The sequence below is a fragment of the Anolis sagrei genome, chromosome 3 (genome assembly GCF_037176765.1).
Source record: "Anolis sagrei isolate rAnoSag1 chromosome 3, rAnoSag1.mat, whole genome shotgun sequence".
In the NCBI taxonomy this organism is placed as follows: Eukaryota; Metazoa; Chordata; class Lepidosauria; order Squamata; family Dactyloidae; genus Anolis; species Anolis sagrei.
This window is the reverse complement of record NC_090023.1, coordinates 78,244,007-78,368,498: the sequence shown is the minus strand read 5'-3', so window position 1 is coordinate 78,368,498 and position 124,492 is coordinate 78,244,007. Positions and strand designations below refer to the sequence as shown.

General features: G+C 37.7%; 3 protein-coding genes across 4 annotated transcripts in view; 1 reads left to right on the top strand and 2 right to left on the bottom strand.

The window, feature by feature from the left end:
• Positions 1 to 11,284: 11,284 nt before the first annotated feature.
• LOC132771782 (uncharacterized) lies at positions 11,285 to 25,442 on the bottom strand. The gene is made up of 5 exons (XM_067466237.1): positions 25,355 to 25,442; positions 24,129 to 25,194; positions 12,608 to 12,678; positions 11,758 to 11,862; positions 11,285 to 11,669 (listed from the first exon to the last, which is right to left on the bottom strand). Exons 1-2 carry the CDS (start codon positions 25,440 to 25,442, stop codon positions 24,161 to 24,163), a joined length of 1,122 nt encoding a protein of 373 aa, XP_067322338.1. The 3' UTR covers positions 11,285 to 11,669; positions 11,758 to 11,862; positions 12,608 to 12,678; positions 24,129 to 24,160.
• USP9X (ubiquitin specific peptidase 9 X-linked) lies at positions 24,885 to 115,079 on the top strand. 2 transcript variants are annotated; one of them, XM_060770193.2, is made up of 46 exons: positions 24,887 to 24,968; positions 42,207 to 42,274; positions 48,785 to 49,038; positions 51,914 to 52,059; positions 52,346 to 52,425; positions 54,783 to 54,895; positions 55,137 to 55,355; positions 57,000 to 57,115; positions 59,845 to 60,096; positions 60,182 to 60,320; positions 61,793 to 61,945; positions 63,525 to 63,629; positions 64,318 to 64,524; positions 66,393 to 66,529; positions 71,559 to 71,692; positions 72,455 to 72,542; positions 74,380 to 74,722; positions 76,837 to 76,932; positions 77,843 to 78,054; positions 78,635 to 78,875; positions 79,092 to 79,241; positions 79,351 to 79,471; positions 80,089 to 80,219; positions 80,614 to 80,892; positions 81,731 to 81,856; positions 82,157 to 82,282; positions 83,661 to 83,827; positions 85,027 to 85,135; positions 86,989 to 87,135; positions 87,318 to 87,464; positions 88,211 to 88,433; positions 89,479 to 89,699; positions 91,032 to 91,222; positions 92,504 to 92,677; positions 94,005 to 94,146; positions 94,704 to 95,454; positions 96,495 to 96,618; positions 98,156 to 98,381; positions 98,965 to 99,094; positions 100,133 to 100,318; positions 103,910 to 104,130; positions 105,136 to 105,224; positions 106,104 to 106,260; positions 106,513 to 106,725; positions 110,153 to 110,248; positions 111,890 to 115,079. In XM_060770193.2, exons 3-46 carry the CDS (start codon positions 48,943 to 48,945, stop codon positions 112,022 to 112,024), a joined length of 7,659 nt encoding a protein of 2,552 aa, XP_060626176.2. In that variant the 5' UTR covers positions 24,887 to 24,968; positions 42,207 to 42,274; positions 48,785 to 48,942; the 3' UTR covers positions 112,025 to 115,079. The 2 variants fall into 2 exon arrangements, with proteins under 2 accessions (XP_060626175.2, XP_060626176.2); XM_060770192.2 differs by lacking the exon at positions 42,207 to 42,274 and having other exon boundaries at positions 24,885 to 24,968.
• Positions 115,080 to 123,243: 8,164 nt separating this feature from the next.
• LOC132771783 (large ribosomal subunit protein uL2) overlaps positions 123,244 to 124,492 on the bottom strand; it is a 6,639-nt gene continuing 5,390 nt past the window's right edge. The window contains exons 5-6 of the mRNA XM_060770194.2: positions 124,202 to 124,317; positions 123,244 to 123,460 (exon numbers count right to left, since the gene is read on the bottom strand). Of these exons, the coding sequence (XP_060626177.1) occupies positions 123,302 to 123,460; positions 124,202 to 124,317 (275 nt within the window). The 3' untranslated portion in view covers positions 123,244 to 123,301. The remainder of the gene's footprint in view (positions 123,461 to 124,201; positions 124,318 to 124,492) is intronic.

The following is a 124,492-nucleotide window of genomic DNA, read 5'->3' as shown; positions in this document are numbered from 1 at the left end:
GGACTCCCAACTCCCCAAATTCCTCACAGCCTCAGGCCCTTTCCTTTTCTCCCTCAGCCGCTTAAGCGGCTGAGGGAGAAAAGGAAAGGGCCTGAGGCTGTGAGGAATTTGGGGAGTTGGAGTCCAAAACACCTGGAGGGCCCAATTACCCATTCCTGTTCGAAACTGACCATATAATGCCTTTTGAACTTCATTATGTGGTCAGTGAAGTAGAGCCTTCTACACTGACCATATAATGCAGTTCAAACGACATTCTTTGACAGTGCAGAACCAGCCTTTTTCTTTCAGAAGACCTATAAGCCACTCTAAACACCTTCACAGAAGCATACGAGAAGCTCAACCTGTCATTGAACAAGTGCTCTTCCAGCAATCACCAGCCAATCCCTCTCCAGCTTAATGGTGTAACATTAGAAAATGTTGACCATTTCCACTACCTTGGCAGCCACCTCTCCACCAAAGTCAACATTGACACTGAAATACAACACCGCCTCTCTGCGAGTGCAGCATTTTTCCTGAATGAAGCAGAGAGTTTTTGAGGATCGGGACATCTGAAGGGATACCAAGGTGCTTATCTATAAAGCTATTGTCCTCCCAACCCTGCTATATGCCTGAGAAACGTGGACTGTCTACAGATGTCACATGCAACTCCTGGAACAATTCCATCAGCGCTGCCTCCAGAAAATCCTGCAAATCTATTGGGAAGATAAGCGGACAAATGTCTGTGCTGGTCTGTGCAAAGACCACCAGCATTGAAGCGATGGTCCTCCGCCATCAACTCCGCTGGACTGGCCACGTCTGGATGCCCGACCACCATCTCCCAAAGCTGTTGCTCTACTCCGAACTCAAGAATGGAAAACAGAATGTTGGTGGTCAGGAAAAGAGATTTAAAGATGGGCTCAAAGCCAACCTTAAAAACTCTTGGCATAGACACTGAGAACTGGGAAGCCCTGGCCCTTGAGCGTTCCAGCTGGAGGTCAGCAGTGCTGTAGAATTTGAATGGAGGGCGAAAGAAACGTGCCAAGAGGAAGGCGTATCAAGCCAATCCCGACCGAGACTGCCTTCCACCTGGAAAACAATGCCCTCACTGCGGGAGAAGATGCAGATCAAGAATAGGGCTCCACAGTCACCACTGCCAGTACACTGATCCTGGAAGACCTTCCTACTCAGACAACGAGGAATCGCCTAAGAAGAAGTTTTACAACGCCTTTATCATTCTCTGCAAAAGTGTTAACCGTGTATATGAAACAACAATCGTATTTTTAGACTTAGTCCCATCTCCAATATATCACATTATAAAGGTAAAGGTTTCCCCTGACGTTAAGTCTAGTCGTGCCCGACTCTGGCAGGTGGAACTCATCTCCATTTCTTGTCTATAGACATCTCCAAGGTCATGTGGCCAGCATGACTGCATGGAACACTTACCTTCTCACAGAAGCAGTACCTATTGATCTACTCACATTTGCATGTTTTTGAACTGCTAGGCTGGCAGAAGTTGGGCCAACCAGTGGGAGCTCACCCCACTCCCTGGATTTGAACCAGCAAGTTCAGTCAGCAAGTTCAGCAGCTCAGCGTTTTAACCCTCTGCGCCACCAGGGGGCCCTAATGCAAAAACAGCCATTCCAAAATTTGAACCCTAAATCACTTCTGGTAACAGGCGTTTCAGGGTTGCTGTAGAGAATAATAATAATAATAATAATAATAATAATAATAATAGTGTGGTTTTCTGGCATTGTATATTTCTGCCTCTTCTGTGATTGTTCATTTGTATTTATTCTGTAGCCCACTTGTTGATGGATGTCTAGAATCAGCAGAATCCACTGGGGTCCCTTTTATCCTGGGCGTCGACCAAGCAAGTATAGACTTTGTTTTGGTTTGCTTCTCCATAGTTCTAATGGGTTAGGTGCTCTTGGTTCCACTCCTCAGCTGAGACCTCTCTGGCTTGGTTGGACCTGCTGGTCGTTACACCAGCACCAGCAGAGCTCTCAGTATCCTTGGAGCAGTTAAGCCTCCCACCATCACAAGGTGGCAGTACAGGTGGTCCCAGTGGTCATGGGCACACGGTGCCATTCCAAAAGATCTCAGCTGGCAATTGGAAACTATAAACATTGACAAAATCACAATCTGTCAACTGCAAAAGGCCACCTTACTTGAATCTGCACGCATCATTCAAAAATATATCACACAGTCCTAGATGCTTGGGAAGTGTTCGACTTGTGATTTTGTGATACGAAATCCAGCATATAGATCTTGTTTGCTGTGACATACTGTGTTTTTGTGTCAGTAAAATAATAATAATAATAATAATAATAATAATAATAATAATAAGGGAGATTCAGGGCTAGGGGAGATCCAACACTGAAGAATTAATGCAGTTTGACACCACTTTCATTGCCATGGCTAATGCTATGGAGTCTTGGGTCTGTAGTTTTACAAGGTTGTTGGCTAAATTGCCAAACTACAAATCCTGAGATTGTATAGTATTGAACCATGGCAATTAAAACGGTATGAAAAAGCATTAATTTTTCAGTATAGATACTTATTTATTTTGTGTCAAATGCATTGTATTCATAAGTATAAAACTGATAAAAATAGACGGAGCACAAGCAGTTAAATAATTTTTCACCAAAACCGGGCAACGGTGACCACATTGTCTATAGCTTTAAGTAGTACTTCCTCTGTGCATGAGGCGGGGCACTGTGGACAAGCATACAGGTGCAGAATTGTTTGTTCTGCTCCACAGTCACACAAGCAGTTAAATAATTTTTCACCAAAACCGGGCAACAGTGACCGCATTGTCTATAGCTTTAAGTAGTACTTCCTCTGTGCATGAGGCAGGGCACTGTGGACAAGCATACAGGTGCAGAATTGTTTGTTCTGCTCCACAGTCACACAAGGTGGAGGATTCTTTTAGGTAGCGCCATTTTGCCAGGTTGTCTTGATCTGCCCACTCCACTTCTGAGTCTGTTCAGGGATGTAGAGTGTATAGATGTACTCTTAGAAAGGAACACTGTGTTGACAGAGCATAGTGGTTTCACAAGAAGAGATGCCAAACAATCTTTTTACAAAGCTTGTAACTTTTATCAGAAAAGTTACAAAGTTGGTAGATCAGGGGAATGTTTTGGATGTAGCATGTCTTTACATCAGTGCGGCTTTTGTCAAAGTCTCCTATGCTAACTTCAGTTCTTTCTGTAGGTTGTGTTGAAGAATATATGGGGCAAAATGTGGATATGCATTTTGTTTTCTAATCATAAAACGACCCAGGAGCCTACCAACATCAAACATTTTGGTGGAAGAGCAAGTATTTATGGTGAAACATAGTACAGGCAGTCCCCAAGTTCTAAGCAAGATAGGTTCTGTAGGTTTGTTCTTTAGTTGAATTTGTATATAAGTCGGATAAGATATATGTTTAAGTGTAACTCCAACCAGATAGATAGATAGATCTGTTCTATTATCCTGACAGAGACTACGAGGGGGTTCCAGAGAGAGAAGGGCAGTCCATTTTAGAGGCGAGGGAGTTGAAACAGTTAAACAATTTTCCTGTTTACCTGTTATTCCCCCTACCCATGTTGTTATGGTCGAAACAACAATCATTTCTGATATGGAAAAGGGGGGGGGGATAACCTGTAAAAATGGGGGAAAGGGTTTGTCTCCTTCAGCTCTCCCCCCCCCCCCCCAAAATGAACTATCCTTCTTCTTTTGGAGTCCACCCGGATAATGGAACAGTAATGTAATGTAATGTAATGTAATGTAATGTAATGTAATGTAATATATATATATATATATATATATATATATATTCGCTTTGGATAGCACAGGGAAGCATTAATACCCCTGTGGTGTTTGTTTTGCTGTCTTTGCTTCTGTTCAGAAGATTTCACCTCACTTTTTGTCTCTATGATAATTGGATTTTGAAAAATTTGGTTAAGGAAACCAGGATTGGTGAAAAAATTTTGGTGGATACACCTTTTCCCTATGATAAGATATAATTCAGGATTTAATTTCCTTTTGTAGGGATAGATTTCTCTCACTTCCCATTGTATCACCCCCGTTCTTAACTATGCGTTATTTATAAGTCGGATATTTGTAACTTGGGAACTGCCTGTATTTTGTTTCAGTGCGGCTTTGCAAAATACTTCCCCTCTGGTTGTGGTTGTTTGCTAGCCATTTCCATGTTAGAAAGATTGGAGTAGCGTTTGTATTTTTTCACTAGGAACTGAGCGAGAAAAGGAAGGCAAAGTCGCTTCCAGATAAAATGCCCCCAGGGCTACCATTTAACAGGCATTATGCATCTCATATCCTATCTTGTCCTCTTGCATATATTTTGGAACAAAATATGGAAGAATTATAAATTGGAGATTAAGTCATCTAATTGCCCAGTGTTATTTGGAAATACCTTAAGATTTGAGAAAATTGCTGAGAAGAAACTAAGTATCAGGGTGTTGAAAAAATGTGTTTATTTTCTATTAACCCCTTGCTTTGGCCCTCTTTGGGGGCTGATAAAAGAAGGGGGAGGAAATATAGAAATAAAAGGAATGATAACTCGAAACAAGTTGTAGTTTACTATATCAATTATGAGTACATGTATCTTCAGTAAAAATGCATGTAAAATGTCTCAGTTTCAAAACCACTTAAAAACCCACATACATTTACCCAAAAACAAAATAAAACCTATAATGGACATTAAAATCATCTGCAAGGATTATAAAAAGAGTGTTCTCGGAGCTTTTGCCTGGCAACTTGAGGAGTAGGAAGTAGAGGATCATATTGTTCCTTCTTTTTCTTCAAAAATTGGATCTCATTAAAGTAATAGTGTATATCAAACTGAATGTTATTATTTATAGAAATGTCCCTCTCTCAAAAAACCTCCAAAATGTTTTTACTTCCTGACCAAATAATTAACACATACTGATTAAATCTATACTAACTCACTATTTTCTTTAATAAGTGCTTATAGGGAAAATTATCTTTCTCTCTCTCTCTCTATATATATATGGTTCCATCTGGAACCAGGGATTGCACCTCATGGCCAATCCTTTAATTTGTCAAAAAACATTATCAAATTTGAAGTCATTTTAATATAAAGCCCATTAAGCCAATGCAATCAAAAATCCTTTCTAATGTTTAAGAGGAAGTCTCACTGTATGTAAAGCCTGATCTTGTGGTATATTAATACATAATCGATCTGATATCCATGGCTGCCAGAATATCCTATTAATTCTAGCATACCTTTCTTCCAGTAAGGGATTCAAGGTGAGTTATATCAGTTAAAAGCAACACAGCTAAAAATATCATTTGAAAACGTTAATATCATTAAACTAGCCATAAATTATTTAAAAGCGGTTAAAACATAGCTATTAAATACAACAAATACCAGTCAACACTTTTAATATATGTCTTAGCTTTCAATCCTGTATACACTTAATTTGGAATCAACATTAATGGATGCAAATTTATGTTTCAGTAAACATGGCTTATAATTGTATTGTTAAATCTCTACTCCCAAATGTATCCCTTTACCTTGGAGTAAGTCCCATGACAGTAGTAGAGCTTATTAGATATGTGTAGGCTATACATTGTACTATAAGATTTCATACTAAGTCATTAATTTACCATCTCAAAATGTTTATTCTTAAGTGTATAGTATCACAATGCCATCTTTATATTAAAATTCATTTTAATATAATTTTGCATACATATAAAAAGCTGAAAATTCAACTGCAATTCTAATTTATTGTTCAATATAATACAATAAAACTATAACTTTAGTTTTCCATTGTAACATTTATATAACACTGGGAGACCGTCCACAGATTTTGATGTAGTGCAATGGAAATTTACTGATAAACATTTAGTCACAATGAAATGCAGCAGAAAAACATATGTGTGTATATATAGGGCCCAGCTCTCCTTCGTGGCTGTATTATTCTTGGAAAACTCAATTTGCTGCCATAAATTATTGGTTTGTCAATTGTACAGGGCTTTTTGTATGTTCAATAGAGCATTGTGTGTGAGGGAGCAAGAGAGTTAATTAGTCGCCTGTTTGAGTCTGCTGAATACTGAGCTTTCTACGTGAAATTATATTTAAAATAACACCTATTTATGATTCCATCCTCTTGATTATTTTAAAAGGCAGCATTATATTTTGTCAGTAGCTGCTAGTACAATATAAACTAAATACTAGAATGTACCCCCAAACATGTTCAAATACTGTCTGAAACCAGATTTTAATGTTTGTAATATAGCCTCGCAAGCAGAGGCGGCCCTAGGTAATTTTCAACGGTAAGCAAACAGTATTTTGGGCCCCGCCCCAACCAATCACTGATATATATTTTCTGTTCATCATGGGAGTTCTGTGTGCCATATTTGGTTCAATTCCATCATTGGTGGAGTTCAGAGTGCTCTTTGATTTTAGGTGAGCTATACATCCCAGTAACTACAACTCACATATGTCAAGGTGTATTTTCCCCCAAGAGCGCCTCAAGATCGCCCCTGGGCAAAATCAACTATACTGCGAGTGCTTACTTTGCATAATGGGTTGAGCCGCCCCTGCTCGCAAGTTCTGATTTGAGGATAAATGTTACGATAAACCAGCCACACAATTGACTCCAAGATGTATGAATATGAAGAGCAAACCTTACTCTCATCATATGGACCTCATCACATCAGAGAATGGATCCACTTTAAATCCGGTTGCTGCCTCCTACAGAATTCTGGGATTTGTAGTTTAGGGAAGAACCTTTAACATCTTCACTAAACTACAAATCCCAGAATTATGCAGGAGGCAGAAACAGGATTTAAAGTGGATTCATGCTCTAGTGTGATGAAGAAAAGCTGCTTTTGGCCAGAGATGGTGTGCACAGTTTGCTGGACTGCAAATAGTTACCATCCTTAAACAGAATTGCCAGTGGTGGGGTATGTGGGGAGACACAATCGGCAACAACAGATATAGGCAGGGAATATTGGCACTTGTTTGCCATGTTATGCTCACTTGAATAGTACTTGCCCTCATTTAAGACAAAACTCCCAGCTCAGGTTTCAAGTTGTATGTTTAGATCAGCCGAATGGCTCAACAGTGACAACCAAACTCATGGAAGCATATGTAAAGTTTGCTTACAAACATAACATTGCCATTGGAGTAGTAGAATAATGCCATATTCCCCCGTCCCAAGCAGGAGTATTTCCTTTGCACAAAGAGTTGGCTTCTGAATCACAATTACACATTAGTTGTGCTTTAAACAAGATGGAGCCATTACTACTTGTTTCTGACTTACCTACTTTGATCAACCCTGTTACCTATTAAAAACTACTTACTACAACCTCTCAATATTGACTAAAAAAAAGTTCAGCATTCTGAAGAATGAGGCCATCGCCAGAAGGGCATTTTTGACTGCTGTAGAGAAGAATGTGTCCTGTGTTTGTTTGTTTTTAAGGTTGATCAGATAGGGGCTTGGCTGCCTGGCTGCGGTCCAGGTGTGGAGGCTCCCAGCTCCCTGTGGTAACATGACATGCCGCTGTCCTCAGCGGAAACTCCCAAGGACACAGAGAGATTCCGTATCAGTGGCAGAAGCCTTCAGGATTGTCTGGTGGTGCAATGGAAAATTATTTATGCAGGTGTAGAGGTTGGCAATGTTACTTTTTATATATATAACAGACCACAGAAACCAGTGGGGATTGTTTGGTGCCAGATTCTGTGAGTTATAATCTAAAAAGCACCGTTTCCAAGCTCTTGCCAGAGTTAAAAGAGACCATAAGAGCTCCCCATTTCAACCCCTTGTCATGCAGAATGTACAATCAAAGCACTCCTGAGAGATGGCCATTTAGCTTGTTTAAAAACCTCCAGAGATGTAGACTTAATAATTACACTTGAAACAATGTATTCCACTGTCGAACAGCTCTCAGGGTGGCTCTACACTATAGAATTAATGCTGTTTGACACCACTTTAACTGTCAGGGCTCAGTGCTATGAAATCATGAGAGCTGTACTTTTACAATGCCTTCTCTACTAAAGATTGTGGGTACCTCACCAAATTACAACTGCCGGGATTCCATTCCATTGAACCATGGCAGTTAACGTGGTGCCAAACTGTGTTAATTCTACAGTATAGATGCAGCCTTATTGTCATCTAATTTTTAGGTGGAATCTCTTTTCCTGCGTTTTGAAATTATATTCTGTGTTGTAGAGTGCATCTGCCCTGTAAAATTAATACAGTATGCTACCACTTCAACTGCCATGGCTCAATGCTGTTTACATATTCAATAAATAATTTAAAAATTCAGTCATTGGTATCAATGTTGAATCAAAGTCAAACGATGTGATGTAATATAATGCATCTATAAGTTTGGAGGGGGAAGGTTGCCCAAAGAGGAAGTAAAAAAGCTATATACACCATTGCAATAACAGCAAATCATTTTTAATTTTTTTAATTGTTAGAACATCTCTAAATGTGAATGTAGGCTGTCTTCAAATATTTGAAAGGCTGCAATTTTAAGCATATGTATTTGCTATCTCATTGGACTGAAAGCACTTTCTTCCATCCAATAAAAGGCAGTTTGAGACTATGGATAACATATTACACTAAAGGTTACCATCATTGCTATAGTGCCACATAAGGCCTTGTAAGGGAGCCAGCGGAGGCACTGAAAGGACTTTTGTGGAGATGCTGGGGATACTGCAGGACTGGCAATAATGTGTTTCTTGGCATCTTATAGTCCTTTTATTAAGGCTGGAGCTGTGAAAAGAGGCACAACTGGGTACTGCCGTTCACTAGTAACAAGAAGCATGTATGTGACAAGTGAACCAGAACATTATTCAGCCTGTGGTCTACTTGTCTTAAATAAATGCCTTCTGCTTGCATTTTTATCAAGTAAAGCCAATTTACAAATGTAACTCCACTTTTTTTACATTTCAAAAGTAGATGTAATTATTTCACATATATAAATTTTAACAGCTGACATGATCAACTGATGCACTAAAAATCCAAAGTATGATAAATTCCCAAGATGTGTTTGCACATTCGAAAGATCATATGTCATAATTTTAAATTCAGTTAATTCCAGTGTGATATGATACCACAATGAGTTAGTGTGGTATAGCACCATATTACAACCTTGGTGACCAGGGTTCAAATTCTTGTTCAGCTATTAAAACCCATTGGGTGACCTTGGGCAAGTCAGACTCTTTTCAGCCTAAGAAGAAAGCAATGACAAATGTGCTCTGAACACATCATGCCAAGGAAGTTCTGTAACAGGTTTGCTTTGTATGTATATAGGTGCCTTCAGGTTGACTTTTGGCAACCCAATACATTTCATAGGCAAAATTAGGAAAGAATATGCAGAGCTAGGGTCACTATAAATCATAAACAACTTGAAGGAACACAATAATACCATCCTAGTTGTATGGCCTACATATGTTTTCAGTGTTCTTCCATGGTTTTTAAAGCATTGATAGATAGTGACAAAATATATAATTGTAGCAAAAACATTTCCCAACTTGTAGGGGTTCTTCATCTATTACTTTTGGCACAATCTTTTGTGAACTGCACTTAGTGTTACTTGTACACAATGTTCAGAATATGTACAGTTTACTGATTTGTAAAGTGACTTATTTGAATATAATAAATGTACACATTTCATGCAAGATGATAGGATAACAAGGCTGGACTTTAGCACAGCAGGTTAATCACCAAGCTGCAATAAATCTTGCCAACCAGAAGACTGATAGTTCGAAGCCCGGGTCAGGGTGAGTGGCTGAGCTTTCAGCCCAGCTTCTGCCAACCTAGCAGTTGGAAAACAAATATGTGAGTAGATAAATAGGATCACATTAAAGCAGGGGGATATTTTAAGTATGGTGGATCAGAAAAAGGAAAAAAGTTTACAGACCAAAGAAAAATGCTCTCCTTGGGGTGTTCCATATAATCCTGTCTTGCCTCTTTGTATTGCCCTTTGTTGAACACTCAAGATAATTAATAATTAGCTCCACAAGAACTGCAGATTTGGGACCTGGTGTCACCTTGAACAAAGCGGATGTTAGCAGAGTCTATCACCGATCGCCATGGGGCTTTTGTTGACTTTGGCTTGCTTAGAAGACACCTATGCATGAATTTCTGTGGAGATTAGAGCACAGCGACCAACATATAGTCTTCACAGAAAGCAGCTTTCATCCAATGACATGGTTACCTCGATGATTGGTGGCCGCTTATCTGTTGCAACCTTCGTTCGCCTTCATAGTCATTGTTACATGTACCATGTTTTCATCTGCCTGCTTCACCATTGAGGTCTTTGGATCATTCTTCAAATTTTCTTCATTTTATTCCTTCCCTATGACCCTGTTGCAATGGGTGGCCGCACTGGGAGTATGTGTGTTCACTGGAACACATAAGCTGAGTCAACACAACAAGGTGAAGATCTGGCAAGAGGAATGTGGAACTAGGACTTTGGAGACTGTTTGAATCCCAGCTTGATCATGGAAACCTACTGGGGTGACCTTAGGCAAGTTACACTCTCTTCAGAGAAAGGCAAAAGGAAACCTTGTCAAGAAACCACACAAGTTTACATTAGGGATACACAACAATAAAGGAGACATTAGGATGCATAATGAGGAGGCTGTTAGCAATTTGATGCCTGTGGTCATGCAGTTAATATTATGACTATATCCATCAAACACTGACAAAGTATACCAATTGTAGTTCTAGCTCTTGAGAAGCTACAATTGGATGCATTTGTGTGTGAAGTTGTGTTGCATAGATTTGCATGTGAGAGCCTATGTGTGCTGAGAGAGAGATGGTGCATTTAAAATTGACCTAAATACAATTGTTTGTTCATCTAGAATAGACTCAATCAATGGGATCTAAATAAATTTACCAGTCTGTAAATTATTTAATGGCTCTACTCATAATAGCAATTCTATATAGGCTGATCTCTTTTCATAGTGTATATGCCATATTACTCTCTATATGTGTTAGATATGTGGTGTGTTTGGCATGCAGGCTTGCATTTTGACATTTCAATACCTGTATTAAAGTATTATTTGGGCTCCAAGGTTTTAGTTTTTTCCACTGGCCTACCACACATGATAAAATGTCCCTACATGATACTCATATTTCTAACATACATTTGAAACATCTTTATACTTTTTTTCTGGAATTATATACAATTGGTTTTGTTTTTTTTTGTAAAGACTGTCCTTAAGATCATAACAAAAAGAAATTTTCAAACCCTTTGACCACATCTTTTTCCATGACACTATCTGTATGCAATATCAGATGTTGTGCTTCCATACCACATTTTAATCAACATTTATAATTTTACCAATTACATTTACATAATAGTAGTTCAAATTCTGATTTGTTTTGTCTGGTGAGGCATCAGCATTCTATGGGAGAAAATGCTAAAGACCTTGTAAAACTACGACCCTTGGGATTCCATGGTATCAAGCCATTATAGTTAAAGTGGTGTCAAACTGAGTTAATTCTACATTGTAGATGTAGCCTAGGGTTCTGAGAAACTAGGGTTCAAATTCCCATTTACCTTGGGAAATCATTGGATGACTTTGAGCATGCCACTTTCTCCCAGTCTAAGAGGCAGGCAATAGCAAACTCCTCCTGAACAAATCTTGCCAGGCAAACATCATATTACGTTCACCTTTTGGTCGCCATAAGTCAGATGTTCCCCTACGGGGGTGAGAAAGGCAGGATATAAATGAAGCAACTAATAAAAGATGTGACTTGAAGGCACATGACATTTGCCCCTCATACTTACAGGATGCTTTGGAACAGTTGCTGTAGAGTCTGCAAGAAGTCTCCCCTACTAACTGCATTCCTCACTTTAAAGTTTCCTAGAACAGAGCTGAATGGGAGGGCGGGTCTGCATGGAGAAATAGTGAATTGCCTCAATATTTGCTCCCTTAGGAGATGCTGACTACAGCACTTAAGCATGTTGTTGTAATAAGTGCTTGCAAAGCTGTTAAAAAGAGATCTGGGGGAAGTCTGTTTTTTTCTGCTCAAAGCAAAATATAAGAAACTTCATGTAACTGTACTTCAATGTGTCATTAAAAAACAGCACTCACTAAAGAGTTAAAAACAAAACTAGAAAAAAAATTGTCTTTCTCTTCAGAGCACAGATTGTAAAACCTAACACTTAACCAGATAAATATTTTCTAATTTGTTTGAAAATATTTGTCTGGGATTTCCTATAGGAATTAAATACTGTATCATTGATTCTTCATGTATCCTGCCCATTGTGACATCACCAAAGACAATACCCTTTAACATCATTGGGGCTGTCCTTTAGCCTTGAAATCTAGGGGCTTCGGGATGCTATGACTTGGCAACCATACCTCTGAGTGTGGCCCTTAGAGTGGATCACTGCACTGTGTCATTCATTGTTGTTGTCTATATGCCCAATAAGGAACAACATTATGGTTTCCCCAAGCTGCAAAACCTATTTCTCACAGTTCTCTCTCTTTCTCTGTATGTGTATATTATATAGGATGGAGCAACAGTCACCTGGCACATGCATTTATTAATACAAATCACAAGTCTGTAATTTAATAACAAAAATAAAGAGCTAAACTAATAGGAAAATCAATTTAAAACCAATTAATACCTACATGGACATGTTATCCCAGTCTTTTCAATGGATGTTCAACATCTATAACTGACAAGTGTATTGTGGTTCACCCTGTGTGTATACAAAGAAAGAGAGATCAGTATGTGTGAGAGAGATGTGATCGTTGTAAACATGGATGACTCTGGAGGGCTGCCTTGCTCCAGTTGAATTTTCCTATGACCTAAGGATTCAGAAATGTTAGTCATTTAAAAAAAGAAAGAAAGAGAAAATTAAACAGGAAATTCTGAAAAAGAGCAGTCTTTAAGGTTATTATACAGATTGACCTTTTGCAACCTGATGCTTTTGAGTACATTTCCCATCATCCTCAGGCAGGTCTACCACCATGTCTTAAAGGCATGAACTTGGAGACACTTTTTCCTCTATGAACATCTGTGGCTGAGGAAAATATCCAGTGGATTCCTGAGGCAAAGTACTGTCTTTGTTTTCTCTGACCAGTTTTTGCCATCTCAATTTAAAGAGAAGCTTTGTTTCTAAGAAAAGAGAGGACATCGCTAGGCATTTTCTAATAAAGCTGGCTCAGACTGTAGAATGTGTCTTTGACCGAAACCTCCCAAATTGCTTTAATGTTGGCCTTGAAATAACAATAGCAGCAGCAGCACCAGTGATTGTAAAAGGAAATCCATTTGTTTCATGGTTTTCTGGATTTCTTCAAATAGCTTTTCTTGTCAAAAGTGGAGGCAGTAGATATCAAACCAGCACAGAACACAATCGAGTCAATCTTTTTAAATACATGCTATATGAGCCAGAGAGCTGTCATGGTCTAGATGCTGGATATGACCCTGGAGATCATTATTTGAATCCTCACCTGACCATGAAAACCCACTGCATGACCTTGGGCAAGTCAGTCTCTCAAATTCGAATAAAAGTAAAGGGAAAACTCCTCTGAATAAATTTTGCCAAGAAAACTTAATTATAGGTTTGCTTTAGAGTTGCCATAAGATGGAAACAACTTGAAAGACACAGTAACATTGTGCTAACCATGTTTAATAGATATTTGGTAAAAAGCAAGGTAGTTTCGAAGCCTTTTCCTGTTTGCCATCAAATCAGATTGAGCCCCTGGTGGAGCAATGGGTTAGACCCGTGTGCTGGCAAGACTGCTGACCGAAAGGTTGGCAGTTAAAATCTAGGGAGTGGGCTGAGCTCCCATCTGTCAGCTCCAGCTTCTCATGCAGGGACAAGAGAGAAGCGTCCCAAAGGATGGTAAAACATCCGGGTGTCCCTTGGGCAATGTCCTTCTGTCATACCAGAAGTGACTTGTAGTTTCTCAAGTCGCTCCTGACACAGAAAAAAAAAATCTTCATTAAAACTGTCTGGAAAGGCCTGCTGGAAGAGATAGGTCTTCACTTGTGTCTTAAATTCTAACAACTGATTTAGCTGTTGAAGCTCTACGGCAGATCGTTCCACAGTCTTGGGGAGACCAGTGAAAAGGCCATGTGGGTGACAGTCACCAGTCGGCTTCTGGCAGGCTAGAGCACATCCCCCCCCCGCCCCCAGAGGACCTCAGTGTTCAGGGTGGGTTGTACAGGGGATGGCAATCCTGTAGGTAACCTAGACCTTGTACTTTGCGCGGCAGCTCATTGGCAGCCAGTGGAGTGACTTTAGGATAAGTATAATATGCTCACTCCCAGATGTTCCTGAAACCAATCTGGCTGCTGTATTTCCAACCAACTGCAGTTTCCAAACTTGGTACAAAGGTAGCCCAATGGAAAGTGCATTACAGAAGTCCAACCTTGAAGTTACTGGCATTACTATCTTAAGGTTCTCTGACTCTAGGAAAGGGGAACAGCTGGCATCTCAGTCAAAGCATTGCTATATTTCATTAAAACATTGCCATTTCTATATATTGTGACAGTTTTGGGAAGTATGGTCTGTTCCCTCTCTTGATTACAAATGGATCAAGGAACCTTTCTGAAACAGCAAAGACTTCTGTAAGTGGAGCTATCCGTATGAATGCCTTGAGGCAGTATCTTTCAAGTAAGGGCTGATTGTAGCCAAATTTCTGGTGGGTACTACAAGAAGGTGACAAGTGACAAAATCAGGATGGTTCTTTCCCTCCCCAATCCATTGACAAAGGAAGAAGATAGCCGAGGTCTCTTGTATAGTAAGGATTCAGCCTGTGTTGGAGCGGGATCTAAAAAGAGAAAAGGGGCATAGTGCTAATGCTGGTCTCTGTAGGAAATCCTACAGAATCATGGATTCTCTATTTATATCATGAGAAACAGATGTATGCTGGAGTGTTAATGTAAGTTGTGAACCCACATCTTATATTTAACCCCTCCATTACTTGAATCCTGTTCACAGTATTAACTAGAGTAGGCTATTGGATTTATCAACATTGACCCACAATTCAACAGTTGATTCAATTGGTCTGTTCTAACTGGAAGTAACCAACAAGATTCTAGTCTATGTGTGTAAACAATAACTTTATTATAAAATAGAAATACAATAACATCGCAGTCAGCTAATTTTCATGAAACTGAATACTGGGTAATCCTCTCGCATTTGGAAAGTGGGGTGCATACACATAAGAATGTGCTTTAAAAACTAGGCTGTTCACAACAGCTGAGAATTTATCTATCTGCCCAAAATAATAAGTTTAATGTACATTTTGCATGATTACATATTTGGAAGAAGAGAAATGTGAAAATAAGTTGATTTTAAAAAATAATCTGTTTATTATCACTCTATGTACATGTAGAGAAATATACTATGTGTTACACCAGGAAATAACTAGCTAGTTTATTTTGATGCAAACAATAGTGAAAAGGATTGAAACAGACCCAAAGGTGCCTGAAAGCTAAAAGTTTTTTAAAAATAAAACTATTTTTGTGAGAAGATGTCTTCATCTTGAGCTGAAAATGCCACTCTGAAGTATGCACCAGTGAAGATAGAAAACACTCCTCGGTTTGACATAAAATTGAGGGGGAGGGGGCAAGTTCCAAGGTCTTTTTGGATTCCACAACTGGACAAATTATTTAGAGTTGCAAATTGCATGACAGCTTGGTACGAAGGATTTGCCAGTTTACATGGTGTGCCTCTTATGCACATCTATTGTAACAGGAAAAATGCATTTCAGATTAGAATGAGATGCATTGTATTTACTCTGGAGCATACTGGACAGCAGTCAGCATTATAAAATCATCATGAAAGAGCTTATTGTAAACCATATTCCTTAGGGACAAAAAATTACTGGTAGCTAAATGTGAGGTCTCAGCAATTAGCTTGTATTTACATCCTCCCTTCCATTTGGTTCAACTTGGCTCTTTGAGTAAAGAAAAATATAAAATGCCAAAATGAGAAATGTTAAGAATATAACTGCTCAAAAGAGATCTGGGATGGTAGCAGGAGAGACCCCATTGGCTGGTGCCTTGGGCAAGTCCAGGGTGGATCTATTCCCAAGAAACTATGTTGAGATATAAATATAGATATAGGCATATATTGGGTGGGGATAAACTAGGTAATGATGTATCATTATGCTGACCCCAAGAAATTTAGGGTTTTGGAGGTCAACGCCAGCATCCTGAATTGTTCAGTGCAACCTGATAATACCCAACAAAACAATACCCAGCAAACTACATTCCTTGTGTGTGTTTCTAATTACAGTTAGAAAATGAAATGAAATGAAAGCTATGGGACCAATTCTGGGGAGCCATTGTATCTTGAAATGTATTCTAATTAAAATGAAGGACATCTTGCCACTAAGCATAGCCCAAGAGATATTGTGGCTCGAGAGAAAAGGCAAGCTTCTCCTTATCATTTTTTGGTTTAGAAACTGACTGGAGTGGAAACGTGAAACTTACTGGTATTCAGACAGAAAGTCCTCCAGAAGCAGGAGACTAAAATATTAACTATAGTTGTGAACCCACATCTTATATTTAACCACTCCATTACTTGAATCCTGTTCAGAGTATTAACTAGAGTAGGCTATTGGATTTATCGACATTGACCCACAATTCAACAGTTGATTCAATTGGTCTGTTCTAACTGGAAGTAACCAACAGGATTGTAGGGAATTGTGGAAAAACAGCTGTGGGGATGAATCTGCTGCCTGAGGCAACTTCCCTAGTAAGGTTGCCTTCCCATAACTGTTCTCTGCCAGAGAAATCTTTTGCCCCCATTTTCTGAAGCTTCTTCAAGAGTTCAACTTGTTAGACACAGTGCTGTCATTTTTCTGTTTGGAAAAAAAAAGTTCATTCGGACTGTATCTTAATGCTATGTTTTCTGGCGGAAACAAAGCAGGAATTCATCTCTGGCAATTTCCAAACATGACCACTACAGTACACTGCTTTCTTTCACCACTCAAGAGAATGTTATCTGAAATAAGTCACCTTCTGCCTTATAATGTCAATTAGTTGATAAGAATATCAATGGCAAGACAATAATTAACAGAGTGATGAGAAACTGCTGCTGGAAATCAAGTACAAAGTCACAAGAAGTCGTAAAGGATGTAAATGTTTCTAATTTTAGTTCAAGCTTAGATAAATATAATGGCATGACCAAGATTGTAAAACTTCTCATTTCTCACCACATTTAAATTACGCAGAAAAACACTGCATTCTGCATTACTATTACAGAAAACATAGTTTCAGCTCTGTAGCAAACAAACATCCCCTTTTGCACCTAGGTCCTGGGATAGTGTGGGATTTATTCAACTGTAAATCCCAGCAGGCCTAGCCAACATATTAAGTCATGATGAATTCTGAATGTTGCAATTGTTTAATGTATTGTTGAAGGCTTTCATGGCCGTAATGACTGGGTTGCTGTAAGTTTTTCGGGCTGTATGGCCATGTTCCAGAAGCATTATCTCCTGATGTTTCACCTGCATCTATGGCAGGCATCCTCAGAGATTTAGAGTTTGTGACCTCACAACCTCTGAGGATGTCTGCCATAGATGCAAGTGAAACGTCAGAAGAGAATGCTTCTGGAACATGGCCATACAGCCCGAAAAACTTACAGCAACCCTGCCATTGTTTTGTCTATTTTGCATGTTCATTTTTGTAATGCCGTATGGATTCTGCATGCAATGCTATCTGGCTACAGTGTGTGTCATAATTATTGATGAAAAATTATACATCTCCTTCCATATCTCTCTTTTATTGCTTCTTCAAAGAGTCTTTTACAAAGAAGAGAAAAATAATAATTTATTCAAATACAATATGTAATCCTGTCCCACATTCTCATCACCCAACCCATGTAAGGATATATGAATGTGTTTTCTTAGAGAATTTCAGTACACAACCATAATAGCAAAACTTGGGAAAGTTAATTTTTTGGACCATAGTTCCTAGAATATCTAGCAAATATAGCTAGGGGGTTCTGGATGTTGTTTTAAAAAGCAGTTGCACTTTACTGCATTCATGTTTCTACTTGGTGTAAGCATTTTAGGTTTCATTGTTCATTCGCAAATGGCTCATTTTAATAGAGTTCTGAACACATCTCAACATACATTTTGTAACTGGGTTCACAATATAGCCAGCTCAGAGGGCAAGAGACAGAATTGCCATGAATTACCTTTGCTGGTGGTGACACATTTTATTTGGGACTATAATTAACTGAATTACATCTATATACCAATGAAAAGCTTTTCCCTGATGTAGCAGTACAGACATCTTGAGAAATTCAATGTTCTTTGGCTAAGAAAGGGGCCTGTGGCTTCATAAAACAAACAAATCCTGGCTCCAAAAGGAGTTAGTTGCTTTTAATGGACCTTACAATTTTACTGACATTTTTCTTGGTCTTCACATGGTTAAAAAATGGGGAGTGATCTGTCTGCATTGAGATTCCACCATGCCAACAACAGAAACGACATATATAATAATAGAAACAACATCTAATATGAAATGTAGGCCTGTGACTCCAAAAACATCACTTTTATTTACTTCTAACATCCTTTGCTTGGTGAAGCCATGAAGCTTTGAAAACGTGCATGAAATGTTTTGCAAAATTTGATTGGCCAATAAAAGTTTCACTCTTTCTTTTGTTTCATATTTAAGTAGGCTTTGTTTGTATTTAATTATGTCTTCAAAACTATATTTATTCCAATGCAGCTATAGAACATGGGCTCCATCTACACTATCATATCATGCAGTTTGGAGTTGCATATGGTCAGTGTAGACTCATATAATGCAATTTAACTGCACTGAACTGTGTCATATGTTTTACACTGACAATAAAATACAATTTGAAACTGCATTATATGGCAGTGTAGATGGGCCATGGCTTGCTCTTGATCTCTGAGGGCCCTTCCACACAGCCCTATATCCCAGAATATCAAGGCAGAAAATCCCATATTAGCTGTTTTGAACTGGAATATATGGCAATGTGGAATCAGGTATTGTGGGATTTTCTGTCTTGATATTCTGGGATATAGGGCTGTGAGGAAGGACCCTGACTTTGTGTCAATTAATGTATTTTTTTTCTTTTTGTTCATATGCATGTTGCACCTGCATATTGATGTTACTATTGAAAGAAATCGTCAAACAGCAGCTTTTGGTGGATCTTACTCACATGTAATTTAACATGTAATTAGATCAAATACTTTTATAGCAGCTGAGAATATGACAGAGTATGACAGAGATATATGGGAACAGACAGCAGGCATTGGCTCTCTAACTACTTTTTTCTGTGCCCCTCCATCAGTTTTTCCTTTATCTGTTCCTTTCCACGTGTTAGACGAATGATTTGGGGACCTGCAGTGCCTTACTGCAATACATCTAGGGGACACCAGGTTGGGGAAGGTTATTATTTGTCATGTTATTCCATGCCACGAAGAACTACCCCACCAGGATTTTGCATGGCAGTGTAGGTAATAGTGGTAGAATGGGAAGACAGTGACAATTCCATTTTAAACATAATAGAGAACTACAGAAAGAGGTAGCTGTACAGTTCCACCCACCCATGCTGTCCATATACCCTGGAGCACCTCAGTCATCTCTAAACAGAGCTCAGAAACATTATTGGACTACAACGTCCATAATTCCTGAAGTGGGGTTTGCAATTTTCCCGTGATCTGTAGCTAAAGAAATCACTTCTCTCTGAAAATGTTTTGTCTGACTAGGGATAATCACATCTTGAATTGCTGAATCACTGTTTCCATGGACACAAACAGCATGCTTCTGAATGTCTCAGAATAAATAAAATCATTTGGGAAACTCTTAAAATAATTTCAGTTCTTGAAAGTATTTGCCCTATCATATGGCATGTAATAGCTTTAAATTGTTAAGTAAATTAATTCAATTATTCCTGCAGGATGAAATGATTACTACTAAATCGCCTTTTGCCTGCAGAATAAATTGTTAGGCCTGGGATACTGAAAGTTTATAGGGGAAACACTGTTATTTTGGCAATATGCTACATCTGAAGAGCACTGGATGACAGCCCTTTCACCACCTGCCAAGGCAGATTACAACTAAGGATCCCACCTAAATTAAATGGCATTTAGCTCTCAAAGCACAACAGGGGGGGGGGGGGACACACAGAGACATCTCATCCATGGGATTTCCTGGCATCAGCCACCAAGATGTTCTGTTCTGCTTCCATTAAATCTCCAGATTGTTAGTACCATGAGAAACTCTTCCCAATATTGAAGAGTATTGCCCATTGCAAGAATTCCTTGCTTGCAGACTGTAACTGATGTGAATCCAATTAAGTGGTAGTCTGAAACTAGAGCTGGAAATGCTGAAGGTTGCATCTGTTAGCAATTGTCCTCCACACCACTGAGTTGTGGAATACTCCAAAAGAACAGATTGTTATGTAATGGAACCACTGTCAGAACTTTACACTGTCCACAAATGGGTACAATCTGATTGCCATCAGTACTCACAATTGTGACTGGTGAATCTTGCAGAGTAGTCAGGATTGATATAGGAATCTTTGTTGAAACCATCCTTATTTCATTAGGATTTTTCTCTTGTTTTTCTATCTTTCTTTCTGCTGGGAGTGCATAAAGTTATGGCCATGTTTTGCTAGAGTTACATCAGCATAGCTGTGGTGATGTCACTGTTGACATAGAACTAGCAGTTGAACCTGACTATAAGCCTCCAGTTGAGAGTTTTATCTGGCTCCCTGTACAACTCAGTTTCAGCATTGATTGGATAAGAAGTGCTAGAAAAGGAGCACCAATTTTGGTTAGTGTTAATAGTAGTACTTGAAATAGCATTCTATAATATAATGAAAAGACATCCAGTTTAAGAGAACAGATTCACAATATGCAAAGGCAACAAAAGTAACCAGAAGGCTTGAAAGAAATTGAACATCACTGTTCTCCCAATAGCTTCTTGTTTTGAGAAACATGCGAGCTCATTTCTACTGCATCCATTTCTTGATGATACAAGGCTCAAGGATTCTTTTACTCAATGAAGAGTGCTGGAGAAACTGGGACAACTCATTAACAAGGTTTAAGTTGCTTTCATTGTTACTTTGGTGTCCAACACTTGGAAGGGAGTGTTTAAGGATTCTAAATAAAGAAATTAAAACAGCTGCCCAGGATTTCAGGCAAGTCTTTTCCAGTCCAAGAATATGAGACTCCTTTAGCTGAAAGGGTAAGAGTTGAGCATGAGATCTATCTACAAACCCAGTGTTCTCAGGCTGAGGTATAAGCCCTCTTCTTTTTTTAGGGTTTTATTTTTGTATCCCACTTTTATCTCGGAGAGATATGCAAAGCGTCAAGTATTTGATCTTACAGAGGTTTTAATATACTTCCTTTCAAAGCAATAACAATTTTTTTAAAATCCCCCATAATAATTCATTTTTAGCAAAACTTGACATAGAGCCTTTCTGTATACAGTGGCATTTTTAATATAGAAGAAAATGTAAATATATGCACCCTCACCTGGACTCTGAAGTTATACCATCTAGACAAATTCACATCTGTGAAAACAAATTAAATTAGGGCAAGATGTGGTCTGCTTTACTGGAACAGAATTACTGCCGCAGGCCAAATCTTTAATTTTATTTGCAATAAAATGATTAAAGGTTACAATGTGTGGAGCAGTTTAAGAAAAACAGGAAACAAATGGAGGCATGAAAGTGTTATGTAAAAGCATCCACGATGTGTCAAAATGGAGTGCATAATACTAGAATTAGGGTCATCAAATTAAACTGATAGTGGGGGACACAGGACAATACACAGTTAAATTAAGGAATTATCTTCTGTTATATTGCTAACTTTGATGGATTAATAAGAATATTGGATATATGAATGAACTGGTAATCAATGGCTATTAGCCATCATGCCTGTATATCACCTAAGGTACCACATAGCAGGGAATAAGCACATCAAGAAATAACTGCATTCATGGGCTTGGTATTTAGTTGGCCACTGCAGGAATTCAGGGCAGGATAAAACAGTCTTTTGATTTAATTCAGTATTCGTCCCTTTATCTTCTTGTTCTACAGATTGGGAGTAATGATAAAACTGGCCAGCGTTCTTATCTTTGTGCTGAACTATGGCCAATAAAAATACATGGTAACAAATACCTAAATCCTATATTAGACGTAGCTCTCAATGCCTTGCCCTATAACACATACCAAAGAAGACTGTGGTACTTGGAAGTCTCAGCACATTTTACATCCTATAAACTTTTGGCAAGTAGGCAGGAAGCCATTGTAGCGTATTCCAAATAAAACTCCTTGGGCTTTAAGATGTCAAATTGAGTCTGTTTTACTTTAGCATAGGTGGTACAATTGAATGGAGAGTCTAAACTGTTTTGAATAACTTATACAAAATGATCCCATGCAGGCATGTAGACGGGGGGGGGGGGGGGGGGAATTCTGATGGTGGTCCGCAAGAAGGCCTTACTGGTGCATTATTTAAACTGCTATGTTTATTCATATCATGATCTGATCACTATACTCAATGTATCCCATATGCATGGGAGTATTGGGGTAATGATACAAAAGGTTTGCTAGGGTAGACCCTCTTTCACTCAGACTCAGCCCCACCCCCCGAAACAAAATCCTGGCTACGGGCCTGATCCCATGTGTAAAATGCTCCTACAATCTGAATTTATCTAAAACAATACTAATCCTAGGTTTATCTGAGGCCCCTTCCACACAGCTGAATAAAATCCCATATTATCTGCTTTGACCTGGACTATATGGCAGTGTGGACTCAGATAAGCCAGATCAAAGCAGATATTGTGGAATATTGAGATATCAGATATTGAGGCGCTCTTGGGGGGAAATACACCTTGACATATGCGAGTTGTAGTTACTGGGATGTATATTTCCCCTAAAATCAAAGAGCTTTCTGAACTCCATCAATGATGGAATTGAACCAAATATGGCACAGAGAACTCCCATGACGAACAGAAATACATATACATACATATATATCAATGATTGGTGGGGGGGGGGGGCACCAAAATACTGTTTGCTTACTGTTGAAAATTACATAGGGCCGCCTCTGCCTTCCACACAGCCATATAACCCAGAATATCAACAATATCTGCACTGAACTGGGTTATCTGAGTCCACACTGCTATATAATCTAGTTCAGGAGTCCTCAAACTAAGGCCGGGGGGGGGGGGGGGGTTATACAGTCCTCCAAGGTCATTTACCCAGCCTTCGCTCAGGGTCCATCTAAGACTGGAACGACTTGAAAGCACACAACAATCCTCTATCTCATCAGCCAAAAGCAGACCCACACTTCCCACTGAAATACTAATAAGTGTATATTTGTTTAAAATGTTCCTCATTTTAATTATTGTATTATTTTAAGGTGTTTTTTTACAGTACAAATAAGATATGTGCAGTGTGCATAGGAATTCATTCATGATTTTTTCAAATTATAATCTGGCCCTCCAACAGTTTGAGGGACTGTGACCTGGCCCTCTGTTCAAAAAGTTTGAGGACCCCTGGTCTAGTTCAAAGCAGATAATGTAGGATTGTATACATCTCTGTGGAAGAGGCCTCAATCAGAGAGGGATTGCTCCCATCCCTTTATACCAGGCATGACTGGGCTCTCTCTCCTGAGCCACTCCCGCTGGTTTGGTCCACCAGAAAGAGAAGCAGAGGCTGACTTCCTCTGGCGAATAATAATGGTGCGCAGTGCCTTCCCTCTCTCTCTCTCTCTCTGGAGCAGACGAGCGAGGGCTGGTGCTCCAGCTGACCAGGCCTCCGGCCTTTGGCTCTTCCCGGCTCCAGGGTAACCAAATGCCGTTCCCTGCACCTCCCTCCGCGCGCTCTTCCGCCCCGACCCCCTCCCTCCCTCCCTTCGCGTCAGCCTTTGGCTGGCCCCTGGGACGCGGAGGGAGGGGAGGGCCCGTCCTGGCTCCCCCTCCCGAGCACGAAAAGTGACGTCATCATCCGGGCTCTCCGAGGCGGCGCTCTTCGCCTCGCAGGTCACAATGGAGCCCAAGCGGAGCCCAACCGAAAGGAAACGGCCGCCTCGGAGGGAGAGCCCAGGCCTGCTCAGGGCCTAGTCTGAGCCGCAAAGCCAGGCCCCGCCCTCCCGCGGTTACCTTTCCCTTCCCTCCGCGGCCTGGCTGAGTCCCCCTCACCCTTGACACCGTGAAGCAGCCACGAAGCCCCCTCAGTTCCAAAGCACAACACTCCTCCAGGGAAGGAAGGGGGGAGGGAGAGGGAAAGGGAGGGAGGGAGGAGGCCGCGAGGAGGGGAGGGGAGGGAGGAGGAGGAGGGGGTCACGCTCGCCGCCGCGGACGCTGTTTGGGTGCCGCTGCGTGGACGCGGAGTCTGCGCCGCCGCTGTTGGCCGAGCCCTGCTGCCAGAGCCGCCATATTGCCCGGCACACAAGACGCCGCTCTCTTCCTCCTCCTCCTCCTCCTCCTCCTCGCCTCCGCCGCTGCTCTTCTGGCTGCTGCTGCCGCCGCTGCCGCCCCTCCTCGTCGCGACGCGCCTTCCTGCCTCGTTGCCTGGACCGGGAGAAGAGAAAGCAGGCAGAAAGGGAGACGAAGAAGCGACTCCTCCTCCTCCTCCTCGGGAGAAAGAGGGGCAGCCAGCCACGCAGGACAGGCCTCACGGGAAAGGAAAGAGGAAGAGGGGAAGCGCCGGGCCTGGCCTTTCGGCGCCAGCTCTGACGCAAAGCGAAAGGGAAGAGAGGAGCGCTCGGCCTTGGAAGGGCTTCTCGAGTAGGAAGCTGCCGCTGCGGGAAGCGCCACCACCACCACCGCGGCCCGGCATGAGACGCGGCCCTGCGAAAGGCTGGTGCCGCTTGGGATGAGAAACTCCTCGGCCACACCCGCCCCCGCCGCCGCCGCCGCCGCCACCCTCCTTCGCCACCAGCAGCAGCAGCAGCCGCGGCGCCCCGGTGCGGAGAAGGCCTCGGCGCCTCAGGAAGCAGCAGCAGCAGCAACAGCGGGGACAAGGGACGCTGTGTGGCGGTGAGCGAGCCAAGCGAGGGCCGGGGCTTCTGCGGCCTAGCGGGGAAGGCACAGGAGAGCCCTGCGGGGAGAGAGCAAGGGAGGGACGGGGACCGGGGACAGGGGTTTCGGGCAGGGACGGGAAAATGGCTGACGACGGGCGCCTCCTCGTCCTCCCTCGTAGCCGCAGAGCCGGCGAGGCCTGGGCGCCTCCGCAAGGCGAGGCCTGGGCCGCTTCCCGAGCCTCCTCACGCCCAGCGCCATTTCTGAGGCGAGGCTGTAGGCCCGGGCGAGGCCAGGAAGCGAGGCCCGGTCGGGTTTGCCTCCGACCGAGCCCCTCCGGCCTTGTTGTCAACACGGCCTTGTCAGAGCCGCAGCCCTCGCCCTCCCAGCCAGGCCGCTTTCACCTCGGCCCAGGCCCGTTAGGTCGCGTGTGGGCCCCTCGGTGGTGCTTTCTCGCCCAGTTCGCCAGTGGAGGTCCCAAATGGGCACCATGTACGCACTTACATTATGCAAAAGCCTCCCGCTTCCACTCTCCATTGATTGCAAGCTTTGAGTTCTCTGCTTCTTAAATAGCGTTCTCTGTCGTCGCGGAAATTATAGATATATAATTTCAGGGGCGCTTGAGGAAATACTTAAATATCATTAGAATAGTCTAAATGGAAACATAAATGCATGTTCTCCACAGACTGAGAGCCCTTCCACACAGCCCTATATCCCAGAATATTAAGGCAGAAAACCCCACATTATCTGAGTGTGGACTCAGATAAACCAGCTCAAAGCAGATATTGTGGGATTTTCTGCTTTGATATTGTGGGATATAGGACTGTGTGGAAGGGCCCTGAGAGGTCTTGTATTGTGAGTCAAATACATTTCGTCATGCAACCAAATAGGAACCTGAAATTAGTTCATAAACAATCTAAATTTGAATAATGAAAAGAATAGTTGCAAATTGAAAGTCTAGGCTGTTTATTTTCACATTTCAGTGGTATCTTTACTCGGTTCCTGTAACATGTCATGTTACAGTGAATGTCTGAAATTTGGAAATATGCTGAGCATAGCTTTTGTGAATGTCTAGAACTTCAAAGATACTTTATAAAACTGCCACTGAACTCCTGATAGTTTTGATGAAATGCGTATACACACACACATTCACACACGCATATATAATTGTCAGTACACTCACTGCCTTGTTAACATTCAAGGTTTCCTTTGTAAAATATTTATTTTCAGACTGCTTTTTATTTTCATCAAGCTACCACTGAAATCCAGTTGGTTATGTTGAAATACACACACACACACACACTCAATTGTCAGTATACTCACTGCCTTATTAACACTCAGGGTCTGAGTGTATTTTTATCTTCAGAATACTTTTTATCATCATCAAGCTACCACTGAACTCCAGTTGGTTATGATGAAGCAGGTGTGCCAATATATCAACATTGTGGAAGTGTTTTCTATCTTACTGTAAATAATATTAAAATGGAAAACAAATAATGCTGACGTATTGGCAAACCTGCTTCATAATATATAATGTTAGAACCTTCCAAGACCACCCATCTGTGGTCTTGGAAGCCAAACAGGGCCAGCCTTGGTTAGTACTTTGGTGGGAGACCAATAACAAATGCCAGGTAGTATGGCAGGCATGGATGAACTTCGGCCCTCCAGGTGTTTTGGACTCTAACTCCCTGACAGCTGGTAGGAATTGTGGGAGTTGAAGTGAAAAACACCTGGAGGGCCCTAGTTTGGCTATGCCTGTGCAATAGACTATATTTCAGAAGGAGGAACCTGCAAAACTACCTCTGAGTATTCATTGCCTTAGAAAATCCTATTAAATTCTTGGAGTTGCCCTAAGTTGACAGTTGACTTGAAGGCACATATGCAGAGTATAATGTTTATTACCTGTCAGTACAAAGGGAAATGTAACACTACAGTTTTTATACACTCCTATAGCCCCCTTGAACTGTATGGGATTTATGAATAAAATCCCAATTATATTTTACTGAGATTGGCTTGCATGAATAGCAAAAGTATTTTGTGAATATTAGGCTTGTAAAGTAATTTTAAATTGATTTTAATTACCATCTTCGCTTTAGCTGTTTTGCCTGTATCCCACTTTTGTACAGCGTATTCTGAGCTGTGATTCAAATATAAGTTCTGTTTGGATGGACCTCTGCACTGACGTAGACATAAATGTGGGGGTGTGGTTCTGTATAGTTGGCAAACTAATACAGAGACAGAGAAGGCTGTGTGTCATTTTAGTCTATCTAGTATAGGTGGTGTCAACTTAAAAATAAAATGCCTGTTAAACAGTTCTTTCTCGTTTTAATTCAAGTGCACCACACTCAGTTCTTTATCTAAAAAGGATTTTTGGAAAGATTGATTTCATTAGTAAAAATTAATCTATGTGATTCTGTAAGGTTTAATTCAGAGGTAAATTCTCAACTTGTAAGTCTGGTATAGATAATAATTTCTTTAATAATTTCTTAAACTGTTGGTGAAGTAGATGCTTGAGGCTTTTCCTGATATCTTTCCTCCCCCCCCCCCCCTTCCTTAAAGAGGACAGGGAATTAACTTTAAAAATTAGATTTGTGTTCTTAATTACCTAGTGGAATATTCCTGGCCACATCTGAAGCTGCAGAAGGCATTCAAGTGAAGATTTGTGAATGGCTTTGAAAGAGTAATTAGTACTGTATATGAATATTTATTTATTTATTTATTTGGTGCATTTGTTAACCGCCGCTCTCAGCCCTAGGGCGACTCGCGGCGGTGTACAACATATAAAAACACATTTCACAATAAACTACAACTACAAAAACAACATATCCCTAATACACTATCATCTAATTACACTAAATTAATCCGCTTCGTCTTATCATAGAATCATAACCAATCTCGTAGTCTACATTCCGTTCCAGTTGTCATTTCCAGTTACTGTAGCATTTAGTTAAATGCCTTCTTGAATAGCCATGTTTTCAGGCTCTTCCGGAAGGACATAAGGGAGGGCGCCTGTCTGATGTCCACAGGGAGGGTGTTCCACAGCCGGGGGGCCACCACCGAGAAGGCCCTCTCCCTCGTCCCCGCCAGGCGTGCCTGTGAGGCAGGCGGGATCGAGAGGAGGGCCTCCCCAGACGATCTCAAGGTCCTCGTGGGCTCATAGGCCGAGATGCGGTCCGAAAGGTATTTTGGGCCGGAACCGTTTAGGGCTTTGTAGGATAACACCAGCACCTTAAATTGGGCCCGGTAGCAAATCGGCAGCCAATATAACTTGTATATGAATATAAGGTGCCATTCAATTTCCTAATGTACTTGGTGATTGGAACCTCCTAATGTATAATGTAATCCTAAACATAGAAATGGACACTATAGGTTCAAAATGTTGTGCTCCTTTAAGTAAAGGTGTATGAACACTTGCTTTGTTGTTGAAATCCCTGACACAACTGGTATGTATAATGAACTGGTAGATAATTCTTAAAACAGGATAGTTTTTTTCAGCCTTTGAATTTACTTTATTTCCCTCCCTGCATTTCACATAATTATAGGTCAGTGAGGGGGGATGTGCTTTGCCCCATATGTCTTTAGATTGCAGTTCACATTATCCTTCACTAGTGGTTCTGCTGAATAGGTATTATGGTTCTTACAATGCAGTGACATCTGAAGCATAGAGCTTTTCCCATCCTCCATACCAATAATCACAGAAATGTTATATCTGTCTACCTGTTATTAGGTAGCTTCCAGCCTTTTCAGTATATTACTAAATGTATCCTAATAAATATTTCCTCTTAACTTTACAGCAATATGGATCTTCAAAGACTCAATCAAGGAAAAACAACAGAGTGCTTTGTTCTGTAGAACATCACCTTTACAATAATCATAACATATGTCCAGCACAATATTTATTTATTCTCTTCACCACTTCTTTGTGAAATGGGAAGGCAGTATACAGATCTCAGAAAACAAGACAGTAATACACATATTTGTTTTAAAAATTCTGGCAAAGTTGAAAGGCCAGCACTATAAACACCTATCCTAGGGGAAAGAAGTAGCTATCTTGTCAAGATCATATTCTGTAATTGAAATGTTACATGAGGCTTTTGTGTAAGGATGACAAGGTAGCATTTGCATTTTTAAAAATGGAGCACATTCCAGAATTCCTTGGACGAGTAACCAATCCAAACATTTGAAGCAATTGAAAAATAGTTACATGGTAATACAAAAATATTCTTGGTTGTGATGCTTCAAAATCTAGCGTTGAAAAAAATACTGTTTTGAAGTGGGCACAAATAACATAGTTTCTTATAGATTTCTTCTGTCTTGCATTGGTTTTTGAGATATCTTATTAACATTGCTTGATATTTTGTCATACTCGAATGTACAGCTTTCTAGGGAAGGGTGATATCTTTTTGTATTTTTGGAATGGGGATCAAATTTAGATTATTAATTCATACGTACTACATCAAATTTTCAATATCTTACAATTTCCTGTTTTGACAGGAAATGTGTGCTTGTGGATTCCCAGTGTATTTTTAAAAGTTTATTAGTTAAAAGAAGGGATCTCTGAGAGTAGAAGTGTAATAGATGTTCAGATATGCGTCTTCTAACAGTTATGTGTATGCCTACATTTGTATTCTATGTTCAGTAGATGTCAGTGGAATTGGGCTTGCCCGGTTTCAGTGTGGGTACCAATTATTTCTACTGATACTAGGTCTGGAATGCAGCATGATAACAGCATGAGTTGAACAGAATAGATGAGTGGTCTATACCCCACCCCCCACCCCTTCACCCTGTCTACTTCTTGAGTATTTGGTTGTCTTGTCATGAGACTTAAGACAGAACATTGCATATTTTTTTAGAAATAGCTTTACTTTTAACTTAATGTAAATTGCAAAGAGTAGAACTGATTTATAAATAATTTACAACCTTTAACTTTGTTCATAGTAGTCTTATTGTACTCCTCAGGAGATGTTCCTTGTATTAAAGTTACTCTTGCCATTAACAAATAATACGTAAAAAGAAACTTTACAGCAAAGTAATAAAAGATTGATATTGCTTTCTTACAAAAAAAATTTAAAGTTAAATCCTATTGCTTTTTTGGAAAGGACTGCTTAGTCACAAATATGTGTAAATGATAACTGGTTGCTACCTTGTATCTCGTTGTGAGCTGATGTTCCCTGGGTCTTTTTGTTGTTCAGTGATATCTACTTGTTTTCTTTATCAATTTTGCCTTGTGATCCATAGCTATTGGAGTACATTCTCATATTTTGTTTGAAGCTGTTTCTTTTACAGGCCTTGCAATGGTATTTTGATAAGTGCAGTTTTAAGCCTATATAATCTGTTCAGTCATGTTATTGTCTTTTGTATGTTACCAGTCATTACTCTTCTGTTCTTCTGTCTGGTTTTTAGTTTTGTAAATTTAACTTCTGTGATTTTACAACCAAGCTACAATACACAGTATTTGCCCAGTCAGATGTTACTTTATGTATACATTGCCTTCTAACAGCTTGCTATGGATGTCAATCTTTCTGCACTTTCTATATTTTGATGTGTAATGTCTGTAGCAATATTTTTATCCTTGCTCAGGGGATTTCTTTTGAAATACTTAAATTTTGTCTAAAATATATTCATTTATATGAACTGAAAAAAAGACTTTACTTGAGCAATATATGCTTCCGAGAACTAGATTTTTCACCTTTCAAAATCTTTGGTATGATGGATTTTTTCCTCAGCGTTTTCTGTTGCAAGAGGGCATGAATTTATTTTGACATCTAGCCTAAATTATTGGGCAGACATACTGGGGAGGGATCTGGTGTAGAACACTATTTTTTCTTATTGTTTGGAGTTGGTTGATAAAAAGGTCTTGTTACATACATGACTATGGATGATTGAATATCTTGGTGGTTTAGGCCTTTTTACAGTTTCATGCAGCAGAACTTGCCTATTTCAATAATACTAATTTAATAACAGTGCCAATGTTCGGCTTAGCTGATGTACTTAGAATATTTTATATGTGGATGCTTCTTTTCTTGCTTAATTGTGTTGCAATATCTTCAGAACTCTTTTGTCTGCATTTTTTGTTTTTTGATAAAACTTACCTTGTATTATATATCTTGTATTAACAGCTGTAGTTTCAGTTCAGGCACTGCTACAGATACTGAAAATATTTTGCTAACACGACAGGAATATCATTAGAAGCACGTGCCTTGCCCACTGTTTTGTTATTGCTAGATGCCTTCTAGTCAGCTCCGACTTACCGTATTTTGATTTGTTTATTTATTGAATTCATAATCCGCCTTTCTCTCAAAGTGAGCTCTGGTCTATCTATTCATCTTCTGAGAAATGCTGTCTTCCTCTTTTTCTAGTGTCCTCCACCTTACCAAGTGTCATCTTTTTTAATGAGCCATGTCTTCTCATGATATGACCAACGTTCTATAGCTTCTGTTTAGTTGTCTTGGCTTCCATATAAGAGTTAAGATCTAATTTGTCTTAGAACCTACTTAATTGTCTTCTTAGCAGTCTCTAGTATCCTGAGAACCCTTCTCCAGCACTATCTTTCAGATGAATGGATTTTCTTCCTGTTAGGTTTCCTCACTGTCCTGTTTTCACAATTATTCATAGAAATACAATGACATGAACCATCCTAATTTCTGTATTCAGTTGAATATCTTTATACTTCAGGATCTTGTCTAGTTCCTTCTTAGCTGCTTTTTCACGTGTTGGTTTTCTTCTGATTTCTTGACAGCAGTTTCCAATCTTGTTTAATAACTGATCCAAGATATGGAAAATTTTGAACTATTTCTGTGTTTTAAAATTATGTAAATCATCTGTGATTATTATTTTTATTTTCTTAATATTCAACTGTAAATCCATCTTTGCACTTTTGGCCTTGACTTTCCACAGTAATTGTCTTTGCTAGTAGAATGGAGTTGTCAGCATATTTTAGATTGTTGGAGAATTTTCACACCTCTTTCCTCTCAGTCCTGCTTTATGTATGATATTTTTGGCATATAGATAGGGTGATAAAATGCTGTTTTGCCTTACCCCCTCACCAATTAAAACATTTCATTTCTTCATGTTCTGTCCTAACAGCAGTATCTTGTCATAAGTATAGGTTAAGCATGATGACAGTCAGATATTGTGGCACCCCCACTTCTTTAAGATTGATCCATAACTTTTATTATTTATAGGTTTTCTTGTAGTCTATAAAACACATATTGTTTTTCTATTGAAATTCTTTGGTATGCTCCATTATCCCTACTGCCTCTTTTTCTGAACACAGCTTGGATATTTGATATTTCTCACTCCATATATATGTTGAAAATCTTTGTTATGCTATTTTGAGTATCACTTTGCTTACACTGAAGATTAATGCAGTAACCCTGTGATATCTTCGATCCTTGATGTCCACTTTTCAGGGGATTGAGATGTTTTATGAACTGCGTTAGGTTCTCTGCTAGTGCCCTCCAGAATTTTGGACTTGCTAAACAACTAGGGGAAGATTTGCTGACTACTGGAATTCAGTGTGAATTTCTCTTTCAGAAGCCTCAGGATGTGTACATAACACCCGTAAAAGTAAAAAAAAAAACACCAAAACAACCCCCCCCTCCCACACACACACAATTTATTACACGAGAGAATAACTTCTGTAGAAATTTCTAGGTTTTCAGCATGACTAGTTGACTTCCACTGGAAGCTGTCCTTAGAATCACACTGGAGGATTCTGAAATTCCTAAAGGACTATTCTCCCTAGAAATCTCTAGGTCCTCCAGCATGACCAGAGAAATTGACCATAAAGATTCCCATAGAGAAATTTTTAATCAAATCCACAAATGATCAAATCTATTATTTTTGTGTTAGTAGCATGCGTTAAATGTTCTTGAGCACTATTGTCCTGGACCACTGTAACAAATATGCAGCAGTGGAATTGTAAGAAGCAGATTCTGGTTTCCATTGCTCAATAATCCTGGTCATAAGGAAGAAAGAAGAAGGGAAGTAAAATGGTCTTTGAGCTGATCAGATCCTTAAGACGGTTTGACTGCTATCTGAGGAATTAGTAATAGTGAGAATTTTGTAGATGTTTGTTATAGAGAAAGAAGTGCTGCCAGAAAATCTGCACTGTCCAGAGTTAAATTGCATTTGAACCTTCAGTGTTAGAGCTTTGCTTCTCTGATGTCTTACTTAATGACCAGTCTTTTCGTAATATTTGCCTATTTGAATGGATCTATAAATAGAAGTAGAAATGCTTAGGAAATCATTTAAGACTCTCAAGACTTCCGTAATTTAACAAATAACATTTGGAAGTAAGGGTTCCTTTACTGGGAAATTGATACAATCCCTATGTTTTGGTTCCTCGGCTAATTCCCAAAAACCATATTAAAAGATGAGCAGTCAATGTTTATTGTAGGAAAGCTAATCTCTTTTTTAGTTGAGGTTGACCTAGTGGTAAATGTTTGCTTTATAATCAGGAGGCATATGAAATACTGTGTTGTGAGCGCTTTTCTTGAGGATATTCTTTAAGGCTGAAGATGAAACATAATGAAATAGACTTTCTGGTGACTTATTGAATCTTATGCTGCTAGTTGACATAAACTTGTTATTCTCTTCATTGTGATATTAAAACTTCAGGCCGCACAATATGTCTGACAGTATGGATTTTCATTGTATTTGTTAAAGGAGATTTAGTTGTATATGTCAGAGGAAGGTCTTAAAATAACTCATTTTATCCATTTATTTCATTTACACGTGGAATGTGCATGTGGAAATGAGTAAATTTAAAACAGGCCCTTCTCTGCCATTTTGACGGAAAGATACTCTCAAATATGCAAGCATCATGCAGCCTTGGCTACCATAATGTCCTCTACATATAGCTGTTGGATACTGAGAAGTATTGGTTGTAATTGTATTCTAGGAATGCTGCTATTATGCTAAATAGACCTCTTATGATTCAGTATTGTTGCGTGCCTTCAAGTTGTTCCTGACTTAGGTAAAGCTATCATGAGACTTCTTTGGCAAGATTTGTTTAGAATGGCATTACCTTTCTCTGAGGCAGAGATAGAATGGTGCGCCAGAGGTCTCCTAGTGGGTTTCTGTGGCCGAGCAGGGATTTGAATTCTTGTCTCCAGAGTTATGGTCTCGTCTCCAGAGTTGTGGATCAACACTCCACTGTATGATGCAGTACAGAAGATATTTTTAAACAAATGTTTAATCTCATGTTACGTTCAAAAATCTTAATGCAGCATCTTCATCTTAAAGCAACTTTATGAAGTAACTTAAATTGTTTCAATCACTTTTCCTGGCTTCATGGTGCTTGAAGGTGAAGTGGTAAATTGAATTTAATTTTTTCACATTGGAAAAAGAATAAATTTTCTAATGTGTCAAGGTTCTTAACTTGCAATTGATTCAGATTTCTCTGATCTTGACTTATGATGACCCAGTCCTTAGTTTTTCTTAGCAAGATTTCTTCAGAGAAGCTTTGTCATTGCCTTCCCTGTACAGATAGTTAAAACAACATAGAGAGCCACTGACATTAATGAGTCTTGAATATATATCTATTTACTCAAATCTAATGTTCACCTTTTTTGGCTAAATTATCTTGCCAAAATTAGGGTGTGCATTTCATTCACATAATATGGTAATCCTAGTTCTGAGCAAAGGGGAAAGTTGCTTCAGAAGTGCCTGGAACTCCTATTTGGGGGATGTCATCTCTAATTGAATTGCTATGGCTCAATGCCATGTAATATTGGAATTTGTAGTTTGATTGAGGCATCAGCATTCTTTGGCAGAGAAGACTCAAGGTCTTGCAAAACTACAGCTCCCATGATTCCATAGCATTGAGCCAAGGCAATTCAAATGGCTTCATTCTCCAGCATAGATGCATCTCAAGGTTTTCCTTTCAATTTCTGGAAGTTTTGGTGTCCTTATCCCTTCATCTTTAAAGAAGGAATCCTAAGCAGGCAGCAACAGTAACGTGTACCCTTTTTTGGCCATATTACAAGGAATTCACTTTTTGCCACTGCACATTACATTCAGCAGCAAAAAATTTTTTGTTTCAGGGTTTTGAAATTTGAGGTACACATTAGATTTGATGGCACATTAGACTTGAGTAAAGATGGATATATTTGCAGTCATGCCTAGGTTCAGCCACTGAGGAAAGGCCCTCATTCCATCCTAACTGCTACCGGTGAGGCCTCAGAGGTTAGAAAGACAATAGCCTACATCTGCTGGACATAACACACTCCCTCACTGCCATCCTCTTTTGGATTGTAATCCTGAGGGCAGGAAAATGACAGAATTGTAGCCCGCCCATGAAAATCTCAATGAACACTGAAGACACTATATGAAAACCGTTATTGTCATCTATAGAAGATTGAAAAGTTCACATCTTTCAAATTCTGAGTTCACAAACTTTTTATCTCATTTATCAGAAGATGTCAGATTAGCATCTAGTGTAGAATTCTCTGGGAAAGAAATTATAAATTGTTACTGGGTTGGGGACTATCGTACTGTGATTTCAGAGAATAAAGAGTTTAACAAATAAATGTTTGTATTGATAGAAAGCAAATGGAACATGAAATGTCATGTGCAGGAAGACGTGTGCAGAACTAGTTGTGTACATATTTTTTTGCTTTAGCCTTGTCCTTTCTCTTATACACATTTTCTAAGCTTAATGTAAACATATTGAGTTTGTTCAAACGCTTTACTGCTGTTGAGACACTAGCTAATTGAAATAATTATTTTTCATATCTGCAATAATAATTATGTATATAAACAGATCAGTGACTTTGTGGGACTTTACACAGTATTATATTTGTTGCCCATGGATGCATTTATTTAAATGAAAGCATTTACTGGTATGACTGTGGAGGACTGTAGAATTCATAAGTAAAAAGTTTTTAAGGTTTTATCTTTTTATTAGTTTTGTTGTCTTGTACTGTACCTCCTAATTTGTTGATTTCAGTTATAGCAGTAGGAGTTAGTACTAGTGTGGTATAGTGGTTTGATCACTCTGGGAGACCAAGGTTTGAATCTCTACTCAGCCATGAAATCCCTCTGGGTGAATTTTGGGCAAGTCACACACTCTCAGCTGGAGTATTTATTTTATTTCGTATACTTCTACCCCGCCCTTCTCAACCCCCGAGGGGGGACTCAGGGCGGCTTACAAAAGACACAATTCGATGCCAACACAACAACAAAATAACATATATAGACAACAGTTATAAACAATTAAAACAATCAATTATACATCACTATTAATAAAACCAGTCTAGTGCTCAACGTTTGCCAGCTCAGAATCCGTAAATTCATTCCACATTGTCAGATCCTATCAATTCTAGTTGTCATTGTCCTTTGTCTGTCTGCCAGATTACCCAAAAGCCTGGTTCCACATCCATGTTTTTAGTTTCCTTCTAAAGGAGAGGAGGGATGTCGACGACCTAATCTCCCCGGGGAGTGAATTCCACAGGTGTGGGGCCACCACCGAGAAGGCCCTGCTCCTCGTCCCCACCAACCTCACTTGTGATAGAGGTGGGGCCAAGAGCAGGGCCCTCCCAGAAGATCTTAAACTCCGAGGCAGGAAGTAGAGGGAGATGCGTTCGGACAGATACACTGGGCCAGAGCCGTATAAGGTTTTGTAGGTCAAAACCAGCACTTTGAATTGTGCTCAGAACTGGATCGGCAGCCAGTGGAGCTGACATAACAGAGGGGTGGTATGCTCCCTGTATGACGCTCCGGTGAGTAATATGGCTGCCGCCCGCTGGACTAATTGAAGTTTCCGAACAGTCTTCAAAGGCAACCCCACATAGAGTGCGTTGCAGACTAGAAAACAATGGGAAACCTCTTCTCAAGAAATCTTGCAAAGAAAACCATTAGGATCGCATGATTGTGTGTTGACGTTGGCTTGAACATATAATGCTCCATTGGCTGCCTGTTTGTTACCAGGCAGAATTCAAAGTGCTGGCTTTGGCCTATAAAGCCCTAAATGATCCCGGCCCAGTTTACCTGTCCGAACGCATCTCCCTTTACGAACCATCACAAAGACTAAGATCTTCTGGGGAGGCCCTGCTCTCAGTACTGCCACTGTCACAGTCGCGTTTGACAGGGACGAGAGACAGAGCCTTCTCAGTGATTGCCCCCTCAGATATGGAACTCCCTTCCTGGCAATATTAGATCAGCCCCTCCCTCCCATCCTTCAGAAGGATGGTGAAGACCTGGCTGTGGGACCAAGCCTTTGGGACAGTGCAACGAGGCAATAATAGAATGGTGTCCTGAGATGGTTTTTAAGCAACTAAATTTAAAGTGGATATAAGTGATATTAATGTTTGTATATATTTATGGTTTTATGTCCCGGCATTGAATGTTTGCCATACATATGTTGTGTTCCGCACTGAGTCCCCTGCAGGGTGGTGAAGGGCGGAATATAAATGTTTTAAATAAATAAATATCTTCTTAAATGCAAAAGTCATGAAACAGAGTCATTCTAATAACTGGGGGAAAAAACTTAAAAATGAACACTATGGTTGTTAATGGAAGCAGCTGATTCACAATTTCAGCTGCTTTGAAAATTACAGCTTCCTGCACAATAGAGCAGAACAGGTGGCCTGCAGTAAAAGGTTGCATGCCCTTTTCTAATGTTCCATTTCTCACTTCCATTTCTCTGTCTCTCCCCTCCCCCAACGTCTTAGTATTCAGTGCTCTCTCAGCATGCTAATTCTTAATATTATTGTTTTGCAGATTTCCTTCTCAGTTTTCCCCTTAAAGATTTGTGAACTTCTGCAATCTTGCAAGTTTCCCTGTAGAAAGGGGGAGGGGGACAAGGCAAACCTATTCAATGAAAATAACACAATAGTGTGTCCATTTGTGTTTGCATGTGTGAGTCTTTGCCTTCAAGTCACTTGACAATGTATGGCAATCGCATGAATTTCATACTGTTTTCTTAGGCAAGGAATTGTCAGAGGTAGTTTTGCCAGTTCCTTCATCTGAAATATAGCCTATGGCTCCTGATATTTATTGGTTGTCTCCCATCCAAGTACTTACTAGGGCTGGCTCCACATAGCTTCCATTATCAAATGGGATATGATTTCTTTAGGGTATTTACATCGTTTTAATGGGAGTAGATCATTGTGTGCTTTCAGATTTTTTCTAAGCTACAGTGACTCAGAAGTTGACCTTATCATGAGTTTTCTTATTAAGAGGGCCTTTTCTTTTCTCTAAGACTGAGAGAGTGTGACTTGTTCAAGGTCACCTAGTAGTTTCATGACTGAGTGGGGACTTGAACTGTGGTCTCCAGAATTGTAATCAAAGCTAAATAAATGAAAATAAAGCTAGCAAAGACTGTGAGAAACACATGACAAAAATTATTATTTATGACTTCCTCTTTTCGTAGGATGCCATTATTAAATTGAAATTTGGGAATTCTCGCACTTCTATGATATCTTAATATTTTTGCTAGTTTAGTTCAAGAACTGCTTATTCTATTTCTCACATGAACCTGTTAAAAGGGGGGAGGAGGCACCAATACATTTTTCCTTGCTCAGTATAGTGCTGTAATATGTTGTTCATGTATAGAAGGATTCAGAAGAATAGTGTTGGAGTCCTTTGAGTTGTGACCTGCTCAGCAGTATTCTGAATTGACACTCTCAATTGTAAGTGATAGATAGAATTTGAAGGGTTCTTTCCATTATATTTGTCTTCTATCAAAGAAGTGTGGTTTCTTCCAACTCCGTGATTCTGCGTAAACGGTCTATATCTTAGTAAAATGTTCAACAGCGATTTTTGGTAATTAGAAACTACCATTCATTAGGCTTGTGCATGTATTCAGAGTGGTCAGTTTCCTTTAGCCGATCTGAATTGTTTGTCTTGGCCACATGGCCGTAACACATTTTCCTGTCCATAACAGGACCACGTTGGAGCTGATCACGGCTCCTCCTCCTATTCAGCATCACAATTGCATCCTGGCTTCAGTGTATTTTTTGGCTTGGCTTATGGATTGGCCTGTCTCACGAATCTATTTGATTTTTCTTTATTGTCTTGGTTTTTTTAATCTAGTAGGACTGACTAGGAGTTTGGAATGTATAGGACAGGTGGGTGGAGCGTGTGCATGCGTTTGGAGCCTTGGAGAGTCAACCTTTTAGTTTCTTTTTCTCCTTCCCTTCCTCTCCTTCAAAAAATATTTCTAAACTATAATAATAATAATAATCCCAGCAAATAAAAAGAAAACCCTCATTCTCTGAAAACAACTACATCTGCCTACCTACCTACCTACCTATAATTTCATTCCTTTGCAAACTAGTTATCTGCTGTGCTGCTCTCTGCCTTCTGAATTCCAACTAATAATATAATAATAAGTGTTGGCTGACTTGCCAGTAGTACAAAGAACAACTATAACACTTAGTTGGGCTTCAGTCTGCGGAGAAACTTTGCCAAAATCCATTGTCTCCTCTTCTCTCTGTTAGAAAATACTTTCAAAAGAGAATAATCCAGCAAACAAAAAGAAAAGCCTAATTCCGAGAAAACTACCACCACCTATTTACCTAAAGTAGAAATAGAGGAGAGGCGGGTTAGAAACGAATTACTACTACTACTACTACTACTACTACTATTACAATTACTCTGACCAAGCTGTTAAATTAATTGCTGATTGTTAAAATTGTGAAAGCCATGTGACGAGTTGAACTTGGAAGAACAAGCCAGTCTAATTGGACTTTTTCTTTTAAAGTTTTGTTAACAGGTAAACTGTAACACTACATTCCTTATCAAAATAAATAATTATATTGCCTATTTTTGGGTTTCAGATATGTATACTTCCATGTAGGTTTGTGACTCACACTAAAATACTGGGAATCCAGCTATTTAACAGATATGTCACAAAATATGCAGGTAGAAATGGCTAGTCAGTAACTAACTTATAAATGTCATTTGTTGGATATTGTACTACTGTTACTTTCTCTTGTGAAACTTTCAGTAAAGTAACTTGGAGGTTAAGATCGTCCTGGGAGGTCCTGCTCTCGGTCCCACCTCCCTCTCAGGTGTTACTAGTGGGGACGAGAGGGCTTTCTTGGTGGTGGCTTCTCAACTATGGACCTCCTTCCCCAATGAAATTAGATCAGTGCCCTCCCACTTGACCTTCAGAAAAAAAGTAAAAACTTGGCTATGGGACCAAGCCTTTGGGCAGTAAGCAATACAAGGAATGATCAGGGATTATGTGCAATGGATATTTGATATTTGGAATGGCCTGGACTATGATTTTTGAATTATGTAATTTTAATGTTTATATTAATATGTTTTTAACTCCACGTTTCAATGTCCAAAGGCTTTTACATGATCTAATTGACAGTTATATGCTACTGTTGTTTTATGTTAGGTTTTGTATGTATGCGAGGCATTAAATTTTGCTATAAATATGTTGGAAACTGCTTTGACCCCCCCCCCCCCGAGAAAAGCAATATAAAAGTGAAGTAAATAAATAAATAAAATAAACTCCCTAGTAGTGCCCTTCCCTTAAACAGTTGTTTGCCCTAATTGTTGGCTTAATCACAGATATTGAAGCAAAGTGTGCAAGAATTGGGTTTAAAAAAACCAGAACCTTAGGCACTTGTCTTTTGAACATATTCAGCTCTTTCCATTATGTCAACAACAGCCATAACTGTAGACTGTCCGGTTTTAGGGAAGAATTTCATTCGGAAATATGTATCCTTAAACACAAAGTCTGTGTCCCCCCCCCCCCCCCAATTATTTGATGTTATTAGATGTGCTAATTTTCTTTCTAACCATTGATATTTAAGATGTCTTACTTACAGCGCTAATACTGCTATACTTACATAATTTGTTTTTAAAGTATATGTGATGATTTAGCGCTCATTGTTTTCTTCTCTAAATACAATTAATGTCTTCCTCTGTAAAGTAAGAGTCAAGACATTTGTTTGAATCAGTAGGGGGCTCCGCTATAGAACTCATATTGTATGCAGAGTTTGTTTGGTCCCTAGAATAGTGGTTTCCAAATATAGGTTGCCACATGTTGGTGGACTTTGACTCCCCAACTCCCTGGTTGGAAACCAACAACTTCTTCAGGCCCATATTTGGAAAGCATTAGCATCTCCTGTTATAAGGAACAAATAATATATCTGGCAGGACAAAGTCTTGCCAGAGACTCTGAAGAAGTATTGCTAGTCATGGACAATTTTTATTTAGAAGATGTATAGCTTACCTTTCAAATGAATAATCTTCAAGGTACCTATACACTACTGTATATTGTAGTAACAAAGAGACGTGCCTGGTTGATATAAGGCACTTTCTGTATGTTCTCATATGCTTTAGGTATGGAGCACACTAAGGAGAAAATTGATGGAAAAAACGAAGAAAGATGGATTTTCTTTTGTATCTTACTTTATATGCCTTTAATATAAATTCCAGCATGCTTTTTCATCAGTTAAATTATTGGCTTGATTGCACTTCTTCAATGACTGCCACTAGAGGGAGACACCTAGGTGTTCTCCGAATCTTAGTGTGCTTGCTTCTCTAATTAGTAAGAAACAGCTGTTGAAAGAGTAGATAAAATAACTTTGTAATCTTGCCTTATTCTAGAATAAATAGTTACTGAGATTTGTTGTGGAAATACACTGAATACTTGTATTTTTTCTTTCTTGCAAAGCATATTTGGTAATTATTATTAAGACATATTAAAATAACACATAATTTTATACAGTAAATGAACCCTAATATTAACCTTGAAATTTATCATCCTAGCATGGGCCACCTTTGAGTAATTTTGTTTTACTAATAAATTTTCCTGGAGGTGGATAGAAGTGCATATAATATCATTCTATAATACCAGTTATTAATAGGTGAATAATATTGTTTCCAAATATGAATTCCAAAATGTATATGTATTTGTTTTGTCTTATAACATATATTTGCCACACACTGGCTAGAGAACATAAGTATTATGCTGTTCTGTTGTGTCTTAATATTATTGTCACTCATCTAATTCTTCTCTTCCAAAAATATATTAATATCAGTTGTTGTGTACTTGTAATTGTATTTCAAGAGTGAAAGCTTAAAAAAATGGAAGTATGGCAGGAGTGGGGGAAATACAAGTAGCAATAGATATAGCCTATGAAATGTTTCCAGTTGCCTAATCATAGGAAGTGATTGGGCAATTGTAAACTGTGATTATAAATTGGTTATAGTTTAACATACACATCCAATTTCCATTAGGATATATGAAAGATGTTAAATGATGTATTTTCCCACTCTTTAAATCAGGGTTGGCGAATTGCATCTCTCCAGATGTTGGACTGCTGTTCTCATCACCTGAGACAACTTAACTAATGGTGAGGAAGACTTGTAGTTAACAGATATAATTTATTTACCGGTGTTTATTTACTGCATTTATATCTCGTCCTTCTCACTCCGAAGGGGACTCAGGGTGGCTCACAAAAAAGGCTCAATTCAATGCCACATATACATAATTAGGATAAAACAAAATGCATACATGGTAGTTTTCAGTATTCCAGCTGCAGCTGATTTATAGCTGTTTATTTGCCCACACAGAATGCGGAAATAGTTGATGAGTGGATGTGTCACCGAATTAAATAAATCTTATTCTTTTTTATATAACAATCTTTTTCATTGTCACAACTTTACAATATCTTGCTTATACTTAGTTTCCATTGGTGCTCATATATATACACACACTTCATTTCCATGTAACATTGCTTTTATCTGCACCCTCTCTTTTTATACATCCTTCTCTTTTAAAAAAGGGAAAAAGAAAATTAGGAGGGGGAAAGGGGAAAATAGGTGACCTCTAGTCTATCCCAATCTACTCACAAAGAAAGCTAATATCATACGCTTTGCCTTCTAGACCTCTCTTTACTAACTCTTTTCTCTTATAACAACATCAACAAAAAACTTTAATTTATTCTTCAAAACTCAGAATTGGCAAGCCTTTCTCTTCTTCATGAAAAAAGTGAATGAAAGATTTCCAGTCCTTTAAAAAAGTTTTCAATGCCTTTCTTTTAGTTGACATGTTAATTTGTCCATTTCAGCCAAGTCCATTATGTTTATTATCCATTCTTTTGTTGTTGGTATTGTACTCTTCCATTTCTGTGCATAGAGTAGTCTGGCTGTTGTGGTCGTATATTACTATAGTCTATCCAGATTATTTTTGTCATTCAGACTAAGTAGAAATATCTCTGGTTTTAGCTGGAGTCTTCCCCCTAAAGTTTTCTGGATCACTGTGTGTATTTGAATCCAATATTTCTTGGCATGTTTACATGTCCACCACCCATGATAGAAGGATCCCACTTGTTTACATTTCCAGGAAATATTGGAGCTTTTTTATATATCTTAGATATCTTTTCAGGTGTCATATACCTTTTAAAAGCTGAGAGCAATTTGGGGATCCATCTCATTCAACATATTCTTTTTTTGAATTTTTGCCATTTGGCAGATGGTACAGAGTGACAAAAACAAGGACAGAGAAACGGAGATACGACTTTTATCCTAGAGCTGTGGCTATGTTTAACTCCATGGTTTCACATTGATGTGGCATTAGAGGCTGTGTGGTGATGTGGAGGGATGAGTGTGCTGTTTTATGGTATGTGCTGGGGAAGGCATTTAATTTTGTTGTGCAATAGCACAATGATAATAAAGCTGTTCTATTCTAAGAGTGAGATTGCTCTTAGAGCTGAGAGCCGAGTCAAGTTTGCAACACCAAGAAAAGGGACATAGTTACAGGAGCTTGGAAGCGAAAGGCGGTGGGGGAAGGATCACTAACCTTTCCATTCCAAGCTATGAGTTGTAACTCAGAACTAAGAGGCTAGTGAGCAGCCACACCCTCCCCCAGCCTTTTCCCTCCACCAGCCTTTCCCCTCCACAGCTACGCTTCGAGGGAGCAGCTGTGGCTTCAAAGGGACTACTATGTGTTCAACCCCCCCCCCCGGGGGGGGTTGGGTTGGGTTACCACATAATACCACCATAATAGTTGCAGATCCCTTTCCCACCAAAAAAATTTGGAGGAGGGGAGAGTGTGTGTGACTATTACGTGATGAATTATGCTACCAGTTCCTCTAGTTTGCATTCAGGTGTGTATTGCATTTTGAATTAAATGTTTTATTAAATTGCTAGACATCATTTGGATTATTGAGGAAAGGATCTCTCAGATTCTAGTATTCTGTTTATAAGTTGATTCCATTACTTTCTGTCACAAGTTATTATGTCAGACCTCACTTCAGCCATATCACTAAATAGGTTTCTGTAAGCTACTGCCTCTCAACTTCAGTCAGTTCCCTCTTGTCTTGTTTTGGAGATTTGTTGGAAGGAAAATCATCTAGTCTTAATAGTTTGCTGCTTAATTATATACTTAAATTTGGCAAGTAGTCAATATTTCACCTATGTTATTGTTACTACAAAGTTAGGCAAATGCTTTAAATTCTTATCCTTAGATTCTTATCCTTATTTTTAATAGATACTTTGGTACTAGATACTGACTTTCCAATGGCAGGGTTGGATCAGTCAGCTGTAGTAGTGGACAATGTTTCAAATTTAAAAGGAGGAAGGAGGGAGGGGGAAAAATAAAAGCAACTTTAAAACAACCACCATTTTTATTTTTGAATGAGCTTTCATGGAGATAGACCTCCTTCTTCACGTATTGCATATTCAAAGGAATTGGGTTATATCCATGAAAGCTCATGCAAACTAACATTCAGTTAGTCTTAAGGGTTCTGCCACTTTTTCTTTCTTACTTCTTCCTTTTTAATGCAGCAAGGGAAATATATTACTTGGAATATTTTGGATTGTGAATCTTGGTTAAAGAGAGAAGCATTTAGCTGTTTTAAAATTAACACAGATAATTGTGCAAAAGCATACCTATCTGTCTTCAAAGAAGTGAAGAGTTCAGTATTGCAAATATTCCCAGCTGTATAAGAAGTATATATAAATATTTCAAAGTGGACAGGATCTGCTTTGGTCACCTGGCTAAATGATGCACATCAGAAACAGAACAAGAAGATTTTGTTCCTGTTGAGTCAAATCTTTTTGTGACATTTCGTAGCATTGTTCACAATCTCTTTCTGAAGTAAGTTGGGACTTTTAAGCATGACTGAGAGTTGATTTCAGAAATTCAGGCTGTTATTTATGTGGGTGCTGTGCTGCCATGTGTCTCCTGCTACTTCTTATACAAATGAAACTGTTGGGACAGATCATTTTGTGGAGTTCTGGGCTTCAGTGTTCACACTATGCTAATGATGCTGAACTTTTAAGTCTCCATTTACTCATCATTTGCCTTGTCCCATATCAGTGTTTGATGTCTTTAATGACTTTATCAAAGGCAAATAATTCAGCCTTAATCCAAATAATAGATGTTTCTGGTGAGTTGAAAGGTAGAGCAGGGAATAGAGATTCAAACTGTTGTGGACAGAATGAGACTGTCCTTGAAGAAAAAAAAATGCTGTTGGTGTGCACACCTGGGTTATATTTGTACAGTTAACGTCAGTGCACTAACTGGGCTTGTTCCTGGATATGTCTTACCTACTGCTGGTGACACATGCCTCACTCGCATCCTATTTGGACTGTTATAGTGTGCTTTCTGTAAGGATCCAAAATAAATTTGCATTAACAAATGTTAACAGATTTTATCCAGTTCATGGACTGTTAAACTATCCATGAACAAAAAAAAATATCTCTTGCTTTCAGGAGCAAATAACCACTACTACCACAAGGACTAATACTATTTCTTGTTGTTGTTGTTGTTGTTTATGTTGTTTATAGCCTTTCTTGTTCCCAAGTCTGGGTCTCAAGACAAAGGGTAAAACAGTAGCAGCTTTAAAATTTGTGTCATACAAACAGGAAAAATATACTATATTTACTCAAATCTAACGCTCACTTTTTTTGGCTAAATCATCTTGCCAAAATTAGGGTGCGCATTAGATTTGCATAATATGGTAATCTTAGTGCTGAGCAAAAGCAATAGGAGAAGCTGTTTCAGGAGCCCCTGGACCTCCTATCAGAGGGATGCCATTTGTAATTTAATTGCCGTGGCTCAATGCTATGTAATTCTGAGATTAGTTTGGTGAGGTATCCACACTATTTGGCAAAGAAGACTCAAGGCCTTGTAAAACTACTGCCTCCATGACTCCATAGCATTGAACCAAGGCAGTGAAAGTGGATTCATTCTAAGCAGAGATGCACCCCAAGGTTTGCCTTCCAATTGCTGGAAGCTTTGGTGTTCTAACAGTGTTGTTTCTAAATAAGTAATTCTAAGCAGGAAGCAATTGTAATGGCCATATTACAAAAGTCCCCCTTTTGCTGCTGTGCATTACATTCATCAAAGTTTTGGTTTCAAGGTTTGAAAATTGAGGTGCGCATTAGATTCGATGGTACATTAGACTCAAGTAAATACGGGTAATAAAATTAACAATTGAACTAAAATCCCATTAAAAAGAAAACAACAGAAAAGAGATACCACTTAAACATTAGGTAGGAAGAACTCCTGGTGGTAAGATCTGTTTGACAGTTGAATATGCTGCTTTGAAGTGTGGTGAAATCTCTGCTTCAAAGTTTTTTAACAAAAGTTAGATGGCCATGTGTTGGGAGTGCTTTGATTGTGTATCCCTGCATGGCAGAATGGTATTGAACTAGATGACCTTTGTGATCTTTTCCAGCTCTGTGATTTAGTACAGTACATTTTGGAAAGCCCTTGAACAATCAGCCATCAAAGGCGTGCTAAAGCAAAATTTCTACCTGCATACAAAAGCATAGTAAATTGAAATCCAGTCTGCCATCTGCAGTAGCACAGTTCCAGATTTTAAGAACAGCCATAGAAAATACCTCCCCTAATGTGCCCACTAAGTTTATAGTCTTTCAGAGAACCAATGGAGAATGCTTTCGAGAATGTTGTAGAACAGAGCAAACATGAAACTGATGGATATTCACATGGTACTGTCTTCACAGACTAGTTAATCTAGAATACTGTTTTCTGATTGATTTTTGAGGATGGTTATAAGGAATATTTTATTTTCTTATTATGACTGCTTTACCTGCCTTGTTTCCAGTCATAGTTCAGATCGTTAGTTATAACTTGGATTACATGAAAGACTGTATGCATTATTTCTCACAACGCAATCCAGGTCATAAGATTTTTCAAGTGACACCTTTCTCTCCATCATACTTTATAAGTACTTCTGTTGTAGTTGCTCACAGGCTTTGGAGGATTCATGGGAAACCATGAAAATTCAGCATCAAAATACCTTTCTATAACAGTGTATCGAGTTCACTGGTGGCCTCTTAAACTGTCGGATGACTCTCTCCAGGTTACACTCTTTCCTACTAAATCATTGAAAGCATAACCTCCTGGCCTGAATCTGGAACTTCATCTTATTTTCAGGAGTCCCTTTCAGGCATGCTCTTGGTATTGGCATACACACTCTTGGGATCATGGAGCTCCTGGAGGAGAATGGTCCATCCAACTGCTGTGGGGCAGATTCAGCCCTAATAATGCAAGATTGTTATAGGCACGAGGACCTCAAATTTACTTCTGACAAAAGCAAATGGCTTTGGTCCTGGTTGTGAGTCACTGATCAGTGGAATTAACTTGACTATTAAATTCCTTGATAGTCAGAGAGCATGTTTCAGTCCTACAAACTATGGTTTGGATGTTAGAAACATGCAGTGTTTCCCTCTTTAGATCTTTTCATAGTTTGCTATAACATTTATATTAAACAAGCTATGGTTAACAGTTCCTTCTAAATGCTTGCTTTGAAATCCACTTTAAATTTTTATTTATTATTTATTTATTTACAGCATTTATATACTGCTTTTCTCGCCCCTAGGGGGACACATAGATAATGGCAAAAATTCAATGCCTTACAACTACAACAGTAAAACCACACTTTAAACATAAATCATATTAAAAACAGTACATCATCAAATATCAAAGTAGTTATTAAAACCATAAAACAATCTCATCAGTCAAGTCGCCGTTCCAATCCTTGTCCCACTAAAAGCTGCATACATCTATTGTCCGAAGGCCTGGTCCCAGAACCATGATTTTAATTTTTTTCTAAAGGTCTTACCTCCTTTGGGAGTGTGTTCCATAGGCAGGGGGCCACAGCCGAGAAGGCCCTGCTCCTCGTCCCCGCCAGCTTGGGGGCCACCATAGTTAGCATTAATTATGATCTTCTTTAGAACAAACTAGTAAAATGTGGACTAGACAAAACTACTGTTAGGTGAGTTTGTAATTGATTAAGTGGCCGAAACTAAAGGGCGCTCACCTTTTCAATGCATTCATAAAGTAGAGAGAGATCAAAAGACAACAATGATAAACCCCCTTTGAGTATTTGTTGCCTAAGAAAAAAAACTAACATTCATCATATCACCTTAAATTAGCCATTAATTTGAAGGTCTGCATGTTGTGCGTGCATGCACCTGCATTCTAATTTGGTTTGGCTTCGTGCCTGTTATTCATCCATGTGCTTTGAAATGAAATTGCCAGTCTTGTCTGGAGGGGTTATTGGGAAGAGTGCATAATCTTAGGTGTCCCAAACTTTTAGCGTAGCTTAATTTTTTGTATAGTATTGTAAGCAGTATAGTGTGTTTATCACTGGTATGGAATCCTATTACCAGTTTCACAGAATTTTTTTCAAGTCTGTAGAAGGATTCCTGTCTTGATAGAAGAGGTGTTTAATGAGGTCACAAGATTTATTTTCATCAAATGTTAGCCTCTGTAGAAGTGTGAAGTCGTTTAGATCGTACCTGATATAAGGAACTGGATTTATGCATGTAATGTTCAAGATTAGGTTTAAAGCAACAATAATCATTTATCTTGAATGTATCTTTTTCAGGTTATGCAATGGTCTCTGCAAGATGGCTTGTTCTTGAGTTGGAGCTTTTTAAAACAGACATATGCTGGTACTTCAACTTTATTAAGCGGACTATAAGTTTTTCTCTCTCAACAACTACATAAGCAGACAAAATTGCAAAAATCTGCCCAGTTTCGAGTATGACAGCCACGACCCGTGGCTCTCCAGTTGGAGGGAATGACAGTCAGGGCCAGGCTCCTGATGGACAGTCCCAGCCTCCTCTCCAGCAGAATCAGGTATGCTATATACTCATCCCAGTAATCATATTACAAATATTTTGACTGAATATATTGGTAAAAATCAAGAGACATTGTAGCTTGTTGATAAAAATAAATTCCAATAGACATATATTGGAATTTGGATATGACACTTACTGCTGGAGTGGGCAGGTGACAGGTGTTAGAAGGCTGCATTTGCTCCCCCAAGGAACCTTAATTGAAAAAAAAAATCTTATGTTTTTGTTAAAAATTGTCATTTATTTCCTGATTCCAGAAAAAGCTTCACCTGGGTCTAAAACTGTAGATTTTTGGGGTGGAGGCAATCTTGGGGCCTTAAATGCCCTTGGAGTGTAAGGCAGGGATTACCTTGTCCCTGCTTTACTTATGTGAAATATTTTATTTAAATGTTTATTTTTACAAACTACAGTCCTCTAACTGAGATTATCAATTTTGATTGGCCTTCCTAAACAGACATTTGTACTTGCTAGGACCTTGACCTTCCTTTTGTACTGTTGTTTAAAAGCAACCATATTACAGTCAGTAGTATTCTTGAAGAAAAGATCTTCAGAGACAGTGTGAAAGAAGCTGAAGAAGAATAAATCAAGGGGTTCATCTCTTGTAGAGATTTAGGGGGGAAAACTTTTATCACATTACTTGCTATTTTGCTCATCACTATATAGGCCAGTTTATTAATGGCACTATTATTAATGTTAATTATCACAGTTTCAATGACAGCAATGTCCCTCTAATCCTCTAATCGCCAAAGATTTTTTTATTCATGTAGATTTGCCAAACTATTTAAATCCCAGCATGTATCCAGTGAACTCAGGGTAGCATGTAATAAAATAAATTTAAACAATTAAAAGTGTGGAGCAGTAAAAATATAACACGTATTGGAATATGTCAGTAGAAACCACTTCATGCATCTTATGGTGTGGGCTGTGGTCCCCGAAAGCCTATGTATTTCCACAGTACTGTTATTTTTGCAGAAATCCAGTCATTTGATGGGGGAGAATTTTTTAAAAACTGCTACACTTATTATACGAGTACCCCGGAATACTAATAGTTTGATAAAATTATTTATTATCCAACACAAATACTTGTATTTCTGCCTGACACAGAAAAAATAATTGTGAAATGTTCAAAGCAGAATGAAAATATTAAGTTAGACTGGAGTCTCAGAAGCAAAAATAAATATTCTCACAGCAAAGTGTGACAGCAATTTGGGTTGTTATAACACAGAAGATATAATGTGATTTGTGGTGTGTATTGACTCAACTACAAATAAATGTACATGTTTTCTCTGTGTACATTGAAAAGGGAGTAAATTTGCACTGTTGTTCAGTAGATTGTTTTCTTAGCAATTTTATCGTACTTCAGATTGTTGAAGGAAGCAAACTTTCCTAACATTCTGTTTTCTGTTGGTCCTTGTCTTCTCACTGCTTTCCATTTCTTTATTATTTTGCCATTTGCATAATTGTATCCCTTTGTGAAAGGGTTGAAGATAACACATCAGAGAAAGCTTTCTCTGTAAAATAGTGCAGCATATAAAGTTTGTCTTTTGCGCCTTTTGGAGAAAGTTCTGTGAAAGCTCGGAAGATTGCTATTGAGTTTTTTTTCATCTTATTTTTTTCCACTTCTTTAAAACAATAGCATGAATCTAAGATTAAAATTATAGAAAATAAAGAAACAATTTACTTTTGTTAAAATAATATGAATCTTGCTAGGAAACACTGAGACAGAAAGAAGTTGTTTTCCTTATTGCTGCTTTTCAACAGTGGTTTAAGAGAAACTGGATGGTGAAAAGTAGATTTTCCCTCAACAAGGAGCATGCTTGGAATGCAAAGTGATTGCCCAGTTGAATGCGTCAGACTACTTTGGATTGATCCTAGTTTTTTAAAAAAGGTTCCCAGATTATACTAGATCAGTGATGGGCAACCTTTTGAGTGTGGTGTGTCAAAATTCGCCAAAAAACTGAGCATAATTCAGGTGGTGTGTTACTTCAAGAAAAAAAACATAATTTCGCAATATTTAGTTTAAATAACAAAAAATATATAATTGTAATTCCCACTTTCTCTCTTATGTTGTTCTACCTCTCTTTATGTAAATAATATCCTTTTTGGCGTGTTTAATAAAAATATAATTTTAAAAACCCAACAAAATATTATTTATTTTTAATATAATTTAAATGTATTTCTAGCATTTAATGTGCTATTTAATGTATTTCTAATAATAATAATAATGCAATAACAATAAAGTAACATTGCAAAATAATAATTTCTTTCCTATTTATTTTTTAAAATGGCATAAAATAAACAAACAAATAATATCCGGCGGGCGCGTGTCAGTACTGACATGTGTGTCATAGGTTCGCCATCATGGTACTAGATCATAACTGCATACTTCCATGCGTTAGAATTGGGACCTAGGATTGTAGGGACCATATTAAAGATTGTGATTTTTTATTTTTGGGATAACTTGTATGTTTGAAAAACAGAATTAAATTTCATATGTCCTAGAGAAGAGGGAATGTGGAAATGCTATGTATTAAATTACACAGTATAAACAAAATGTAGTCTTAATGTAATAAAATAAAAGGCATAAGAAATGTATTTTGTGCCAAAGAAATAATGGAAGAAGTGAAAAGTAGGGCAGAAAGGAAGGAGATCTATCCTATTACAAAGGCATGTGAAAAAGTAAATAAAGCAGAATATAAATCCTTAATTCCAAAAAAAGGAGTAAGGAAGAACCAGAACTGGAAACTTTGCACAGAAAAATAGGAGATATTGGTATATAATACCGTTGCATTTGGCTTAAGTGTACATGTGTCTATCTTCCATCTATTTAAACATGGATTTGATTGATTTACTGAACTGCATCAATTCTAATTCAGACGTCTTCACCTGATTCTTCAAATGAGAATTCCCCAGCTACTCCCCCTGATGAACAGGGTCAAGGTGATGCCCCACCTCAACTTGAAGATGAGGAGCCTGCATTCCCACACACTGACCTGGCCAAGTTGGATGACATGATTAACAGGTTAGTTCTTCAAAGACTATGATTCATTTTTTTCTGTTTATAGTAAGTTATAAATATTGGCTATCCATTTAATCCCTTCTGGTATTCAGAATATCTCTCTTGTAAAATTTTCAGAAATCAAATTACAAAATATTTAACTTTTAAGGATTTCTAAGATTTTCCCCCCTGAAGCAGTGTTGTAATCTGTGGTTCACACTTATTCCATCTTTTCTAGATAGAAACACTGAAAATGGACAGTTTTTGATTTCATGTAACATTGAAATATTATATCCTACTGTTTTCTTAGACCTCGGTGGGTTGTTCCTGTATTGCCTAAAGGGGAATTAGAAGTGCTTCTAGAAGCTGCTATTGAACTTAGTAAAAAAGGTAAGATGAAAAAAACTTTAGAAGTACAATTCTTAAAAACAGTACATAACACCTGTTTATTTCTACTAACTTTACCAAAATGTAGGAAAATCTTATTTAAAAAGATAGTGTTCATTGAAAGGAAAGTAAACATCTATTTTTCCCTCAGTGTATTTTGTTTTGGTTGTATTTAATTGGTATATGCAAGGTTCAAGAATTCCAATAGTATATTGGCTGAGATTCTGAGCAATTCCTGTTTTGTATTTCCACATTCAGTGAGTTCACAAAGTGGCCTTGAAACACTCTCCACCTGAGCATACAACTGCTATAGGTAGCACTAATAATGACCCAAGAAAATGTTGTAAGATGTGTATCCAGATGGGTCCCTGTAGCCTAGAAGGGACTCAAGGTTCTAGACAGGTTTTATTTATGTTTCTCTGCAGAGACTGGATTGGATGGGTACATTAGCACTCGATCCCAGCTATATTAGAATGCTTTGTTTTTCTACTGATTTTAGTAGGCAGTTCTCGTATTTCTTACCAAGAAAAAAACTGTCTAGACAGCGGTGTATTTTGTCTACCTTTATCTTTATCACTTCCTTCATTCTCCTTTTCCAGCCACATAATCCTTCCTCAACAAATCTGGTTATAATCTATTTCTCCCATTTTTCTATTCCATTACCCTTCCCATCCAGTTGTCAAGACTTTTATCCAATCTGTCAACATTCCTATTATTTGCTTTTACTTGGTTTTTAATTACGCGGGTATGAGTCTACACATTATGTAGTATTTTAAAGCTGCATCTTGTTATCGATGTATGTAGCATTTTAATGATTTATAGGATTTTATGTTGTATTTTATATTGTATTTGATAATCTGGTGTTCATGTATTTATTTGTTTGCCTTGACTTGTATGTGAAAGACCTATGGTCTAAGCATCGAATAAACTACCTACCTATTATTTAGTTCTCATTGGGCTATACAAGGAGTTCCTCTTTAAGATTATTTCCCTAAAATGTTTCTGACCCATCAAACTTCAGACCTCTTTTTTATGTTGGGGTGACAGAGATTTAGCTACACCCACATAAACATGGGAAAATATGTTAGCATTAAGAGTCATAATGTGTGAAGGAAAAGTGTTTTGAATCTCACATAGCAGTGTGTGTGTGTAATTCTGTAGACATCCATACAGTTGATAATTCTTCAATTTAAACATCATGGTCTTCTGAGGCAACTATTGACTAGATTCTGTTAGTAAGCAGTGGCCCAGATGAAACTGAAGCAAAGGGAGACTGGCAGATAATACGTAGAGAGGAGATCTAAGGAAATGAATGTAGTTTAGGACAATTCAGACAACTAGTTTTAAACAATAGCTCAGAGAAAACCTTGACCTCCCAGTCCATTGCCTTGTGGTTACCATTACAAAGGGGATTATTCTGTGGACACTTTTTTTCTAGTAGAAGCAAGCTGTCAGGCAATTTGATGGACCAGTAGGTGCCTGGTTCTTCTGAGAAACAAGACTACTTGCCCTGTAGTACCAGCCAGTTTTGCTGACAGAGATTATATGTGGTGACTTCCTCATGTCAGCAAAACTGGCTAGGGACTGCAGGGCAAATGAGCTATAGAACCCTAATTGAAATCTTGCAAACATTTTAATTTTAAGACAATACTTAAGATTTTTACCAGTGGCAACTTTCCCCAAATTTCCCAGCTCTATGGTAAACGCTCAAAGGATTTAAACTCTTATTCTTAACAACAAACCATTTTTCTGTCTTTTCATAATGTAACATGATGTCTGGTTTGAATATTTGATGGTAGTCATAAAGAATTACTACAAGAAAGAGAAAATAAGAAGTCATCTTCTAAAAAGAGTGACCTGCCCTTAGAGGGAGGAGAATAAGTAAATCGGAGTTTGAGTTCAGAGAAGTAAATCTTAGGGTGTGAAAAAGAGATGGGAAATTGTATATTGTCTGTACGTGCAAGTTTTATCTACTGGAAATAATTTGATAGGCACCTCCTTATTTTAAAAAATGTAATGGATGGGAGGCCAAAACATAGAAATGTGGTTCCCCTGCATCTTAGCTATTATAATCAGTAGTGATGAACACTGGAAATTTTGAGGTTGGAAATATCTAGAAGGCTACACTTCCCCTTCCCCTGGCTTAATACAATCAGTTCTATTGCTGCTGTACTAAAAATAAACCACTTATAGAACTGTGGCTGCATAGATATAATCGATATTTAAGATTTGTATTCATAGTCATTTAAAACTGCTTTCTTCTGAAGCAAATTTTGAATGGTTAGTGGCACATGGTGACTATTGAATTTCCAGAAGCAAATTAAGGTTTTTTATTGATCTTTTTTTTTTTTTTTACACAGGCCTTGATGTTAAAAGTGAAGCATGTCAACGATTTTTTCGAGATGGCCTAACAATCTCTTTCACAAAAATCCTTACGGATGAAGCAGTGAGTGGTTGGAAGTTTGAAATCCATGTGAGTTTGTTTTAGCTACCAACAATTTCCATGTGTTCAAAATTGATTTGAATATCCAGACCTGTTGAGAAGGCTACTTTCTCACTTCTTTCCTATACAACTCCTGTAGCTTAATAGTTTTTTGAAATAACTTCACGCAACTAGATTCTAAATAATTTTCTTCATTGTGATAAGAATTAAAATACAAGTATCAGGATTTCAGTCTCAGACAAAACTAATAAATGATTTTGCCCCCTAACAGAGATGTATAATTAACAACACTCACCGACTAGTTGAACTCTGTGTGGCAAAGCTGGCCCAAGATTGGTTTCCTCTTCTTGAACTTCTTGCTATGGCCTTAAATCCTCATTGCAAATTTCATCTTTACAATGGTACACGCCCCTCTGAAACTGTTCCTGCTGGAGTTCAGTTGGCTGAAGATGAACTTTATGCTCGTCCTCCAGACCCACGGTCACCGAAGGTGTGTTGAATGAATTGTTGAACCAACAGTGAACATTTGATCACATGTCTAGACACCTGTGGATAGCTGCTTCCTGGGGTGTCAGTTAACCTTTTCTGTTTTGGCTAAGTCAAATGTATATGAATCTTATGAAGCAGAAAGTGGTTTTGTTCTTGTTTGTTTTGCTAGTCACTCTAAATAATTCATAAAGACAGCATAACTTATTAAACATTTGCTATCACTAGCATTTTGCTTAGACAGTTTGCATGGGATGGCATCAAAATGCAGTTTGTCTCTAATGTCATTGACAGTTTGAAACTGTTTTCATATCACATCTTCATGTGTATTCCAGTAGTATGTTTTCTGCATATTATTAAATGTACAGCATTGAATAATAATGACTGTGGGCACTTGAATGTAGGCAAAAATTTTAAGCTGGCTATTTGTAGTGAAATTCAGTACTCTGGATTGTAAAGTGGTAATATACAGCTTTGAAACTTGGTGATTTCATTTGTAAAATTAATTGAACATATCTGTTGCCTGAATTGAAACATGTTCCCAAGGAGCCAGAAGCAAGGAAGTCTGTGAAATATCCATTGCCTGTGCACATGGATCACTGCCTAAACTTCAGTATATGGTTGAGGAAGCAGGCCACGTAACTGTGCAGCCTTTTCCCCAATCCATCTTGATTAGCATGCATTATGTTCCCTCTTCTCATCTTTAATCATGGCCATTTGTTAGGTCGGTGCCAAAGTTAAACTTGGTCAGTGCTAACAATATGGAGTTGATTTTTTAAAAATCCTGTGGTTGAGTAAAGTTTGAGAAGCATTAACTATGATGAAGTTGCTACAGATTCATAATCCTTCTCCCAAGTGTAAATTAAAACTAATGAAAATTTTATAGCCTCTTTGTAACATATGTCTGTAGCACTTGCTTGTATGGAGTCTTATTATTATTTATTTATTAGCTGCATTTGTTGACCGCCGTTCTCAGCCCTTTAGGGCGACTCACGGCGGTGTACAACATATAAAAGGCCATTTACAAAAGGCAATAACAAAATAACAACATATCCATAATACAACAATTATATAGTTACACTAAAAAATCCGCTCCGTCTCAACGTAGAATCGTAACCAATCTCATAATCCATATTCCGTTCCAGTCGTCTTAAATATAGTGTCTCAGTTCATAGGTTCAGATACTTTAAGACAGTTCAATGTAGATGTTTTTAAAGAAGCCTGTTATGTTTTTTTCAATGACTGGACACATGGAAGTCTTGTGCCTAATTGAGCCACATTTAGAACAAGCTAGAGTAGAAGATTCCAGTTTTGAGCTGTAGCCCTGCCCCCTAGTCTGCCTTAACTGCTCACATCTGGTACAAAAGAAACATTTTGCTTTCTTTTGTCACAGGGTAACCCAACTATTTTAATTTAATGTAAATAATGTTACTTTTCTAAAATGGCTTTTGTCAAATTCCGATTGCATTATATATTTTTTCAAATTATAAAGGATTTGAGGTTAAAGGTAAAAGCACAAAAAATAATAGTCAATGTTTAAAGTGTAGTGAGTTCTGAGCAAAAAATGTGTACAGAGCTTGTTCATTACTACATAAATCTTTGTTTGGTGGTAGAAATTACTTGTAAAGCAGGAAAAATTGTTTTGCAGGGTTGGCTAGTAGATCTCATCAACAAGTTTGGCACATTAAATGGGTTTCAGATCCTACATGATCGTTTTATGAGTGGATCAGCACTGAATGTTCAGATTATTGCAGCTCTCATCAAGTAAGTTCTTTTTCTAAGTAAGTATTAGTGATGTAACAGCTGAATAACAACAAAATCCTTCAGGTCGATTAAAGCCTCCATCTCATTTATGGATCTTGAGACAGTTATTACTATCTGTGTAGTTTACATGTATATACTTTCTCTCCTTTCAAATTATGAAGTAGTTTTCAGTTTTCCACCAAGTTTGAAACTTTATTTCTCATATCTGTAAGAACATTTAAAAAGATGAAATAATGGTTAATCTCAGATGGTAGCTTTGATTTACAGCAAAGATGGATGATATATCCTTCCAGATATTTTTCCGAAGATGGTAGTAGAACAGTGGTTTTGAACTTGTGGGTCCCCAGGTGTTTTGGTCTAAAGCTCCCAGAAATTCCAGCCAGTTTACCAGGTGGTAGGATTTCTGGGAGTTGAAGGCCAAAACATCTGAGGCCACACCAGGCCCGTAGCTAGGATTTTGTTTCGAGGGGGGGGGGGCTGAATTTTTTTCAGGGGAGGGGTTCAGGGGGGGCTGAGTTTCGGGGGGGGGGCTGAGTCTGAGTGAAAGAGGGTCTAGCCTAGCAAACCTTTTGTATCATTACCCCAATACCCCCATGCATATGGGATATATTGAGTATGGTATGATATGAATAAACATAACAGTTTAAATAATGCACCAGTAAGGCCTTTTCGCGAACCACCATGAGAATTTCGGGGGGGGGGGGGGGCTGAAGCCCCTCAAGCCGGCTACATAGTTGAGCTCCACAGCTTGGTAGAGCATGGTGGAAACTATAGTCCAAAAGTGTCTGAAAAAACTAAACATTTTTTCTCTCTGGATCTAGCAGATGGTACTTCTACTTGCACTTACTTTTTCCCATTCTGTCATAACAAGATCCCCAACTTTCAAGGGCACTTTTTCATGGGAAGGGAGATAGGGGTCTTAAGTGGATAAAACTGGAACCCTAACCCTTATAAGCTGAAATGTTTTCCTCTTAACATGAGTAGGGAATGTTGAATCCACAAGCTGCAAGTAGTTCCCAGAACTGTTTTGGGGATCTTCGAGAGCACATGTACCCTGTCTTTTTTTTTTAATAATCAAAATGTCCCTTTATGTTTTCTAGGACAGTTTGTTTTTCATTTTCTTCCTCTAGTCAATTTTCAGCACAGGTGATTTTTTTTAAAGCAGGAGGTAAACCTGGAAATAGGAAGGCTTTTTATAAGGAAGGAAGTAAACAGCCTCCTTCTGTTTTCAAAGCAACTTAGCTCCTCAAAAATCAGTGAAAGAAACAAAAGATAAGTTCATTTTTCTCCCATGTCCCCAGAAAGCAAATGGATCATTTTGAATAAAAACCTTTTTAGTTTTAAGTTTTAAAATTCAGATGTGAGACCTGATGAGAAGAGGGTATAACCTCTGACCTCAAGACTGTTGTCTATCCCACTCTTTAACAGAAAAGCCACTATTGGGTGCAGATGCGTATTCCCACAAGTTTGTTTGGGGGGGGGGGGGACGGGGACAAAAAGGTGATCAGAAATTATTCCATTGAGAATAAGTATCTTCTTTTAAATTGTAATGTATGTCTATCTTGTTTAACCTGCATGCAAAAAGAGTTATTAGATTTTTTTCAAAATGAAAGTGTATTTTTTCTAAGGATTCATAATCTAAGAGCTTAAATGTATAATTCTTGTTTAATGTGTAGATTGACTATTAAACTTACAGAGCTTATTGGAAATCTCAGATTTTCTGTCTGCTTGGATCTAACATGGTCAGCTCTTAAGCATTTTATTAGTCAGAAAACTTAACGCAAATTTTGAAAGCTAACATTTGGGATTTTTCCCAGTAGAAATTTATCATTGGGATAGGAATGCAAAAACAGCTCCCCAAGGCTATTCTTTTGCAGCAGCAGCATTCTTTTTGAGTCATGTACTTCCAGTAGTGTTTTTTCTTGCATAGAAAATAAGATAGTACATCTGGATTATATCATCTGAGTTGGGCAAAAGATTATATTATATTATATTATAATGTGGTATAATGTTTGCAATACAATGATATTTACATGTGAGGAACTTCACATTAGGGCTCTTGCCACCTGTAAATAAATTTAAATAAAACATGCATACATGACCCAACTAATACCATCTGGTTCACCATTCAGAGATTTTCTTGTCTTATGTGTATTGATAGATAACAGCAATAATATATTGACTAGCCTTGCTGAAATACCTATTCTGCACCATTTGTGGTTTTTCCTAAACTTATGGTAAAATGTATGGTAATTAGACTGAACGGAAGAGCTTGAGCAGCTTGCAGCAGCATCCATATTTTTGCTCCCTCAAAAGCTGCCCTGGAGCAATGCTATGTAAAGATACATGGTTGACTGAGAATGGCTTCTGTGTTGAATTTCAACTTTCATTTACCACTCCTATCTAAAGAACAATGTGTTATATAACATTGCTATATTGGGTGAAAGGGAATGAATTTCGAGGAGAAGCTGAAGTGATGGTTGTGAATCTTGGCTCTCAACTTCTGAATTGGTTTTCTAAGTAGTAATAGCAGCAGGAGTGTCAGCCTCCCTTTTTTTCCTTATTGGTGGGCTGGCAAAACGGGAGCATTTCAGTTTAGCAGAATTTGATATCCTGCTTTTGATACCTTGTTTTCATCAATTTTCCTAAAATATATAATGGAACAGTTCTATTCACTATTACCTGAAATGTAACTGTAAGGCTTTTGACTGATCTTTTTCCTCCCATAGACCATTTGGACAGTGCTATGAGTTTCTGACACTGCATACAGTGAAGAAATACTTCCTCCCCATTATAGAAATGGTTCCACAGTTTTTAGAAAACTTAACTGATGATGAACTCAAAAAAGAAGCCAAGAATGAAGCCAAAAATGACGCATTGTCAATGATAATCAAATCATTAAAGAACTTAGCCTCGAGAGTACCAGGACAAGAGGAAACTGTAAAAAACTTAGAAATATTTAGATTAAAAATGATTCTTAGGTAAGATTCTCTTCTGCAGTTTGGAGGGGTGGATTTGGGAGAAAGTATCTTGTACCCCTTCTCTGATGCATACTTTTCCTCACAGGTTGTTGCAAATTTCATCTTTCAATGGAAAAATGAATGCACTAAATGAAGTTAACAAGGTAATATCTAGTGTGTCATATTATACTCATCGACATGGCAATCCTGAAGAAGAGGAGTGGCTTACTGCAGAAAGAATGGCAGTAAGTGTATTTGCACACATCTACGTGCAATATTTTATACCTTCATTTGTTTATTAAAATACTGGAAGATCTCAGGCAGGTTACAAATAACATTGAAGCATGTTAAAAAGCTTAAAACAATATTCATAATTTAAGATAAACATTATAATGAGTTAAAAACAGATTTAAAGTGTTTAATATCTTTAAAACTAAGTACAGGCAGTCCTCAATTTATGAACAAGCTAGGTTCTTTAACCTATTTGTTTGTAATAGGTTAAGTTTGTTTGTAAGTCAGAAAAGGTACATTTTTTTCAGTGTAACTCCAGCCAAATATATATATTAGCTTTGAATAGCATAGGGAAGAGTTAATACCCCTGTGATGTTTTCTTTGCTGTCTCCTCAGACTATTTTACCTTACTTTCTGTCCCTGTAATAATTGGATTTTGAAAAAATTGGCTTGTTGTGCAAACAAAGATTGGTCAGAAAGCTTCAGTAGAGACATCTTTTCCCCATGATAACTCTTTCAGGGGTTGATTTTTCTTCTGAGGGGTAGATTTCTTCGCTTCCTGTTGTCTCACCCCTGTGTGTAACTATGAGTCATTTGTAAGTTAGATGTTTGTAACTTGGGACTGTCTGTACAGCAGTATTTCAGAAGAATTAATGGCCTTGATGAACAGCTAGGTTTTCACTGGGAACATGAATGGAAATGAATATTGGTTGCAATATGTCCTTTCCGGGGCGCCAGATGGGTGCCATTCTACAGTTGGTTGAGAAAGCCCTTTCCCGTGTCATGGCTTAATATATTGATTTTACTGGTGGGTCACATGGGATGCCCACCACCACCAAAGCTCCCTCTTCAGGCAGGTACATACTGGGAGAGAGCTGATATTTCAAGTTTCAAGTATCCAAACCATTTGATGCTTTAAATGTCATTATAAGTACCATCAATTAGGACCGGAAATGTATTGGCAGTCATTGTGATTCACATAACGTTATAAGTACCATTGTGTAGTGTTTTGAACATTGTACTACAATTCTGGAGACTAAAATTTGAATCCCTGCTCAGCCATGGAAACCCACTGGGTGATCTTGCTAACAACACATTTTCTCAATACCAGAGAACAAATCTTGCATAATAGGTTTCCCTTAGGCTTGCCATAAGGCGGAAATAACACAGAATAACACAGATAACAAGATAACACAGAATGCAGTTGAACTGTTGCAGTACTGTCAGTTTCCAAATGTTTTTCAGGGACAGCCCCACATAGTGTGCAATACAGTAGTCTAATAGAAAGTTTAACAGTACATGGACTAATGACTAAGTTTGCTACACCAGGAAAGAGTGTAGCAAAATGATGTGAGATACAGAGTATCCAGGGAAAAAACCCAACTTTCAACCAATATTAGGGATACAGTTTCAGTGTTATTCCTGTAATATGCATTTGGGGATAAATAAATAAAACCCTAATACTTTTCATCTTCTTTAAATTTAGGAGTGGATTCAGCAAAATAATATATTATCGATTGTGTTAAGGGATAGTCTACATCAACCTCAGTATGTAGAAAAATTAGAAAAAATTCTTCGTTTTGTCATCAAAGAAAAAGCCCTCACCTTGCAAGATCTTGACAACATTTGGGCTGCACAGGTAAAAACTGCACAACTTGAATATCAAGAGGAAGTTGGCCTTACATTAACTGTAACATATCTGTTGGGATTTAAATTGTTTAATGTTTTGTGGCACTAATCTTAAGCTAAAATTTGAATTTTCCGATTAACTCTTGAATTTTGAAAAATGTTGCTGTTACTTTTTGATGCTTGAAGTTAGTTGGGCCTGCGTGCTGGTTCAATGTCTCTTCTTTCCCTCTTCCCTCCTCTTTCTGCAAGTTGATCATTGTTCCTCCTCAGCTCCCCAACTTTTGGTAGGAAATGCTTTCCTTTTTGGAATGGAGAGGGAGCCATTCTAACTTGCCTTATGATTTTCCTCTCTGATAATTGAGTGAGAAATCAAAGAATTGAGGGTTAGAATGTGGGGTTCTCTTTTCCAAGTTTCTGTATGCCATAGTTTCACTCTCTGGATTTTTACTGCTAGAAAGCCAAGAAGTAGAATGGGCAAAGGACAGCTTAATCTTGCCTTCCATTTTCTGTGGCTTGTCTCTAAATAAAAAGGTAAACCACAGCAAATGATGGGCTAAATCAACCATTCTAATCTGCTGTCTTCTCAGGACAAGCAAAAGAAAGCCATCTCAGAAATGTCCAATATATTTTGAGTAAGTCCTTATCTGAAGAAAACATTTTTCTTGTTCCAAAATAGTCTGAATCTTCTCTGTTTTTCCATTATATCGCTTTTGTATGCTTATGTTTATCGAACTTCCTTCTGCCAAAATTATTTACCTTGCTTGTCATTCTGAAAGTGTGACGCTGCTACGTTAATGTGACTATCAGCTTCTTTCGCTGCACTGGTTGCACATGCTTCTTAACCATATCTTGAAAATCAGTGGATGTCTTCTCTCTACTTTTCTTTCTGTTTTTATACATTGCCTCTTTAAGTCCTTCCTCAAGCTCACCTTTTCCAGCAAGTCTTTGGATTATATCCTAGATTTTTATACTTTATTGTAACTTAGCTAAAGCACATGTCATTTAAACAAGCACATATTTTTCTTCATGGTCTCTATGAATCACACAACTGGGTTACTTCTAGAATCACTAGGTAGAAAAGTATGGGCAGTAACCCCGCCCATCATCCCGAGGCTGTATAATTGAAACAAGCACATATTCTTTCCTACTCATCTGTGCCTATATTTTCTCCTTCCTCTGCTTAATTTAGATTGTAATCACAATAAGAAAGGGGAATATCTATAATAGTCTCATAAACCTCTGATTTTGACATACTGTTCCCATCAGTGCTAGTCAGCATAGCCAGATATAAGAAATCATGGGCACAGCAATCTAAAAACATCTGGAGTTTTTTAATGTGCTATGCATATAGATAACAAATGAGAACTAACAGATATATCAATATTTAACAAATATCAACTTTTATTAGTACTCATATAATATTAAAATAGCAAATAATTACATGAACTCGTCGGTCATCAAAGTATGCATCAGTTTTTCTCTGTAAGATACTTTGTGAATAAATTGTAAGAGAAATTGAAATTGTTTATAACACTATTTTTGTGTTACAAGGATAGCAGCAAATGGTGTTAACATTATTTATAATCAAGGCAGGGAAACATGAAGCCATTGTGAAGAATGTACATGACCTCCTTGCAAAATTGGCCTGGGATTTCTCTCCTGAGCAACTTGACCATCTCTTTGATTGTTTTAAGGTAATTGTTTACATGTTAATCTTCTGGTCATTAGTGCCCCATGGACAAAGCATGATATAAATTAAATTCTGTAATTGCTGTAATAACAAATATTTGCAGGTATAATAGTTCAATTGGCCAAAATTGATGTTGAAGTTCCTCGTGATGTGAACATTTCTTGTGACTGAAGATCAAAGTTCTACCTTGTAATGGAATATTTTTAAGGAATAGTTCTTTAAAAATACAGATCACTAAAACTGGTGTAGAAAATGCAGACGTTACATTTAATTGAGGATTATAGCTTGGTTAGCTGAAACATTTGTGGGCTTTTAAAAACACATTTTTTACATAAAAATATACGTATTAATCAAATAATTTATTATTCACCCCTAACTTATATAGAGTGTTCCTGATTTCAATTTAGAGGTTGTTTTACGTGTAGTTTGATTCCTCATTATTTCAGTGGTAATAAGGCAGAATTAAAATATACCTAAAGCAATCTCTGAAAAATGATATAAAGTTCAGTATTTGCATGTTAATCAGTGCTGATGAAGTTTACACTTGCACCTGTATACATTATTTAAATAGTTGAATGTATTATTTTAATGGTAATTGTAATAATGTTATTTCTGTTATTCTCACTTTTACATACCATTTTGATTGTGGGTGCAGTTTTTGAATGGACTGGTGATTTCCCCTTGGTTTTTAGGCAAGTTGGACAAATGCAAGCAAAAAGCAGCGTGAAAAGCTACTTGAACTAATTCGCCGCCTTGCAGAAGATGATAAAGATGGAGTGATGGCACACAAAGTACTAAACCTTTTATGGAATTTAGCACATAGTGATGATGTTCCAGTTGATATCATGGACCAGGCTCTCAGTGCCCACATTAAAATCTTAGATTATAGTTGCTCTCAGGTAAATAAACATGTTTTTGAATAAACATATTTTACTATATGGCTGTTGATATTGTATTAGTTACATTTTGTGTAAATCTGCTTTCTCTTTCTGCTACCTCCCTTTTCTCTTGCTCTGTTTTTATCTATTTGTACAAAGGAATCGATTGCTGTTATATCTGAATCAGCAAACTGGCTTTCATTTCATTCCCTTTCCCCAATCATGTATTTGTCTTTTCTCTTCCATGTTGGGTAGGGTTTGTCATAATGTAAAAAATTGACTAGTTCAGCTAAGCAAGCACTCAAAAATTCAAAAAAACAAAAACTAAAGGAGATTTTCTGATTTCACTTTAAAGGGCAAGCCCTTACTATGTGGTTAGGCTGATGGGTGCAAGTTTTTTGGAATGCAGCTTTCAGAATTCCTCAACATTTGCTATGCTGAATTGCACTTCCAAAAATTGTAGACCTAAATGTCTGAAGGGCCATTGTTGACCTCCCATCTTTGAAATAATATCTCAAGTTGACCCAGTTCAATATTCTGTTTGTTGACTATTTCTTCCTACCTGTCTTGACGCCACCCTCTATTGAATATTGTGTTCAACCAAGATGAACTCAGTTTTTCAGTCTTTTGATCAGATGTTTTTAAACATGTCTTAGCTGATTTTAAATGAAGTCATTGATTAAATAGATATCTGAGTAATTTTGGTAATAGATTTGTCTTGGAATCTCTTCTGATGGCAGTTTTGCAGAATCATTTTTGAAGAAAATTTATTACAACGTCGTGTGTGTTTGCCTTTAGATTGCCTATTGATTTATAGCAACTACATGAATTTCTTAGGATTTTCTTAGGCTATGCACTCAGGGTGGCTTACCATTTCCTTCTTTTGAAATATAGCCTTCACATCTTGCTGTTCTTTACAGTCGCTTATCAAAGTACTAAGATCTTCGTAGCAATCTCCTTCAAATATTCCAAGCAGTGTCGATCATTCCTTTGAATAGACTCTTAATTAGCATACTTTGCTTTCAAATGTCTGGGTTTCCTTTAGTTACTGGAGAATATACATGATTGTACTTGGTAGAAGTCACTCCTATTTATCTTGCTGTTGTGAAAATATAGATACAGACAAGTGAAAATAGGTGAGTTGACAAGTTGGCTCCAGTGAGATTGCCTTGAAAAATTCCTGGGGGGAAAAAATCTGTATTTCCCCTTTTCCTGGAAAAAAATGGGTAAAATAATTTTTAGAATACTATCTTTTAGAATGAAGAATAAAATATTCAGGGCAAGACGTTCATATATTTATTCCCCCACATTCTTTCTAAAATATCCTAAAAGCACCAGATCTTACCTGATCATGTAAGCTAAGCAGAATCAGCCTTGGTTAGTGTGTGGAGGACATCCATAAACAAATGCCAGATGCTGTAAGTTATATTTCAGAGGAAGAACTGGCAAAACCACCTCTGAGTATTCCTTGCCTTAGCAAACCACATGAAATTCCTTCCCTAAAAACACTGTATGAAATTCATGAAGTTGCCATTAGTTGAAATGCACAGTATCACATCCTTGTCAATCCGAGTGTTTGCTTCCTTTTTTCAGTTCTTTTTATGGGGATGAGTGCTTTCTATTTCGCTTTGGAGGAGGAGTCGGTGAAGGATAGAATTTTTTTTGTTTTACTAATGTTTTCTTCTATTATTATTAGGGCTTTTACCAGTTCCTCATAAACTGTCAAAAGCAAGTAGATTTCTTATAGTGCTTATAGTTTCTGGGGTGGTTTTCAGGTCTTAGCCCATTCACCCAGTTGATAGAGCAATTACACTGTAATGAAAACTGGGAGCCAGCAATGGGCTAAACTTATGCTAAAATTCATTAATTTGTTTGATCCTTTTTTTAAGGACCGAGACACACAAAAAATACAATGGATAGATCGTTTTATAGAAGAGCTTCGCACAAATGACAAATGGGTCATTCCTGCACTGAAACAAATTAGAGAAATTTGTAGTTTATTTGGTGAAGCTCCACAGAATTTGAGGTGAGCAATTGTATTTGTAACTTCTTTAATATTTTGAGTTAGACAGTCTGTATTTGAGAGCCAGAATGGTGTGGTGTTTTGAACGTTGGGACTGTGGCTCTGGAGAACAGGTTTTGAATTTATTGCTTAGCCATAAAAACTCACTGGGTGACCTCAAGTGTCAAGGACCCAAACCATTTGAAGCTTTAGATGTCATCATAACAGCCATCCTCAAAACCCGACAAGGATATGTACCGTATTTTCTGGCATATAAGACTACTTTTTAACCCAAGAAAATCTCAAAAGTCAGGGGTCGCCTTATATGCCGGGAGTCGTCTTACAGAGTGGGTGCTGAAACTTCCAATCCAGATTGGAGAATCTGTGGTTGCCACATATGGTGGGGGGAGCTCAAAAATGGCAGTGGTTGCGTCCCTGCCGTATACAGCGACTGTATGAAAGCATTAAGGGCAACGTATTGTCGAAGGCTTTCATGGCCGGAATCACTAGGTTCTTGTGGGTTTTTTCAGGCTATAAGGCCATGTTCTAGAGGCATTTCTCCTGATGTTTTGCCTGCATCTATGGCAAGCATCCTCAGAGGTAGTGAGGATGCTCACTACCTCTGAGGATGCTTGCCATAGATGCAGGCGAAACATCAGGAGAAATGCCTCTAGAACATGGCCTTATAGCCCGAAAAAACCCACAAGAACCTATTAAGGGCAACGTTGTACAAGTACTGTAGAAGAAAATCCATTTATCAGGATTCGTGGACTTAATGTGGTCCCGATGGTGAGGTGAAGGGGCACCTCACCCGGAAGGTGTAAGTGAAGGGCGGAGCAAGCTGTAAGTGTCCAGAGCGCCCGGGGTATGGAAAAAAGAAATAGAGTGGCTCTGGGTCCAGAAAAACACACCTCTTTTATCTGTCTTACCCGCTCTTGTATCCTGTTACCGTACCTCCTGCTCTGCCTCTCAGATCTCGCTCCTGAAGACTGCAATGAAGCAGTGCAGGTGCACATGTGCGAGATCTGAGAGGCAGAGAAGAAGGTACAGTAATAGGAAAATTATCGTATTGAAATCAAAACTGATGCTTTAAAAAATTTTATTTGGTGTATCTTGGAAGAGGGGTAGTCTTATACGGCGAGTATATCCCAAACTCTATATTTTAACTGGAAAAGTTGGGGGTCGTCTTATTTGCCCAGTCGTTTTATATGTTGGAAAATACGGTAATATTTAAGAACTTAATAGGATGTCGATGACATTAATCTAGCTGAAGTCTTTAACGATAAGAATGTGGAGTAATTCACCTGATTGACTGGAAATAGAACTTAAGCAGTTCAGTATTCATATTTAATGCTAACAGCATGAACTGATGTCTTCACTGCTTTCTATTGTTTTTGTGTGCTAAAAGTACTGTTGATCATTCACAGATATGCTGAAATGCAATTTATCCATTTTCTAGAGCAGGCAATCTTCCAGGTGTTTTGGAATTCAACTCTCACAATTCCTAACAACTGTTAGGAATTGTTGGAGTTGAAGTCCAAAACACCTGGAGGGCCGAAAGCTTGCCCATGCCTGTTCTAAAGGCACCTTCTTCCTTGGGGGAAAATAATTAAAAGAACCACACATTAGGCACAGTGTCTTAATGACTTAAGTTATCTTTGAGATCCGTGAAGAATTGAAATTGAATTCTGATCTGAATTGACTACCTTAATAATTAGCAATATAAAAAAATAGTTGTGAACAATGCTGAGTTTTTGAAGAATATAAAGATGTTTGTTTCAAGAAATTCTTGATGTATGTATTATAAACATAATTATATGTTATAATTTTAATTTTAAATAGGTTTGTTCTATATATGCTCAATTTTGAATGAATTTCTAGTTTTATACATGACTCCTACTCTGCTCATCTAGCAGCATCTTCAAGACATATGTATATTTTAGCATGAGCCTTTTATGGAAGCATTCTACTTCCATAGAGTCAATGATGGAGTGAAATGAAGGGTAAAGGTTTCAAAGAATTGTAACAATAACAACAACTTTATTTATATCCCACCACCATCTCTCAGAAGGGACTCGGGGCGGCTTAATGAACAGCAGCTAATTCTGCCATAAAAACACATAAATACATCAACATTTATGACAGTGGCAATATCAATTAACTTTTTTTAAATTTATCGTATCAGGAGCAAACCAGCAGCAGAGTAGCAAAGCACAAGGGCAGATGTCTTCACTGTATCTGGTTGTGATCCCTAGGTTGTGCCAGTCAGCTTTCGTATGATATTGTTTCTAGCACCCATTTTTTGTTTGATATTCAGGCAGTGCTTCTTGTAGGTCAGATAACAGTCAGGGTAACTCTCAGGTATATGGATGTGGTGCTATGCTCCAGTGGGATTCCTTCCCATGTAATCCTCAGAGCTCGAGATGCTTGTCGGTTCTGAAGATGAAAAGCACACGTCTGTGTTTCAAATGAATTAGGAATCAGCTGGTTTTCCCTGTAATAATTAGTAAGAGCACCTAGAGCTTCGGAGAGCTTCTGTTCAACTATCTCAAAGCTCCCTGCTTGAGCGGTGATGGCATGATTGTTAGCATACATGAAACTCTGTCCCTTCTGGCAGTTGCTGATCATTTGTGTAAATATTAAACATTGATGGAGCAAGCACGCTCCCCTGAAGCAGGCCGTTCTTGTGTTTTTTGCCATCTGCTTCTTTGGCCCTGGAACTCAACAAAGAAGCTTCTGTTTTGTAGCAGATTTCCTATGAAGCGGGTGAGGTGGTAGTCCTTCATAATATTGTTTTTCTCAGGATAAGACATTGATTTATAGTGTCATAAGCTCTTGACAAGTCTATGAAGACAGCTCCTGAAATCTGCTGCCTTTCAAAGCCATCTTCTATGTACTGAGTCAGGTTCAACACTTCGGATGTGCAGCTTTTGCCTTTCCTGAAACTAGCTTGCTGTAGATTCAGACATAGGTCTATTTTTTCCATAATTCTATGCGAAATGAGTCTCTCCCGAACTTTGTAAAGATGGCACAACAAGGAGATTGGTATATAGCTTTTTGGATCATTGCGTTCTTTGCTTGGTTTCAAGATAGCTATGACTCTTGCTTTCCTCCAGATTTTGGGGATCTGACAGGATGCAGTGCAGTTGTTCATTAGCTTCAGCAGCCAGCACCATGCTTTTGGACCAACATTCGTAATTTGTTCCATCCGTAGATCATTCAGGCCAGCTACTTTGCCATTTTTACATTTATTCAGAGCCATGTCCAATTCAGTAGATGTAAACAGTTCATGAAGTTGTTGTTCTCATTATCTGGTTGCATGACTATTGGTTTCTTTTCTACTTTGGTGGCAAGGTTGGGTTTCTTATTCTTCAGAAGTTGGTGAGCTATCTGATCTGCCTTTATGTTGGCATGAGTATTAGTTTGTGAGGGGTCATTGCTCAACCATCTTAGCAGCCTCCACATCTTCTGTCTGCTCCTGCCTATGTCGACTTCCGTTATCAGCTTTATCCACTGTTCATTTTTGGCTTCAGAGATGGAGGACAAAATGATCTGTGCTTGCTCACTAAATGGGTCTTTGTTGTGGAGCCTGTAATAGTCGTCCAACAATGCAACTGTATCAGGGGAAATGCCCTGAAGCAGGCCTGTAGCCAAGATTTTGTTTCGGGGGGAGCTGAGTTTGATTCGCGGGGGGGGGGGGCTGAGTGAGTGAAAGAGGGTCTACCCTAGCAAACCTTTTGTATCTTTACCCCAATACCCCCATGCATATGGGATATATTGAGCATGGTGATCAGATCATGATATGAATAAACATAACAGTTTAAATAATATACCAGTAAAGCCTTCTTGTGGACCACCATGAGAATTTTGGGGGGGGGGGGGGGCTGAAACCCCCCGAGCCCCCCCCCCCCCCCTCCTGGCTACATGCCTGCCCTGAAGTTAGTGTGTTCTGCAGCCTCTCGGTATACAGGCCTGTGAGCAGGTTTTCACTATTTCGATAAAGTGCTTGTATTCTTTGGGTATTGGGGTGACCAATATGATCATGTCATCTATCGTGTCTGAGAAATTGGTCCAATCTGCCTTTCTGAAGTTGAATCTTTGTTTAAATCGAACTTCCTGAGGCCTTATAGTTGACAACAGTTGGCATACTATTGGTCGGTGCTGTGTGTTTGGTATTGGTGGTCTCACTGATTTAGTGCATTGCTGCACAATGCTGTCGCTCACAAATAAGAGGTCTGGGTTATTCCCTCTGTGCCATCTCCCACTGTTGTAGGATGGTAGGAGCTCACTATCATGAATAAGTGATAGTTTGTTCAGTTCAGCCCAGGAGAGGACAGCCTCTCCATTTTTATCCTCTTGAGCATAGCCCCATACATGGCTATGGCTGTTAAAGTCACCAATTACTACCACCCTTTGGTGCCTATCAAAGTTCTCAGGGGAGGAGAACCAAAACTCTTCATTTGGGGGCTTGTCCACAGAGGTAATCGTGATGTTATTAAGCTCTTCTGTTGTAACCTCTATGTTGTTTTCTTAAGTGTTGTGGGCACTGCTGACTTGGAGGCCTGGTTTTACAAAGACCGTGCTTCTATACTACGCATGTGGTCTTTCCACTACTAAGATCATTCCTGGAACTTTTAATCATTTCTGTTGTTTATCCCTGTGTGTTTCTTGGACACAAAGCACATCACATTTCTTATCTCTGCACATTTCATAGAGCAGTTGTTCTTTGGCCGCTGACATGCCTTCAGTGTTGATTGGGATTGTTGTCATGGTTGGTCCTTTAAAAAATCACAAAAAATCTAATTCAGTTATAAAATAGTCAAATGCAAAGTTCTTGGAAGAATTGGATTGATATCTTTGAAAGCTCATTTAAAATGTAAATCCCTTATTCAGCTCATGCTCGGTTATTCTTAAAAGTGTTACAAGGTTCCCTTTTCTACCTCTTTTCCCCTTTTCATGTTATAACTGATTAACACATATTTTTCTTTAAAAGATTTTCTTGTACAACTAGAACAAGACTTCTTTACCTATTCTGGGTTTTTTAAAATTACAGTCAAACTCAGCGAAGCCCCCATGTGTTTTATCGCCATGACTTAATCAATCAACTTCAGCACAATCATGCTTTAGTAACATTAGTTGCAGAAAATCTTTCAGCATATATGGAAAGCATGAGACAGTATGCTAAAGGTGAGTTACATTTAATTTTGTTTTGGGTTATCTTAAGAAATCCATCTATTCCACACTTAAATGTTGATAAATACTGGAGGCGGAGAGAAAAACCATGATGATCATGGTGGTCAGAATTCATTTTACAAAGGCAGTGGAGAAGTTGTATCCTTCAAAGTTTTTGTTAGGTAAATTAAAACTTATACGTTACATTTCTATTCAGTTTTACAAAAGTGTTCAAAGTGTGTAGATGTGTTTACACACATTAATATATATTTGAGCAAATGCTCATTGAGGATAGTGTCAGGAGGCAGCTTCATTTCAGTCTGTCATTAATATTGAACTTTATAACTGTGTATTTGAATTTGTATAATTCATCTATTATTAACACTTATTGGACATATTTATGAACAAAAATTTTAATGTGGTAAAAGCTTAACACTTCTGAACATTTTAGTATTAATTTTAGTATTTAGCTAATATTTTTAAAAGAAAATGTTTAAGGAAATCAAAATGGTTACTGTAATATAAACCTTTAAAATATATTTTTACAGAAATAAATACTTGTAAATAAAAAGAAATCTATCACTATTTTTTGCAGCTGATAAATCACTAATATGGCATCCAGTGCCCTTCTAATTAATAAGGCACTTGTGAGATTTTAAACCCACTTTCCTGCGAGTGAGCTTTGTTAACCACAATAGAATTTCATTCTGACTAAAGGTGGATAGGGTGCCCTAGTATTTTCCATATTTAACACAATAATTTGTATTAAATTTGCAGAGCATGGAGAATATGATCCACAAACTGTAAGACCAGGGAGTAGATATAGTCATGTGCAAGAAGTTCAAGAGCGGCTAAACTTCCTACGGTTGGTTTGAATAGTTTTTTTAGTTTGAATAAAGATATTTAATAAACTTTTTTTGAAACTTAAATGCAAATACATTTTTCCTACTTGCCTGCAAAATGGTATTTGTCTTCTGTGTTGATTTTATTTCTAAGTAATGTTGGAACAAGAATGTCAGCTAGAAACAAGTCTCCTTATATGTCTTTCACATAGATAACCCTGTTGGGCGAGTGAGCTTATTAACAAAAGACCCTCCCCATGAATGTATAGTAGAGTAACAACAGCAGCATGATCCAGCACCAGTAACTCAATGTGATAAAAAGAACAAAAACACACAGACCTATGTTATCTCTTCTATAGGAGGCTTTTCTTTATAGCGAAATAAATGGTTGTACTATTTACAAGAACAAAGTATCCATAACACAAATAAAGATCTTGACACTTCCTTCTTCGCTTCCACATAGGGCTTCTTTCTGCTCTCACAGAGCCTCCTCTCATACTGAAGTTATACAATAGTTATACACAGCAACCTTCATACTGAAGCTTTACACATGATGGCCTTCAACTATGAGCTTCTCTCACCAAAGTTTCTCACACCAGGCCTACTCACACCGAGGCCTATATCACACTGAGGCCTTCTCACATTGAGGGCTACTAAGCTACAGGCAAACCTGCCTATATTGAACTACAGCTTTTGCTGAGTCATTGCATCCATTTAACCCTTTCAGTGCTTGACTCACTTTGTATTTTAAAATGCCTAATTAATTTTTAGTATTTCTGACAAACTCTTTTGTATGCAGCTTGGTACCTGTTCCCATAAGACCAGAACCTGCAATTTCATTTGCCTGTATCTGACAAAATATGTCCTATTAGAATCTTTTATTGTGTCAAGAATTGAAGCAAAACATGCAGTATAAGAGGCAAGGGAAAGGGGTAACATGTTTAAATCCTGATTTTCTTTGTCTTATCTGCTAACAATCAATCTAAAAAGATGCTGATCAGCATTCCTAAAGAGGAGACTATTTGCTGGATATTATGTTCATCCAACTATTTTGTTCCCTGTGTTTCTTTTACGTTAGTACATTACAAATTCATTAAAATAGAATATTTAATTATTATTAGAAGCACATAGAGGATTAGAAAAGAAAGGAGAAAAAAAGAGCTACATCAAAGTATTGTTTCTATTGCATTTCAATTATATCTTCATTGGGAAATTCCCGTTAACTTCTCAACTCCCACACTGCTTTTAGTACTGTTGTTGGATAAAGATTATAATATAAGATGAAATAAGCTCATCCAGTAAAATTAAAACATTCATTTCTAAAGTTGGATTTATTATTTTTTAATATTAAATACATAGTTGGAATGAAACATAAAAAACAAACAGTTGCCTCTGAGTAGTGTTAACTGACATGGATGGGTATACATATCTTGGTTACAGGATGTTCATCCTAAAGAACTGTTAAAATATCATTGGCTAACTTAAGGGTAATATCCTTGACATTGTTTCCAAACATGTGGCTTTGAAATAGGTTGCACTTGGAGAAGAATAGTTTTTATTTAGGCTGCCTGGCATTAGACCAAAATAGTTTTCTTGAGTTGTCTCTTACACCTTCGAACTGGTTACTGTTTTTCTTATAGAATCAATATGTTGCAGACTTCTATGAGTTAAAAAAAGGTCAGAGTAAAGAATGATCAAGCACACAAAGTACATATGTATAGTATTATTTTATCTCGCTGCCTGTGCTAGAAGAGATCCCAGACCGTTCGAATGCCTTTTCTGAATGTAGGTGTTTTCAGATTTATAGAATTACGTATTATTCCTAACTCTAATGTGTTGTTTCTCTTTGTTTTGTAAAAGATTTTTACTGAAGGATGGTCAACTATGGCTCTGTGCTCCTCAGGCAAAACAAATATGGAAATGTTTAGCTGAAAATGCAGTCTACCTGTGTGATCGTGAAGCCTGTTTTAAATGGTATTCTAAACTCATGGGAGATGAACCAGATTTAGACCCAGACATAAATAAAGACTTCTTTGAAAACAATGTTCTTCAGCTGGACCCTTCACTCTTAACAGAAAATGGAATGAAATGTTTTGAACGTTTCTTCAAAGCTGTAAACTGTCGAGAAGGGAAACTCGTTGCGAAAAGACGGGCCTATATGATGGATGACTTGGAACTAATTGGATTGGATTATCTTTGGAGGGTATGTGGCTTGATGGGTGGAAATGCATCTAACAGTTGGACTTCTTATAATTTTTAAAAGGCTATTTTAAGAGCAGTGGGAGAGGTCAGTCTCTAAGCTAGGCCAATTAAAAATAAATTGTGTGTACTTAGAAATTATATATCATACTTGAACTCTTCATAATGAAGATTTGTTTTGTATCATCAAGAGGGAGGAACAGAATACAAGCGAGGCAGAATATTTTGAAGTGTGCTTGTTCAGAGCATAAACCAATACTTGTTTGTAGAAGTCCTGAAATAAAAAAATAAAAATGCAAACCATAAATATGATTGTCAATAGTGACCAAAGTGGGAAATCAGTCAAGATGAGATCTTGTTTCATTTTAATGCATTGACCTCCAGAAGTAATTCCCAATAATGAAAAAATTCCTCTTCGTGCATGAAAGGCCAGGATCAGTTCTGAACACAAATAATGGCCAGCTACTCAGGACCCTAAACTTGTAAATGATATGAACAGTATATACCCTTTTTACTCAAACCTAATGCTCACCTTTTTTGGCTAAATGACCTGGCCAAAATTAGGGTGTGCATTAGATTCGTGTACTATGATAACCGTAGTGCTGAGCCAAAGCAAAAAGAGAAGCTGCTTCAGAATCTGTACCTGGAGCTCTTATTTGAAGGGCAACCTCTCTAATTTAATGGTCAAGGCTCAATGCTATGCAATCCTGGAATTTATAGTTTGGTGAGGCATCAGTATTCCTTGGCAGAGAAAACTATAACCCCCAAGATTCCATGGCATTGAACCAAGACAAAGTAGATTCATTTTACAACATAGATGCACCCCAAGGTTTTCTTTTCAGTTGCTGGAAGGTCTGATGTTCTAACACTTGTTTTTAAAGAATGAATTCTAAGCAGACAGCAACTGTAATGCGTACCTTTTTTGGCCAAATTACAAAGAGTGCACTTTTTGCCGTTGCACAGTACATTCGGCAGAAAATTCATTTCAAGATTTTGAAAATTGAGATGCGCATTAGATTTGATGGTGCATTAGACTCGAGTAAGTATCAGTAATCTAAATTAGTTAACTAACCATTCTGCGCTTTCATGTCCAGCTTCTAATTATGGATTTTTGCTAGAACTTACCTAGAACACAGGGAAAAAACATTTTTCACTATGCCATTCATTAATAATAATGATTTTAATATTAAATATTTGACAAAAAGATTCCCAATAGGTAATATTTAAGCAAACATTGACATGATTACTTAGAATGTATTTTCTAGGGAATGTATTTGGACTTCCAAAAGTTTCTTAATAGCTTATGGAGGATAAGGTTAAGGGATTGGCTGCCCTGCAATTAAGTGCAATAAAGGCATTGGCAGTGGTAGTCTGCTGAAAATAAAATTGCACAGTTGAATTGGGCAGTATGTTGTTGCCAAATAGTTTTCTAATGTTTACCTTATGTCTTCCTGTTTATTTCTCCTGCTTCTATGTTATGTGTTTATCTTTTCCCACGTAAATCTTATGGTGAATCATTTGGATCCTGAAAATAATCTTAGGGAATGCTGGTAGAAAATATGTGTGTTTTATGTCAGATTATCTTTTGTGCAAAACTGATTGTGCAGGTGGGGGGGGGGGTTCACACATTTACTAATTTGACTAGCACTTAGCCAAAACTGGGGCCATTTCTAGTATTTAAATGTATGTGAAATTAAGTTTTGCTTAGATGTTTGCTCATCATTGAACCTGGCAGCTTTACCACTCAAGATGCTGCCTAGAACAAACCACCTGGACAGTCACCAGAAAACTCTTGTGGTCAGTACTGGAAAAGAAAAGAACTCTATGCACTCTTTTTCTTGAAGTTTCTTCTGTATAGCTAGTGAGGGGAACTTTATCCATGCAAAGTTTTTTGTTCTAGGCAGCATCTTGGATATATATATAGTAGAGAGGCTGCTGCAGCAGTTACAATAAGTGAAAGATGCAGCATTGAAACCAATGTATGATTTCTCTCAAAGGGACCTTTTCTTAAACAATAGTGGTCTAATTTTAAAGTTTAATATGTGACATGATCAAATCTAAGAATGTACTATGGACCACTTTAAGTAGAATATAAAAATATACCCTTTTCTGCTGTAGGTTGTAATTCAAGGAAGTGATGACATTGCTAGTCGAGCAATAGATCTACTAAAGGAAATCTATACCAATCTCGGCCCAAGGTTACAAGTTAATCAGGTAAAAATATTAAAAATTCTCAAAAATAGATAACACCTGTCATCTATATAAATGAAATCCTACTCCCATGGCAATCATATTAAATGTTATTTGATATTGAGGTGGAAGTTTGCTCCTTTCTTCTAAAACTATCAACTTTTAAGTTGCTGGGTGCCATGTTTTTTCAACTGTCAAACAATTGCTGTGTGTGTGTTCTGTCAGAATAGAAATATGTGTTAGAAATACTAGGATTGCTGGCATGTTCTCCAGAATTCTGCTAGATGCTAGAAGACAATATCTGATTCCCTCCCTTTAACCTGTATGATCTTACATAAAAAAACTGTACCCTGATTCTAAGTATATCTACTTATTCTGATTTTAGTGAGACTTAATTTTAACTATATGTAGGGTTAGCAGTTAGTTGCAGACAAGATCCAGAATATTTAAGGTATTTACTCTTCATATCAACCGTAGTTCCCCTAATATGTATGCTGTAGTGTTGATTAAGGCTAAATATTTTAATGATCTTTGGAAATGGGCCAGTGCTTTTATTTTTTCAAGTGTATGGTTTGCCAAAGTAATCACACAAAACCTGACATGCTTTCATATGGTTCTTCACAGATAGAAGAGGGAGCAGAATTGCTCTGCTGACTCTGTTCCAGTATTCAGTACTTGAGCTCAGCTGTGAATTGTGATGAAATAGTTTCTATGTGAAGCCTGTTCATATCTCTTTTTTTTTTTAAAAAAAAAAAGCTATGTGCATGGAGTTGTAGAGCTCGCTGCATGGCATGTAGCCCTGGTCACCTTTCCACCCATAGGTATCCTTCATTGGATGAACATGTACAGAGGGCTCCAGTTTGTCTCTCCTTTACCATTTTATGATCTGGTGATCAAGTACAGCTGCACATACTTTTCTTTCCATTTTTTTTAGGTAGTAATCCATGAAGACTTCATTCAGTCCTGTTTTGATCGTTTGAAGGCATCTTATGATACTTTATGTGTTCTGGATGGAGATAAAGACAGTATTAATTGTGCAAGACAAGAAGCGATACGAATGGTGCGAGTGTTGACTGTTCTAAGAGAGTATATAAATGAGTGTGACAGTGATTACCATGAAGAGCGAACAATTCTACCAATGTCAAGGTTTGTGGCAGTCTTAAAACTACTGTGATTTAGAATGTAGTTCTAAGTGTACTTCCCAATAAGATTAGTTTAGAATGATGCACACAGTCTTCCAAATAGGGCATGGCCTAAATAGCCTAAAGACACTAGATTGTGTCTGATCTTGAAAAGCATCCGTTTTGGATGAAGGATGGCCAATGAATACCAGGAGCTGTAGGCTATATTTCAGAGGAAGGAATTGGCAAAACCATATCTAAGTATTCCTTGATTATGAAAATCATATTGAAATGGATAAGAGTCACACACTTTCAAAAAGGTTATATGTGTACCACGTTTTAGATCCACAAATGTTGTGTCCGTCCCGTCCCCGTCCCCCCATGCATATGAGGAAATGTGTGGAAAAGCCAATATATAGGAAATGCACTACAAACTACCTTTAAAAATGTAGTTCTTTCAGAGAGATATCAGCACATTTTCTGATCTTCCAGCTTCCTTGGAATGTTCATAAGTCTTTTAAATGACCACACTTTCTTCTGGTGGTATTAAGTTCTTTAAACATAGAAAGTTGTTACAATTGTGCTTTCTTTTTCTGTATTGTCAGGGCTTTTCGCGGAAAACACATCTCTCTTGTAGTTCGATTTCCAAACCAAGGTCGGCAAGTGGAAGATTTGGATGTTTGGTCCCACACAAATGACACCATTGGATCTGTTAGGCGTTGCATTCTTAATCGCATTAAAGCAAACAGTGCGCATACAAAAGTAGAATTGTTCATTGGAGGCGAGCTAGTAGATCCTGTAGATGACAGAAAATTAATTGGACAGCTAAATCTCAAAGATAAAACGGTAAATACACTTGAGCATCAAGTATTGATAGTATTTGCTGTTTTGCATGCTCTTGCTTGAAAGACAAGTGATAACATAAATCTGATTGGGAAAAGTGGGTAAGCTTCCAGTTTTCAGTTCAATACATTCAGATAACCTTGAAGCTCACAAGTTGACAGTGCTTTACGGGTTTAGATGGCATACACATTGACAAATGCTTCCTGATTCCTTCCTCAGCTAATTACAGCCAAGCTTACACAAATAAGTTCCAATATGCCTTCAAGTCCTGATAGTTCATCTGATTCCTCTACTGGTTCTCCTGGCAACCATGGCAATCATTATAGCGATGGTCCAAATCCAGAAGTTGAAGGTTGTTTGCCTGGAGTTGTAAGTAAAAGAATGTGCACAAATTAAACTGTAGCACTGAACAAAAGTAGAAATTTGGTGTCAGGTGTTACATGCTAGTAACTCACGGTAAGCTTTTACTTTTTTTTAGATCATGTCATTGCATCCTAGATACATCTCTTTCCTTTGGCAAGTTGCAGACCTAGGCAGTAGCCTAAATATGCCGCCTCTTAGAGATGGTGCACGTATCCTTATGAAATTAATGCCACCAGGTAAATTTTAATTTTATTTGTTTGTATAGATATTAGGTTTAACCTGTTGTACATCCTGTCTAAACTGGATCCACTGAAATGAATAAATTATATTACTTGGTTTTAGTGGGTTAGAAATAAATTTCCATTGATTTGCATGGGCCTGCTTTAGGCAGGATCAGTGTTGGTTAATCTGTTAGTTGCAAAGTAATATCCCATGGTTGTCCCTGTAAGTAACCCCACAAAACAAACGACTTCTTAAACGATGACAGAAGGTTAATGTGGGATTTTAACACAAGTTTTTATTTGCTGCTGTATCTGTTGCATTTAGCTTGTTTTAAAATTCCCAAACCACTCCTTTATTTGGTTTGCTTAGTAAAACAAGCTTGTTTTGGAAAGCTTTGTGGTGCGTACCATGACTTGATATTGCAGACTCCACCTTAGAGCAAAAGCATGATTTGATCTTTTAAGAAAGAAGATATCATACACATATAACAGTATTTTGTCTGTGGTAAATGAAAATTATCTGTATTTAGTACTCTGTTGGTGTATTTCAGTTTCTAAAATGGTGTGCTTCAGAAATCTACATAGTGCTGTTTATGGAAAGAAGCATCTTCAAATTGTGCTTTTTATTTCAGATAACACAACTGTAGAGAAGCTAAGAGCTATATGTTTAGACCACGCAAAACTTGGTGATAGCAGCCTTAGTCCATCCCTTGATTCTCTTTTCTTTGGTCCTTCTGCCTCACAAGTGCTATATCTGACAGAGGTTTGTAATATCTTCCTCTTAATATTTTGAGATTGGAAATTGTTGTTCTACTTACAACTTCTACACTGAATTCAGGGATCACAGTACTCAGAGCACTGAATTTGGGGGATATTGTTCTGTGTAGATGCACACTTAGTCTATATATCGTCTGTACAAGGTAAAAAAAAAGAATTATGTGGAATCATCCTCATCTGCAACAGTGCAGCATAATTAATTTAAAGGTATATTGACTGGCTTGACCTTGAAGGAGCTGGGGGTGGTGACAGCCGACAGGGAGCTCTGGCGTGGGCTGGTCCATGAGGTCACGAAGAGTCGGAGACAACTGAACGAATGAACAACAACAACAACAACATATTGACTGTATATCCTTCTTGTCTCTTTTTTCTCCTTTCAGGTAGTTTATGCCTTGTTAATGCCTGCCAATTTACCTCTGGGAGAAGATGCCACTGACTTTCAGTTTAACTTCTTAAAAAGTGGTGGTTTGCCTCTTGTGCTGAGTATGCTGACCAGAAATAACTTTCTGCCAAATGCAGATATGGAGACAAGAAGGGGCGCCTACTTAAATGCTCTAAAAATAGCAAAACTGTTGCTAACTGCAATTGGCTATGGCCATGTAAGAGCTGTGGCCGAAGCATGTCAGCCAGCTGTAGAAGGCACAAGTCCAATGTCACCGGTAATGCCACTTTGTGCTTTAGCAGCAACTTTGTACATGTCTTGGTTATCTCTCAGTAGTTTGCAATCTAATGGCAACTAATACACTCTCACATAGAATAAGCAGTGCATAGTTTTTTCAGAGCCTATACATAACGGGTTTTCCGTAATTTTGTAGGAGACAAATTAAGATACTCTTTCTAATTTTCATGTATGCAATTGAACTGAATTCCCTCCTCTTGCAGCTTCAGCCCCCAAAATTGAAACTGGAATTGATTTCTAGACAATTCTTAGGAGGTACTACTAGATGACACAGGTGAAACATGGCCCCTGATAGTTGCCTGCCCTTGATATATCTAATGAAGCTCATTGTAGACTGATAGAAGTAAATATATAGCAATGCAAAAAACAAACAAACACAGAATGCATGCAAAATGAAAACACCGTGGAAGACACTAGAAAGAAAAATGAAGATGGTAGAGTAAGAAGATCTGTAAACTTTAGCCTGTTTGGGAGATTTTCTTCCACAAATGATGTCCTAGCATTTTTAATGGAAGCAAGAATATTATATGATACTTGAAGTTCAGAGGTTGCATGAAACTTCCTGTTTGGAATGGAATGCTTTTCTGGATGATTCTATGATAAAACAGAGAACTATATTGACAAACCTTGTTTAGTGATTTTATTTTTCTATAAACCTTCACCTGTTAAGATAGTACAGGATTTTTAATTTTAATCATAGCATTTTTCATCTGTGTTTGTGTACAGTATAGTGGAGCTACATCTTTGCAGCTTATTGACCTTTAGTATTAAATACAGTGATTTCTTTCTTTTAAAATATTCCAAATAAATTATTCCAGATTAATCAAGCAACTCATGACCAGGCAGTGGTATTGCAAACTGCTCTCCAGAACATTCCCAATCCAACATCAGAGTGCATGCTAAGGAATGTTGCAATACGTCTTGCACAGCAAATATCCGATGAGGTTAGTGTGGTCTTATGTTTCTAAAAGAGATCCTCTTCCAGTTCTTGGTCCATGCAATTCTAATTTTGTTGCTAAGTTTAAGGTGGTGATTAAGGTTATACCTGGGAGTTTCTTCTTTCCCTTTTTAAAGGTTCCTTAAGGAACATAAACATAAACTGCTAAAGAACATAAATGGCTAAAGAATGGGCTTAAAGTTGTATTTATTCAAAAATTCTAATGTCTGAATTTTTATTCGATGCTCACATTAATGCATAGAGTATAATTTGTAAACTAAGAATAATACCATGTTTCTGTTTGTAGGCTTCCAAATATATTCCTGATATTTGTGTTATTAGAGCAGTGCAAAAAATAGTTTGGGCTTCAGGATGTGGATCAGTACAGCTGGTATTCAGCTCAAATGAGGATATTAGTAAAATCTATGAGAAGGTAAGAAATATTAAGCATTTTTCTCTCATATTAGTAAACAATAAAAGTATTAAGAAATTTGACTTCGAATTATTTGTTTTCAAATTGTAAATGCTTTAAGGGATATCAAACATTGCAGCAAAAGTGTCACTGGTCTAACTGTCCTCTTAAAAGCTGACACAAACTCAGTGATCAATATGGCCATATATGGGTCATATATAGATCAAAGGATCAGACAAAAAAAGGATTATCGAAAGCCATTTAGGCTTTCGATAATCAAGAAATAGATTAAAGGTGTCACTCAAAAGCATTTGGCTAAAAGTAGCCTCTGCCTACAATATGAACACTTATCCAGCTGCGGGTAACCTGAAAAACAGATCCAAGTTTCTTACCTGTGGCTGAGGTTCTTCAAGTGGTCATCTGTGCCCTCACACAAATGGATGTTTGTGTCTGGGCCAAGGAGCCGTTCGGAATGTTCTGTATCTGAGTAGCTTAGTAGGAAGCCTGCCCACTAAGAAGAAACAATTGATGCAAATCTAAGTAGTTGCAGAACAGAAATGAAAGCTGTAGAAATCAGAGATCTCATCTAGTTTTTGATGTTATGGTGTTACTTGCAATTTCAAAACTGTTTCATAATATGGCTTTAGTTAATAGTGGAATGCATGTCTTTAATAAAAATTTACTGCATTTTTAAAAACTAACATAAAAATATTTTTTGTTTCTCATTGTTTAGAGTAGGGATTGGCCAATTTTACTAGGTTCTGAGGAATAAAAGCTGTCAGATTCATTCAAATCACACCTTCAAACAAAACATGAAGTGATAAAAGGCCAAGTTGGGGTGGTTTCAAAAAAGGGGAAGTATGTTAAACAGTTCAGTCCATTTAAAAAGGTGAACTTGAGACGTTTGCAGAAGAGACAGCTTACTTTTTCACACAAAGAAGATGGCGGAGAGGATTCTAGAAGATCTTAAAAACAACTGAAGTTTGTCTAGTCACTATACAGAGATTGTTTTATTGTTTCTATATTGATGTCATTTTAGCGCTGGTTTCACAATATATATTTTATTCAGTTCACCATTCTAAAAGAAATCCTGATTACATATTAGCTAACCTCCGCTTAGTGCAGATGTTATCTTCACTTGACCTTTCTTATATAATTTGAGTGTTGTGTGAAAATAGAAGTATCAGTGTATCATCATCTATAGTCATACCATATGGCTCAATAGTCCTCCTCATAATATCAGTTTCAGTTGTATATGTTAATCAAATGTTACTGATAGTTTTCCGTATTGTAGAAAATAGCATTTCTGATACCAGTTTCAAGACTTTGTTTCCAAGAAAATAATACATGTCTCCCTTTATATGTATCTTACAGTACTAATTTTTGGTTGTTATTTCAGACTAATGCTGGAAATGAACCAGATGCAGAAGATGAACAAGTTTGCTGTGAAGCACTTGAAGCGATGACGCTTTGTTTTGCCTTGATTCCAACAGCATTGGATGCACTTAGTAAAGAAAAAGCATGGCAGACATTTATCATTGACTTGCTGTTGCACTGCCATAGCAAGTAAGTTGTTTTAATTTGGCTTCCTCTCCACAGGTGTGTTAGTGTAATGCAAGTGCACCAATTCAATATGCAGCTGCTGGACTTTGATTTCTGTTGTCTGTTTTATGCCCGTATCAGAATGGCATGGCATATCTCTGCAAATAAGATGGTGTTACATTTTAAATATTTAATACTCTTCGTTTTCTTCAAGAAGCTCAATGCAACCTCTTACTTTTTTGGCAGTTTAGATTAGAGTAAGAAATTGATGGCTGGCTCAGTTTCACCTAGAGGTTCAAGGGTAACCCTGTGTGAACCTTTTCAGCACAATATCTCTTAATTTATTCATTAGTTACTTATCAGATGAAACTGTCAAGAATAAAATAATAATATAAATATTAAAATAAGGAAATTATTCTTCATGTATGCTTGTGAAATTTGATAGTACATAAATATTATAATTTAAGAAATGTCAAGCAAATGAGGTGCTTTTGGAGGACTTTCTTCTATAGAACAATTGTTTTTGTGAAGTACTTCTAGAAAAGAGCAAAATATAATGTCAGCTATACACGTTTTTGCCAATTTTGGTTGAAAATATTTAATAGATCAGACATCAATTTATTTCAGTGAAATTTTTAACTAGCTTCAAAAATGTATGTACATTTAGTATTGAAAGAAACTATTTTTTACTTCATCCCTTTGACATGTAGGTAAATGTTGCTAATACAAAATTTCATTGCATAATAGTCACACTTGTTATTCTCTCTATTTTGGGGTGGGGAAAGGGGAGTGTGAGTATTTTGTGATAAAATAAAATCAATGCATTGTGTCTGCCAGTTTCTGGTTGTTTTTTGTTTGTTTGTTTGTTTTAAAAGTCTTACCCTCAAGATGAAGAGGAGGGAGATAGAGCTCACCATTGGTTTAAACTGTCTTTGAGGGGGAAAGAAAGGAGGGGGAGCTTCTTGTTTGGTTTTGTTTGTTTTTTTAACTTCTTGTCACGATTATGTGAAGAAAGGGGGGAAAGCCCATTTTGGGACTCCAAAAATGGGGATGTGATTATTATGTAATGAAATACAGTACGTTCCTTTATACAGTAGGAGAGCCTGTGGATCTTCAGTGGATTCTGCAGTTCTAAAATCTGGTGTATTGTATATAAAATATTTCAAGATTTGTTAAACTGCCAGTGATCTATTAATAGAACTATCTCTTATTAAAATTTCCAGGAGTGTTCGTCAGATGGCACAAGAGCAGTTCTTCTTAATGGCTACCAGATGTTGTATGGGACAAAGACCCCTTCTTTTCTTTATAACTCTATTATTTACTGTATTGGGGGTAAGTGAATTAAAACATGTATTTCTGTGCTTTTGCTGTGTAAGAAATTCCTGATAAAATTGGTTTATTTCACTTTCCATACACATATATTTTCTTTCCAGTAGCTCAGTGGTAATATCAAATGCCCGTGTGAAATGTTTAAACTGTTACATGACAAAATTATCTGCATTACATAGTTCAAAATGATTTTCATTCTGTTCATTGTACTCAGCATGTTGACTTTCCTTGGAGATAGTATCACCGTACCAGTACAATAGGGGGGAAATTAGATGGTTGCATGTGGTAATCATGCAAGTCCAGTTTGTTGTGTTTATGTACTTTTGCAACTACCGGTCTGAGTCCCTCTGCAGAGGTAGAGAAGATCGGGATATAAAAGTTTTAAATAAATAATAAAATAAATGCAACTTCTCACAATGGTATCTTTTCATGCTTTTTTCTACATGAAACTGAAGCTCATGTAAAAAGCTTGTTATGGTTGAAACACTGCCCTGAGTTCAGTTGTGTTCTTATGCTAGTGTACAAGCAGTTGGGCATTTGTGGAAAATAGTACAAAAATTCATATTGATTGCACCATTGCCAGGGCAATTTTCTATGATTTTTTTGGCATTAGACATCAGAATGTAAGGAGGCACTAAGAGGAGTACCTACTGCAAATGTGATTCCCTTCTTGGCACGCTCCTTTATGCCTTCTCCCCTTCCCCTCTCTTGTGCATGCCTGAGGCAGTGACAGTCGATCTCTTTAGAAAGATTTCAGCTGCTCCAAAAGCCCCTCTTTATTTAAATTAGAATCACTAGTTCCTATAAAGAAGGCAGTTCATAAGCCAGAGATGTTAACACTGAGAGTGAGCAAGAACAGAAGAAACTAGGAGGGATGAGAGGCAAAGTGGTAGTAGCAGGCATGTATATGTAGGCAAATATGCAGGCAGTGACAGTACTTTCCCCACGTGAAGCAGCAATAATTTTAGGCCACTGCTAGCTTTTAGAGTGTTTTTAATTCAACATAGTAGCACAAGCAGAGCTTTTTTCCTCCAACAGTTTTGTATTGGTTATAGGCCCAAGTTGGAGATGCTGCATTAAATAATATATTTTTAAATGTGTGCCTGCACTTGAATTAGCCATAATATGATTATTGCAACAAACATTTGTCACTATATGATAGCCAGATAAAATGTTAGCTGACATACTTATTATGAAACAAAGATAAACTATAAAATAGATGGTGGAAGGAAAAATTAAACTGTTAGAACAACACCTTTGATCAGTGAGGGAGTTCAGCCTTCATGTGTAAACTTGTCCTGAGGAAATTTTACTTCATTCAAGTATGCCATATTTGGTTCTTATCAATTGTTGGAGGTGACATTGCTTTTCAAGTAGCTATCGCAAATATGCTGACATTCTTGAATTTCTTAATCATTTGTAGGCTTTTTAAAAAAGTTTCTGTTTTCTTGTGTACAATTTTGGTAACAGAACTGTATCTGTTTACAAGTATTTACATTGTGGGAGGTGATGCTTTGAATTGAAGACTCGGTAGAATCCAGTAGAAAATGGATGATACAATAGGACATTCCTATTTCTCTTATTTTGGAAAGCATCCTTCACGCAGACACTTTCTCAGACATGTAGGGACCCTCTGGAAAGATCTTAAATGTATCGGAGAGGTTGCATTGAGGTGGGGAGTTGCCAAAAGATTGATCCAACATAGCTTGAATTTTATACAGAAATGTCAATTCATGAAAAACTTCCATTATTTCACTTTTTTAAAAAACCACTATATTTCTGTAAGAAATGCTGTGTGTTATTACTATTAATGCAAATGCCTTTTCAAACTAGTTTATTATCTTTTTCTTCTATAGAGTACTGCGCGGGAGCGTGCTAAGCATTCAGGGGATTACTTTACTTTACTGAGGCATCTTCTTAATTATGCATACAATAGTAATATTAATGTACCCAATGCTGAAGTTCTGCTTAACAATGAAATTGACTGGCTTAAAAGGATTAGGGTAAGTTTTTGTTGTTAACTGTGCTGATTATATTCCCTTTTAATTGTATGTGTTAACTGCTTTCAGGTGTGAATTGGTAAAATGGAAAGTCTAGAAAAAAATCTTTTGAATAAATGAATTATAACAGTAGTAACTAATTATAACAGCGTGTTTTCATGTGTCTGGTTGTTCTTTTTTGTTAGGATGAAGTGAAAAGAACAGGAGAAACAGGTGTAGAGGAGACGATTTTAGAAGGACACCTTGGAGTAACAAAGGAATTATTGGCATTCCAAACCCCTGAAAAAAAATACCATATAGGTTGTGAAAAAGGAGGTGCTAATCTCATTAAAGTAAGTGGTTGCTGTATAAAGAAGTTTACATTATTATGGCGCCAACTAGTAAGGTTAATAGGAATTTATAAACTCGCATAAGTTGTTTAGGTATACATTGAATTAAATAAGAGTAATCTTATTCCCCTTGAATTATTTAGAATGACATAAAAGGGTATATGTAGAATAAAATATCCCTTCTATTATACATGATTTGTTCATAACTCCTTTGGCTATATTCCCTTACAAAAAAATGGCTGCCTCCCCCTATACACCAATATAGCAATGCATACTACAGTGAACAAGGCTGCAGTACAAAATTGCCCCTTTTATTTCTCATTTCTTAAGATATTTTAAATAGTGCAAAACACTTGCTAAGCAATGCAATTTGTAAATGCAATACATAAATGTGACATTTTAAAGGCTTCATTGTGTGTTGTACTTATTTTAGAGCATAATAAAAAATTATGATCAGGACCAAGGAGATGTATATATGTATAGTATTGAGGAAGATGGCGAATTCTTTCCTTGCCTCAGAAAGGTGGTGACATCTTTCTGGAATCCTTTGTCAAATTAGTTATGATCATTGATATTTTGCAAGGAAATAGCTATAATGTGAGCAAATGTTTTGCTGAAAAGTGAAGTATTGGTGTTTGTCTTTATTAATGTGTTTTGATTTTCTGCTCTCCTGAAGTGTTTGCTCTGAACCATATGTTATAGCTTCTAGGTAATTCCTAATTTAATACTCATTTTCCTTTCTTTTTCAGGAACTAATAGATGATTTCATCTTTCCCGCTTCTAATGTTTACTTACAGTACATGAGGAATGGGGAATTGCCTGCTGAGCAGGCCATACCAGTTTGTAGTTCCCCAGCCACCATTAATGCTGGATTTGAGTTGCTAGTAGCACTAGCAGTCGGCTGTGTCCGAAACCTCAAGCAAATAGTAGATACTTTGACGGAAATGTATTATATAGGCACTGCAATAACTAGTATGTATTATTTCATAAAATATTTTGTATTGTATAAAGTGCATACATTACGCTGTGAAATATATTGGTAGGAATTGTTGCATTCCATGTACCTTTAAGACATTTTTCCTTTGTCAAAAGTTTATACATTTGCTTGAGATGGCAGTTGCTTAAGACAAGGAGTGAACAGAAAACAAAGCTTAGGGTTAGGATATTTAAATGAATATAGAAGGTCTTCCAATATAGATAGAGGAATTCTTTAGAGCAGTGATTCCCAACCGGTCCCATGGAGCCCTAAAGGCTCTGCATGCATTTCCCAAGGGCAGCCACTTCAGGAAAATAAAATAAATAAAAATTGAATGAAATTGAAGAATAAGAAACAAAAAGAAGAATCAAAATAAGAAAACTAGATATTTCTGTACTTTACATTCCATTACGTCCCTTTCCCGCCCTAGTAACACTTCAGGCAGTCTCTGAGTTACAAACATCTGACTTGCAAACAACACAGTTAAGAACGGGTTGAGACAACAGAAAGTGAAAGAAATCTACCCCTAAGAAAGGAATTCACCACTGAAAAGAGTTATCATGGGGAAAACGTGTCTTCACTGAAGCTTTCTCACCAATCCTTGTTTCCATAAGAAGTCAGATTTTTCAGAATCCATTTCTGACAGGCTTTCAGTAATCTGAAGTGACCTCTTTGGAAACCATCGGATAATCCCACCCATGGGAGAGAAGTGGGATAAATAATAATGATGATAAAACAACAACAACAATGTAATTATGTATCGTGTGAATAAAGAAATACCACTCACACCATTTTGGATGTAGCTCCATGTATTTATAAGCACAATTTTTTTTACAAATATAGGATGAATTTCAGATAAAAGGAATGGGAATTGCTTTTTAGTTCTCAGTATCTTTGCATTGTTGTAATCATTTTCACGATGTCATGAAATCTGATTTGGTTGTATTTTTATAGTTGTAACTGTAAGTATATTGCCTAATAGTTCAAAATGTTCATTATTTTATTTTTTGAAAATTTTCAAATGCATTTCATCTCTCCTAGCTTGCGAAGCACTAACAGAATGGGAATATTTGCCGCCTGTTGGACCACGCCCACCAAAGGGATTTGTAGGGCTAAAAAACGCTGGTGCCACTTGTTACATGAATTCTGTCATTCAGCAACTGTATATGATTCCTGCCATCAGGAATGGGATCCTTGCGATTGAGGGCACTGGCAGTGATGTAGATGATGATATGTCTGGAGATGAGAAGCAAGACAATGAGGTAACACTTACTGTATAAACTGCTTTCCCATTTTATGTCTTGATTGTTTTGAAATATATATTGTGGGGTTAATTATGGTGCTCTATGTTTTCAGTATGTTTTTATGTCAATTTATTGTGGTATATCACTGGCCACAACTTAAAAATTAGCATGAGACCTCTACTTCTGAGTGTTTTATGTTTTTCTCTCATATTATAACAGTATTAGTGATTAGTTATTCTTTTGTATTGAAGTTTCCTGGCTTTCTCAAGTAATATAAGCATGTTCTTCGAATTCCTCCATTATTTTCATTTATTTTTAATCCCCCAGCATTTCAAACAGTGCTTTAAAGCTAAGTATAGTTAGCAAGTAGCTTGGTAAAGGCAAGTCACAGAGGGAAAACGGAAGGGAGTAATTTGTAAAAGGTTAGTGGAGTTTCCAATTTCAATTCTTGTGTGAAGAAAGGGAGGAAAGAACATGAGCAATTATTTGGCAGATTTTCCCTGTTGCTCTTATGGTGACAGATACATTTATAACTATGTCTAAATCATGTAGTTTGTCTGCACCAAACACGGTTTGCAGGTTTACAGTGGCAAAACTACATAAAGGGTAATGTCAGTAGAATGAAGCCACGTGAGTTGTCATTAAAGGAAAGTATTATTTGCTATTTTCAGAAAATTTTAGAATTAAGCTTTACTGTGAAGAGGCTAAATAATAGATGTTGGTAAATTATCTTGATATATGAATTCTAAAAATTTGTGGAAAGAAAATAAGTATTTCCCTTAGGGTTTTTTTGTACTGCAATATTAGCTGTCAAATGCATATTATGTATTTGTTCAGTTAGGCACTAGGAGAGAACACACCTATCAGTTATAGTTTCCTTTCGGAATATATTAGGATTAACTGGTATGGATGGAGTTACACTTTTATTTCTGCAGCACTTACCTCTCTTTGAGTATTTTGTGAAAAACAATGTGTTCTTTATGCTCTTTTGTTATGCAGAACACAATGATTCCATTTCTAGGCCACACCATATTTATGGTTTTTTGCCATGTTGTATAGCATGATGTCACAGTGACAAATATGCTGAGAAAACTGGAGAAAAAAGTGTCATAATTTCCTTAGAATCTTGCTTCTTCATGCGATTCTAAGCTGCCTACTTGGGTTTGGTGACCTGAAATCTTCATGGGGCAAATGATATATGTATCCACACTTTGTCTAGACTACTATATTTTTACATTTTCATAGTTAATACTTTTGGGATCTGTTCACATGGTGTAATGTCTCCATTTTATTTTGTTATTTTAATGTTTTGAGCATACAAACGATGTAATGTGACTTTTTCTTTTAAAGACCAATGTTGATCCACGAGATGAAGTATTTGGCTATCCACATCAGTATGAAGATAAACCAACTTTAAGTAAAACAGAAGACAGAAAAGAATACAATATAGGTGTATTGAGACATCTTCAGGTCATCTTTGGTCACTTAGCAGCTTCCAGGTTACAATACTATGTACCAAGGGGTTTTTGGAAGCAATTCAGGTAAATGGGAAGTTCTTACATTGAAGTGTGTTTATGTGATATCTTAACACGCATTTACAGTGCTACGTGGGAATGTAATTTACATACTCACAAAAAGCCACACAACATGTTTATTTTAAACAAAGTGGGAAGTAAAATGAAAGAACTCGAGGAACAAAACGTTGCTGTGTTTACATGAGGATTACATGACGATATCACCATGATCTTGGGTCTGATGTAAGGAGAAAGGCAGGATAAGGCAGAAAGGCAAGATAGGAAGTAAAGAAACAAATGAGCAAACTGTTGGGTTGGGCAGCTCTGACATGATTCATTGTACAGAATGCGCACATGACATAGGAAAAGGGAACGGCAAGGTTCATATTATGTTACGTGAGAACCATGACTGAAGAACTCAACTTGGGTGCAGAAATTCCTTTGTGAAGAAAACTCAGAGCCCTTCCACACAACCATATAATCCAGAATTATATGAACTGAGTTATCTGAGTCCACACTGTCATATATTCCAGTTCAAAGCAGAAAATGTGGGATTTTATTTAGCTGTATGGAAGGGGCATCTCTCACGTGAACAGTCTACTTCACAAATAAAAATGGGCACCGAGAGTATAGCATCTTTGTGAAACAGGATAGACCTCTTTTTCATTCTTAAGCATTTCATCAATATTGGAGAAACATCTCAGGTGACCCTCGAGAAGGAAGGTTGAAAAAGAATTTGAATTTGGTGAGAATTTACAGTGCTTGCAGAAAGAACCCCATTTCAACAAACTTTTAAAAGTTGGTAGGAGTAGTAGAGATCTGACTTCAACCAACAATTCTTTTGAATGCTTCTAGGGAAAATTGCTGGCATTTTGCTATGTGGACATTTTCCTAAGATACTCTGGAAAGACGAGTGTGGAGGTGCAACCAGAGCTCCTGTGCTGCTTCTGTCCTCCTAAAGCCATCACTTTAAAAATAGAACTGTGGGAACCAACCTCATAAATGTTTGGCCATTTTGGAGGCTGAATCACACTTGGTTTCCCCTCCCCCCCAATTTATCCTCAATTTTCCACTTACTGTTATAATGAAACATTGTGAGATGGATGTTTGTTCCCTCACTACCTTCAAGAAATCAGATAGATTGGTCACTTTTTATTGGCTATACAGCACATTGGAGGATTGCAGCACAATTGTTACATACCAATTAAGTTATAGCAAATGTCTCATGTGTTTGTGCTGTTTTATGAAATTTATCATTTGTTATAAATTTGTTCTGGTTATCTGAGAATTCTTTTTTTTCCATTTTAGACTCTGGGGTGAACCTGTAAATCTACGTGAACAGCACGATGCTTTAGAATTTTTTAATTCTTTGGTGGATAGTCTAGATGAAGCTTTAAAGGCCTTAGGTCACCCAGCAATGCTAAGTAAAGTTTTGGGTGGATCATTTGCTGATCAGAAGATCTGTCAAGGCTGTCCACATAGGTAAGTTTGACATCATCTAAAATAGAGGTATACATTTCTTTCTCATAGAATAAAAACCTATTAAAGCGATAATGTACATTGTTTTAAGAGACTCTTTTCTTCTGGCCCGTAACTGTACAGAGACCATTATCTAGAGATGGTATAAAGAAGTTTGGTTACATTGAAGTCAACATAGTAGATGTGTTTCTGGGTATTACTTGTTTATCAGAAACTCTGGTACCACAGACAGAAATAACATGGAAAGAATAGAGATAGATTCCTACAGAAAAGAAGAGCAGTTCAATAGATTACAGAAAACTTTTATCCAACAGTTACTTTATGCACATGTGAAATGAAAGAACCAGTTCAAGTAAACAATAACATTTCCAACCTTCCAGAGACCACATGAAACCACCTTTCAAAATACATCCAAAGAGAACTTTTTTCTTTCACTGCCCTCCATCTCTCTTATGACTTGTTTTGATAGCCAAGCTTTTTTAAAAAATGTGCTCTTTTTTAACATACTGGAGGGAGCTGTTAAGGCAGGGTCGTCTGTTCCCCTCTCTTGCATCTTCTTCATGCTCAGTAAGAGAGTCTCAAGCCAACTGCTGTTCGCCTTCCCTATTGTCGGCAGGCACAGTATTCCAGCAGGATTAGTGAAAAAGCTGATGTTTCCCCACCATTGCGTTGTTTACTGCAGATATTTTAAAAAGTGACACACAAGGAAAAGGAGATATCAGAGAGAGGAGTAGGCCCAGAAGTGCCCTTCTCTTCCTCAAAGGCCAGAGCAATGGCAGTGAAGGTGTATGATGGGCCTTTCCTCAGCAGCTGGGCCTCAGTACAATGGAACTGCACTTGTCTGGTCTTCTCTCCTTCTAGAAACCAGAGCAGTGGCCATTAGGAGGGAGCCAGAGGTTTTCCTCATTTTCAGATAATGATACATTCATGTTGAAAGAGTCTGAGAAACATTGCAGGAATGCATTGATAAAACCTCTTTTCTTTCTTCTTGAAATATCAACATAACTAAAATATTGAAAATAACTATTTTGCAGTCCATAATGTATATAAGATAAAATAGTTTTTATTTCCGCATACTCATACATTAATAAATAATGTATCTTTTATTTTAAGTAGTTAACATTTCTGTATAAGGGGTGATGTATCATTTTTTGTATTCAATTCTCAGCTTGTACGGATCAAAACAGTGGACTACTTGGCTGCTTTATCTTAAATCTACATGATGTGTTTCTAATATACTTTCCCAAAGTTATTAATATTGCATGCATATTTCAGTAAATTTGGGGGATTATTCATTCAGCATACCTAACACAATCATTCCCATCTGTAGGTACGAATGTGAAGAATCTTTTACAACTCTGAATGTAGATATAAGAAATCACCAAAACCTGCTTGACTCCTTGGAACAGTATGTCAAAGGAGACTTACTGGAAGGTGCAAATGCGTATCATTGTGAAAAATGCAATAAAAAGGTAATGTAAAATATAGTATACTTCTGTTTTGAAATGCTAAAAACTTTGTAATACTTTATGTAGTGCAAGAAGAACTAGTACAGGTTTTTTGACTTTTGGGATAACTGTATTTGCATATGTATACTCAATGAGATATCTTTAAAAGGGACCCATATTTAAACACACAATTCATTTATTTTCTTATACAATAGTCTAAAGGTAATTTTATCCGATATTGTTTTCATAATTTTGTGTATGAATAAGTTGTCACTCTTTCAACCACCTAATTGACAATTTTGGCTTTCTGACTAGGAGAAGTTCAACCTGTATTTTAAATGGCTTCATTGCATGCAAAGGAAAATTAAGCTCTGCCTGCCCCAGTTAATAGCCACAATTCAAGATGACCACAAACCAATCATCTTTGCTTTATTATGATTTTAAGTTTGTCTGTGATATGGAGTGCATGTCATAATGTGGGATTCATTTTGCTTTGATTCATTCCAGTGTTATGGCTTTTTCACTTGGCAATTGACCAGTCAATTTTCTTGGTATGGATAATTCATATCTTTGTTTCTTAGGTTGATACGGTGAAGCGCTTGCTAATTAAAAAGCTGCCTCCAGTTCTTGCCATCCAGCTAAAGCGATTTGACTATGACTGGGAAAGGGAATGTGCAATCAAGTTCAATGATTATTTTGAATTTCCACGAGAGTTGGACATGGAACCTTATACAGTGGCAGGAGTAGCTAAATTAGAAGGGGATGATGTAAATCCAGAAAATCAGCTAATACAGAATGAGCAATCTGAAAATGAACACTCTGGAAGTACAAAATACAGACTAGTGGGTGTGTTGGTGCACAGTGGACAAGCCAGTGGTGGACATTATTATTCTTACATTATTCAGAGGAATGGTGGAGATGGTGAGAAAAACAGATGGTATAAATTTGATGATGGAGATGTAACAGAATGCAAAATGGATGATGATGAAGAAATGAAAAATCAGTGTTTTGGTGGTGAATACATGGGGGAAGTATTCGATCACATGATGAAGCGCATGTCCTACAGACGTCAGAAGAGGTGGTGGAATGCTTACATCCTTTTTTATGAACGTATGGACACTGTAGACAAAGATAATGAACTAATAAAATATATTTCGGAACTTACAATGACCACTAAACCCCATCAGATTAAAATGCCATCTGCCATTGAGCGAAGCGTACGGAAGCAAAACGTACAGTTCATGCATAACCGAATGCAGTACAGCCTAGAATACTTCCAGTTTGTAAAGAAATTACTGACTTGTAACAGTGTCTACCTGAATCCTCCTCCAGGTCAGTGTTTGGATATTAATAAAATAAATAGATGGGTGTTTGTGGGAGGACATAGCATTTACAGTTTCATCTTTTTGTGCTTCCCTTTAATCTTAAATTTATCTGTTTTCTTGTGATTCCAAAATGGCAACAAAATTATTTCTTAATATCTAAAATGAATAAAAAATCAGGTCATCCTTTCTATTGATTTGAATGCAATATTCCTGCTTCTTGACAGGGGGTTGGACTGGATGGCCCATGTGGTCTCTTCCAACTCTTTGATTCTATGATTCTATCTCATTTTACATTTTTGCTATTCTGAATTTTGCTTATATTTTTTCTGCATTTAAATGGTATACATAATAATGTGAATTGCTGTGATGCAATTTTACATTGCTGGCTCCAACTTTGTCCATCATTTGCAAAGAGTTAAAAATTGGGATTTTTCACTGTGCTTTTTATTAGACGATTGCACAGAAACCCCAGCTCCCAGTTATGATCCAAAATTCAGTCCCTGCACTTTACTACTGTCCCCTGCCCAGAGTTATAGTGTCCCAACTCATATTGCCCTTATCCCCAATTTTGTCATCTGGCATTTGCACTTTATCTGTCAGCCCTGCCCTCAACTGATTCGAACTGGCCCCCCTGCTCGAGCCCTGTTTCTCTATTTCAAGTTCTGGTTGTCTGTTTGATGGTTGTTTTTTATATTGTGTTATGCTGTTGTTTATTTTGTTTTGTTTTGTTGCTGTTTTATGAATTGTAATGTGTTATACTTTTACTAAGTTTGCTCGAGCTTGTCCCCATGTAAGCCGGCCTGAGTCCCTTCGGGGAGATGGAGGCGGGTACAAAACAAAATTGTCGTTATTATTATTATTATTATTATTATTATTACATTCAGATATACTACAGAGTAAAAAAATTGCTATAAACTGTCACTCAGTATTACAAAATAATGGAGTGTCTTTTAAAGCTTAAATTAACATGCCAATTTTCAGTAGTAAGATATATTATGAAATAATAATATGTTGTATCATAGCACTTTCTATTCCATTTTTCTTTAGGACAAGATCACCTGTTGCCTGAAGCAGAAGAAATAACCATGATTAGTGTTCAGCTTGCTGCTAGGTTTCTTTTTACCACAGGATTTCACACAAAGAAAATAGTCCGTGGTCCTGCCAGCGATTGGTATATTGGATTTAAAAATAAGTTTTAGTGTTTTAATATAGTGTTCATATGTTAATACAGGGTTAGTCAAAATGCATAGGCCAATAAGCCATTCAATTGAATGGCTTATTGGCCTATGCATTTTGACTAACCCTGTATTTAATCATCCAAAATTGGAAGATCAATGCAGTGGAATGAAGCTTCAAAATAGAGCATTGCTTTTTTTCTTTTTTTTTACTTTTAATGTCTTTCTTCTTTTTTGGCAATTAATTTGAAAAAATGAGAATGCTAACATTGCTGAAAATTTAATATTTGTAGTTTCAACTACCATTGAGTCTCAGGAGTATGTAATGAGAAAGTGTAGATTGGGAGTAAAGCAACCAGTATCCTCCAGACCAGGGGTTCTCAAAGTGTGCTCTGATGAGCCCTTGGGCTGCACAACTGATAGTGAAGGGCTCCACAGTGCCATGCTGCTTCCCAATTCCTCCTATATCCTTCTAAGAAATGCAGGGAAATTAAAGTTTTGAGCTGCCAATAACAGCAATAGTAGCATTAGTGTCTTCCTGAGGCACAAACACTTTCTCCCCCACCTCCCTTGCAACCCAGACTTTTTCTAGCCACCCAGACCCCCCCTCCCCCATTTTTTTTTTTTTTTTTTTTTTGCTTTCAAAACCCTAATTCCTTCCTGCTACACAGAGGGTGCTTTGTGTTTTCTCTGCATGGCAGAAGGGGGTTGAACTTGATGGCCCCTGATGTTTAGTAGTAGTAGTAGTAGTAGTAGTATTACAAAGGCTCGGTGTCCATCTGTTGGGAGTGCTTTGTCCTTTTCCTGCATAGCAAAAAGGGGTTGGACTGGATGGCCACGGGGGTCTTCCACTGAAATGCTGTTAAGTTTACGTTGGTTAAAATTGCTCTTCATTTTAAATATTGTATTGTTATTTCTTTCCCTTTTTTCACTGTGTGAATTAGTTAACGCAACCACTCGCCATCCATCTGCCACTGTCTGAGCCCATGCCTGATAGATAGATAGATAGATATAATATAATAATATTTCTTGGGGCTCCAGAAGAAACTTTTGCTTCAAAAAGGGCTTTGCGGCTGAAAAAGTTTGAGAACCCCTGTTCTAGACATTTCCTTGGATGTTTTGGAATAGTCCCAGCCACCACGGATAGTGATCAAGGATTGTAGGAGCTATGCTTCTGAATATTTGGGGCCTGCCAGTTTTCCTTGTTCCACTTCTTTCAAATTGTATCTCTAGCAGTTTAATTTGTATATAAGTTGACTGTTAAGCTATTTCGCGTTTTTATAACTGTTTTTTATTACTGTTGACAACTTTGTAGTGTTCAAGGTTCACAGGAGAAAGGCGGAGGGATTTTTTTTTTTTTGCTGTAATTTGATTGTCATCTCCATGCTATATTCAGTACCCCATAAACTACAATATGCATGAACAGTTAATAATTGGTACTCCTGTTACTAGCATGTAATGTTTTAACTAAGAAAAATAGCTATGTCTTCTGGAAATATGATGTCATCCATTTTTATTCCCTCCCTCCCCCAGGTATGATGCTTTATGCATTCTCCTTCGTCACAGCAAGAATGTACGTTTTTGGTTTGCACACAATGTCCTTTTCAACGTTTCAAATCGCTTTTCTGAATACCTTTTGGAATGCCCTAGTGCTGAAGTGAGGGGAGCGTTTGCAAAACTTATAGTGTTCATTGCACATTTTTCATTACAAGATGGGCCATGTCCTTCACCTTTTGCTTCACCAGGACCTTCTACTCAGGTATGCTCAGTTTTTCAACCAGAATTCAATAAATAAAAGATGTTAAATCATAACTCTGCATGGATATAACATTGATCATGCTTTAACATCAAGATAATATAATTCATCTTAAAGGTTTAGGAATTTATGTTGGGCTGTGTGCTTGTGAGACTTGATTTTTCTTGAAGAATTCAGACTCATATTCAGCTAACTCAGTATTGAGAGTCAAAAATAATGAATAATGTTTGAATATCTTACATCTAAGCTTGAAAATAGGGGAGCTAGCAATAGCAGTAATTTAGTATAGCGGAAGGATTAAGAATTGTATGTTACCACAGTGTAATTAGTTGTTAGAATAATTTCATTCAAAGCCTAAAGTGACATGGCTGTTTTAACCTACAGTTTCTGTATCCCTCTCTCCGTGCTGGCTGGAGATGTTGAGAATTGCACTTAAAAGTAACTTTTCCAAGTTTTGATTTCATCATTCTCAAATTTAACTCTGGCTGATCCCTTAAAAGGCCTGAGTAAAGCCACATAATTTGCTTGCTTATCCATTTCATTCAATAAAACATATTAAATTGATAATGCTATTTTTGATTTCTAGGCCTTTGACAATTTAAGTTTGAGTGACCACTTGCTGAGAGCTGTGTTGAATCTTCTTAGAAGGGAGGTGTCTGAACATGGGCGTCATTTGCAGCAATATTTCAACTTGTTTGTGATGTATGCCAATTTAGGTAATGTGCTTTCTTTGTCTTAAAGACTTTCTGCTTGATGTTTGATGATATTCTTGAAATGGTTATGGAGGGCTTAAATAAGTGATGTAAAGAATATATTCTAGCAGTTCTTTTAATTCCTGAGTGAGAAGATCAGTAATCATGGACATGCATTAAAGAAAATGTGTCCCATAGGTTGTTAGGGCATACTTTCAGTTTATATGTCCAATAGCTAACATGGTCTCTATAACATATTTTCAAATTAGCAAATTGGAGCCCCTGGTAGCGCTATGGGTTAAATCCTTGTACTGGCAGGACTGCTGACCAAAAGGTCGGTGGTTCGAATCTGGAGAGTGGGGTATATCCTGTCTGTCAGCTCCATCTCCCCATGTGAGGACATGAGAGAAGCCTCCCACAGGATAGTAAAACATCTGGTTGTCCCCTGGGCAATGTCCTTGCAGACGACCAATTCTCTGACACCAAAAGTGACTTGCAGTTTCTCACACGAAATTTTGGTTTAGCAAATTGTGGTAATGGGTTCCACCAATTTAGGTTTATATCTAGGCTCTCTCTTCAGCTGATAGAAAGGCTCTCTGGGGGCTTGCAGAATATATTAAAGGCTTCTGTCTCAAAAATATTTCACAGCTCTCTCCTGAACTATTATATTAGGGTAGTAGCACAGTCTTTTAAGGCCTTAAAAAGACTGAGTTATAAGTGTCTGAATGTTGAATTTGCCAAGTTGTTTGCCAATTAAGGATGCTATTAAATAGGATGAGAAAAAGGAATGATGGAAAGTGGTCTCATGTCTATTAACAGTAGGAAAATTAAAGCTCTTTTTTCAAGACAACAAATTTCATAAAAATGCCTGCTAAATAATTTTTACTCAGTACTCACTGTGATTGGTGTTTGAGGGTACAAAGCATTATTCATGGATTTCTAAGTTGGGAATAGTTGCATAAAATCTGAGGTGTATGAAATCACATTGCGTATGACTTACTTAACTTGTAGAATATTTTTCACTTAGCTTTAATTACATTTCCCCTTTTACATTTGTTTTAGGTGTGGCAGAAAAAACGCAACTTTTAAAACTCAATGTGCCTGCCACATTTATGCTTGTGGCATTGGATGAAGGCCCTGGCCCTCCGATCAAATACCAATATGCTGAATTGGGTAAACTGTACACTGTGGTGTCCCAGCTAATCCGTTGCTGCAATGTGTCATCACGTATGCAGTCTTCCATCAACGGTACTGTTAATTTTGAAGCTCATAAATGCAAATAATAGGGGTAGCAGTTTGCTATTATTCATACAGTTTATTAATCATGTTTCTATTATGCTGACCTATATTCAAGAGTTGGAAAATTTGTAAAACATTGAAATACACTTGTGTGTGTGTGTGTATCAGTTACCAAGGTATCACAGAGGTGAAACTCTGGGATGCAGATCCTTTTGAGGCATCGCAAGTCACAGTCTAAAATAGCATCCGGAGTGGCTGAGGCACTTGTTTCTTGTAGTGATGGGATTTATATTACACCATTGGCTATCGATCATACTTTAAATACACAATATCCAGTGATGTGATTCTATTATGGATGTTGTGTTCATCAATACCTAGTTTTAGATTGTAAGGACCTCATTACACTAGAAAATGAATCCATTTTAAATCTGGTTTTTGCCCCCCACAGAATTCTGGAGTTTGTAGTTTATTGAGGCTGTTAAAGGCTTATCCCTAAAATACAAACCCCAGAATTCTGCAGGAGGCAGCAACCAGATTTAGAGTGGATTCATTCTCGAGTGTAATGAAGTTGTGTGTAATGCAAAAATCCAGCTTAGTTTCTAGTTGTGCGATTGGATTCACAAATAGTAGAATACCAGTGTCTCCAAAACTAAATGTGCTACACTTACCCAACTGAAAAAATAGATTGTATTGCTTAAAAGATATATGTTTAGCTTTGGTGCTTTCTAAACATCTTGAGAGGACCTGAGTCCCATCAAACTAATTCTGACACACTGTATGAGATACTGTTAAAGTGGTCAGGATAGACTTTGCTTAGCAGTAAACTAGGTTTTTTGCTGTGCAATTTTGTTACTTTTCTTTTTTCCTTATTTATATTTTTCTGTAATAAACATGAGGAAGTCAGGGCTTACTTAGATTCCTATGCTATTCATGGGGTACTCCTTATTGTCTAAACTGTTTTGGTTACACTAAAAGGCTTTAAGGGAAGACAAATCAATGGTTTGACTGGCAAAGACATAGCTAGCAAGTGCTTCTATTTCCAAGTACTATATGTGTACAGTAAGGAATATTATAATTTTCTGTGCTGGAGGTTTCATGTGAGTGATGACAGTATCAACAAGTGGGAAAACACTTTCCTAACTCTTGTCAGCATAGTTGATCCTTAGAGTCTTCTTCACATCCTTGTCTTGTGTAAATAGCTTTAATGGTAATACAATCTCAGTTGTGACAACATCAGGGAAACATGTCTGTGTCTGACAGTCTTAATTCTAAGTGAGCACCTACACAAGTTCACATCAAATGCAAATCATGTAAATGTCAAGTAATGTACCATATACATATTCCTTGACATAGTTCTATAACATGACAGCATTAATATGAGTATGGTAAGGCCAGACCCTGATTTCCTGCAGCCTGCCAACGCATAGTTCCATAACTTCCATAGCGCCATAACTTCAAAACGCCGAAATGCCAACACTTCTTTCCCTAAGAACAGTGCCAAGGACCAGATCTCTGTTTTCCATACAGCAGAACCTGACTCCCTGCACAAAATCTAAGACTCCAAAAGCGCACTTCTTCCTCTTCCCTTGAGAAAGAAGCCCCAAAGTGTCCAGAATCATGCTTTCCCATAGCATATCTGACACTCTCCAAATACACCACCTCTCTCCTTCCCATGGAGCAGAGCATGGCGGGTGGATCAGACTCCTCGGTCTGCCACCATTTGAGCATTATTAGGCTGAGTCTTTTATAGGAAAATTCTGTTGATGTAGTCCCAAAGTTGTAAATTAATGATAGACGTCTTCCATCCTGGATCCATCCCAGTTTCCTGGCCAGATGTTGATCTTCTTGATTGGTGTTGATCTTCTGTTGACTTCCTTCTTAACATAAGGAGTGTTGCAAACATTTCCTTTATCCCTGTCCCAGTTCTTATCAGGGTTTCTCATTAGCAAGTCCAGCAAGCAGGTAGTTAGTCATTGCAGGCCTTAATATTATACTGGTGATTCCAAAATTATTAGCTCCATCCATACATCCTTCCATTCTTCCATTCATTCCCACACATCATTTTAAATTCACATTTATCAAATTTGCACATTGAATTTCTTATTACATATTCCCCCTCTTGCATATAGATTTTATTTTTAAATCTATATGCAACATATAGTAAAGTAACTTCTAAATTTCAGTTGAATCAAAATCTCATTTTCTTGAAACAGAAATACATTTTCACAATTACAAGTAACAATATAATAATCATTACAATTGAATTAACCATTTCAGATAAATTGAACTTTTGCATTTAAACCTTCAAAACATTTGATCAATTAATGTAAGAACCTTTCTTCATATGCACAACATCTAAAACCATGCTGTTCCTAAATTATTGTTTCCTTCTTTGTTCATTTTCATTACATTTCCATAGCAAAACTGTTAATTTATTCTCTCATACTGGAAAAGAATGCCAAATAACGCCAAATAATGTTATGAATAACTTTCCCACATTGGAAAAGAATATCCCACTTCTGACACCAATTATGTTATGAATGACTTTTCAATAACTTTGAAGCATAGGTTCTTTTTATTGCAATTTCCAGTGTGAGAAGATATATCAGATTACAGAAAACATTTAGACAAAGAATGACATTGGGCATACAGACATACAGATTCTATGCAACTACATTGGATTTACAATTACATTGGTTAACAAACAAACATAGGGGAATTACATTTTCACTCAACATTCACACACATGTACATGCATTCATCCACATGCATCCAAATATTACCATATCATTTTCTCCCTCCTTGGAGAAGCACCTGTAAGGCCAGACCCTGCTTTCCTGCAGCCTGCCAACGCATAGTTCCAAAACTTCCATAACGCCATAACTTCAGAACACTGAAATGCCAAAACTTCTTTCCCTAAGAACAGTGCCAAGGACCAGACCTCTGTTTTCCATACAGCAGAACCTGACTCCCTGCACAAAATCCAAGACTCCAAAAGCGCACCTCTTCCTCTTCCCTTGAGAAAGAAGCCTCAAAGTGTCCAGAATCATGCTTTCCCATAGCATATCTGACACTCTCCAAATACACCATCTCTCTCCTTCCCATGGAGCAGAGCATGGCGGGTGGATCAGACTCCTCGGTCTGCCACCATTTGAGCATTATTAGACTGAGTCTTTTATAGGAAAATTCTGTTGATGTCGTCCCAAAGTTGTAAATTAATGATAGACGTCTTCCATCCTGGCTCCATCTCAGTTTCCTGGCCAGATGTTGATCTTCTTGATTGGTGTTGATCTTATGTTGACTTCCTTCTTAACGTAAGGAAGGTTGCAAACATTTCCTTTATCACTGTCCCAGTTCTTATCACAGTTTACTCTTCAGATCTCATTAGCAGGTCCAGCAAGTAGGTAGTTAGTCACTGCAGGCCTTAATATTATACTGGTGTTTCCAAAACTATTAACTCCAATCACACATCTTTCCATTCTTCCATTCATTCACACACATCATTTTAAATTCACATTTATCAAATTTGCACATTGAATTTCTTGTGACAGTACAGTCTAGTACAAAACAAAAATAAAGTAATACATGTTTTCCATCTAGGTAACCCTCCACTTAGCAACCCATATGGTGATCCTAATTTATCACAGCCAATAATGGCACTTCAGCAGAATGTGGCAGACATTTTGTTTGTGCGGACTAGTTACGTGAAAAAAATAATTGAGGACTGCAGTAACTCTGAAGAAACCATCAAACTGCTTCGCTTCTGCTGTTGGGAAAATCCTCAGTTTTCGTCTACAGTCCTCAGTGAACTACTATGGCAGGTAAAGGAAAAGGTGCATTTTATTTAAATCATTTGTATATAAATATATATTTTGGTGCCCTGCATTATGCTATTTCACATATATGTTTCAACCACTGGAAGAAGTCATTGGGAGATTTGGGGTGTTGTGCAGATGACACCCAGTGCTCTTAATCCTTTCCACCTAAAGCCTAGTCCTAAACCAGTGTCTGTCATTAGTTAATAGACTGGATGAGAGCAAACAGCTTTGTCCACACAAGTCAAGGATGCTCCCAGTCAGTCACAAAGCAAATCAGGAAATAGGGATTTAGCCTGTAAAGACACAAACACACTATACTTTTGGCTATACTTTTAAACTCAGTATTGAACTTAAAGGCCCAGGTTTTTAAAGTGGCTAAAAGTGCCTTTGCACATTTAAAACTTTGGATTACTGTACTGCATTCTCCTTGGCTTTGCCTTTGAGAAATGTTTGGAAATTTCCTCATGGTCCAAAGACCAAAGGCAGGTTATTAACTGGTGCTGACTTTAGAGCAGACAATTCTCCTGTTGCAGTGTGTTTCCAGCACAATCCCAAGTGCTGATTATGAACAAGACAGCTCTGTATGGCTCAGGTCTGGGCTCTTTGGCAGATTATATCTCCCTGTATGAAACCCTTCTCTCAGTCCCACTACCACTGAAAGCACGCTCAGTGGAGATGTAAAAGGAGCTGTCTTTGTGGCTGTCCCTGGCCAAAGAGGTCAGAATGCAATATTCCTTTGAATGCAATATTCCTGCTTCTTGGCAGGGGGTTGGACTGGATAGCCCATGGGGTCTCTTTCAACTCTATGATTTTATGAATGGCTCCCTTTCTATTGTCCTAGTACCTAAAGCCTTTTTATTCAGCCAGGCTTTTAAGGCATAAAGGTGCTAAGACTGAGCCACGGGGTGGTATATGGAGTTTCAATTTTAATAATGTATGTTGTATTGTACTATACTTCTAAATTACAGGAATGTATATATTAATATTCCCTAGTTTTGTTTTTTTAAGGTTGCATATTCATACACGTACGAACTTCGACCTTACTTGGATCTGCTTTTGCAAATTTTGCTAATTGAAGACTCTTGGCAAACTCACAGGTTAGCATTTTGGATTCTTGGGTTGATTTTTTGTTTCTATACATATATTTTGGCAGGAAATAGCAGTTTCCAGCAATTTACTGAAAACTAACTATTATAAGCACAAGTGAGAAGTGCAGATTGAATTCGCACATTGAACGCATATCATCCTGTGATTAATAACTGAAAGCAATATCTCATAAACAATTCTATATGCCATTTTGACTCCTGCACTAATTTCCAATTTCACATACATAAATAAGATGGTCTTTCTATGTTGAGACAATTTCTGAATTATTATCTCTTGTTTAATTGTCTGTGATATTTTCTATTTAGTTTCAATTCCTACCACAGTCTTTATAGGCTTTTGGAAAAATGACAAGTGTTGTGAAACAGTGAGAGAGTGGTGGAATTACATTAGAAATTGAAAAAAATGGAAATATAATTTATTTGTAGAAGGACACCTTTGATTCAGTATTAAGTTTCACTAAATGTATTTAATGACACTATTTGTGGCAGTGATGTGTGTGTACAAATCTCCAGGCTTTGAGAAATTCTGAGGTTTTGGTGTGTTGGTTGAGATGAGATATGATAGTTGTTAAAATATTTGAAAGGATTTAATAAGGAAGAGCGAGCAGGCTTGTTTTCTGCTGCCCTGGAAACAAGGGCTCGGAGCACTGGGTTCAGGTTAAAGGAAAGGAGATGCCACCTGAAGATTAGGAAGAACTTCCTGACTGTGAGAGCTCTTCAGTAGTGTCACACACTGCCTCGGAGTGTGATGGAAACTCCTTCCATGGAGTGTTTTAAACAGAGGCTGGATGGCCATCTGTTGGGGGAGCTTTGATGGTGCTTTCCCTGCATGGTCCATGTGGTCTCTTCCAACTCTATGATTCTTTTCAGGATTCACAATGCACTTAAAGGAATTCCAGATGACAGGGATGGGCTATTTGATACAATTCAGCGCTCCAAGAACCATTATCAAAAACGGGCTTACCAATGTATAAAATGTATGGTGGCTCTCTTCAGCAACTGTCCAGTAGCCTACCAGATCTTGCAGGTAAAACTCACTTGGTTTCAATAAAGTGTTATCAGCTGTATCCTGTTTTAATTCCATTAAGAACATTTTATTTTCTCACATTTCAAAACAAAGCAAAACCTTGCTATTAAAAAGATGAAGAGGGTTGATGAGAGATTTGTGTATAAAATAAGATGAATAAGAATAATGTACTAGAAATGGTACTTCTTATTAAAAAGCTGTGTTTTACAAAAGTGTTTATGAATATTGAATAATTTATTTTTATCCTTTCAGAGCAATGGAGATTTGAAAAGAAAATGGACTTGGGCAGTAGAGTGGCTTGGAGATGAGCTGGAGCGTCGGCCATACACTGGCAACCCACAATATACTTATAACAACTGGTCTCCACCTGTCCAGAGTAATGAAACATCAAATGGTTACTTTCTGGAGAGATCACACAGTGCAAGAATGACCCTTGCAAAGGCTTGTGAGCTGTGTCCAGAGGAAGTAAGTAGTAAATGTACACCCTCTAGCAATTTGACATCCATTACATGACAAATAATTACTGTAATAAAATGCCTTAGACTGAGAATTATATACCAGTTTGATAGAAAAAAATGTTAATTGTACTACAGACTAATGTGCAGTTGTTAAAATTTCAAGTTTATGATATTTTTGTCAGGTTAACTTAACAAATTTGTTTTTTACTTTTCAAAATGCAATCCACCTTAACATTGCCATTATAGTTAAGGGACACTGGCATTGTTAAAAGACAAAGAAGGAAAAGTTGTAGATGATATTTTTTCAGTTTGTTCTTTACGTTAACTGTAACTAGGATGAAATATATTAGATTCAATTTACTGAAAAAGGGAAAAAAATGTTTTGAACAATAGTCCTGTCATCTCTGGGCATTAGCCACATGGGTAGGGACTGATAGCTGCTATAATCCAAAATATGTGGAAGCACATGTTTGGAAAAGGTCAGTATAGAACAGGCATGAGCCAACTTCGGCCCTCCAGGTGTTTTGGACTTCAACTCCCACAATTTCTAACAGCCTACCAGCTGTTATTAATTGTGAGAGTTGAAGTCCAAAACACCTGGAGGGCCGAAGTTGGTCCATGCCTGGTATAGAAGGTCTTTCATTAGTTTATAAATAAAGTCATTGGACCTGTAATCATAATCAAAGGTTCTTGCTTTATCATTGTTTTACTCTCAGTGTTTTATTCTACATTGTTTTTTACTGTCTTTTAGCCTGGTATATTACTTCTATTGAAAACGTTAGACTTGCTCAGTATTAGAGGAAGGATGGCCTCTATCACTGATAGACCTCATCACTGTCCAGTCATCCATTGTGAATTTGTTTATTTATTTATTTATTTATTTATTTACCGCACTTCTGCCCCGCCCTTCTCAGCCCAAAAGCGACTGAGGCTGGTCATTTAAAAGATATTAGCGTAAGTTTGCTTTCTGAAAGAGGAAGGAAATGCAGATACTTCATAAGACAAATATTTATTAAGAGTTCCGATTCTATCTGTGTATGGAAAAAGGATGCCTGAAGTTGGACAGAATACAAGTCCCTTTGATTATCTCTTACAGTAGTGCTTAAAACAATACTGGTATATAGGGACTTTTCATGGGAGTTTTCATAAAGTTGTATCTAGGTTTTGTTTGCAAAGTTTTTGTTTAGAGGAGAGTATTAACCTAAAGACTGAAGTCTCAATTAACCTTCTGAATGGAAGTTGTAGAACTTTTTTTGTAGATATTAATAATAAATATATATATTTTAAAAATATTGTGAAATAATCTGCCATGAAAAATTCAGTTTAATTTCCATTAAGGAAGAACTGGAAAAGGATATATGAAGAGCAGGAGACAATGTGAGAAGATATAAGAAGATATAACCAATGGACTTAAAATTAAAATTGTTAGAATCCTCAATATATTATGTAATATGTGTTAAAGAAATAGAGATGGAGACTTGTTGTAACGATGATCATATTGTTGTTGAAGGCTTTCATGGCAGAAATCACTGGGCTGTATGGCCATGATCCAGAAGCATTCTCTCTTTAACGTTTCTCCCACATCTATGGCAGGCATCCTCAGAAGTGAGGACCTCACAATCTCTGAGGATGCCTGCCATATATGTGGGTGAAATGTCAAGAGAGAATGCTTCTGGAACATGGCCATACAGCTTGGGAAACTCACAGCAACGCAATAATCATATTGTAAAAACTCCTTATTCCTCAACAACCTTCACCCTCTTTGTTTTCTCCTCACAACATACTAGGCATTTGTAAAGATGCAACTAACCAATAATTAATCTATCTTCCCCAAATTTCTCCTTTTCCTTCCCTCCCCCCCCCCCCCCTTTACTAGCAAATGCGTGCCAGCAGGTTGAGGGTGAATCCAGCAAAGACGGAGATCCTATGGCTGGGTGGACCGGGCAGTGGGGACATCCATCTGCCCACCCTGGATGGCGAGGCGTTACGCCCGTCATCATTGGTAAAGAGTCTGGGAGTCCTTTTGGACCCTCTGCTGACAATGGAGGCCCAGGTCTCCGCCGTGAGCAAAACCTCCTTCTTTCACCTGCGGCAGGCTAGACGGCTGGCCCCCTACCTGTCCAGGGATGACCTAGCTACGGTGATCCAGGCCACGGTCATCTCAAGGCTGGACTACTGTAACGCCCTCTACATTGGCCTCCCTCTGTCGGTGATTCGGAAGCTCAAGTTGGTACAAAACGCAGCTGCTCGGCTTCTTGCGGGAATTCCGATGAGATGCCACATAACACCAATCTTACTACAGCTGCATTGGTTACCAATTGAGCACCGGATCACTTTCAAAGTGATGGTACTCACCTTTAAGGCCTTGCATGGTCTGGGGCCAATGTATCTAAGGGATCGTCTCACCCCCTACCAACCCCAGAGATCCCTCCGCTCTGAGGACCAAGATCTATTGGAAGTCCCCAGTGTCAAGACCTTGCGTCTAACGGCAACCAGACGCAGAGCCTTCATAGCAGTGGCGCCATCAGTCTGGAATGCTCTGCCACCTGAAGTTCGTGCCCTGCGGGACTTACCAGCTTTCCGCAGGGCATGTAAGACATACCTGTTCCGACAGGCTTTTAATGTTTGATACTGTTGTTTTTAAATTGTTTTAAATTGCTTTTAAACTTTGTTAGATTTTAGCTATTCTTGTAAGCCGCTCCGAGCCCCAGGGGAGTGGCGGCATATAAGTTACAACAAATGTTTTTCTTAATTAATTTGGCATCTAGTAGAGTAGTGTGGTAAAGCTACGCACACACAGTATACAAGTTACTGCTCACATAGAAACTTCCTGGATATTTAGGGAAATATTTATTCCAAAACACCCTCTCACTAAGGACTGCACATCAGCAACCTTATCAGACAAAAAAGAGATTAAAGACTGGAAAAGTCTGATATTGGAAGAAAGCAGGATTCCTGAAATCACTATCAATTCACTTGTTAAATGAGAACAAAAAGGACCTGCAACCTTGGAACTGTTCCCCTCTATAGTGTTAACCATATTCTAGTTTAGAGCTATTAATCATCAGGTGGAATGTGGTAAAAAAGAAGCAACCTTTACATTGGGGACATTATACTCTTGTGCTCCTATCCGATGTGCATTTCCCCAGGGTATTTGGTTGGACATTATGTGAACAGAATGTTGGATTCAACAAATCTTTGGTCTCGTGAAACATGGCTTCTTTTATATTCGTACTTGAACCCAAAAATACCTTTGAGGGAAGAAGAAGGTTGAGATATTTTCCCTCCCTACACCCACTACCAGGATTCTGTCATAGTCTTCTTAATATGACTCTGATTAAATTTGAAGTGTTGATTAACAATAAAAATAATGCAAGTATAAGGTTAATGTGAGCTGTATTTTATAGTTGTTTAATTGTCATTTTTCTTTTTAGGAGCCAGATGATCCAGATGCACCCGATGAGCATGAGTCCTCTCCACCTGAAGATGCTCCATTGTATCCCCATTCACCTGGATCCCAGTATCAACAGGTGAGCAGGGAGGCATCTCGGACAGAAGCATTATCAGTTCATTTTAGCGTCCTATACATTTTGCTTTAGCTTGATTTTAAATACTTACACTTTTTTCTGTCAGGAGCGACTTGGGAAACTGCAAGTCGCTTCTGGTGTGAGAGAATTGTCCGTCTGCAAGGATGTTGCCCAGGGGACATCCGGATATTTGATGTTTTACCATCCTTGTGGGAGCCTTCTCTCATGTCCCTGCATGGGGAGCTGGAGCTGACAGCTCAACCTGCTCTCCCCAGATTCGAACCGCTGACCTGTCATTCAGCAGTCCTGCCAGCACAAGAGTTTAACCCATGACACCATCAGGGGCTCCAATACTTACACTGTGAACTTTGGTTCTTTAGACACAAGGATGAGTGCCACACAAACATACAGTTCCATGACGCTGGTGACAATCTGCCATCTGTAGTAGTAGGTTCTTGTCTTAGAAGGAACTGTTTAATGCGTATATGCAAGCTACTGTATTTGTAGCTTACATCTTGGCCAAAGTATGAATCTACTCCCAAGTTCCTCCAGAATTCCTCAATATAACATGTTCTTCTATTCCTGCAGTAGTGAGCCATTTTAGAAGTCAAACCTATGTGTTGCAAAATTCCCAAATCTTCACACAAGTTTTTTTAAGAATGATTGCTAATCAAAATTTTGAACTACATTGAAGTCAGATTCTGCTCTGCTTTTATTCATTTATTAAACCTAGTTTTCCCTTTGCTGATGTAATCAAATTCATAAACAATTCCGCTATTGCATTTTTAAATACCAAATACGAGATACAGAATAATTGATCTGAGTTCCAGGTTAAGCTTCCCTTAAATATACGTGTCTTTATAAATAGATCACTAGCTCTGGAAAATTTAAATGATAGCAAATTTGCCCTTAGCCATGTTTGGGAGTCATGGATAACTACATTATTTGTTCCCGTCTCTTTCCTGAATCATTAATTGTCTGTCCTTAATCTGTTAATTTCCTTCCCTGCTCATTGGCCTTCATCTTGCTTTCTTTACTGATGTTCTCAGCAGAGCACTTGGTAAGTGACACAAACCCAGTACCCACAAAATCCAATCACATTTTGTCCACCAGCTCTCTTCTCTCTGTTGATGTGGTGTCTTCACTTTTCTCACAAGAGCTGGCTTTTTCACTTCCTAACATGCACAGTAGTTACATTTTCATTCTAGTTGTAGGTTCACATTACATGAAGGTATTCAAGTATACATTAGCCCATGTAATTGATGTTTTTGGGCTTAGCAGAGTTGATACAAATTAACCATTCAGTTAAGTTTGACACAAGAGTGGAAGAACATTCACAATTACCACGCCCTGTTTTATGTACTAATTGTAAGTACTTTCGCTCCACCACTTTGTTTTTTGAAGACTTGCCTTAATTAAAGGTCTTTATATAAGCTGGTTAGCATTCTCGCATGAGGCTGGACATTGTTGACAGTAAATACACTTTGCTTTAAGTGTAAATTTGTTTGATTTCTAGTTTAACAGGGAAGACTTCTCTCAAATTACTTAAAATGTAAAATGTTTTGCTGACCAATCCACCGAGTTGCCCTTTTTTGAAAAGGGGGTGGGAGCAATTGTTCTGACGGTCTCCTTGATCTCTTGCAGAATAACCATGTGCACGGACAGCCCTATACAGGCCCAGCAGCACATCATATGAACAACCCTCAGCGACCCGGCCAACGAGCACAAGAAAATTTTGAAGGCAGCGAAGAGGTTTCACCCCCTCAGACGAAAGAATAGTGGAAATGCACATAGTTAACTTGCTCCATCAAGACTGTGCACCCAGGCCTTACAGTCCAACTTTTCTCTGTGTCTGGCTAATATTTAGAAAAAAAACTATTCCTAATCAACATGGAGTGAAGAGTCTATTCACTGTCTTATCTGCAGAAAAAAATTGCTGTCAATATATAACCTGCCTGCAGTGGAAAGTGTATAGTGTTTTGTAATAAATGGCCTGATGCTAATGTGTAAATGGCAAAGGTGTATATAGTATATTAATGTTTGACTGTTAATTCTTAAGCAAGAAACATTTTTGTCTTGATGAGACTCACAAATCTACAACAATTAATTTCTTGATATATCTGCTGCGCTCTACAACCAGTGTTGCCTGCCTCATAACGGCAGTTGGATCAACTCCTTCCCCACGGAAAAAAAAAGCCTGTCCATGTCAACCAGAGAGAGAAAAAATAGTTTCATGTAATTCTTTGCCACTGGAGTCGATTTTACTATGAGCAACGTAATGACTGGTAACCTTTTAATTATTTGGTTGATGTGGAAAATTGGTGATGTAACATTGTTTCTAGGTCTTTTTTCATTGCCTTTTTTCATTCTGGTATTAGGTTAATCACTTTGAAGCTATAGTTAAGCTGTAACATTTAGCATGGCTTCACACCCGGTTAGTGTAGCCCGTGAGGAAAGAAATTAACAGGCGTATTACTGGGACGACTGTGTTGTTCGGAGCCTTTTCTTCTGAGATCTAGATTATAAAACAGGGAGCGGGGAGGGTCGGGCAATGTGACAAACAGGTGGTTTCAGTTGCACATCTAATGTTCCTCACATCTAATGTTTGACAGTTCTGTCTCTGGGTGGGATAAAAGAACACTTAGTTTTCAGTAATAGGAAATTAAAAGATTTAAAACAAATATGCAAATTTTTGCTATGCCAGGATGCCTGGAGCATAATAGACTGTATTTGGTGTGCTTGTTTGTTTCTTTGGTAGAGCTTATTCGAGGACACTTTCTACTGCATTGCAGTGAAGTGGAAGTCAACAAAATCACACAATACTTGTGAGTGCCACTGCACCGAGTTCGACTTGCTGGTTTTCTGCTCATTCACAATTCTACTTGAAAGCGAGAATTGTCTTAGCTCTTTATCCATTACAGGAGAAATCGTTCACCTTAGAAGCAGGATTTGATTATTGAGAAAACAAACTACTGGTTAGTCAAATACAAACCTGAGGTATCTATTCCAAGAGTAAACATTTGTTTAAAGACTTCAAGGAACGCATCAGTAAATACTGTATTTAAATTAAAATTGGTAACTTGAATGTGTGTAATTATTTTGGAACTTGTCAAAAAAAACCAAATACCCCTGCAAAACAGATACAGCCCGCCCTATACTATTTAAATATTTGCTGTTTTATTTTATAGAAATTATTTTGCTGAATTCACAAATAGAATTTGATTTAAGAAGACCATTTTTGTCCTGTGGTGTGTGTGTGGTTTTTTTTTTTTTTTAAAAAAGAAAAAGGCTGCACAGCTAGTTGGATTCTGTGCACTCTCCTGAATTCTGAAACTTAAAAAGTCGCATTGAGATTTGGTGGACAGAAATTTGACCCTTGACAAAGAATAAAAAAGGAAATCTGTAATAGTTTCTTAATGTGACTATCTTGTACTTTTTGTATGTTTTATATATACATATATATTTAATGAGCACAAGCTTGATGGTATTTTTTACAACTGAGTTGAAACAAACAACGCTGCTTATCAAAACTAGGATTTATAGTTGAAATGGACAGAAAAATCACACGTGTGTTCTGTTGCATTTAGTATAATGAGATAGTCTTAAACCCTTTTTAAATACTCTATGTAGCAATGATCATTTTATTCTTCCAGGAATACTATTCTCTAATAGTCATGTTAACTGTTATGTTTTTAATAGCATTTAATTTGATTGGCTGGCAACATCTCAGTGAAACGTTCCCAGTTTAGTTGGGTATGTTTAGTACTGACTTCAATCAGAATATTAGCCTGTTTTTGTATTTGAGCTGCAACAGTTCATATTCCCTTGGACCAGTCATTATTGTTAAACATGACATTTTGAAGACTATCTTTGCATATGGAAACATAGAACTTGTTACTTCCACCTTGGAAAAATGATGAAGCATGATGTGATTGTGGATTTTTTTATTATTATTTTGAAAAAAACTTACTTTCATAATTTGTTTTTCCCATCTGTGGCGGGAAGACGTTTCTGGAGGATCAGTTTGGGAACATTGTGGCAAACCTTTCCCCTTAAAAAGAGACTTTTCTAAAATGATGACCTCATAATAAATGTGTAGCAGAAACCTGGGAAAGGAATTGCCTTTCCTCCTTCAAAAACATCAAATTCTTCCTCATTTTAAGTGAAAATGTTCAAAAGAATAAGTAATGCATGCTTTTGTCAGAGCTCTAGCAGCAATGCTGCAAAACTGTAATGTAATACCTCAATATTAATGGCACACATTAAAAACAAGTCCTCAAAGTGCCTAAATGTTTAATTTTACTTTTCCACTAATTATTGAAACCTAATTTTTGTTTGTTAACAGTTAATGGGAAATCTCTGTCTTCCATAAAAGTGATCCATCCAGCAGCAAAATAATCTTACCTTTTTCCTAATTATCTAATGTTGAATATTTAAAAAATTGTACACCTGTAGGAAATATTTTTTTAGTGCGTTTGTAATCAGAATGTGTTCATGTGAATACTTTCCCTCACCCTAATAGTTCTATGTGCAAATGAATCCTTACCATTGTCTTAGTGGGTGACTTTAGAGTTCTCTTTTTTTTTTGTGTATGTTAGCGCTGCTAAGCCAACATAGTTAAGTAGCCGTGCACGGCTGCCAACTTGCTGGGAATTTTTAAATGTATCACTTTGGGGGAGTTTTTGAATGCCAAAAGTCATGGGAGCTTCCGTTTTCCGTTTGAACATAGATTCTAGTTTTTAGTGATTGTGGAAAAAGAAATTGAAAGCATGTCTGCAGTGTCCTCTCAAGACTCAAAAAACCAAAAGAGAAATAAAAAGAATCCGAAATGAAATTTTAAACCTCATGATTTTTAAATTAAGTAACGTCTTTTAAAGAGGAACCATGAGTTTTGAAGTAGCTTGAGAAACACATGTACTGGTTTGATTGGGTTCCCAAGCAAAATTAGGGTGTAATTAGTCAAAAGATTTGGAAGTCATTTATGTGTATAATTTGTTTATGTAATCAGTAAATTATGAAGAAGGATGAACATGTATTTGAAACTTCTGTATTGGTATAAAGAGGCAGGAGTTGAGTAAGCCTTGCTTTTTGGGCACACATTCATGTAGTAGACATAAATGTCTTGCTTCCGCCACCCTGGAGGTGGGTTCAAAATGGAATTGCACTTTAAGAACTTGCTGCAAAATATTTGTGTTTGTTTCCATGTTTTTTTCTGAATCGTATTAACTTCTGTTAGTTTCTACTTTTTTCTGAGTATCCTGGCTGGCACAATACAGAGGACAGTCGCCTGCATAGCTCCCTTATATTGTAGTGGAGCTCAAATAAAAATACCTACTATGTTCTTGCCACGAGCCCATCTCCTGCAGTTTGTTGAAGAAAACTTCATTTTCCATCTTCTATTATTTTGTGAACTTGCTGGCAACACTAGTAACTGTTAAATGACAAAATGTCTGACTTTGTTTTCCTTACTTTAAAAGATTGTGTTATTGAGAAAAGTCTTTGCTGGAAGAAAAACACTTTACAGAAACAGAAAACTCAGTTCTTATATTTAAACACGTCTTCCTCCTGAGTGGAGATTCTGGCAGATTTTGGAAAGTACTGGTGGTGTGGGGATGCATGTGCATGACTTTGTAATGCCCCAGTAAGTGGTGCCTTGTGCATGAAGGGCCATCATGAATCACATCTTTTGGCTAAAACTTGATGTGACCTCACATGCAATGGAGTAGTTGAGGTCTAGAGACCATCCTGAATCAAGTGATCTGTGGGCCCCAACCCATAAGGGTTTCCTTAATTCAAATGTTGGGGTTAGTAAAAAGGTTTCTGACTGCCACTCATTTACACAAATATGTTAGTGATAACATGCAATGTTTACAGTGGATCCTGCAAAAAATGATTTAGCTGTGCTCCACAAAAAGGAAAACCAGCTTGTTTAGCAAGCTTTGAAAATGCGGGTTTATTTTTAGTAAATGTTTGGTTTTGATACCTATTTTATATACTTATATTTCTGGGATCACAAAAAGATTTCTTGGGCACATGGAACACTGGAGGAAACAGCAGAGCTTTCCAAGCCTTTCATGTTGGTGACACACATTTAAACATGAATCCTTTTGCGACATGGTAATTCAGTTTTACTGGCAAACTGGAGGTTAAACCAACCCCTCATAAGAGTTTCATTCTCTCTCTCTCTCTCTCTCTCTCTCTCTCTCTCTCTCTCTCTATATATATATATATATATATATACACACACACATACACACACACACAATCTTTGCTGTATAAATAAGGTATGGATTCCCCCCCCCCCCCTTACACTTCTTATGTCCTACATTTGATTCTCGTGTAGTTTCTTCTATATGGTTCATCACATCATTGTCAAAAGATTTTTATTTTCTTAATTAGAAACATATCCATTTGAGCAGCAATTGCTGCAATTCAATCAACAAATTGTGCAAATTATAAAAGTGATAACTACTTATACTGGAACACCACCAGCCTTTGTTTCTGCGGGCATTTTCACTCGACACACCAAGAGACTACAAGTGACAAACTAGTATGTCCCAACACACAGTTTGGAAGGCTCTGCTCTAAGGGTTAGACAAATGCAGCTTTCTTGAACACAGCATACATACTCTGTCCATACTTTTGTGCTTTTCTCCTCCCATAACATGGCCCTTCCTATTCAGCAATGTGGTTATACAGAGGCAAGAAGGAAGCAAGCAACGTCCTCTGTTTGCTTCTGCAGACAGTTCTTAGAATCAAATGTGCTTTTCCGTGGTGTTTAGTTTTCACTGTTGATGAATTCAATTATTTGTAAACAACATTAGACTATTGTCACCCTTTTTGACCAGAAGAAACAGGCTGTCTTCATATTCATTCCCAAAATGAACAGTAAACATTTCATCTTTTTAAACTCTTGTGGCTAAAAGGTGAGGAAGTTTATTTGAATGCCTCGCTCACACACAACTTAATCTAAACTAGATTATCTAGTGATTATCTAGTGCATGCAATATGAATGCTGTTGCAGAAAGCAAAATATTGTACCTTAATGAATAAAAATTGGTACAAATTGGTCCCTTTCATACTTTGTTCTCATTGTGATTATCGTGCTTTGTATCAGGTGTTTGTGACCAACAAGTGGTACATTTGTGACCACTTAAATACTAAATTCAATTGAATTTGAGCATGCTATGTTATGAAATTGCAACTGGGCTTCATTCCTTTGTGTTAACTCTTTAAAATAATTCACTGCAGCAGTGATAAGATATCTATAATGTGTTACCAGAACCAAGACATGGCTCGTTCCTGTTCACTACCGTATGAAGATAACTGCACTATGTGAATTTCAATTATGCTCAGATTCATAACGACACAATCCCACAAATTCCGTAGTACTGTGGAGTTGAACCATAGTGGATTCCTAGATGCTCAAATTGCAAATACAAAAGTACAATATATTGACTTATTTAATCAGAAGGATAATCCATGATTAAGGCCTGGTAGAGCACAGTGGTAAGAGATGTGGTAGAAATCAAAGTTCCAAGTTCAAGCTCAAGGTATCTATGAACTAAATATGTATGCCACGCCACTCTTGACTGACAAATTGTTAATTAAAGATGGTAGATGGACAGTGTATGCAAAAAAATGCAAACACTTGAAAGTACTATTGAAATAGTACATTCAGCAGCATCATTGCTCTGTGCCATCAAATCAACTACCTGGTGACAAATACTATTTTCAAGAGACACTCTTATTAACAGCCCAGGTTTTGTAAACTCATGACTGTGGCTTCATGGATAGCATTAATCCAGAGGAATTATTTGTTTGAATAATGCAGTGTTTCCATCTGTTGTCCACAACTCTATTGATCCTTTCGGTAGATGACACAAAGTGCCTGCCCACAATTGGCTGTCCTTTTTCAAGATGTACCACTCCAATTAACATACGAAATGCTAGCAACTACTAAGAGCAAGGGAATATATTTTCTCCATTCCTTAGTATCATTTCTTGTGACCATTCTGGCTGGATATGGCTCTGTTCCAGTTCTGATGATGGGATGGCTGTCTCCTGATTGCTCAGCTGCACACATATGGAACAAAATATTTTCATGTGTGGATTTTCTGTTGATAGTATGTCATCCCGAATGCCGTTTAAGAAGGGTTCTGATTAAACGGATTGTGTGAATAATCTTTTAAGCCTCTGTCCCCTGAAGTGGCATCGCTGAACCCTTTGCTCAGGATGGCTTCGTTTTCCAGCCTTCTCTTTTCAACTATGCATTTTCATAATTGTACTATGCTAACTATTGGGTTAGATTTACTAGATGTTGTTTATTTTTCCACTTACATCAAACTGATGTCTCTTTACGAATCTTTTTTGAAAGGAGCATCATTACTGCTATTTGCTGTATATATTTTAAGTTCCTTTTTGCACAATTCTTGCAGGATCTAGTTTGTCCAAGATGGTTATGAGTTCTCTGAGTGCTATTCTGCATTGATTTCTGTCCTTGTACTTCGCAACTCGCTTCACATTGTTTCATTTGTGGACACCATCCTTATGTTCAGTGCAAAATTTTATTTCCCCTCTTTTGCTTAATCCTGTTTTTGGACATTGCAAAGAAAGCTTTAATTTTGTTATGTTTCTTAATTATGTAACATGTTTACTGAAGTTTACTGAAGTATATATTTATAACATTTCGGAACCTTGCTCAATAATTAATATTTCTAAAGTACCAGTCTGAAGAAAGAATGCAGAACAGTGGTCTTCAGTGTGTGTACACTTTCAAGTCTTCTTTATTTCACAGGGTTCCTAGGCCGGTGTTTTGCCAGTCCCATATTCTGAAATATAGCCTACAGCACCTGATATTAATTTACAGTCTCCCATCCAACTATCCTCAAATTGTTTTTCTACTGAGATACTTCCCCCCCTTGGCCTCCATGGCTCCGAACTGGAAACTGCTAGTTGCCCTTCAAGGCCAGTTTTTCATTTGCTTCTAGTTGCATATAAATTTTAATATATGGGAGAATACGAGTAATTTAACCCTCTTAAAATTTTCCAACCCTACCTGTGGAAACGTTCAGCTTTTTAGAAGATAGGGAGAATACTCATTTCTAGATCGCTTTGGACTCGCTGGGCAAAACTCAAAATGGAAATGCTTTCCTCTCCCCCTCCAGAAATCCCACCTCGGTCTCTCTCTTACTCTTAATCATAGAGTTGGAAGATCCATCCAATCCAACTCCCTGCCAAGCAGCAGGAAAACCACATTCAAAGCACCCCAACTTTGTATTAGATTCCAAATGGGGCTACAACTGAAATGTTCACCTTCTCTCACCAAAGATGTTAATCGGACACAGTGCAATTGCTTCCCCTCCCCCCTCTTTCAGACTGGTACTAACCACTAACCATTTTATTTTAAAATTTTGCATTCATATGTGCGTTATGACACAAAACATGGGGCTCTACTGTCCTTGATATTTGAACAAGATTTAAAGTCAACGAAACTATGTTCAATTAAATTCGTCTCTGTTTCACTGAGGAAAAGCAGAGAGGAAAATACGCTTTGGCAAAATACTTAGCATGAACAGCCCGCTAAGTTTATTTAATAATAATAATAATAATAATAATAACTACAACAACAAAACTTTATTTATACCCCGCCACCATCTCCCCAAGGGGACTCGGGGTGGCCTACATGAGGCCAAGCCCAACAACACATCAGTAATACACTGCAAACTCAACAGTTATTTTTATATTGAAGTTGGACTCCTTTAATGAAACTTTACGAATTTCATGCCTTTCTTTTCTCGCTAAGTAATGTTACAGTTGTCTCATAGTCTTCCATTTTAATGCATTTCCTAAGTGCTTGGTCGTTCACTGTTTGTATGCATCAATGTAAACAAAGTAACCTGTGTTGCATGACCTATTTCTGGCAAACTAAAGTTCATTGTGAAAAACTCCAAAGCAATTCCTTAAAAATCGGTGGCCTCCTGCTTCAACTTTCCACAGGAGACCTCTAAAAATATTACCTTCAGATATAAAGGACTTTATTGTTCTATTGGATTTAAGTCAAGACTGGTTTGTGTTCAGCCCTTTGCTAATGAAGCTTGTCAAATGTGCCTCTTGTAATTTTGAGACATTGGAAAAATACAGTTGCTGGCAACAGTGATGACTCATTTGGAGAAAAATGTATGGTGTTTTAAAACAAGTAATTCAATACTGTTGGCCCTCAGTCTCTGCTCTACTTCATCAAATGAGTGTAGACACTAAACTCCAGAAGTTTCTGCAATTTACTGGCCAATGTTCTCTGGTATGAAGGCCAAATAAAATGTCCACTCTTCACATATGGAGAGCAGTTTTATTAAAGGATTATAAAGCTGTCCTAATACCATCTACATCTTAGTAGCTCAATAGCTTATCCGGAAGAGAGCTTGAACATGTGTTCTTGGTCAAAACATCTAAAAGATTTACTGTCTGAAGATGCCAACCACAAATGCAGGTGAAACGTCAGGAGAAAATGCTGCTAGGACATGGCTATACAGCCCTCCAGCTAAAAGATGTTAGGAAACCATTTACTTTTTCCCACTTGTTAATTAATTCCTAAGTAATGTAGCTATTAAACACTGCTTTTTTGCATCAGTGCAATAATTTGAGATTAGCTGTAACACTAAAAAAACAAAGCTGACTGTAGAATAAGATTGGGCCCACCTTGCCTCTTGCATTAAATAGAAAAGAATCTTCCATTTTCTCTCAGGTAAGTTCTTTCACCATTCAGCAGCAATCCTGTGTGTCTTATGACTTTGTTCTATTAAGTCTGAATTGGTTTGTGTGTTTTCGTTAATGGCATTGAATGTTTGCCACCTTTTGTGTGGAAACAGCCCCAAGTCCCTTTGGGGAGATAGAGTTGTTTATAAATAAAGTATTATTATTATACAGGGTGAGACAACATAACTTCCTTTTTTCAAAACTTAATAAAACCCATTGTATGAATCAGAAAAAATTTATTGTTTTATAATACCTAAAGTTTTGTTTTACGTAGTTTTGAAGATCAAATTAGGTAGGTGACGTCCCCCATTCTCCATACACTGAGTAAACCGATTTCTGGCGTTTGTCATGACTCTTGCCAGCATAGCAGGCGTTATGTTGGCAATTTCTTCTTGGTTGTTGGTCTTCAAATCTTGTAGGGTCCTTGGACGGTTCACATAAACACGGGATTTCAAAAAAAAACCCTGTAGAAAAAAATCACAAGGGGCCAAATCTGGAGAGTGAGCCGGCCACTCCAAATCCGCTCGTAAAGTAGGCCTCAACGGCAAAAGCATGCTCCTCACTGTTCCAATGCATGATGGCGATTGAACTGTGTCAGGACCAAACTTTATACTCCCGCCACTCCAACAAGACCACTAGCGTGCCGCTACGTCTTCAACCGACTGAATGGCGCACATTTTAAAAAAGGAAGTTATGCTGGCTCACCCTGTATATTGAGGAAGGCTGCAGTTATAAGGTGAGGAGGATAAATAAGAGGTCTCATATAGATCTGGGTCTATGTGCAGCCTACTCCAAACGAAAATCTCAAATTACACAGCAACACCATAATTGCTTCAGCAAGCAATCTATTAGTCCTTGTTTGTCTTGGAAAATGTTTCCTAACTTTAAGACCAATTTGTCAGATGTGTAAGAAATGCTGTTCCAGAAAAATCTGAAATTCTAGAACTAGTTCCATTTTGATCACTTTAACAAGTTTTAAAAGAGAATGAATATTTAAACTAAATGCAGACACTTTCCGTTATATGATCGTACACGATACAAAGAATACTGTGAAGTCTTGAGATCAGCTGGTGTTTCATTCAGTGTTTGGTATCCACGGATACCACAAACCATGGATGCTCAAATCCAATGCAATACTAAAATGACGTCCCCGATATAAAATGGTAAACTGAAAATGGGTGTCAGAGCTAGATTTGAGAAATAGGAGCCTATAGCATAGAAATTGACGCACAGCAAAATTAACGTCTATTTTTTGGAGTGTTTAATGAGTTAATTGGTTAAGGGCCAAGTGTGCTAACAACACTGCTATAACCTCTGAATGTTTTGATCAACATTATGGAATTACACTTTCCTATTATTACATTAGCTAAGAAGCTGCGGTAGCGCAATGGGTTAAACCTTTGTGCTGGCTGAAATGCAGACCAGTTGATGGATCGACTCCGTGAAATGGGATGAGCTCCCATCTGTCAGCTCCAGCTCCTCAAGCGGGGACATGAGAGAACCCTCCCACAGGATGGTAACACATCCGGGTGTCCCCTGGGCAATGTCCTTGCAGATTCCCAATCCTCTCCCACCAGAAGCAACTTTCAGTTCCTCAAATTGCTTCTGACACGAAAATAAATAAGCTATCCTATTTAGCAAAACACAGGAAAAATGTGCATCGAGAATCTACAAGTAGCCACTCTGAACAATATTTTTGGCAACCTATTTAAACTGAAAGTTTTTTATTTAATTACATTATGCAACAAAATTTGAAAAAAAAGCTGATCCTGGTTTGAAAGTATTATTTCCCATTTAATTGTGTAGCCACAAACTATGTTGAATTGGTTGAGACTTTTGAAAATGTAACAAAATGTGCTGCATGTTTTTCTGATAGAACCAATTAGGAAATAACATTTATAACCCAGGAACAAAAATTATGTTACATAATGTTGTTGTTGTTGATTCGTTCAATCGTTTCCGACTCTTCATGACCTCATGGACCAGTCCACACCATCACCTCCCTCAGCTCCTTCAGAGTCAAGCCAGTCACTTCAAGGATGCCATCCATCCATCTTGCCCTTGGTCGGCCCCTCTTCCTTTTTCCTTCCATTTTCCCCAGCATAACTGTCTTCTCTAAGCTTTCCTGTTACATAGTGTTACATAGTATTATCTATCTAGTGTCAGGACTTCTGTTTATGTCTACAATGCTTTGACCAATTGTTACCCCCCCCCCCCAAAAAAAAAGGATTTCCACACATGTGTATCAGTCTTACACAAAAGATGACATTTATTTCAATATGAATATATTGAACTGGAGGTTTAATTCTCCTTCTCCTGGACAGTTTTGGTTCCACGCAGTCTGCCAGTACGCCGGGCCGCAATGAGACCGACCTTGCGACCAGCTGGAGCATCCCTCCTGATGGTTGAAGGCTTGCCAATATGCTGGTGGTTTCCACCACCAAAGGGATGTTCAACAGGCTGTGAAAAGAACCACCAGAATCAGGAGCAGAGCAGGAAATGATTTCAAATACTAAGAGAAACACTCTGCAAGGCAAAACCTATAACCCTTCAATAAGCAATATAGTTAAGGGCATTTACTTAAGAGCCATGGAATTGAAGACAGAAGAATATGAAGATACTTTGATGAAAAAAGATTGCTTTGATCAAGCTGAAGAAATAGCACACATCACTACAAGAAGAACGAATGTAGTATTTTGCTTTTACATTGATTAATTGTCTTGTTTGAGTTTTGAATCAAATATTTTATATGTAGGAAATTAGCCAGCTATTAAAAGAAGTGGTTTGACTTTAATTATACATCCATAATGCAATATTTGAAGCATTGGCTATGTATTGTCTTCTGCTTAAACTAGAAAACTGACAGAAATGTCTCCATTAGCAATCTGGGACCCAAATTATTTATTTATTTAAAACTTTTATATCCCCATCTTCTCCGTAGAGGGACTCAGACCGGGAGAAGAGGCGCTTCAGTCATTCCAATTGCTTCTTTGCTTCTCCATCCTAATACTTTGTGTCTAAAATGAGCATCCCACCTCAGCAGAGAGCTAGCAGCTCCATCGGCCTATTTTGCTTTTGGAATGTGCTCTGAACCATTGGGTTACAATTAACATTTGTATAGTCTTGAGTGGTTTGGAAGAGACAGCAGATCACCACAGTTAAACAAGCCAGGCAAATGCAATAAATAGAAGAGCTGCTTACATTCATAGCTACACCACGGACACGTGGCCAGCAGTTCCTCTTTGCCTTGTATTTGTGGTACGCACGTCCAGCTTTCAAGATTGGCTTGTCAATACGGCCACCACCAGCAACAATACCTGTAAAATATAAGGAGTTTTTGTGTTCCCCTTTCTAAAAAATAATAGTTCCAAAAAGAAGTACTGGATTTACATAAAAGATAAAGCGCCCCTGGTCATTAGTTTTAAAAACAATCAGCACTATCTTATATACAAGCATGTCTCCCTTAACAAGTTAACTGAAAAAGCAATTTAT

Coding starts and splice junctions, on each gene's coding strand:
- LOC132771782 (XM_067466237.1), bottom strand. CDS start 25,442: ATGGTGCCCATTTGGGACCTCCACTGGCGAACTGGGCGAGAAAGCACC. Junction 25,195..25,354: donor CCTAACGGGCCTGGGCCGAG/GTGAAAGCGGCC, acceptor GCTGGGCGTGAG/GAGGCTCGGGAAGCGGCCCA.
- USP9X (XM_060770192.2), top strand. CDS start 48,943: ATGACAGCCACGACCCGTGGCTCTCCAGTTGGAGGGAATGACAGTCAG. Junction 52,426..54,782: donor TATTGAACTTAGTAAAAAAG/GTAAGATGAAAA, acceptor TTTTTTACACAG/GCCTTGATGTTAAAAGTGAA. Junction 95,455..96,494: donor CTACCTGAATCCTCCTCCAG/GTCAGTGTTTGG, acceptor ATTTTTCTTTAG/GACAAGATCACCTGTTGCCT.